The sequence below is a fragment of the Polypterus senegalus genome, chromosome 6 (assembly GCF_016835505.1).
Source record: "Polypterus senegalus isolate Bchr_013 chromosome 6, ASM1683550v1, whole genome shotgun sequence".
NCBI classification, from domain to species: Eukaryota; Metazoa; Chordata; class Cladistia; order Polypteriformes; family Polypteridae; genus Polypterus; species Polypterus senegalus.
This window is the reverse complement of record NC_053159.1, coordinates 103,257,524-103,375,627: the sequence shown is the minus strand read 5'-3', so window position 1 is coordinate 103,375,627 and position 118,104 is coordinate 103,257,524. Positions and strand designations below refer to the sequence as shown.

The 118,104-nt window shown below is 40.4% G+C and overlaps 2 protein-coding genes across 3 annotated transcripts; one reads left to right on the top strand and one right to left on the bottom strand.

The window, feature by feature from the left end:
* The first annotated feature begins 30,703 nt into the window (after nucleotides 1-30,703).
* Nucleotides 30,704-65,175, top strand: LOC120531345 (galectin-9-like). 2 transcript variants are annotated; one of them, XM_039756657.1, is made up of 13 exons: nucleotides 30,705-30,991; nucleotides 35,689-35,777; nucleotides 35,937-36,132; nucleotides 41,742-41,861; nucleotides 42,972-43,001; nucleotides 43,368-43,397; nucleotides 43,897-43,926; nucleotides 50,442-50,471; nucleotides 53,617-53,637; nucleotides 57,216-57,248; nucleotides 58,860-58,948; nucleotides 59,641-59,800; nucleotides 63,903-65,175. In XM_039756657.1, the coding sequence occupies exons 1-13, from the start codon at nucleotides 30,956-30,958 to the stop codon at nucleotides 64,047-64,049; spliced, it is 1,011 nt and encodes a 336-aa protein (XP_039612591.1). In that variant the 5' UTR covers nucleotides 30,705-30,955; the 3' UTR covers nucleotides 64,050-65,175. The 2 variants fall into 2 exon arrangements, with proteins under 2 accessions (XP_039612592.1, XP_039612591.1); XM_039756658.1 differs by lacking the exon at nucleotides 50,442-50,471 and having other exon boundaries at nucleotides 30,704-30,991.
* Nucleotides 65,176-68,844: 3,669 nt separating this feature from the next.
* On the bottom strand, nucleotides 68,845-109,130 carry nos2b (nitric oxide synthase 2b, inducible). Its single transcript, XM_039756656.1, has 27 exons — nucleotides 108,964-109,130; nucleotides 105,541-105,704; nucleotides 105,110-105,179; nucleotides 103,477-103,590; nucleotides 100,203-100,351; nucleotides 99,065-99,227; nucleotides 98,823-98,914; nucleotides 97,993-98,134; nucleotides 96,728-96,867; nucleotides 92,709-92,883; nucleotides 91,270-91,371; nucleotides 90,203-90,397; nucleotides 89,884-89,966; nucleotides 89,645-89,789; nucleotides 85,874-85,978; nucleotides 85,738-85,787; nucleotides 85,114-85,288; nucleotides 79,993-80,125; nucleotides 79,276-79,354; nucleotides 77,037-77,224; nucleotides 76,605-76,774; nucleotides 76,087-76,297; nucleotides 74,245-74,332; nucleotides 72,666-72,787; nucleotides 71,855-72,003; nucleotides 70,995-71,189; nucleotides 68,845-69,582 (listed from the first exon to the last, which is right to left on the bottom strand). Exons 2-27 carry the CDS (start codon nucleotides 105,651-105,653, stop codon nucleotides 69,532-69,534), a joined length of 3,399 nt encoding a protein of 1,132 aa, XP_039612590.1. The 5' UTR covers nucleotides 105,654-105,704; nucleotides 108,964-109,130; the 3' UTR covers nucleotides 68,845-69,531.
* Between the last annotated feature and the right edge of the window lie 8,974 nt (nucleotides 109,131-118,104).

The following is a 118,104-nucleotide window of genomic DNA, read 5'->3' as shown; positions in this document are numbered from 1 at the left end:
TGGATAATGGATGGATGGATGGATAATTGTAATGCACATAATTTGCACTAATCAGTAGCTGTTGGCCATAAGCACCTTGGAAGCTGCCATTTGACCTTTCCCGGATACTAGAGGGTTTACAAGTGAAGCCAAACCAGAGACTAGTGAGGAGAGCATAGATAGTCCTCACCATTTTTGATTTGGACAAAAGTGGTCCCTGGTCCAAAACATTTTGAGAACCACTGCAACAGAGGATAACATATCACACTGTTTTAAACCTTTGAGCTGTCAGGTGGCCGTTTGTACTTCCTAGGCACAAATGGTACCTCCTAGGGAAAGGGCAGTGTTGTTCTTTTATAACTGTCTAAGAGACCTGATCTTTAAAGGGCTTTGGAGGGCCCTGGGTGTGCTTGTCTTGGGACACCGTGGTCTGCCTAAAGCATTGACCAAGGAAGTGGCTCTGTCCTGGGCCAAAAGTGAATCCACCCGTCATAAGCTCATTCAGTGTGGAATCAGAAGGTAAGTGGGAGCAATGGTCCTTGGAAAGGGGTGCACAGAGATAGGAGACAGGAGTAGATTCAACAAGACAGGAGGAGATGCAACATTAAAAATGGTGTTCCTGTGAAATGGCTCACTTGGTATCTCATGTTTCTTTGGTTCCCATAGAACATTGTAGTGGGGGTGGTAAGGCAGAAAGTGTAGGAGTGCCTGTTGTGTGATGACACACCACTCATTTGCGCCTGAGGAAATGTCTTATTGCTCAATTGTGTAAGACAGAGATTTCTTAATCCAAGGCCTAAAGAGTGCTGAGTGAGATCATGTCAGTGATATTCATTAGTGCAGTGTTGCAACTATTGAGGCCATCATGAAGATGTAATGAGTCTGTGACAAATAACACTCAAGCAAAATGTAGTCCGAAGCACAAATTATGAAACAGAGTATTAGACACATACGGCATGAAGATCTTAAAAGATTGTCCTCCTTAAAATGCAAACGAGTCGATCTGGTAACTCAGAAACCTTAAATGAACGTTTCATACCAGAACTGCAGAATGAAAGTCACAAATAGGCAACCATGGAGATTTCTCTGGAAAATACATCATCCAATATAACAAGCATAAATAAACTAGGGAATCCATTCCCGGGAATTCGGGAATCCCGGGCTCCCGAATGGATTCCCTAATAATAACTTCTAAAGTGACATAACTCGTCAGTATCTTTCGACATCTTGGGAAGTTCAGGAACTTAAAAATGACCAAGGAAAACCAAAAAATGGACATGGAGATCTCTTAATACTTGTTTTCATTGGGGCACAGTTTCATTTTGTAGATGGCAGTGTACTTTGACAGCAGGATGTTTCATTGTGTCTTCAGAACGGTTTCTCTCACATATCTCTTACACTCTCTCATACCTGATACTAACTCCTCTAGTACTCTCAAAGCCCTTTCTTTTATCCAGTGCTTTGGCAGGTGATAACACCTGGTTAGTGTTGTGGCCATGGGAATGGAGCATGGCGGCTAAATCCTATTGGGGCTTGGGGGTGCCCCAAGCTTCCTACAGCCCGGGATGTCTGCCCTTCCGCCACACCTGGGAGTGCTGGTGGAGGAACTTCCAGGGACGCCCGGTGTACTTCCGGGTGCTCATGCGGCACTTCCGCCACACCAGGAAGTGCCACCAGAAGGACGTCAGGGAGCACCTGGAGCACATCCGGGTGATTATAAAAGGGGTCGCCTTCTTACAGCCGGGGAGCCGGAGTCAGGTGGAAGAAGGCAACCCTCGGGAGTGAGGCGGAAAGGTGGCCCAAGGAGGACCATTCAAAGGCCCATCAACTGATTTGTGTTTGGTGCTGTAGTACTGTGTGTGTACAGGACTTGGCCTTTGGGGACTTTGTAAATCAAATGTGTGTGTTTTTTACAACTGCCAGTGTGCCAGTGTCCGTCTGTTTGTGTCTGGGCTGTCTTCTCAAACAAGGTTAACGATAATTCATAATAGAATTAATAATGCAATAGTCATGCATCACGGTGGCCAAGTGGTACGTGCTGTTGCTGTACAGCTAAAGGAGACGATGTTCAAATCTTGGAGTGGTCACTAGCTGGGTGGCATTTTGTGTCTGTATGGATTTTTCTCCAAGTGTTCTGGATTTCCTTCAGTATTCCATAAACATGTGTGTTAATTTGTTAACTGGTAACTCCATATTGGTCATCATTGGGTGTGCTTCCCATCCAGGATTAGTTCCTTTTTTGGCTCACTTGTGCTGACATGGTAATGAAGAGTTAGAGTAGTTACTGAAAGAATTGCACTCAGATTCTGTTACTTTACTCATTACTCCTTGTAAAATGAAATCACATTGCAATCATTTACTTGTACATCACAGCGAAGAAAAAACATGTTAGCATAGCTATTAATTGTTCAATTACAAAAGTTTTCCAGACATGCAGCAAAGTTCACTCTTTTTGACCTTCCTTATATTAGAAGGAAATTCTGTCAGTTAATCATATTCTTTCAATGCATTGTAAAACTGAAAAGGTTTTATTTTTTAAAGTAAAACTCAAAATTGTTATTTCTTAATAAAGACAAAATTGACTACAATAAATTCCAAAGTAAAATGAGTGTTCTATAAATGTGGTCAAATAAATAACACACATCACCAGGACATACCGTATGTGACAGTGTTGTAAAATTCAGTGCTCTCCATGCCTACGTGAAATTTGTTTGGATGTGCTGTGCAAATTGGGCATTCGACTCAGATTGGTAAGCCTCACTTGTGTCCTCAAATGTTAGCTGAAAATGAATGCCTGCCCTTCATGACGTTTCTGACATTTACTGTACATATTGGCATAGAAGCAGATGGATAATGCAAGTCACGAAAGCATAGTTAAGTCAGAAACTGAAATATGATATTAACCTGTAACACACTACACTTCTTTGCTACCGAAAAACATAATTAGATTACAGTAAAGCAATACTTTGTGCCAAGATACCCCAGACTTTGATAATAAAATAAGAAAGATTTAAAAATGACTGACATACAGCCAGGCTGTCAGCACCAGTCACTCTTTTTATGGGAACACATAAAGCAAGAAAGGACTTCAGCTGCCACAAAAACATCTGGAAGGGCTCACCTCCTGCATTCTGGGGGCTGTTCCATTTATAAATATATTTTCTTCATCTTTTATTAATGATAAAGATTGCGTTGCAATGATAAATTACAAATCAGTAAGAATGTCATACAACATTTTCTTCAATTCAAATGAGATGCCGGTAAGCGTATGAAGTGACTCTACTCCATTGGGCCCTTGAGCAAGGCCCTTAACCTGCAGTTGCTTCATCCTGGGTATGACGTTAATCTGCATCCAGTCCTAACAGCACGTCCTCCAACTTGCCGGGAAAACTTGGGGGTTGGTGGTAGGATTGTGTGGTCCCCGGCGAGGGGGCGTCCGTCCTGGTTATCTTGGGGACCTCGGGTACAGGGCTTAGAAGCCCAACCCTGTAGGGACCCGAGGTCACCACCAGGCGGCGCCCCGATGCCAGTTTATCCCGTGTGGTCCCTGGCCAGGGATGGAGCCCGGCCGGGACTCCCAGGAAGACCAGAGGAGGGCTAGTGCCTCCTCCAGACCGCAAGGGGGCGATCGCCCTGGTTGTATTGGGGGCCACGGGTAGAGGGCTTAGAAGCCCAACCCTGTAGGGGCCCGTGGCCACTGCCAGGCGGCGCCCTGGAGCCTGAGGAACCCTGGAGCCCAGCACTTCCGCCACACCAGGAAGTGCTGGGGGGAAGACTTATTGTGGCGCCCGGAGAGCTGCCGGGAGGACAGCTGGTCCTTCCGCCACGCTGGGGCGTGGCCAAGCAGGGAACGCCGGAAACACCTGGTGCTCATCCGGGAGCAGTATATAAGGGGCCGCCTCCCTTCAGTCTGGAGCGGAAGTCGGGTGGAAGAGGACGGAGCTAGCGGGAGGACTGGAGGCGGCCAGAAGAGAGAGAAGCATTGTAAGGCCTGAGGAGAAAGAGAGGCATTGTAAGGCCTGGACTTGGGGAATCGGTGCAAGAGGCACTGGGGAGTTGAGCGCGGGACTGCTTGTAAATAGTGTAAATAAACAAGTGTGTGGTGAATTTAAGATGTCTGTCTGCCTGTGTCCAGGTTCAAGTTCACAATTGGCACTCCAGCCACTGTAAAAATCCTCACGCTGTTCCAGCATGGTGCTGAGGTGTCACCAATTTCATGGATGCACTTGGGTTCCAATCTGGGTGGTTCCTTGTGTGGTGGGTGCCGCAACATGCTGTAATCGGTGCATACTTCCAACCTTGTCACATCTTCTACTCAACTAGAGAGCATAGAAAACAAGATGCTGAAATATCCAAAGTGTTAGCTAGTTAAGCCATTGTTTCAAATGCAGAGCCAACCATGACATCTCTGAATCCGCTATCTGAGTGGGTCACCTTATAACAACAATAACCCAAGGCACTGAACAATCAGTAACATAAGAACATCTCTCTCAGTTTACTTCCTCAGTATTAATATTTGTTTGAACAAGCATACAGTCTGTTAAAGAATAAAACTTAAAAGGTTATTGTCACACTCAAAAGGAGAGACGGTAATGACGATGTCACATTACATGCCTTCTGTCGAAGGGGTTGTCAAATCTGATGACTGGAGCTGTTGATCTCATCACCCGAGTATGTCAGTCTACATGATAAGTTGGGGGATGTTAAATTGCATGATGGCATAATGACTTTCCAGAAGAGTTTCACATTTCCAAAGTATTGCAAGCTCACCCCTTTTGCTGACAGTGGCTGTATGATTGGTTTACAGATACGTCAGGTTCAGCCACAGTCTCAGATCTTTTATTCTTTTTTCCATCCTATGGTGGTACATAAAACATGAGATGGCTGACACAAGGGTCTCTGGTCTTCCATTCCTTGTCTCTGCATTGTAATTTCGAGTGAGCAGTAATTGGCCGTCAGCTCTCACATATGCACAGAGCCCGCCGCTACTACTTAAGACAAAGTCAAACCTGTTAGATGTTGTTGGGGTGAGTTACAGATTAGGCTGAAGTCAGTTGCTGTTTATGTAAACCTACAGGCATGGCAGTCACAGGAGTGTGTCATGACTCCTGACTCATTAAGATTATGTAAAATGAAGCCTGTGACTTAAAATCTTAACTTTAAAGGTGACAAGGCCTTTAGAGACACAAAGTTCTGTCTGTGGAGCCTTCATCAGTGTTTCACCTGTAACATACATAAGAGGGAAAGGAGGAAACAATGCCAGGACAGATGAAAGCAGAAAAGGTGGGGCACTCCTTTCATTTTTCCATGCAGTGTATTTGTAAATACATAAAATATTAACATTTTTTTGCCATCATAAAAAGGCAGTTTGCAGCAGTGTCTGGTTTAACATAATTGAAGCATTTGACTGCACTCATCCACTTTAAAGAAAGGACAAGAGTCTGTGTGTGTGTCTGTGCATCAGTGTGTCCATCCAGTTGTGAGGGGTAGGAAGACAAAATGTGTAGAAGAAAGGTCCAAAAAATCCAAAATTATAATAAAAATACCAAAAACTGCATAGAAATCAGAAAATTGGTTTCATCAGGCTATTCCACTGTCCAACATTATACATTAGCAATAGCATGGTAGTGACTGTCTTGGACCTGCTTGGGCAATGTGAACGAGATTTATAGCTGTAACGCTAATGACAAGTAACTTCGCATGTTGGGCAATGGAAAAGTGAAAATAACACTGCATTGAAATTTGGGGAAGCCAATGCCCTGATGTGACTAGGCTAGTGACACTAAGCTAGGCCAATGTGATAGTCACCACCGCTGCATTTTATCAGCAAAACACTTTGACGACAAGTGTGGTCAGTTCAACGAGTGACATCAAGAGGAAGTAATAACAATGGGAGGCACTATCCAAAGAGGGACAGGCCACGGTGAGGGAAGGGGATCGGGGGCATATTATTATCACAGAATAAATGGACAATTCATGTATCAAATAAAAAAACATGAGGTCTATGTTGAGTCTTAGTTTTCAACTCATCTTAGCTAGCTAGTACTGCAACAAGGGCACCTACCAAGAATGAAACTGCTTTTGTTAGCCATAAGCATTAACATTCCATTAACATGCTGCCAGGATGAGACTGACAAACATCACGTCTCTGTGGCCTGGATCAACTGGTGATTCATTTGTTTTTCAGGCGAAGTAGCATTGGCAGGCAATGTACTGATGGTGCTGTACACAATGGCTGGCTTGTTGATAAGGTAAAAGGCTGAACACTCACTTTTTCATATGTCCTGCACTATTTATTGTAACAGAATCATGTTGAAATCATTACATGTGCCAGGTGATAGTGAGTGCCCACTTAGATGCTGGTGCCTGGGGAGGGGGGGTGCTATAATGCCACTAATGCTCAATCGTGTAATGGATCATAGGATTTCTCAAATGCAGGTGGATGGTGACAATGTGTTAGATGGGAGGCTGCTCTGCCAGCCAAAGAAGGTCTGCAGCATTGTGTTTGCATATGTATGAGGCTGATTAATATAGTCCTTATGTACTGTAACTGGTTCAGGGTGGCAACTGGGCAGGGTTTGAGGTGCATCCACATATGCACATTGACAAGATAATTGTGACTTATAAAGGGTGAATTGCATACACCAGGTTTTATAAATCAGACTTTTTTTGGTGTACGCATGTTTCTGCTTTTTGATGTTGCATTCATATTTGAATCCATGCAAAGTTTTAAATAGGTCACAGAGTTATAGTTAGGGAGAGAGAGTAGACACTGTGTGACAACATTAACAGAGACAACTTGTGCTGAAATACAGAAAAATCTTCAAAACTGTGGAGTCCAAATAGACACGATTGACTTCTCAGTCTCCCATGTGTGAGTCTACTTGCACACTATTAAACAAAAACTTGTTAAGGATTGTGCACACCAATGGCTGCCTGTTCTTGTGGCTTCCTTAGAAGATTGGCGTCTTTCAATATCTGCAATAAGATGCTGCAGATGTTCTATCAGACGGTTGTGGCGAGCGCCCTCTTCTACACAGTGGTGTGCTTGGGAGGCAGCATAAAGAAGAGGGACGCCTCACGCCTGGACAAACTGGTGAGGAAGGCAGGTTCTATTGTAGGCACAGAGCTGGACAGCTTGATATCTGTGGCAGAGCGATGGGCGCTGAGCAGGCTCCTGTCAATCATGGAGAATCCACTGCATCCACTAAACAGGATCATCTCCAGACAGAGGACCAGCTTCAGCAACCAGGCTGTTGCTGCTCTTGGACCCTTCTTTGATTCAGAGCTGAGATGGTTCAGTATGGAGATTCAACCTTCTTCTTCTGTGTAAATGACCTGTCATGCCAAAAGCCCAATCAGGTCAGCTGTGGGCTGTAGACTGCCATGAAGTTTACATACTATTCAATACATCAATGACATGGGAGTGTTCAAAACCTGAAATGTTATTCTTTCATGTTCCATTTCTTCTTATTATGCTTGCTTTTCCTTCTTATTATACATTCATGTCTTTGTTTGCATTATTATGCTCCGAGAAAACACCTCTTGGACTCAGGTATGCTGATAAGGTCCTTTGTTTCTAGAGATTTTTTAGCATGAGGGCCAAACTCCTAGTTAATTTATGTCACCAAAACAATGCTACTGCACCCAGTATGAAAAGAGACAAGGAAACAATATAAAGGTTTGGGGATTCCGCCCCCTATACTTGGCAAGCAAGGAAAAAATGATCAGTATATACTGTACATCTTCATAGACTCGAGTTCACAACAGAATGGAGAATCTTTACAGAATGGCTGGCAAATATACACTATAAAACTGACAGGAAGAAGCAGGATAAAGGAAGTGATAATAAAGGGCGGAATTCCCGATGGCCAGAAGAGGAAGTGATGTCATCGAAAAGCGGCTTCTGGATGACCAGAAGAGGACGTGATAACATTGGAAGGTATGTTCTGGATGAAGAGGAAATGTCAGACTCCTGAGGACTAGAAGAGTGGTTAGTGAGCTTGATCTTCTGCTGGTCTGCAGGGGAAAGGGAGGAAGAGTTAGAAGGCAATGCCAACCCCTGGACCAGCAGGGGAGCACATTTAGTTGAGCCTATAATCTGTCTCCCATGCGCACATATGTGACACCAGGCATTTGAGAACACAAACACCACTAAACCTTGGACATGCTGGAACATTACAGGTGCTGACTTGCTCAACATCGCATGAAATCAGGACTGTCCCTGTCACGTCTGCTCAGCCTAGTAAATTACTGTGTCAGTGAAATAGTTAATCATTATAATCTGCAGACAATGGAAGGTGAGGTTGGTTTAGTGTAAAGTTAATACTAAGTAAATGCTTATTTAATCTGTGCATAATGGCATTTATGGTTGGGAAGATCATTTAACTTACCTGTTATGAAGGTGCTGATGTACTGCTTCTCTTCTCCTTATATGCTCAGTCGCGTAAGCTCAGGCAGCATCCTGCACACACTCGATCAGCCAGTGACAGTGACCTCCTACCTGTGTGCACGCAATCTGCTGGGGTTTCATTAACATGTGTTGGGGAATCTGTTTGCAGACAATAGCAGCTATCAGTGAAAAACGGCAAGATATGCAAAACGTACAAGCTGGTGTAACTGCTGGCAAGATAAAATTCATACAGTGAAGTGATAGCTGAAGTAACACAGAAAGTTTCTTTGTTTTAAAAAGTTTGCAAATTCACCAATGCTTTTTAATATTAAATTTTGAAATTTTAAAACTGTGTATAGCACAATCTAGTCAAGATATCTCAACAAAAATTTAACTGCCTCAACAAAATTCTTTGAAGAATAAGCATGCAACATTTCAACAACATTGGCTGATAGAGGGCTGAGTTGTTTCATGTGGACAGATGGACGGACAGACAGACAGACAGACGTGGGCTATTGTAATAGGTGCTTCACACATTAACATAGCAATGCTAGAGAAAGTCCAAAAATGAGACTAGATGAGCTATGGGAAGAGATTAAAGATTTTTTTTTTACATTTTATTTTATTGATTAACACAAGTGAGGAGCTCAGAACAAAATACAAGCAAGTTACGATTCCTAGGTTCCAAAGCCTAACAGCTAATATTAGTTAGACAGAAATTCACCACTCAAGAGAGTCTTCAGACACTTTTTAAACACATTGAGGGAGTCCGAATTTTAAAAAAAGGAAAGGGGGGCAGCTTCTTCCACCAGCTAGAAGGCCACACATGAAAACAGTCTGAACTGAGATTTGATACCACATAAAGTTGGCACCACTAAATGCCATTCATCAGGTGATCCGAGTGGTTGAGAAGGACCATTGGACCTTATTAGTGTTTCCATATATGTAGGTACTGACCCATTGACTAATCTGTACGCAGGCATCAAGGATTTGACTTTAATATATGCCACTTCAGAAAGCCAATGTAGTGACCAGAAAAGAAGAGTGACATGCGCCCACCTGTTTCCTTTAGGGCAATTGCTCCCTAGTTGGAATAAGTTATTTTAAATTGTGGTATTTTAAGTAACCAGAAACTATATAAATATAATGTAAAAGGCGATATCCCTCCCATAGTGATACGGCGGTAAAAATCACATAAGAGAAAAATAACTTAGCTTTCTTTAATGACGATTTACATGGCATTACAGACAGGAAGATAGCAAGATAATATCAAGGTGGGATCTTGATCTATAGAGTTTGCCATTTTTCATCACTGCGCTGAAAGGATTTTCCGGACAGATGACATCATCCATCCATCGGCTTTGAAGTGTTTGACTGCTTGTCCACGTATTTATACTGTCTGTTCCATGTGCAGGCCCCTCTCTGGTCTCCAAACAAAGAAAGGAAAGGACTCAACCCCATCTCCAAAATACAGGAATAGCACAGTGCCCACCCTCGCAGATGTCCCCCTCATTCTCCAAATGCTAGCAGTTTCTAAATGCTGACTAGCCCCTGTGTGCCAAACTTGGCCTGCACATGTGAATGAATCCATAAAACAATTTCTTGCACAGAGCACAGTGACATTAAATTTACATTCGTGTTACACCACCTCAGCTGGTTGAGGACCAGATATACTGCTACATTTTGAGTCATGTGTAGTGGCATGAAGAACTTCTGCTTGCAGAGAGCTGAAGTAATCCAGATGTTACAAGACCAATGCCTCCTTATGGAGTAGTGCTGTATACTCTGCCAGATCTGATCTGAACTTACAAATATTGTATAGAGGGAATACTGTATGTAAGACTGAGAGATGATAGCAACACGGTCCCTGAAGGACAGTTAGTTGTCGATCACCACCCCAAGATTTCATACAGACATGATGAGTGTTAGTGATAATGAGCCAAACTGAGTAGAGATAGAATGCTGAATAGACAGACAAGCTGGGATAATAAGAAGGACTGTCTTTGCCAGGTCGAGTTGGAGATAGTGTTCCAGAATCTTTGCATGTCTCAATATCAGTGAGACATGCCAAGATTATGGCTGATGTTGTGCAGCCCTTTGTGGGGAACAACAGATACATCTGTGTATCATCAACATAGCATTGATAAGAAACACCATGGGACTTGATGATATGACCTTAATTTAATTAAAATTATCTATTTTTTTGTCTCTCTTAGTTCCTTAATAACTTTCTTTCATCGCTCAAAATGGTAGTTGTCCCGATCTGTGATTTTGAAAGTCTGGGAACCCTGATTATAGCAAACAACAAACCCGTCCCAAATACACACCAGATCTACTACAAAAGAAAGAAACTTCTAACATGGCAGTCACAGCGAGGCATTATGCAGGCATATCGCTGTTGGTAAAAAAGAGTCCCAGTAGCATTAACTGTCACACTTCTATTAATTAATTTGTTGATTGAAAGTTCTCAATATTACAGTAGTGTGTCAAAGAGAGGATGTGCAGCATTGTTCATAATGGCATTTTCTCCTTTACTCCAACCTGCAGGGGTTCAAGAGTGTGTCCTGCAACTAAGCCTGCCCTTTTTAATTAGCTTGTTGATTCAGTGGGCCTCTCTTGAATTGATGTTAGCAGCCAGCCCAGCACACTACACATAGATAATCACACTGGCCATCACAGAGTTGTAGAAGATGTGAGGAAATCAATACCCATATTCAAGGAGCTCAGTGTATTAAGAAAAAAAATAATCTTCTCTGCCTTTTTTTGCTGAAACATTGCATACAATTATTTCTGCACTACATCCTGTCCCCTCCAGTTCTGACTTATTTCTTGTGTCCTTGGGTTTCAGTCTACAGATTCTTAAGCACTAGTGAGTCTGTGTGTCAGCAGTTATCATGTTGCAGCTATTATTAGTTTCCTATTAGATCGATTCTGCTTGATTAATGAATTTTCAGTCCTTTTGTGGATTCAGGATTAATATTCAAAAAACATCCATATCTGATTTTAATTTCTTGAAACGTTAATTTAACTGGTTATGAGCCAGAACATCTGATTTGGTCACCTTATGCTGTGGTCTGTAGCAATGCATAGACTCCAACAAAGCAGGTGTGGACCTTACAACCCACTTTTACCATTGCACCTTTTCTGTTGCATCGCTCATTGATCCAGGATTTGAGTCAGATGCCACATTCATCTACCATTGATGCATACAGACGTCCTTAAACCTCCATGGAGGACACACAAATCAGCATTGACTGTGGCAAGTGGCAGTGAAGACAAACAAGGTGTCTGTATTTTAACACCAGACTCATCTTATGTTCAGCAATTTCAGTCTAGCTGGGCATGGCTGAAAAGACATCAGAGTTCCTTGGGTGTTCATCAAATCATTACTAATAGCAACCTCTGTCTGACAGACTGCCGCGGACGTGGCCAACATTTCCTGGGGTTTATGCCACTCCTTAAAAAGATTCACAAACAAGATTTGTATGGTCTTCTGTTGGCTGGGAATCCTGACCTTATAATTTACAGGAGATATACATTCTTCCACAACTGCTGGACCCAGCCAATTTCCTAGAAATTTGTGTGGGTTGGATGGGATCAAAACCAGTATCCAATTATCCTTTATGAATTCATGAAGCTTGCATTTCTTGCCATAATTATGTTTTTGTGCGTCCTATTTGTGCTGCTCATGCTCCATCATGATAGACTACAATTTAGAAATCTGTTCTTGGAGTGAAATGACAAATTTCACCCCATGAGTTGCATTGCAAACTCCCATCCATTCACCCCAAAATATATCCAACACCCCTTGTGGTCGGTAGCCATATAACAGTTTGAATGGACTCAAGCCAGTGGATGCCTGGGCGGCACATGGTACCAGGAGTGGTGTCTTATATCAGTGGATTTTCAACAGGTGCATGATGCTTCGCTACCACCGGAGCCAGATGAGGCTCTTGCAGGTACCCAGAAATGTACTGGTGAAGATGGCTCCCTCTGATGCCTGTTTCTGTTTTGAACACATGGCAACACTGATGCTCTGGAACATAAGAGGCTGGGCAGCTATATTGACCCCCTTTAAAATCAGGGAGGCCCTACAGCTCATGAGGAAACTTCCTCCCCAAATTGTCAGGGTGTGATGGTGTGGTAGAAGTTGTGCCAAGTTAGGATAGTCCATATGCTTCCTGGTGGCTTAGGCACTCTCCAGTTTGTGGTTCTCATTTATCCCTGACAGGACTGAATCAATAGTGAGCTTTTCTACAATGTGCTCAAAAGGTGTCTCCACAAAACCAGGTATGAATTAGGTCCATTAAGTCCTGGACCTGACCCTGTATAGGGCAATCCAGATCAATTCGCCACAGATGAAATTGACGCTTCTTGAGCAAGGGGCTCCTAACCTATGGAGGCTGATCTGTTGCTGCAGGGAATCATAATCATCGAGCCTTGCGGGAGGGAGTTTTCGCATGATCTGTAGGGCCTCTCAGGTCAAAAACTGGGCCAAAATAGCTGCCCAGCCTCTGTGGTCCCAGAACATCAGTGTGGCCGTGCTTTCATAACATAATAGGAAACACATCCGAGGGAGTCATCTTCACCATTGTGTGTCTGTTGGGCATCCATTTGTACAAGACCCCATTTCTGGTACCGTGTGACACATGAGTCACTGTCTTGCACCCGAAAGATGAGGCTGATTCCAAGCACTTCAGGAAAACCAACTTTATTCCAATCAAAACAGGAACAGCTATGATATTTATTGAAAGGCAACTACCACTTCAATACACACAGACACAGCAAACAAGTAGTGATGTTATCAGTTGGCCTGCCTTGGTGTCCTTCTTCAGTTCAGGAACTAATACCTCTCCTAGTCAGGTTGGCCCAGCAGCTGTGGATTAGCAACTGGGATTGGGAAATTCTGGAGGGGAGGTGATAGAAAAGAAAAGAGTGGGCCAGGTCCGTGGCCAGAATAAAATGTTCCCCAGCTAAACCCTCAGCTGATGGACGCATTTTGCAGTGAGGCTGCAGACTCATAGTTGCCTTGGTGGCGTGATGAACCAGCCGTTACCACACAGGCAGACAAACAACCCTCATCAGATGCGTTGACTTGCAGGTGGAAAAACAACCCTCAACAGACGCGTCACCCATGTTTCGACACTGGTGTCTCACATCCCCCCCCACTCAGCATTATTCACATCAGTGTGAGCGAAGCTACGGTCTAAGCTGGGCTTGGCCAGGTGTGAGAGAATGTCAGCGTTGACGTGTTCAGAACCAGGATGATGACGATCCTATTCGTTATACTGGGTCTCTTTAGTCACGCAACTCTTTCATTGATGTATTCCTACGGTTTGTATTGGGTTCTGTGTCATTGCGGGATAAGGGCTGGAAGCTTGAATACCTTGTGATGCCACAGGCCACTCAGGATGGTGTGTCCAGACTGGGCTATGAGGCCTGATCCTGATTGTGAAGCAATGAAGTTCCATTTGCCAGAAAAAAACATTTATTAGAAAGATGAGCAGATAAAAGAATAGCGCTATATGCTGACGCCAGAGATTGAACCCAAGTCAGTTAAGCACTGAAGCCCTGGAGTTTCACAGTGGTATGCGGTGCACGATTACAATACACATAAAGTCCAGATTATTTTGGATCCACAAAAAATATGAAAGCAAATGTGTCCACAACAGTCTTTAGAAAAAGAATGTCGTCTTCCCTGGCTTGCCTCAAAATGAAACACTAAATGTTGGAATCTAGTCGCTAGTCGTGGCTCACATTATTATTGCAAATATAAAATAAATATATTTCAAGTAGCGATTTTACATCTGAATCATTTTTCAGCAGCTGTTAGAGCACAGAGTGTACCGTACCGTTACATTTTCGAAGGTTAGTGTCACACAGGCACAGGACAGTGACATATTTAAGGGACAGTGACAAAAAGCACTGCACAGTATGGGCCCCCTATTGGCTAACAGTGCTCATTATAATATCCAGGGCTCATTAATAATGAAAGTTCAGTTGCCGTTATAACACATAACCTTCAAATTCAAACAGCTTACACCACAATATATAATGTTTGCAGTTAAACTGGAAGCAAGACAAATTAAAAAATAAATAAAAATAAAGAGGGTCACAACAGCCTACTGTACTGTTTCCTTTATCTAAACCAATGCTCCCCTGAAATATTTTTGCTTTTATTTTTTTCACCTGTATGCTCCCCTCCTTGAACCATCACCTTATCGTGGTGGAGGGGTTTGTGTGACCCAATGATCCTAGGAGCTATGTTGTCCGGGGCTTTATGCCCCTGGTAGGGGCACCCAAGGCAAACTGGTCCTAGGTGAGGGATGAGACAAAGAGCGGTTCAACAAACCTCCAATGACGAAAGAAAACTTTGGACAACGTTTTCCCTTGCCCGGACGCGGGTCACTGGGGCCCCCCTTTGGAGCCAGGCCTGGAGGTGGGGCTCGATGGCCAAGCCTGCACCCATGCGGCTCGACTGGGCACAGCCCAAAGAGGTAACGTGGGTCCTCCTCCCCATGGGCTCACCACCTATGGGAGGGGCCAAGGAGGTTGGGTGCAGTGTGAGTTGGGTGGTGGCCGAAGGCGGGGACTTTGGCGGTCTGATCCTCGGCTACAGAAACTGGCTCTTGGGACGTGGAATGTCACCTCACTGAAGGGGAAGGAGCCTGAGCTAGTGCACGAGGTTGAGAGGTTCCGGCTAGATATAGTCGGACTTACCTCAACGCACAGCTTGGACTCTGGAACCAATCTCCTTGAGAGGGGCTGGACTCTCTACCACTCTGGAGTTGCCCCCAGTGAGAGGCGGCAAGCAAGTGTGGGCATACTTATTGCCCCCCGACTTGGAGCCTGTGCATTGGGGTTTACCCCGGTGGAAGAGAGGGTGGCCTCCTTCTGCCTACGGGTGGGGGGAAGGGTCCTGACTGTTGTTTGTGCGTATGCGCCGAACAGCAGTTTGGAGTATCCACCCTTTTGGAGTCCCTGAGGGGTGCTAGAGGGCGTACCTTCTAGGGACTCCCTCGTTCTGCTGGGAGACTTCAGTGCTCACGTGGGCAGTGACAGTGAGACCTGGAAGGGCGTGATTGGGAGGAATGGCCCCCCCGATCTGAACCCGAGCGGTGTTTTGCTATCGGACTTCTGTGCTCATCACGGATTGTCCATAATGAACATCATGTTCGAGCATAAGGGTGTTCATATGTGCACTTGGCCTTTGTGGTCGTGTCATCGGACTTGCGGCCACATGTCTTGGACACTCGGGTGAAGAGAGGGGCGGAGCTGTCAACTGATCACCACCTGGCAGTGAGTTGGCTTTGATGGTGGGTGAAGATGCCGGTCAGGCCTGGTAGGCCCAAACTTGTTGTGAGGGTCTGCTGGGAACGGCTGGCAGAGTCCCCTGTCAGAAGTATCTTCAACTCCCACCTTCAGTAGAACTTCGACCACGTCCCCAGGGAGGTGGGGGACATTGAGTCTGAATGGGCCATGTTCTGTGCCTCTATTGTTGAGGTGGCTGACCGGAGCTGTGGCTGCAAGGTGGTCGGTGCCTGTCGTGGCGGCAATCCCCGAACCCGTTGGTGGACACTGGCGGTGAGGGATGTCGTCAAGCTGAAGAAGGAGTCGTATAGGACATTTTTGTCCTGTAGGTCTCTGGAGGCAGCTGATAGGTACCGCAGGCCAAGCAGAATGCGGCTTCGTTGTTGCTGAGGCAAAACTCGGGCATGGGAGGAGTTTGGGAGGCCATGGAGAACACTTCGGACGGCTTCAAGGAGATTCTGGTCCACCGTCCGCGCCTCAGGAGGGGAAGCAGTGCAGTGTCAACACCGTATATGGTGGGGATGGTGCGCTGCTGACCTTGACTCGGGACGTTGTGGGTTGGTGGGGGGAGTACTTCGAAGACCTCCTCAATCCCACTAACATGCCTTCCAATGAGGAAGCAGAACCTGGGGACTCTGAGGTGGGCTCTCCGATCTCTGGGACTGAGGTCACCGAGGTGGTCAAAAAACTCCTTGGTGGCAGGGCCCCGGGGGTGGATGAGATACGCCCAGAGTTTCTCAAGGCTCTGGATGTTGTAGGACTGTCTTGGGACAGTGCCTTTGGATTAGAAGACTTGGGGTGGTGGTCTCCCTCTTTAAGAAGGGACGGGAGGGTGTGTTCCAACTACAGAGGGATCACACTCCTCAGCCTCCCTGGAAAAGTCTATTCAGGGGTTCTGGAGAGGAGGGTCCGTTGGATAGTCGAATCTCGGATTCAGGAGGAACAGTGTGGTTTTCGCCCTGGTCGTGGAACAGTGGACCAGCTCTACACCCTTAGCAGAATCCTAGAGGGTGCATGGGAGTTTGCCCAACCAGTCTACATGTGTTTTGTGGACTTGGAAAAGGCATTCGACCGTGTCCCTCGGGGAACCCTGTGGGGGGTGCTCTGGAAGTATGGGGTACCGGACCCCCTGATAAGGGCTTTTCAGTCCCTGTACAAACGGTGTCAGAGCTTGGTCCGCATTGCTGGCAGTAAGTCGAGCCCGTTTCCAGTGAGAGTTGGACTCCGCCAGGGCTGCCCTTTGTCACCAATTCTGTTCATAACTTTTATGGACAGAATTTCTAGGTGCAACCAGGGTGTTGAAGGGGTCCGGTTTGGCGGACTCAGGATTGGGTCACTGCTTTTTGTAGATGATGTTGTCCTGTTTGCTTCATCAGGCCATGATCTTCAGCTCTCTCTGGATCGGTTCGCAGCTGAGTGTAGAGCGGCTGGGATGAGAATCAGCACCTACAAATCCGAGACCATGGACCTCAGCTGGAAAAGGGTGGAGTGCCCTCTCAGAGTTGGGGGAGAGATCCTGCTTCAAGTGGAGGAGTTCAAGTATCTTGGGGTCTTGTTCACGAGTGAGGGAAGAATGGAGCGTGAGATCGACAGGCGGATCGGTGTGACATCCGCAGTGATACGGGCTCTGCATCGGTCTGTCGTGGTGAATAAAGAGCTGAGCCGTAAGGCAAAGCTCTCAATTTACCAGTCGATCTACGCTTCTACCCTCACCTATGGTCATGAGCTATGGGTAGTGACCGAAAGAATGAGATCGCGAATACAAGCGGCTGAAATGAGTTTCCTCCGCAGGGTGTCTGGGCTTTCCCTTAAAGATAGGGTGAGAAGCTCAGTCATCCGGGAGGGGCTCAGAGTAGAGCTGCTACTCCTCCGCATCGAGAGGAGTCAGATGAGGTGGCTCGGGCATCTGATCAGGATGCCTCCTGGACGCCTCCCTGGTGAGGTGTTCCGGGCATGTCCAACCGGGAGGAGGCCCCGGGGAAGACCCAGGTCACGCTGGAGGGACTATGTCTCCCGGCTGGCCTGGGAATGCCTTGGGATTCTCCCGGAAGAGCTGGAAGAAGTGGCTGGGGAGAGGGAAGTCTGGGCTTCTCTGCTTAAGCTGCTGCCCCCGCGACCCGACCCTTGATAAGCGGAAGAGGATGGATGGATGGATGGATGGACCTGTTTTCTAAAATGGACTTAGAGTGAAATTTTGCAGCATATTGAAGGCACAGATGATCGTAAGCAGTAAGAGACAGCACAAAAATAACAATCGTAGCAAGGAGAAATAAGAATATACACATTTTCTTAGTGAGAAGGAATTAGGGTGCGAAAATAATCCATCCATCCATCCATCCATCCGTTATCCAACCCGCTATATCCTAACTACAGGGTCACGGGGGTCTGCTGGAGCCAATCCTAGACAACACAGGGCGCAAGGCAGGAAACAAACCCCAGGCAGGACGCCAGCTCACCGCAGTGTGAAAATAATGTGAAAGTAAAGCACTATGCAGCACTTACCTGTATATGGAAAGGCTAGAACTAGATCGAGAGTATAAGCATTTGTTCCTAATGAGGGACATATTCTTAACTACAGCATTTGACAGCACCCGGTGTGAAAGTTAAAAAGCTTAAAAGGGGTATCTTGATAGGAAAACAGTTACCTAGGCAGGCAATCTGGTGAAAAGGAAAGTAATTATAAATAAAGGCAAAAACAGTCCAGGGATTACAGGTGTTAAACAACTGCATAGTTTATTTAATCCAATATTTAATTTTTTAAAATAATTTAAATAATTTGACTTTAATAAAAAGGGAGGTGATAAATTTACTAATACAAATTTTGATAATGAGGCAAATATATTGCAAGTTCTGTTTGATACTGGAGCTTTTTTATTGTAGTTTGGACAAGGCAGTCCTTCCTGAGTTGATTCAGAGCGAGGTGGGTTACATAGACACAAGTAAAGAATGCACTCTGTTCTTAGGCATCAACCCCAGAACTGGAAATGTCAAACCATTTTCAGGACCATACAGAACTGGACGATTTCTCTGAAAATTCTGAGATGGTATTGGTGGGTATAAAAAACCAATGGGTAACCTCAAAACATGTCAAAAAAAGAGAGACAGGTAGTGATTGTGGTGGACCTAGTGTGCAGAGGTATTGAAATGCAGATTTGCTCCAGCAGCAGACACTCTTCCACACTGTATTGCTTTCTGGGTCCACAGGTGGAGGAACTCCCTGGAAGTGTGGATGGGTTTGTGGGCCAGAGTGGGGTGGATCTACTGTAGATGTCATTGTCCATGTTGGAACAAATGACATAAATAAAGGTATGCAGTTCTGCAGTCAACATTTAAAGAGTTGCGTGCCATGATGAGGTATAGAATTTAGAAGCTAGTCTCGAAAGTTCTTCCTGTACCACACAGCAGTTCTTGTAAGTCCATCCATCCATTATCCAACCTGTTATATCCTAATTACAGGGTCACGGGGGTCTGCTGGAGCCAGTCCCAGCCAACACAGGGCGCAAGGCAGGAAACAAACCCCAGGCAGGATGCCAGCCCACCACAGGGCGCACACACACATACCCACATACCAAGCACAATTTAGAATCGCCAATGCACCTAACCTGCATGTCTTTGGGGGAAACCGGAGGAAACCCACACAGAGAACATGCAAACTCCATGCAGGGAGGACCTGGGAAGCGAACCCGGGTCTCCTTACGGCGAGGCAGTAGCGCTACCCACTGTGCCACCCCTCCTTGTAAGTCTGGCGACAATAAAACATTTAAGGTGTGGCTCAAAACATGGAGTAGGATTGAAGGGTATTTGTTTATGGAACTTTAGGACTTTTTCTGGAAAACATTGCACCCATTTCACTTTGATGACTTAAATTTGAACAGAAGAGGTACCAATATATGGGGAAGTGTATGAGTAGTTTAATCAAGGACTGACAGCCACGGAGTTTAGGACAGGCCAGGTTCATATAAAGGGACGAACAGTGCTGGAATAACAAATACACATAGCCCAAGGTTAAAATGCTGCTGATTAACTGTCCTTCAGATTGTGTTTTTAATTGAATTGTCCTCTTTCTTTTATTACCTTGTATTTTCATTTGGTCACCTAAAAACAGTTTTGTTTGGCCTGTTAAAAACATTTGAAAGCAGAATATTAACAAAATGTCATATTGTAGTATGAACTTTCCATATGTCATTATTTAAACACAAATAGTCACACTAGTGATTTAAGATAAGACAAATTGTACAAATTATTTATAATACAGTGCCTATAAAATGCATCTAACCACATTTTCTTTAGAATGGGGATGGGGATGAGGTGCATTAGGAACGTAAAACTATTGTCATCCAGCACTGTTCGGTCTTTAATAGAAAATGGACATTTTATGGCACAGTGGTGTATTTGTCTACAACATGCTATAAAATAGTCTACAAATATGCAAACACAAGCAAAATAGTCTCCAAGCTGTGATTGGTGCTTTATTTGATTCTGTCAAATAAAAACTAGAATTCATTACTGCATGTTTTAATTTATAATTAACTTCCAGTTATTAGTCCTTTAGTTGACCAGTGATAAAAAGCCTCAGCTACTTTCATAGGCATGATATTACTTCCTTGTCTCTTCCAAGACACTGATTTTAGTAATTTTTGTTATTTCATAAAAGGTGCCATTGCATTAGCTTGGAAAAGTAAAATTTTTTTTTCTTCATTTGCTTTTTTATAGAGGCATGTTGGAGTTTGCTGAAAAATGAAACGCCGGCAAAAAAAAAAAAGGTATGGCCTGGAAATCCCACATAATAAACTCACCTCACAGCCAGAATGCATCCTAAAAATGATTTGAATGAATAGGAAATGACAGTGTCATTATATACATTTGAATATACAGTAAATAAAGATGTGACTTATTGTACACAAGAACACGGTACACTCCCGTGTTTTTCCAGATGGTCCTTAAAGTCCTGTGGTGCTACCTTACTACACTTTGGGCAAGACCAGTGTGCTCTTTTCTAATCTTTGACTTCTCAGAAACGTTTCTGTCGTTCACTATCACTCAAACATTACTTTTAGAAGTACTATAACAGGTATAAATTTTTCAAAATTATCAACAGGGAATTAGATGACTTTCAAATTGGTTTATTATGACTGACAAAACAATTTGGTTTGAAAAAATTGCAATTTTTGTTACTATTGCCTCTAAAGCAGGGGTCTTCAACTCCAGTCCTGAAGAGCTACTATGGCTGCAGGTTTTCATTCTAACCCTTTTCTTAATTAGTGACCAGATTCTCCTGCTAATTAGCTCTTTGCCTTAATTTTAATTGATGAACGACTCAGGCCCCTTAATCATTTCTTTTTGCCTTAATTAGAAACCAAACAATATTAAGACACAAAATGAACCAACACATAAACAACAACTGTTGAGAATTTTGATCAAGGATCAATGATCTGCATTATTAGTTTTTATGCTCTTAGCATAAAAAGTCTAGGCCTGAAACAAGTTTAAAAGGACACTATTTATTTTGTTAGAGAGGCCTCCTTGCCTGCCTGTCCTTCTCATTTGCTTCGCTTTGAGTTTCTGCGAGTCAAGCTGTGAGACGAGGTCATCATGCTCTCGGAGGAAGCAAGCAGGCAAACTTCATTTTGAGAAATGCAGTTGCAGTGATTCTTACTGACAGAAGACTAAACAAACTGCATGCAAGGCCTTTGCTTGTGTGAGTAAAGGACAAGCTCTCAAGCTAGCGTATAAAACATATAAGCAATTAAATGACATTTAGAAGCATTAGGGCTCATCAGTACCTTAGGCCAAAAAAATTAAAATACAATGTATTATGAAAAAGATACAGTAGCACATATTAGCCAGCTTAAAGATGCAATTGCTAAAGGCTTGTCTTTTTCCTTCTTTCTCTCAAGCATGAAGCGCCATGTCAAGGGTGTTTGCAGCTTCGCCCTTATCAGTGAAGCTGTGCTCTGATGTTCACTGGCACAGTTGCCTATTATGTTAGCCTTAGCCTTACAGGTTTCTAGTGCAACAAGTAATCATTTATCTACTCTCTATATATAAAATCCTAAGCCTAAAAGTGCAGCGATTTTATGTGACATTTTTATGTCATGTTTTTTGTCACGCTTTAAGTCGGGCTTATTTTAAAACCTACATGGGTATATGTTCGGTATTGTTCTTTTCAGAATGTATTGAACTTTAATGTGATGTTGTTAGATTTTCAGATTCTTATTCCATTTTTAAATTATAAACTAAAAAATATCAAGAACTCGCGTTCTGCAAGATGAGACTTTGTGCCAACAGATTTAACCACGCCTCGGGCCGGAAATAAAAGACAAAGTGTAGATAACAAAGAGAGCTGCTGTACAGGCTTTTAAATGTTCGAAGTGCCGTGCGAGATGCAGATCACGTGGCATGGCAGCAGCAGCAATCCAGCAGCTGATTGAGCAAAGAGGAGGTAAAAAAAACCCAAAAAACTGTATTTGTTTTCCATCGTATCACCATTTAGGAGGGGGTTTCAGAGGAGCGACCGCGTCTTCTCTGGGTGCGTTTAGCCCCTGTCTTCACAACGCGAGCGGAAGAGACGAGAAGTGACTGGCACATAGTGTAGGCAAGGGAGGTTGGCATGCAAAGTGAGCAGGGGGGAACCCCCTAGTTGAATTACAATTAGGCAGTCCAGTTTTCATACATGGGTCCTTCTGATCTCAACTTCATTGTTAAGAATTGATTAACAACTGAAAGACCATCGATCTTAACAACTTAGGATTGGGCTGTGAGAATTGGTTGGTAATCAGGTGATGCTTATCGCAAGATGGCAAATATGTCATGCCAGAAAAAATATTGTTAAGAGAAGGACTATTGGGAAGAAGACTGTTATGGGGATGTCTTCAGGGGCAAGAATATTGTTATGAGAAGGTGATTGTTATGGGTAGAGGTGCTGAGTGGGGACAACATCATGGAAACTCTATACAGTAGATGTTGGGAAACTAGTCTGGAAGGGGGGCATTTTGTCATAAGAATTGTAATATAGAATGGGCTCTCTGGACACTCAGGGCTCATTTCATGAACTGAGACAGGCTTTATGTGCTCTGCAACTGTTGTCTATGCTGTGCAACCAACCACCAACCATTATCCAACCCACTATATTCTAACTACAGGGTCACAAGGGTCTGCTGGAGCCAAATCTAGCCAGCACAGGGTGCAAGGCAGGAAACAAACCCCGGGCAGGGCGGGCACACACACACCAAGCACACACTAGGGACAATATAGAATCGTCAATGCACTTAACCTGCATGTCTTTGGACTGTGGGAGGAAACTGGAACACCCGGAGGAAACCCACGCAGACACGGGGAGAACATGCACTACTCCACGGGGGGAGGACCTGAGAAGCAAACCCAGGTCTTCTAACTGTGAGGCAGCAGCACTACCCACTGTGCCACCGTGCCGCCTATGCTGTGCAATAAAGTCTTAAATTCTGACTGCTTTTCTGAATATTCTGCTTGTTTTTCCTGAAGATTCTCCTCAATACAACCTGTGTCCATCACACAATAACTGGAAATAAAGAAAGGTGAAGGTCTCATTAATGGTGATCTGCTCAGGTCCACAAAACATTTTGACAACACTCTTAAAATAGAAAATAGAAATGCCTGCCATGACAGAATGAGCGCCATGGAATTAAATAACGGGTTTGATTAGCATTGGCTTAATGAGAATTGGCTAAGAAACTGAATAAAGTAAAGTTGGTTGGAGTTTGAGGCCCCAACTTAGTTGGTCATCTGTTAGCTAACTTCACATCAAATTTATGTTTAGGTGCCGTTTAAGGAAAAAAAAATCAATTCAGCGGTCAGAGTCTCAAGAAAAGTCAATTAAAATAAAGGGAAATAGTTAATTAGCAGCAAAAACTGGTCACTAATTAGGAAAAGAGTTAGAATGAAAACCTGCAGCAACAGTAGCTCTCCAGGTCTGGAGTTGGAGACCCCTGCTCTAAAGTTTCTCTGCAGTGAGCTTGATTTTTTCTGACCATTTTATTGTCAGTTAGTAACATAACTGCTGCTCATTGACAGATGATTAAGATGCTGCACATAACCTTATGGCACTGAACCTGAAGACTGCCAGCATGGCGGGTGTGTTCACTAAAGAGTTCATACAGGCTGGAATATTTGCTTGCACTTTACAAAGCATATTAAAATACAAATGTTATATCTTAAGTATTTCTTCTAAACAAGAACTGGAACCAATGTTAAATTTATAAGTCACACAATGACCAGATTTGTTTGCCTGTCTGAAACAGAAACTCAACTTGCAATGAGTGGGCTTGTGCATTTTTGATTGTTTTGAAGAATATGTGCTCATGAGACCGAGGAGAACAATAAGGAACACTGTTTCTGGTACACTGTATTAATCTCCAAAGGGAAACTGTCTTTTCGTTTTACTGGTCTTGTCAATGGTGTGATACCCAATTTGTTGTAGTTTGCAGTTTGATGAGGGGTTTCATTCAGCACCAAGCAGACAACCCAAATTAAAAAAAATCTGCAGTTACAAGCAGAATTTTATTTAGGAGACAATAGCAGAAACGTTTTATTATTTTACAATAATCATTGTATTATTTCACATGTGACAGACAGGGGGCGCTATCGCTCCCTTGAACCCTTGTCTACGACTCCAAACACCAGGTAAAAGTCCAATAATTGACTTTATTAAATCGCCACAGTGCACAAAGCACCCTCTCCTCCACTATACTCATACAATAATAATAACCAATCACAATACAATAATCCAGACACGTTGCCATCCTTCCACCCAGCTCAACTCGCCATCTGGGAGCTCCCACAGTCCTTTTAAATACCCTGACCCGGAAGCGTTCCAATCCCCAGGCAATGTGACTCTCAATTACTTCCGGGTCAGGTAAAAAGTCCTTTTCTTCACCCCGGAAGCACGTCATTCCCCTTGTCCGTGTGTGCTTCCGGGGCGTAGGGAAAATACCCGTTGTTCCTCCCTGCAGCATCCAGCAGGGCTGTGTATAAAAACTACAATGTCCATGATGCCCTGCTGGTCTTCAGGGAACCTCCATACTGCAAGGAGGGCTCCACCTGGTGGCTTGGGGGTATTGGCCGGGATAAACGGCCGGTCATACACCACACACAATAGTATTGTGTTACTGGAATTGTATTTTAAGAGTTTACTGAAAAACACACTTTCAGGATTTGGAAAATAAATTAATAGATGACATTTTCAGCGTTAGCAGATCACAAGAATAATGTTTACATGAGCATTCAAGTACACGTTTAGTTTTCAAGTTCAAGGTTATTGTCACATGTTTTGTAAACATGGAATTAAAAGATCATTAATTGACGATTACAACGTGACCAATGGTGGCTGGTGCTGTTGCCTTTCACTTCCAGAATCCTACGTTCAAATCCTAGCTCCATCGTTTCTTTGATCACATTTCCCCTTTCACTCCATATTTACGTGGATTTTAGCAGATTACCGACCCCCAGCCTCTTACCTTCCACAAACATGCATTTAGGGAATTTTAGACAAACTCCATTATATCAGGTTGTATAATTGCATTAAGTTATTAAAATGTGAGATTACATCATTGGAAATGCATGAACAGGATTACCTGTACCACTGGCATTATAATAAATTGCATATTTAAAATGTTTGTTTTTTTCCTCTGTGTGCTCCATGATTCTATGGTCAGTAGGTGACAATAAAGACATCACGACCTGGCAGTGTTTAATCATTCTGTGAAACTGTGAAACTAAATTAGTTTTTCAACATACTGGAAAAACAGAAGAAAAAAACAGCCTCAAATAATAAGTTATAGCCTAGTACATTTACAAGAGATAGCCAGATTGGAATGTCTTTTTTTTAATCATGTAAACTATGAAAAAACTGGCTAGAACATCTAGCCATTCGCTAGCCTAAGAAAATCACAAGGTCAACTTCCAGAAGTTTCTTTTCGTTATTCTCTAAGGTACTTCACTAGCCTGGGGGGCAGACAGTTGTTCTTTAGTGGTAGGCCAGTAAAGGCAGGCTAGTGGTCTGTAGAGAACAGCAGGCCATTGGTCAATAAGCGGTGTGGGGGGAGTGGCCTCAGGTCCGTGAGCGTCGAACGTGACAATGCAGTACTATACACTCAGTTCAGATCCCTCCAGTAAACACAAGCACAGCAGTTCTTTTTTATGAACTGGTGGTTTATTCAGATGTTCACCAAAGTAGGATCACTAACCAAATTATCAGCATTGTGAGAACTAAAAGAAATAAATATACTGTACCTCAAATAAAAAAGATAAACACAAGTTACAATTTAATCAGCTGCTTACAGGACTAACACTGAACACTCAGTATCTATATATATAATTCACTAAGGCAAGACAACCATGGAAAGCACGCCGGAAGGGGCGTGGACTCACTGAGCCGCTGACAAGTAAGACACCTATGGCGCACGCAGGAAGGACCCACGCCCTCCAACTCCTGGCACCTCCGCGCCACGTTGACTGTTCATAGAGGCATGTTTCTCGTGGAGGTGAATCGCCATATGCAGTGTGTAAAACAGTTTGCGAGGGGTATCCCTTGGGATCCTTAAAACAATCCTTTACAACTGAGGTTAAAACACAATGAAGTAAGCAGTCTTTAAAAACCGAGTTTTCGGTTACGATGCACGACCACGTGCACAATGGCAAACAATGGTTCCTTGCATTGTTATAATGTTACTTTTCTTGCTGATTTATTACATTACCGATTTTTCAAATGTTAATTTTCTCCCTGTGCTTGAAAATCATTAAAAACCGGCCTGATAATGTGGCGTATGGTACGCCGCGGGTTGGCTAGTTGCTTATAATTCAGCAGGCAATGAAAACTTACTGTATCTGTGTCACCTTGTCAGCAAGCAATACAGTAATTTTCTCCAACCATCCGTCTACATTCGACTGCTGTAATCCTCTTCATTTTATTCATTCATTCATTAACTGCAAACATGACATTTTGTGGTGTAATGCTGTTTGAATTCAGGAGCAAAAAAAGGTGGACGGTTCAGGAGTGCTCCTTTTCTTGCGGGAAGGCCATCAATCCACTATCAGTCCTGCACACAGGTAGACAGAAGACAATCCAGACCCCAACAACGAAACAATGCATGACACAACGACTAAGTATGGTAAGTATAATCCAACAGAAGGCAGACAGAGAGGTACACAGAACACAGATTACAAAAAAATAACCACTCCACTCTCTTTGGACACCGGTCCTCCTTTTAAGAGCCACTCTGACCACCTTTGACCCCAACAGCCCCTGCACCCCAGACAGAAGACCAATCAGAGCCTCTGCTGGGACTGCTGGGAGATGCAGTTTTAACTTATAGTAGCACTGCTACAGTGTTATAATGGCAGCTGCACTTATGGTCCCCAGCTACTTTAATGAGCATCCTCTGCCGTTAGGGGGTCCATACTGCCCCTTTGATCATTGTCCCAACTAGCCAACAGAATGTAATTGCAGACCGCAGTACCTATGAGGTCAGTCATGTAATGTCCTAACATCACAAAACACCCTCAACATCAGTCAAATAACACCCATTGCATTAGACTATGGTTAACATTAGGGCCCCTTTACATTATGGATAAGATTAGGGTTATCTGACTCAAAGAGCGTTTTGTGATTGATGTTGTAGGCATTACCTGGCCTATGTCATAGGTATTGCAGGCTGCAGTTAGACCTCTCTCCAACTAGCCAACCGAGCACCTAGCCTTCCCTGTGGGATGCAGGATGAGGCGGAGACAGAGTTCAGGGGGGTGGGGTGCAGAGCTCAGGGGGTGTGCACATAGATGGGAGGAGTTAGGATTTCTCACACTGTGAGCTGCCCCCTTTCACTAGGCAAATGCAGATAACATTACATGGGCGGGGCTGAAATCCTAACTCTGCCCCTGCATGTACACGCCCCTCTGAACTCTGCACCCCGCCCCTATGAGCTCTGTCTCGGCACCATCCAGTGTCCCACAGGGTGCAGTTTTAAAAGCTCTTGACTTGAAATGTCATAGTGATCTGAATTTTTCCCAACAACGGCAACAGCCGGCAATATCTTTGAATACTGGAAATGTGGCAGTAATACTTCTAATTTACCATAAAATATTTAAACCAGGGGTACACAACTCCAGTTCTGCAGGGCCGCAGTGGCTGCAGGTCTTCATTCTGCCCTTTTTTTTAATTAGTGACCTGTTTTTGCTGCTAATTAACTCCTTTTCCTTTCATTTTAATTGACTTGTTTTTTTAAGATTTGTTCCTCTGAATTGCTTCATTAATATCCTTGAATGTACCCAAACAGAAATGAAACGTGAAGTGAGTGAGCCAACAGAAGACCAACTAAGTCAGGGCCTCAGACTCCAACCAATTTCACTCCAACCAGTTGCTTAATTGGGTGCCAGTTCTTGTCGTTAATTAAACCAGTCCTTTAATTCCATGGTTTGTTGCTACTTTCATTGTGCAGTAGCAGAGAGCAATGTTTTAAATGTTTTGGGGACCTGAGTGGATCAATGTTGCTGAGACCTTCACCTTTCTTTATTTTCAGATATTGTATGATGGACACAGTTTGCTGGTCATGTTTTGTCTCATTTTATATCTCCTTGTTGTTTTGGCTGTTAATTAAGGAAAAAGAAACAATTAAGGGTGGCACATTGGCACAGTGGGTAGCTCTGCTGCCTCGCAGTTAGGAGACCCGGGTTTGCTTCCCGGACGTGGAGTTTGCATGTTCTCCCTGTGTCTGTGTGGGTTTCTTCCGGGTACTCCGATTTCCTCCCACAGTCCAAAGACATGCAGGTTAGGTGCCTTGGCAATCCTAAATTGTCCCTAGTGTGTGTGTGTGTGTGTGTGTGTGTGTGCCCTGCAGTGGGCTGGCGCCCTGCCTGGGGTTTGTTTCCTACCTTACTCCCTGTGTTGGCTGGGATTGGCTCCAGCAGACCCCGTGACCCTGTAGTTAGGATATAGCAGGTTGGATAATGGATGGATGGAAACAATTAAGGGGTCTAAGTCTTCAAGAGCAAGTCAAATAAAATTAATTCAAAAGAAGTTAATTAGGAGCAAAAACAGGTCACTAATTAAGAAAAGGGTTAGAATGAAAACCTGCAGACACTGTGGCCCTTCAGGACCGAAGTTGGGGACCCCAGATTTTAACCTTGTATGTGTTGTGAAGTAAATAACATATATTCCCTTTTTTCACCCACAACCTCAGCCCCTGAACATTCAAGACATGGCAGCACCACCAGACCATGCTGCTTCAACATATCTATAGTAAATAGCTTAATTAAAACTGCACCGATCCGTTATTTTTCAGTTCAGTTCAGTGGAATGCTCGCAGCACTGTTTTCTGATTCGCGGTGCAATTGTGCCTCGCAAAGGTCTGGCGTACCGCAGGCTGCAGTTAGACGACTCTTCTCTAATCACTACCTCCCTGCGACCCTGACCCGGGCGTGTTCAATTTAACCCTCACCTCATGCCGGATTAAATGCATACCTATGTTATAACCTTCATAAAAGTTCTTGTCACCTGAGTGTACGCTCTGCACCGTCAAGCGACTCGCGTGCACGATGATAACGGACCACACTGGGCGGTTTCTTTTGCATAACGTTTTGGAGTGAAGGAGCTCTGAAGCAATAGAAACGGCATGACTGATTTTAAAGTCACAGTGCTTATGGGCAACTTCAAGACACAATAAGAGAGAAAAGAATGGCAGGTTAAGATTATGTTAAAATTGAACACATTACAACATGGTTTGAATAGAGAAATGTTTTTAATGACCATGCAGATATGAGGACTATTTACATCTCTCTGACTGGCTCGGATAATTTGATTACAGATCCTCATTGTAAGAAAAACTTTGTTGATGAGTCATCTGATCAGATGATCTTTATCATAAGTTGTTGTCCTCTTTTGCTAAATCTGTCTATCATAGGTTGGAACGCTTTGTTAACATTTGACACTGAAGATAAACGAGATCTTCTCTGTTGGTATGCGTAATGTGAAACGTGTACATTTTTTCTTTGGCGCCGTCTTTGTTTCGCCCACATGGGGAGATTTCATGCACAGAATTAGGTAGACCACATTAGAGGGTTTGTATGAAAATTATTTCTTTATCTAGTTTGCAGTGTGGTATAAATATCTTCCCTGTCTGTGGATTAAATGTGAGTGGCGGGTATAGACTCCCGTACACTCTTATGGCAGCATCAGATGGTTAAATAAAATAAAGCGACAGACACATCTTATGAGAGGATTGCGAACCTTTAGATATAGTTCGGTGTTAAACACCAGTTAAACATTAACATGCAGGGGTTACAGATGATTTATAAATGCGTGTAATACTAGGGTGTTGTACCGTGTTAGACATTATGAATGCAGTGAGAGGTCAAGCAAAATGACACATTTTATTGGGTAACTAAAATGATTACAATATGCCAGCTTTCGTGGCAACTCGGGCCCGTTTGCCTGAAGAGGTTAGGTGGGTAGGTCACACGTAAAGAAAGATCAAACAGAAAACTGTCCTTCCCGTGCGTGCCAAGGGCATGGAAAACAGAACAGAGCAGAGTATACCAGCTGATGCCCTAACCCCCGCTCATCGAGGCACTTAGCAGCCCACCGCTTCCAGTTTGGGTTTTTTTTTTACTGGGGGGTAGCCCCCCCAGGTCCCGCCCAACTGCCCATATGGTTAATCCGGCCAGGACATTATTTACCTTAGCGAGCTTTTTTTGTCTGAAATATCTGCCAGTTGTGACACGCTGCGGGAATAAAACGAAGTACAATTTACGCTCATATTCCTTTTTTCCTATGCGGCAGTGGCAGTCAGTGAACGCCCAAAGTAAACGTCCACCTGAAAATGATGCCCTTAGGCAACCGTCCTTGTCGTAGTTGAGCGACATTGCACCATGCCAACGGTTTCTTGACGTTTTGTAACTTCCGAGCAACTGGGATTTATTTATTTAAAAAAAGTTTTTTTTTGGCTTACGCACAATAGTTCCAAACATTCTTATAAAAAAGCAATTGGTACAAAGGTTGCATTGTGACATTTGGTTTGACTACATAAAATTCCGGGTTGCATTTAAACAAAGTATCGTGAAAATATAAATAGATGTGGAGGCAGACAATGAAAGAAGAAGAAGAAGCAGCAGCCCTAATCATGACTCGAAAGTGAAAGTTACTTTAATGTTCCATCCTTCTCGCCGCCCCCATTCCAGCAACCTCAAAAACAGCGGAGACTGAGGCGGACGAGACTCCAACAGCAACCAGCAGCAGACATAAACGCGATGGCCGTCTACAACCAGCAGCCCATATTCTGTCCGGTATGACCAAGTGCTTTACTGGGATACTCGGGGATTGAGCAGAGGGTGCGGTCGGGGGGTGCGATGTGGGTTTGGGGTTTACCGCGCGGTGATGGTTCGAAAGTCTGTTCCGGTAGAAGGGCGGCGTGCGCGGGGCAAACAGAGAATGGAAAATGCGTGGCGGTATCGTTAAAAACGTATAGCCCATCTGACCTTAGTGACCTGAATCAAGATAACTGTAATCTGTAATGTGCGTTTTTCGTGTAAGAAAAACTTTATTTTCTACACGCACTTTTAACACGCGTGTTTTCGACTGTGTAGCAGGAATGCCGTGGGAAAGCTTGCCACTGGTGCAGATAGACAGACAGACAGATAGATAGATAGATAGATAGATAGATAGATAGATAGATAGATAGAGTTTGATTTATTTTTATATGTGATTGTGTGTTTGAAATATTAAGAAAGACACGGAGGTACCGAGCAGAATATTCACGGACCTGGATGTGCCCAGCTGGCACAGGGCCACCTCTTGGGAACAGTTTCCTGCTCAGGGTTGCTCTTTTCCTTTAAAGTTCACAGTGTGAAATTCCAAAATCTGAATCATAGAACCATAAACAGTTTTTCATGACTGTCAACCAGCTTTGTATAAAGCAATCAACAGTCATACTGTATTTGAGTAAAAGGAGAGCTATTGTTCAGAAAAGTTACTTAAGTAAAAGTTACCCTAATTACTCATGGAGTAGTTCTGAAATATCAGATACTGTATTAAGCGTACCTAAGAACAAGTAAATGTAGGATCTCTCTACATTTTATATCCATTCATACAAGGAAGGTGGAACCTAACCCATCTGCAGCAAGTAATCAACAAGAACAATCCCTGGACAGGCCTTCAACCCATCACATGCAGAACACACACACACACACACACACTCACCCACACGCACACACACACAGATACTTACACACACACACACACACACACACACATCAGTGGCCAATTTAGCATCACCAATTCCCCTGACCTGCATGTCTTTGGACAATAAGAGGAAACCAGACCACCTGTGGAAGGCCATATGAACATGGGGAGAACCTACTAATTACACAGGGACCAGCCGGGGCTTGGACAATCTCTTTACAGGTTTTCAGGGTCATTATGGGCAGGACCGTCTTAATGCATGGGCATGCTGGGCAGTGGGCCGGAGGCCCCACAAGCATAGGGGCCCCATGCTAATCTATGTTTGTTGTGACCTGCTGAGTGGTTGTTTAGGTAGGGGCCCCAGTGCACTGCTTTGCCCGGGGGCCTATAATGCTGTTAAGATGGCCCTGAATATAGGAGGGTGGAGTGGTGGGTCTGAGGAAAGAGATCTGTGCCAGCAATCGGAATGACGCCGGTTCAAATCCCATAAATGCCAGAGGTGATCCCAGTCCATTGCGCCCTTGAGCAAGGCCCTTAACCTGCAGTTGCTCCGTCTTGAGTGTGACGTTAACTTGCATCCAGCCCTGCAAGCATGTCCTCCAACTTGCAGGTTGGTGGTAAGATTTGGCACTCCGGCCACTTCAAAAAGTCTCACACCGTTTCCATTCCATTTGAAGTAGTGTGGTGCTGAGGTGTCACCTGTTGCATAGCGGCACTTGGGTCCTAATTTAGGATCCTGAGGTGGTTCATTGTGTAGTGGGTGCAGCAACATAGCGTATCAGTGCATGCTTCCACCCTCCTCCTCTAGGGTCATTATTGTCACATGTGCAGAATACGGTGAAATTAACAATGGCATGTGCTAACCAATACACAACTTTCATTTGGTATAATACCCACTTTTGTGCAAAAGTGGAGTCAACAAGAGTCCCTGGACCCTAGAAGTGCAAGCTGTTTTTGCAGTCTGGGTTCAATGGCAATTGGAAACTGAACCATACAGTATGAAGATTCAGTTTCATACAAATATCAAGGAAGCTGGAAAGTATGGCAACTAGAATGACAGTACATAAAACAGTACAAAAAGTTTTACTCTTATTTTTCTTTTATTTGACATGTTGTGAAGGGAGCTGCAGATGGTCTGGTATGCCATCTGGGATGGTTGGTGGTTCCTTCCCCAGACAGAAAGTCAGTATAATGGATGTTCACATCCAAGTGATATGTTGTCCTAACACAATGAATAGCTCTGGAATCCTGCAGGGCTGCATGGAAGTTTTAGTTGAAGGTGTCAGGGTGTCAGAGAGCACTGCTGAAGGAAGCTTCCATGTTCTTATCTGTCCAAGATCAAGTTCTTCAGAGGTGTGCTTCTGATTTTCCAGAAATACTCCCAGGTCCTGCTTTATAAGAATTCTTTCAATGATTCCTCTGGAGAATTTCAAAATTGGGTGGTGTGTTTCCAAATTATATTGTCAGAAAGAAGGCATTACAGGTCAGGTCATGTGTAGGAAATACAATGAAAGATCACAGTTACTGGGGCAGCCATCTCTTTCAGTTACTATCAATATATTAATATCATTTTTTTAAATTATTATAATTAAGTTTTGTTATGGGTAGGGTTTTCACGGTTTCCCTCCACATTTTGATCAAATCATAATTGATCCGAGTAACTGGATAATACAGGGTGAGTCAAAGTTATGTTAACATTTGAATGATGGAAACAATTTATTCACAGAACATACTTCATATGTGCAAGATGATTCACAGGAATGTTTCAACCTGTTTGCCATCATGTTCAACACATATACCATATGTAGCATGTAAAATGTCCACAAAAATTGTATATAGGTATATACATAGCAGTAGCATTAGTGTTAACATAATTTTGACTCACCTTGTATTATATTGTGGAGTCAATTTCAATTCCTAACCTTAGTGGTAAGTCATTTTAGTTTGTACACCACAATGTGTGAATGTGTGCTAAAGGGGAAGGAAATTAGGGAAGCACAGTTAGATTGCCAAAGCATTTTTGTTTCTCCCTTCCAGGGTTTAAGCAGAGTGAACAAAGCTGTATGATAAAGCAGATTGTTTCAGTACATTTTCTTAAAGGTTTTTGAATTAATTGAAGGAAATGAGGACTTCTGTTGGTTTGTGGCAGGTACTAATGTGACAGTTTTATTGAAGTGAGGTTGTTTGCTACCTCTTATCTCCAGAGTCTTCTTCTTCTTCTGTCGGCTACTCCCGTTAGGAGTTGCCACAGCAGATCATCTTCTTCCATATCTTTCTGTCCTCTGCATCTTGTTCTGTTACACCCATCACCTGCATGTCCTCTCACACCACATCCATAAACCTTCGCTTAGGCCTTCCTCTTTTCCTCTTCACTGGCAGCTCTATCCTTAGCATCCTTCTCCCAATATACTGAGCATCTCTCCTCTGCACATGTCCAAACCAACACAATCTCGCCTCTCTCATTTTGTCTCCCAACTGTCCAACTGGAGCTGACCCTCTGATGTACTCATTTGTAATCCTGTCCATCCTCGTCACACCCAATGCAAACTCTGCTACCTCCAGCTCTGTCTCCTGCTTTCTGGTCAGTGCCACCGTCTCCAACCCATATAACATAGCTGGACTCACTACTGTCCTGTAGACCTTCCCTTTCACTCTTGCTGATACCCATCTGTCACAAATTACTCCTGACACTCTTCTCACCAATTCCACCCTGCTTGCACTCTCTCATTTTCACCTCTCTCCCACAATCCCCGTTACTGTGAATTGTTGAGTCCTGGATTCAAATCCCAGCCCATGCTCTGCCTTTGCTGAGTCCGCTCTGGTTTTGAGGGACATGATTTTCTCAAGTTTGAAAGCATCTTCTGCCTCCTCCTGTCTAGGGCGTGCTTCACTGACTTGCCTTTATCATTCACCGTGGCTTGACATGTTGTAATAGAAGTCAGGCACCCTTAGCATTTGTTGGGTTGCTTGTTCTTTAATTTTAAGCTTTACAGGTTACCACCTGGCATCCAGGAGGGCATTAAGTCATTTCAAGAAGAATTAGCTTTGGGACAGCCTCTGCATTGACTGAGGTTGTGACCTCCTAATAGTCCATTTCCAGTTGGTATCGATGGCTTTTTTTCTCATTTTCCCCAAGCCTACCCTCTGTCCTAGTGCCCCATTTGCCTTGGTTAACCATTGCCAGCTCTCCAAGCCTCTATTATTCCTGAATTTTAGGAGCTAATTTTGCTTTAGATTTACCAACTTCATGTTACAGCAAACATACTGTAGCACTTTTGACCTCTCTAGGGTCTGTTCCTCCCTTCCGTCTCAGGGTGCCAAGGTAAGTTCTCTCCTCCTTCAACTCGGAATCAGATAAAATGGGTTTAAAAATGGATGGAAAATATGAAAAAATATTTTATAGATCTTTGCTTGTATTCAGGGAAGAGTGGTGGCTCTGAGGCTAGGTCTGTGCAATTAGAAGGTTGCAAGTTGAAATCCCATAAACACCAGAGGTGACTCTTCTCTATTGGGCCCTTAACCTGCAAGTGTCCGTCCTGGGTATGACGTTGATCTGCATCCAGGCCTACAAGCAAGTCCTCCAACTTGCAAAGGAACATTTGGGGCATTGGTGACAGGATTGGTACCCCAGCTACTATAAAAAAAAACCTCACACTGTTCCCGTGTGGTGCTGGGGTGTCACCCAATGCACGTCTGCACTCAGGTCCCAATCCAGGTGGGTTGTTGTGTGGTGGGTGCGGCAATGTGCCGTAATCAGCGAGTGATCCCAACCTTTTTCTCTCTGCTTTATATTCTGCTCTAGAAAATTCCTTTCTCTGGTTCCATCCCAGGAGGCCTTTGTGAGGGGAAGGTGATCACCATCACTGGCAGGGTTCTGCCTAATACCGACAGGTAAGTGAGCGTCATTCTGTTTGATTAGAACAGTAAATGCAGGATCAGTAAATTAAAGCATGGAAACTTTTCAAAGAGTCAATATTATAACCACATGTTTCACAGTGGCCGTGCATGCTAGATGAGTCATGATGGAGTCAAATTCTTTTCCTCCCATAGGTTTGACATCAATTTCAAAAGTGGATCGGATAACGCACTCCACTTTAATCCCCGCTATGAAGACGGCGAGAAATATGTGGTCTGTAACACATGTAATAACTCATCATGGGGCAGTGAGGAGAGGACTTACAAAGGCTTTGTCCAGCGGGGTTCTCTGTTCACTCTTACTTTTCTGGTCAACCCAGATTCTTACACAGTAAGTGATTTAAATCGGTTTATTTCTTGGAGCTTTCAGGTGTGATGGCTGATCTCACAAATAATTTTGTTGTTCATTTTTGAGTTAATTTCGTGTGCTTCTTCAGTTCGACTGGGCTGGATCTCAGCATGCATTTTTTCAGATTGGGGCTCACACCGGCATAGGATTTAAGAATCCATCTCTTAACTTATGTGGTTAATTTGTCTTGTTTCACAAATCTTTTGACTTAGTTGATCACATTTGAAATGTCTTTTTGGCTCTGTTTGGCTCAGGTTGAGTGAGTGTTAGGGTGTGCATGAATGGATTATTTTTTACATTACACATGCTGAGAAACTCTGGGTTTGTGTTAGATGACAGCTAGATATACTTTATTAATCCCAAGGGGAAATATAGTTGCAAACAACAACAGAAACATAAAAAACAAAGATAAGTCTCACTGGACAAATATTACAATCAATCAATAAATAGATAAATACTGTGAATATATATTATGCATATTTATCAGAATGAATACAAGTAAGCTTAGAGTATTTAGTTTGAGACATCAGGATGAAGTATTGAATTGCCTGATAGCAGCAGGCAAAAAAGACCCCCGGAGGTCCTTTTTTAGCATCCCATGGAGGAATGAGCCTGTAGCTAAAAGTGCTCCTAGAGAGAGCCTCCTGGATGGCATTTCATGATGGCGTCCAATTTTGCCACTATTTTCTTCTCCACAACAGCTTTCAGTGTGTCCAGGGTTAGCCCTGTGATGGAGAAGGCTTTCCTGATAAGTCTGTTTGGGCCTTTTGTGTCATTTGAAATCAACTTGCTTACTTGGGAGACCAGAAAGTAGTACACCATACTAGCTACTATGGACTGGTGAAACATTTCCAGCAGCTTGCTGAATACTTCAAAAGACCTGAGTGTCCTCAGGAAGTACACACAGTCCCTACATTGATGGATTGAAGGCCAGAGGTCCAAAAGATCATCATTGTCTAATTCCTCCACGTGAAGCCTGAAAACCATGAGGACTTATTGAGATCATTTATGTTAAGTAGAATGCCTAGAGGGGGCTTGGTGGTCTAATGGCCTTGGAACCCCTACAGGTTTTATTTTTTTCTCCAGCCCTCCCTAGCCATACTTTATTCTTTGTTAATTAGTATTGAGTAATTTTTATATTTTTTCTTTTTTCTTTCTTCATCTTGTAAAGCACTTTGAGCTACATTATTTGTATGAAAACATGCTATACAAATAAATGTTATTGTTGGGTTTTCAGACCAGTCCAGTTTGCTGTTTATATGAAACCCCAGGTACTTGTAGCTCTGCACCACTATGATGTTCTCCCTATTGGATGTTATCTGGTTTTATGGGCTTTGTAACATGCCAGAAGTTCACCACCATCTCCTTTGTCTTGCTGACACTGAGCTGCATGTGATTCTCCCTGCACCACAAGACAAAGTCCTCCACAAACCTCATCTCCATTATTAATGCAGCATATGATGGAGTCATCTGAGAATTTCTGTAGATGGCAAGCCCTCACAGTCAGGGAAACAGGACAGTTATCTTAGGTGCCCCACCACACTCCACCATTTCTGACAGGTCAGTTAGTCCATGATCCAGGAGAGTGTCAAGATGCATAGCCTTGAGCTTTTTTCCTTCCAATGACACAGAAGGGTAAGATCTGTAGAGCATGTACAGTAGATCAAAGCCTCCTCCACACCCATATGGGCCTGAGAGGCAAACTGCAGAGGTTTTTAAGATTACTACTGCATGACTAAAATGTCAAGAAGTTAGTTTCATATGCAGTAACTGACTTCACGGGGTGTTGTTTCCTGCAGTTGTTTTCCACACAGCAGCTCTTACTACTGCACCACTGGTGACATCCTGTTCTGTTAAGTGCTTCGGCCTGTCGCTTGCAGAGACTGCCAGGAGAGGGCAGCAGAAAGTTGTCACTGCTATGTCAAATAATCTGCGCACTTACTCTTTGAGGATTTCCTGTCTATCATTTCTCTAGAAGGCTGTTATTTCTTAAGTTTCATATTCCCATGTGCTACAGTAAGTAAAAAATATAACACAAAAAATGAAATGCAACATAACCACAAAACATAATGATACACCAGAGAAACCAAAGTGGACCACCACAAGGGTAATAAACTAAAGTGAATAGTGTATGTGCAGCTGGTTCACCGTAAGTAACCATTAATAATTATTTGAACCCTGTCCTGTACAATCCTTTCACATACCCCTAGACGTTTGTGTCTGGTTAAGTGGAAACACCAGACTGGCGTGGGTGTGTGTCTCTGCTTATCAAATTGTGTCCTATTCAAGGTGTTTCCTGCCTTAGATCAAATGCTGCTGAAATAGAGTCTTAGAGATTTATTTATATACTGCTCAAAAAATTAAAGGAACGCTTTTTAATCAGAGTATAGCATCAAGTCAGTGAAACTTCTGGGATATTGATCTGGTCAATTAAGTAGCAGAGGGGGTTGTTAATCAGTTTCAGAGTCGAACACCAAAACAGCAATGGTTTAACAGGTGAAGGCCATTGTCATTTTTACCTCCTCATCTTTTCTTTCTGTTTTTTTCACTAGTTTTGCATTTGGCTACAGTAACATGATGCAATACCTGGACCCTACAGAGGTTGCACAGGTAGTCCTCATTCTCCAGGATGGCACATCAATACGAGCCATTGCCAGAAGGTTTGCTGTGTCTCCCAGGGCATGGAGGAGATTCCAGGAGACAGGCAGTTACTCTAGGAGAGCTAGACAGGGCCGTAGATGGTCCTTAACCTATCAGCAGGGCAAGGAGGAACAGGATGAGCCCTGCCAGAGCCCTACAAAATGACCTCCAGCAGGCCACTGGTGTGACTGTCTCTGACCAAACAATCAGAAACAGACTTCATGAGGGTGGCCTGAGAGCCTGACATCCTATAGTGGGCCCTGTGCTCACTGCCAGCACCATGGAGCTCGACTGGCATTTTCCATAGAATACCAGAATTGGCAGGTTCACCACTAGTGCCCTGTGCTTTTCACAGATAAGAGCAGGTTCACCCTGAGCACATGTGACAGACATGAAAGGGTCTGGAGAAGCCATGGAGAACATTATACTGCCTGTAACATTGTTCAGCTTGACCAGTTTGGTGGTGGGTCAGTGATGGTCTGGGTAGGCATACTCATGAAAGGATGTACGGACATCTACAAGCTAGACAACAGCACCTTGACTGCCATTCGGTATTGGGATGAAATCCTTGGACCTACTGTCAGACCCTATGCTGGTGCAGTGGGTAGTGGGTTCCTCATGGTGCACGATAATGTCCGGTCTCATGTGGCAATTCCTGGAGGATTAAATTGATACCATTGACAGGCCCCCACGCTCGCCTGACTTAAATCCAATAGAACACCTCTGGGACATTATGCTTCGGTCCATCTGACGCCGCCAGGTTGCACCTCAGACTGTTCAGTAGCTCAGTGATGCCCTGGTCCAGATTAGGGAGGAGATCCCCAGGACACTATCCGTCATCTCATTAGGAGCATGCCCCCACATTGTCATGCATGCATACAACCCCGTGGGGGCTATACAAACTACTGAGTACGATTTTGAGTTGCTGCAATGAAATTTCAGCAAAATGGACTAGCCTGCTGCATCATTTTTTCCATTTTGATTTTTGGGGTGTCTTTGAATTCAGCCCTCTGTAGATTGATAGTTTTCTTTTCCATCACACGATGTGGCATCCTTTCATTCCTAACACATTACACAGAACATATCAGTATAGATATCCAGCATGACTTTTTCCCATTGAGAGCTGATGTGTCTTCAAAGTGTTTAAGTGTTTAATTTTTTGAGCAGTTTATTTAAAGGCCAAAATCAGTAAGAGTAATCCACAGGATATATGATTCTATGCTAAGCAAATTTATAGCACATACATACAGTCATGTATAAAAGTGAGAACATCCCATGTATTTTTTTTTTCTTTTTTAACATGTGGACATATCAAGATAAGGCCTTCATATAAATAACATCTTGAAATAATTTACCCAGCAAATATTGAACAGATATGTCCTTTCTCTCTGTGGAAACACAGGCACACCCTTAGCTGTAATAGCTGGTATTGTCCATCAAGCAGGTGTTTCCTATAACGGACTGCAAGGTGGGAGAATGGGGGGGTTGGGGTGAAGTAATGCGCACACAAACCATTTTGAAATCCCCCTCCAGTATCTCAGTGGGATTCAGATCCAGGCTTTGACTTAGTCATTCCATTCCATTTCGTTCTTTCTCTCCAGCAATTCCTTGGTGGATTTTCTGGTATGTTCAGAGTCATTGTCTTCTGTCATCATTCACTTTTGGTTGAGCTTCACTCTTCTGACAGATGGTTTCATGTTATCCTTAATCACCCTCTGGTATAATGAATAATTCATAATGGATTCTGTGATGGTCAGCTGTCCATGCTGTAATGCAGTAAGGCAACCCCAAACTATAACATTTCCACCATCATACTTTATAGTTGGTATCAGGTTCTTTTGTTCAAATACTATCGTTGGCTTTTGCCAAACATGTCTTCTGGTACTGTAACCAAATAACTATCTTTGCCTTCTCTGTTCCGAGCATATTGTTCCAGAGGCCCCGGTCATTGCCTAGGTGTTCAAGGGCAAACTTTAGTCTTTTATTGATGTTCTTTCTGCACAGTATAGGTTTCCTTCTAGCATAACTCCCATGTAGATCTTATTTGTGAAGCCTATTTTTAATGGTGGACTTGTGCACTTTGACATCAACAGTGGCAAGAGCTTCCTGTAGGTCCCATGATAAAATTTAGAACTTTTTAAAGACTTCTTTAAGAATCTTGAGCTCTGAGCTTGGGCTCAATTTGCTGGGGAAGCATGGCCTGGACCTGGAGTTAGTAGTTGTCTGAAATCTTCTCCACTTGTAGATGATCTGCCAGATAGTGGAATGGATGATTTCTAATTGTTTGAAGATCTTTTTTAAATCTATTTCCAGACTCATAGGCATCTCAGAGAGCTCTTCCTGCCTAGGTTTGGTGGTAACACATACATTACTTTAAAAGCAAAGAGCAAACCAAAATAAATGTTTGAGGTTTAAGATTTGGTCTTTCAGGATCCTCTGTAATGATCTTCTAATCATTAGAACCTAATTCTAATTTTATGTACTTGCGGTGGTGATAAATGTAGAGGTGTACATACTTTTTCCACCAGCAAAATCTGCATTTCTGTTTGTTTAAATTATACAGTAGACTGCAAACTTGAAATATGGCATGCTGTTTGTTTGTATACCTTTGCCTATAGATACTATTTAAATGAAGATCAAATCTTGGTATGTCCACATATGTTATAAAAGAAAAAACATTTAACAGGGTGAACTTAATTTTTCACCTGACTATGTATATGTATGTATGTATGTAGATTTGTTTTGTGTAGGACCACATATCCTGAGGTTGTACCTTGTGCTGTTCTGAATCTTTTAGTTCCATACTTGTGTGTAAATTAGTTTTTTTCAGTTCCGTTAACCTTTAAATCGAGGCCTCTAGGAAGGAACTTATCATCTACCCCCAGGACTCTTGTGATCTTATAAACAAAAGTGTATTTTGTGTAAGTTATGTGTTTGTGTACTCTTTTTAGGTGCTTTGGGATGGGGATAACTTTCTCCAGTATCAACACCGGATTCCCATCTGCAAAGTAGATACTATAAATGTGAACGGGGCAGTAGAGGTGGCATCCATATCATTCCAGACCCCAGCAGTAAGTGCGTCTGTTCATCTTTTGTATGAAGTGTCTGCTAGATGGGCAGCAAATATGGCATTGAGTACATAAAACAAAGCCTGACTTTATACTGAGGAGAAGCCAAGGACCTAAACCAGAGAAAAGCAGCACATATCTTCTACAACTGAAGATGAAGCTGAGCTGCTTCACATACTGGTCCTTGTGATTTGAAACATTTTACTTTGTATCCCAGTCGACTAGCTAATGGAAGATGCTGAGTGTTTTAATTACCCCAAAATTGTTTGGATGAATGAATTTGTAACTGAATTTTAATAACTGAAAGACTTTTGTCATGTTTGAAGATTAACACATTAGAAGAAAACATATCAAATGCAGAATGAAGGAGATGCAGCTAAAAAATGATACTTGGAAAAGACATAACACCTAGTGTCCTGTTAGTGTACATAACCTGTTCATTTAAGAAGGAGATACAAACGCCAATAGGATATGGCATTGGATGTGCACAAATCCAGATTGTATTAAGTGATATCGTCTACTGTTGAATTCTGCTCTGTACTTGTAATATTTCTATTGCACTATTATACAGTATTGAGGATTACGTGTGTTCTGTTCTTTGTATTGTATTGTATTGACCTCCTTTTTTTGACACCCACTGTATGCCCATCCTGCCTAGAAAGGGCTCTCTCTTTGAACTGCCTTTCCCAAGGTTTGTTCCATTTTTTTCCCTACAAGAGTTTTTCCTTGTCTTCTTACAGAGTCAATGCTGGGGAGGCTGTCAAAAGGCAGGGCCTGTTAATGCCCATTGCAGCACTTCTTGTGTGATTTTGGGGCTATACAAAAATAAACCGTATGGTATTGCATTGTACAGTATGTGCTTGGAAAATGAAAAACTCTTGGTTGTCCAATGAATTTGTTTTCAAATGAACTAACTTTGCCCTGTAGCCTTTGCCTTTATCACACTGGACAGCCAATCTGTTATCGTGATTAATTTCTTTGCTTTCCATTGGCATGCTGAATTAGTTAAAACAATGATAGGTTTTACTGCTTACTGTTCAAAATGCTGTTGAAAGTGAAATCACGGTCTTGATGTTTAGTCACCTGTGTGTTCTGTCACTTTCTCCTTCTCAGCCCCCGATGTCCAATGGTCAGAACTTTCCGGTGAGTTTGTTTGTTTTGTATATAATGCACGAAACACCTTTTGTGATAGCCATGTCTGTCCATCTGTCAGTCTGCATGAAATAATGTACCCCATGTGGACCGATTTTATTGAAATTGAAGAGCCACAACAGAAACATAATGCATGACACTGTGGCCTTTTAATGTGACATTGCACAGATTCTTTTAATCAAAACAACCTTTAAATGTTTTTTTTTTTTAATATTAATGCTTACTGCTCAAAATGTTGCTTAAAATGTTGATTGATGGCTTGTTAATGAAATGACGGTCTTGATGTGTGTGCAACTTGATATCTGTTTGCTCTCTCACTTTCACTAAATACATTTTCTATCACTTTCTCCTTCTCAGACCCAGATGTCCATCGGTCAGAACTTTGTGGTGAGTTTGTTTTTTTTTCTATATAATGTATGAAAGACATTTTGTGATAGCCACGTCTGTCTGTCTTTCTGTCTGTCCGTCTGTCAGTCTGCATGAAATAACGCAGCCCCTGTGGATCGAATTGGTTGAAACAGAAGAGCCACAACAGAACTGCAGTGTAGCACCGATCTCAAAGGATGATGGGTGAAGTGTCTTAAGAATCGCCCTGAAGTCAAGTCAGATTCATTCACTTCTAGAAACCAACTCTCAGCAGGACTGCAATGTGTGACATGGTGGTCTTTTGATGTGACATTGCCCAGATTCTTTTTCCCTTGCGGAATTTTTAATCATTGCAACCTTTAAATGTTTTTTATATTTTATTTTAATACTTACAGCTCAAAATGCTGCTAGAAAATGGTGATTGATGGCTTGTTAAAGAAAATGAGGGTCTTGATGTGTAGTCATTTGTCTGCTGTCTCACTTGCACTAAGTACATTTTCTGTCATTTTCTCCTTCTCAGACCCCGATGTCTGTTGGTCAGAACTTTGCGGTGAGTTTGTTTTATTTGTATATGATGCACAAAGCACCTTTTACAATAGCCATGTCTGTCTGTCTGTCCATCTGTGTGTCTATGTAAAATAACACAGCCCTGAAGGACCGATTTTGTTGAAATGTGGCACACTTTGAGAACAGATCACGCTGTACACAGTTTTCAAATTTCAAAATCTTCCATTGAAAAGCATTGGCGAATTTGCAAAGTCATCTGTCTTATAACAGAGAGACATTTTGCACAACTTCAACTGTAAACAGCAGTTACATCAATTTGCATATTTTGTATCTTTTCCTCTTTTTCACCTCTGATAGCTGCAACTGATAAAAGACAAATCTTCAGTACACGTTCATGGAACCCCAGTAGACTGCGTGAGTGGGTAGGAACTCACTGTCACAGGCTGCTTGTGCTCGTGGGATGGCAATCCTCTGTCTGTGTATCTAGATGAGCGCATGTGGATATCTTTGCACCACCGGGTTATTTCCGCTTAATGAAGTCTTTCCAGAGGCTTGACTGCAAGCAGAAGAAAACCAGAGCATCTACATTTAACACCTTGCAATGCTTTAAAGTCATAACAAATAAGTGAAATGATCTTCATAACCGTAAAAATATAAAAGGCAACCAAGGAAAAGGGTAGGTTATCTAGATATGAATGGAGTACCCTGTGGTGTGTACACTGTGTGCACAGAGCATGTAAATGTTTACTCAGTATTTACCTTACACTAAACCAAATTCACAGCTCCATTACGTGCAGATTATAATGATCCCCTGTTTCACTTTTACTATAATTTACTAGTGTGACCAGACATCCCGGTGACGGACAGTCTTGATTTTAGGCTATGTGCCCCGCTTAAATAGCTGAAGAATACCAAAATATTTCAATACATTTAGAAATGCCAAGGTGAAACTGAAACGCTTCACATACTGGCCCTTATGATTTCTATGCAACTCCTTCCTTTGTATCCCTAATGGAAGATGTTGTGTGTTTAATTACCCAAAATTTGGCTGGGAGAAGCAGTACAGAGTGGAACACAGGAAAACAACTTGTAGATCTGATAAATGACTGTGTTCATCTCAGTATAAAAGGTTTGTCGTAACTTTCTTCTGTAGTAACCAGTAAACAATTTAGAACACATACACATTATCTTATTAAATTACAGTGAAGAGCATTTTTTTTGTGATCAAATTATTATTTGAACCCGTGTATAGAATATTAACCAAAAATAGAGTTTACAAAAAAGCAAACTTCATCATTTGTGAGAGAGTCTATAGAAAACAAACAGGTGTACAGTAAACGTTTGTGTGCAGAAACAGTGGGGTTGATTAAAAAAAACAGCTTTTAGATTTCTGCAATGGGCCTAAGTAGTAATGTGATAAGAAAACCTGCAAGGATAAAGAAATAAACTAAATATCAATTTGTCTGAAAGTGTGTCACTATGGACAGACCTGTTTTAGCAGTATATACACTAGATAGATAGATAGATAGATAGATAGATAGATAGATAGATAGATAGATAGATAGATAGATAGATAGATAGATAGATAGATAGATAGATACGTTATTAATCCCAAGGGGAAATTCACATACTCCAGCAGCTGCATACTGACAGATTAAAAAAAACAAAAAAAACTACACTACACTTGTGTGCTCGCAGTGGCCAATCTAAGAACGTATCCACTGTAACTCAAATGTGGTGAAAAACTGACTTGAAATGCAGAAAACAGACTACAATTTGAGCAGTGGTTTCATATTTAGGGGTTACCAACATTGGGCAGGTACTGAAGTTGAAGCTACTAACAGCTCAGGTCCTGCTGACAACTGTAAAAGAATGAGTCTCAATACACTGGAAAGGTTTGGGGCAGCCACCCTTATATTGTCCCTGGCTGCAAATAGGATTTTGAGATAGGCACTGACGTGCATAGGTTGAGTTCCAGACTGAACTGATTTAGTGGTGGAAAAGATGGCAGCTTTAAAGGATGATACCGGAAATGAGGTCATCTGAGTCCAGGAACCACAAGTGAAGTCATGCTTGGTGCTGGAAGCGGAAATGACGTTGTTGTTGTTAAATCAGGTAGGTTTTCCCGTATTTGGCCTGCAGAGACAACACAATAAGGTTTAGCGCACCCCGCCACACCCTGGCCAGGTGGATAATTACCTCCACTTGGTCCACTCAGCTTCCTCCTAATTACATGTGTGTGACACAACTTAATGTATCACCCTGAGCAAGTCACTTACCTCCATCAGTCCTTCAGTTGTACAAATCCATATAAACATTTGTACTGTGTCCTAATCTTGGGTGGTAGGGTCATGTAGAGAGACAAATACTGATTTTAAAAGATTGTGGTCCTGCAAAATTTACTGTTGGGGACATTGCTGTTAGCCATTTACTTAAATGATTTTGATAAACTAGGGGGCTCTGCCCCCTGCTCGCTTTGCTCGCCAACCCCTGGGCAGGCGCTACACGCTAGCCGCTTCGTGGATCTGCCACTCGCGTATGGGGAAGCGGATGTACAATTTAAATAGATTGTTATTTTCATGGTAATTATTACACATGCATAATAGAACTAACTATTTTACATTACAGCGAGTAATTAACCAAAGTAAAAAATAGTAAAAGGCAATAAATTGAAGGAAAATTATGTTTCATGTTGCATTAGATGTATTCGTTGCGTTATACGTTTTCATTCTGTTTGGCTTAGAAATTAACATGCAAATACTTTTTAAACTTACACTTTTACTGTAAAACTTAATTACTTAAATATTTGGAATTAACTTTTCTTCAATATCGCATTGAATTTTGATTACATGTTTGGACTTACATCGTGACAACGCAGCGTATAACTGCCTGTGATTGGATATCGTTTCTTTCTCTCAAATAAATAAACTGACTTTTTCGAATGTTTGTCTCTGTGATTTGTTCATTGTCACAGCAAAAGCTATTCTAACAGGAAACTGTAAACATTTTAATACGAATGGCATATCAAGATCTCCTTTGGTGTCTAACGTTACCCGTGGAAGATGTACTACATTACCTTTCTTGTCTCCTGTTAAAATTTTCCATATTAGAATTGTTCGACCAATTTTCAATACATCTAATCTTGCCCAATTGCATAGCCCATCACTCATACATAAATTACACAATAACATTACGATACATCCTTCTTTCAACAGTAATTTGGTTGGTGAAAGACCGGACGGTTAACGGTTGTAGATATTCTACGGGATATTGTAAGTTGATGTTTTCATCTTCCGCACCATCTTTTTCGGCATAGTCTATTGATATGCATTTAACAAATCTGCCGTGTTACTGTTCAACAATTTTCGTGTTAATTTGTTTGACTTCTTTAATTCTGTTGATAACCCTTTGGGATAAAATTGTTCAATAAGATTTGGACATAATATGTCTTCTTTTATTGGGAACTTAAAGTGAGGAAAACGTAAAGATATATAAAAGTTGAGAGCGCAGGAACTGTGTCTGACAAAAGCATTCACACAAATGAGACATCAGAGGACCGTGACTATGGGCTGTTAACCGGAAATGGTTGAGAGGAGGGCAGGACCCCCTCTACCAACTTGAAAAAATCTCTTGGCAATAGTCTTTTCTTGTCTCATGATTTTCTTTTATAATAGAGACATATCTTTAGATGTTCAGATTACATTAAATTGGACAAATTAGCATAGCAATCAAGAACTTTTTATTTTATATATACTAACATCATTTAGAGTATCCATCAACACAATAAACTGTGAAGTGCAAAAAAGATTACAGTGCAGGTAGACCTGAAGTGAATTTTAAAAATGGGAAGACTTTTGATATATCTGAAGATGAACATATAAGAAGAAAACATATCAAATTCACAGTGAAGGAGTCGCAGCTAAAATGACACTTGAAAAAGACGTAACACCTAGTGTGCTGTTATTTTACACAACCTGGTGATTTAAGAAGAGAATAAAAATGCTGATAGGATACAGGGTTGGATAGCAGGATGGAAGTTGGTTTATATAGTGCCAGCACCTTATAGACCACATCAGATTGAGAGGTGATCATTCAGCTGTGTAGTACACTGGTTAGACCACATCTGGATTACAGTATACACTTTTTTGTTTCCACATAACATCGCTTAAGAATGTCTAAAGAACAGCTACATTGGTGTGAAAAACTATTTGCCCCCTTCCTGATTCCTTATTCTTTTGTATGTTTGTCACACAAAATGTTTCTGATCATCAAACACATTTAACCATTAGTCAAATATAACACAAGTAAACACAAAATGCAGTTTTTAAATGATGGTTTTTATTATTTAGGGAGAAAAAAAAATCCAAACCTACATGGCCCTGTGTGAAAAAGTAATTGCCCCCTGAACCTAATAACTGGTTGGGCCACCCTTAGCAGTAATAACTGCAATCAAGCGTTTGCGATAACTTGCAATGAGTCTTTTACGGCGCTCTGGAGGAATTTTGGCCCACTCATCTTTGCAGAATTGTTGTAATTCAGCTTTATTTGAGGGTTTTCTAGCATGAACCGCCTTTTTAAGGTCATGCCATAGCATCTCAATTGGATTCAAGTCAGGACTTTGACTAGGCCACTCCAAAGTCTTCATTTTGTTTTTCTTCAGCCATTCAGAGGTGGATTTGCTGGTGTGTTTTGGGTCATTGCCCTGTTGCAGCACCCAAGATCGCTTCAGCTTGAGTTGACGAACAGATGGCCGGACATTCTCCTTCAGGATTTTTTGGTAGACAGTAGAATTCATGGTTACATCTATCACAGCAAGCCTTCTAGGTCCTGAAGCAGCAAAACAACCCCAGACCATCACACTACCACCACCATATTTTACTGTTGGTATGATGTTCTTTTTCTGAAATGCTGTGTTCCTTTTATGCCAGATGTAACGGGACATTTGCCTTCTAAAAGTTCAACTTTTGTCTCATCAGTCCACAAGGTATTTTCCCAAAAGTCTTGGCAATCATTGAGATGTTTCTTAGCAAAATTGAGACGAGCCCTAATGTTCTTTTGCTTAACAGTGGTTTGCGTCTTGGAAATCTGCCATGCAGGCCGTTTTTGCCCAGTCTCTTTCTTATGGTGGAGTCGTGAACACTAACCTTAATTGAGGCAAGTGAGGCCTGTAGTTCTTTAGACGTTGTCCTGGGGTATTTTGTGACCTCTCGGATGAGTCGTCAATGAGCTCTTGGGGTAATTTTGGTCGGCCGGCCACTCCTGGGAAGGTTCACCACTGTTCCATGTTTTTGCCATTTGTGGATAATGGCTCTCACTGTGGTTCGCTGGAGTCCCAAAGCTTTAGAAATGGCTTTATAACCTTTACCAGACTGATAGATCTCAATTACTTCTGTTCTCATTTGTTCCTGAATTTCTTTGGATCTTGGCATGATGTCTAGCTTTTGAGGTGCTTTTGGTCTACTTCTCTGTGTCAAGCAGCTCCTATTTAAGTGATTTCTTGATTGAAACAGGTGTGGCAGTAATCAGGCCTGGGGGTGGCTACGGAAATTGAACTCAGGTGTTATACACTACAGTTAGGTTATTTTTTAACAAGGGGGCAATTACTTTTTCACACAGGGCCATGTAGGTTTGGATTTTTTCTCCTAAATAATAAAAACCATCATTTAAAAACTGCATTTTGTGTTTACTTGTGTTATATTTGACTAATGGTTAAATGTGTTTGATGATCAGAAACATTTTGTGTGACAAACATGCAAAAGAATAAGAAATCAGGAAGGGGGCAAATAGTTTTTCACACCACTGTATTTCGCAAAAATATTTTTAGAAGCGCTTGTAAAAATAAAAGCTCTTGCTTGCCCAATGAATTTGTTTTGACTTCTCACTACATTTTGAAATGATCTAACTTTGTCCAGTAGCCTTTGCCATTTTGACACTCGACAGCCAATCTGTTATTATGATTAATGTTCCCTTCCACTCATTAGCCATCAGCCCACTCACTCATACATCCCTTTACACCTCCCATAACATCCCGACCATCAGAACACCATTACATTAGATATATGTGCTTATGTTACACATTTTTGTATTTTCCTGTTAGTTTTATATCTTTACATTTCTATCTTGTAAGAATAAGTGCCCTGTTTAAGGTTAAGCCTGTCTTACCTTCCAGTTGCTTTCCATCAACATGCTAAGCTATTAGAAAAAGGATAGGAGTTTGAGATATCTCCTGATTAATTCAAAAGAGAAAAGTCTAGCACCGATCTCAAATGACGATGAGTATGATGGGTGAAGTGTCTTAAGAATCGCACTGAAGTCATTCAGATTCATTCACTTCTACCAATCAACTCTCAGTTGAAGAGCCACAGCAGGACTGCAATGTGTGACATTGTGGCCTTTTAATGTGACATTGTACAGATTTTATTTCCATTTTTTTTAATTTTAATGCTTACTGTTCCAAATGCTGCTAGAAAATGGTGATTGATGGCTTTTTAATGTACATTCATCTGTGTGCTGTCTCAATTTCACTAAATACATTTTCTATCACTTTCTTCATTTCAGAGCCCAATGTCCATTGGACATAACTTTGCGGTGAGTTTGTTTTTTTTGTATACTAGGGGGCTCTGCCCCCTGCTCACTTCGCTCATCCACCCTCAGGTTTGGTTTACCGGATATACAATTTAAAGAGATTGTTATTTTCATGGGAATTGTTACATATGCATTATTTTCACTTTTACTTTAAAACTTTTGTTAAAACAATACTTGTCCTTTATTTCCGGCCCCAAGCGTGGTTAAATCTTTCTTGCAAGACTTATAACGCTGGTTGTGTTGTGAAGAGGGGGGTGGCTGAATGCACACTAAGGCGATGTCGTAGGATCATCTGCTGTCTTTCTGCTGCTGGCGAGCTGCGTGTTCTTTTTGTCGCACTGCACGTCGATCATTTAAAAGCCTGTACAGCAGCTGTCCTTTTGCCACTTTGTGTCTCTGCTGCTCGCTTTGTGAAGGGGGGGCTGAACGCACGCTAAGAAGTTGCAGTCGGATCATCTGCTGGCTTGTTGCTGCTGGCGAGTTGTCGTTTTCTGCTTGTCGCACTTTGCGTTGATCATTTCAAAGACTGTACAGCAGCTGTCCTATTGCCACTTCGCGTCTCTGGCACTCGCATTGTGAAATGGGGTGGGGTTTAGGAGGGCTGAACGCACACTAAGGAGAAGCGGTGGGATTATTTGCTGGTTTCCTGCTGCTGCTGCTGGTAAGCTGCGTGTTCTGCTTTTCCCTTGTCATTGTTTTAAGAGCTGGGAGCACATGATGTCTGTCTGCCAAAAGAACTCCAACAACTGCTTGGTTAGGGGTCTGTGAACTTGTTTTAAATGTTGTCTCACTGTCGTGTCTCGCGGGATGTCAAATTGTTTTCGCTTGAAGTTGAAATGTCTCTTGCGGGATGTCAAATTGTCTTCCGAGAAGATCACGCCTCATCTCCCTAGTCTCCCTCCCAGGATTTTTTTTTCATAATAAAGAGATAATACACAAAGCACTTTTTCTACTAGCCATGTATGTCTGTCTTTCTGTTTGTTAGTCCAGATGAATAACGGAATCTCCTCCATGAACCAATTTTGTTGAAATGCAGCACACTTATTTTTCAAGGAAATTTGTCGACACAGTTCAATTTTTGTTGAGATATCTTAAACTTATCGCGCTGTACACAGTTTTAAAATTTCTAAATTGGAAAGCATTGGTGAATTTGCGAAGTTGTCTATCTTAAAACATAGAGGCATTTTGCACAACTTCAACTACAAATTACTTTACTGTTTCAATTTTACCTTAACACCACCTTGTATATTTTGTATCTTGGCCTCTTTTTCTCCTCTGATAGCTGCGACTGATGACAAACAAATCCTCAGTACATGTTCATGGAACCCCAGTAGACTGCGTGAGTGGGTAGGAACTCACTGTCACAGGCTGCTTGTGCTTGTGGGACGGCAATCCACCACCGGGTTATTTCTGCTTAATGAAGTCTTTCCAGAGGCTTGACTGCAAGCAGAAGAAAACCAGAGCATCTACATTTAACACCTCCTGATGCTTTAAGTCATAAAAATTAAGTTAAATGATCTTTGTAACTGTAAAAATATAAAATTTTAGCAAGGAAACAGAAGGTTACATAGATATGAATGAAATACCCTGTGGTGCGTACACCTCTGTGCATAGAGCATGTAAATGCTCAGTATTTACCTTACACTAAACCAGGCACATCTCCATTACATGCAGATTATAATGATTCCCTCTATCACTGACACTATAATTTACTAGGGTGATCAGGCATCCCGGTGACAGGGACAGTCCTGATTTCAGGCTTTGCGCCCCACTTAAATAACTGAAGAATATAACAATATTCCGATATATTTAGAACTGGACATATGAAAAACTCCGCCATACCACCCTGTGCTCCTCAGTGTTATATATCATACCATGGCCATAACTCTGTTTATAAGTTTAACTAAGAACTTGTGTTAAATTTGAACAGCATTGTGAGCATGACCAAGAAACAGACAAAACCAGACCGTACTGCCATTTATTTGTTTCCATATTGACCACTGTGAAGAATCATGTGTTTTTACTTGTGAAAGTGTTTTTTTTTTTGTTTGTTTTCTTTTTCTTTTTCTTGTGCCCCGATCCCTTTCTCATGATGATGTGATAAAACAGACATTAAACAAATGAGGATGGGCTTTATGTGTGGGCATACATGCGACACAAGTGTCTCAGTTTGGGGCTTTGAAAATCTGGTCACACTTTAATTTACCATCCCAAACATTTCTTGTAATGGAATTGCTTTCCAAATTTCATTTAGTGAAAATCACAAAGGTAGAATTGCTCAAGCCAAGAAAGAATTACAAAAGTTTTTTTTTTTTTATGTTAATTTCTAATTTCAAATTGTTACAGTGTACTGTATGTGTGTGAGAGAGTGGAGTGGAGTTTTGTTTTGTGTTTTCTGTCCACCCTGGCCATTGGACCTTACTTATTCTATGTTAATTAATGTTGACTTATTTATTTTTTTTATATTCTTCGTTTTGTAAAGAATTTTGAGCTACATTTTTTTGTATGAAAATGTGCTATATACATAAATGTTGTTGTTGTTTAAGGTTGTCTGTGTGATGGGCTACAGTCCAGTCCAAGCTTTTCAGCCTTTTGCCTAACCCTGGTGAGACAGTCTTTGGGCCTTGCAACCCAGAAACTGAATTAAGAAGGTTCTAGAACTAACCTACGGAGTCGATTGAGGTCTACAGTGCCTGCACAGCACTCTAACACACCTAAATGTTACGCCATCTGTACATTTTCTAACTTGATCTGATCTTTGTTGACTGTAGGGTGTGCTTGTAAGTCTTCCCCAAATCCAAATGATAACCAGAATGATAAAAGTAATAAAAGAAAAGATTTTTTTTTTTTGACAAACCAAGTGAACATTCAATGCAGGAATCAAAGGAAGCACACAAGGTTTGCTTTGTCCACCATGCCATTTTGGCCTTCCGTTTCCACACCTCTGACCTTCCTTCTGCCTTTTAAGTTATCAGCCCTAGTTATGCTGGAAATAAGCCAAATCAGTCACTGTCCTTCCTGAAGTGTAAATACGCGTTTGCAGGAAATATGCTACAGTGAAAAATTCAATTCTCAAAGCCGTATGCCAAAATGAAAACATATTGCAGAAAACTAAATTGTTTTTTCTTCTGTTATTTTTTGTTTACAGGCTCCCTTGGGAAGCTCGATGGTAAGTACTACTCACTAATTACCTTTAGTTGCCCTTTTCTTGATTTTGGCATGCATTTGTCTGTGTTTCCCAGTTGTTTTTATGGTCTGCCTGTCCTGAGGTGATGTTATGGAAGAGGTAGCAGGTACAGTTCTGCAGATAAAGTGATTCTGCTTGTCCTGGAAAGAAGAGGCATAGCACCACGGTGGCAGGGTTAGGTGTGTACGCAGCTGCTTTAGGGGAGATGCCAGTACACGGGAGTGGGGCACGTAGTCCTTCTGTACAGGACAGCATTACCTACTGCACTATGTGTGTTTGCTAATTAACATTGCAGGACAAATCTTCTTTGCTTGCAGAGAGGCTTTAAATTTCTTAAATAATAGCAGTGGACTAGTAAAAAAGTATGAATCTGATGTTGAAAATGCATCACACATTACAATGGAGGTAACTTTGTGACCCACCTCATCGCCCAAGCAGGGCTGAGCCCTACAATCAAAAAAATATGATGCATCCACTTTATGTCTTTTCTTATATAAAGCTGTGATTTAGATATTTTGACATGATCACCAGTCTTTCCCAATCTTTATGCCTTTGTTTTTTGTGTAGTTACAGCATCTGTTGAGCAAGTGGACCAGTTTTACTCACAAGCATTTATTGTCTAGTGTGTCATAGTGCTAATAGTTGTGCCAGTTTTTCTTCATGCTAAGTCCTGATACGCAGACAGGTGTCACCTCAGAAGTGATCAGGCCATATTGAGAAATGTTTAAAATGTGCAAATCTGTTAAAAACATGAAGTTAAAGTTTAGACCGGTGTACATGCTTTCCTTATACATGCTTGCAGTATGCATAATTACCACTATAGAGCAAAATTACTGGAGTGATTATGCAGTTCTGTGCATAGTTTCATTTGGAAGGAGCAATTTTGTTTTTGAGTAATCATGTTCACAATATCCAACCAGAAATCACTCCTGAAGTGTTCAAATTGAAGCGTAAAATATGTAAATACATTGAAATTTTGACATTCTCAGAATATTTAACTGTGTGTGTAGTATAAGGGGGTTGTACCATGTTAGTCATTATGAACGTAGTGAGGAGTTAAGCAAAATGACACCTTTTATTAGCTAACTAGAAAGATAACAATATGTAAGAGTTTACGACAAATCAGGCCCCATCTTCAGGCAAGAAGTAATGACTGTGTGTGTGTGTGTGTGTATATGTGCCTGTTTGTGGATAGATAGATAGATAGATAGATAGATAGATAGATAGATAGATAGATAGATAGATAGATAGATAGATAGATAGATAGATAGATAGATAGATAGATAGATAGATAGATAGATATTGTAATCGAGCAAGTAAATCAGAAAAGTTCAGGGGAGTAGCTGGGGAGCCAATCAGGACATTCAGTTTAATCTTATATAAAAAAAAAAACAAGTTAGTGATGGCACCACATAACCAAATAAAAAATGGGCTTCCAGCAGCTGTCACTCTATGCCCAAGCAGGCTAATCTTTGAAAAGGAATCTCAAATTTTGTGTTTTCACATCCAAATGTAGCATCTCCTTCAATGTCTGTTTTTATATACTGGTTGAGTATCTTTTTAGAGCTGCAGAATGAAGAGACAAGACCGTTAGCGACACTGCCCTCTTTTGTCTTGAAGTGGTATTACATGCCTTGGTTGAACCATGAACGTGATCCTCAAGTGCCCATGCATGACTAATGGCTATATATACCGTATATATACTGGTCAAAACAAATTAAAGGAACACTTTTTAATCAGAGTATAGTATCAAGTCATTGAAACTTCTGGGATATTGATCTGGTCAGTTAAGTAGCAGAGTGAGATTGTTAATCAATTTTAGCTGCTTTGGTGTTAATGAAATGAACAACAGGTGCACTAGAGGGGCAATAATGAGATGACCCCCAAAACAGGAATGGTTTAACAGGTGGAGGCCACTGACATTATCTTCTCCTCATCTTTTCTGACTGATATTTCACTAGTTTAGCATTTGGCTACAGTCAGTGTCACTACTGGTAGCATGAGGCGATACCTGGACCCTACAGAGGTTGCATAGGTAGTCCAACTTCTCCGGGATAGAATATCAATACGTGTCATTGCTAGAAGGTTTGCTGTGTCTCCCAGCACAGTCTCAAGGGCATGGAGGATATTCCAGGACACAGGCAGTCACTATAGGAGAGCTGTAAAGGGCTGTTGAAGGTCCTTAACCCATCAGCAGGGCCGGTATCTGCTCCTTTGGGCAAGGAGGAACAGGATGAGCACTGCCAGAGCCCTACAAAATGACCTCCAGCAAGCCTCTGGTGTGAATGTCTCTGAGTAAACAATCAGAAACAGACTTCATGAGGGTGGCCTGAGGGCCCAACGTCTTCTACTGGGCCCTGTCCTCACTGCCCGGCACCATGGAGTTTGATTGGCATTTGCCATAGAATACCAGAATTGGCAGGTCCACCACTAGCACCCTGTGCTTTACACAGATGAGAGCAGGTTCACCCTGAGCACATGTGACAGACGTGAAAGGGTCTGGAAAAGCTGTGGAGAACGTTATGCTGCCTGTAACATCGTTCACCATGACTGGTTTGATGGTGGTTCAGTGATGGTCTGGGTAGGCATATTCATGGAGGGACGCACAGACCTCTACAGGCTAGACAATGGTACCTTGACTGCTATTAGGTAACAGGATGAAATCCTTCGACCTATTGTCAGACCCTATGCTGGTGCAGTGGATCTTGGGTTCCTCCTGGTGCATGACAATGCCTGGCCTCATGTGGCAAGAGTATACAGGTAGTTTCTGGAGGATGATGGAATTGATACCATTGACTGGCCCCCACGCTCGCCTGACCTAAATCCAATAGAACACTTCTGAGACATTATGTTTCGGTCCATCTGACGTTGCCAGGTTGGACCTCAGACTGTCCAGGTGCTCAGTGATGCCCTGGTCCAGATCTGGGAGGAGATCCCCCAGGACACTATCCATCTTCTCATTAGGAGCATGCCACAACATTGTTAGGCATGTATACAAGTACGTGGTGGCCATACAAACCACTGAGTGCGATTTTGAGTTGCTGCAATGAAATTTCGGCAAAATGAACTATCCTGCCGCATCATTTTTTTCACTTTAATTTTTGGGGTGTCTTTGAATTCAGCCCTCTGTAGGTTGATAATTTTCATTTCCATTAAATGATGTTGCATCCTTTCATTTCACATTACCCAGAACATATCAGTATAGATATCCAGCGGGATTTTTGAGCAGTTAATTTCTGGGTCATGTCCTGTATGTTGACTATTTTTATGACGATAGTGATGCACCTATGAAGGCCTTTTTCCTGCTATCTACCACATTACTGCTGCTGTCTGTTGTGCTGCTGTTTTTGAAACGTCATTGCAAACAAGGCATAATGTCAAAAAAATGGAAGGCTTTACATAATGGAGAATCAATGAGTATCAAGATAACTTCATTCTTGAAGGTCATAGACATCCAATCCACATTTCATATTTGATTTTATTCACTTTGTAGTCTACATGTAAGTTGTACCTGGCTCATTAAAGTTTAGTCAATCATTCTCTCTTCTTTCGTTTTGCAGGCACCACCACTCTTTTCTGCTCAACCTAACTATGTAAGTACCTACAGTAACTGAAATCTGCCTTGGATAAGTATCACATTTTTTTTCTTTATTATATCTAATTACACCATACTTTATCTGCGAAAGTGAAGTTTGTTCCCAGACTGATGACAAAAAAATGATGCACAAATGATAATAATATTAGAAAAGAAGTAAACCAAAAACAGGCTAAATGTTATTACGTGACTGCTCAAGGAACGAAGAAAGATTGTTGTATTTTTTGCTTTGTGGAAATAGTATTGTGCTCAATAAAAGACTCATTTTGAACCCAGGACTTGTGTCTAGGGTTCGGCATTTGAGATGCTCCTTACAGGCCACATGGGTGAAGATCTATATATCTAATACTTAAAATGAGAAAACAGTGTTCAGAAAACACTCTACATGGAAAGAGAGGCACAGAGCTCCGCTGCTACAAGGTCTTTCGTTTTTCCTCTACTTCAACGATTCTCAACCTTTTACTCCTTGTGAACCCCTTCAAAAAACCGGAATAAATCCCTGTGTAGTCATTACGATAGGTTTATCCTTGTACGTTGGATGTTTTGTTTTACTGTGTCTATGAAGAAGTGATGGTTTTAAACTGCTGTTGGCCAGGACTTCATTACAAATTACACAAAGCAGTTTAGGTTCTGACTCATTCCCGGTAAAATAAAGACCCATTCGTAAATAGTCACTGTAATATTTTCGTTTCTTCTCTTGTGTTTTACTATGTTCACCTATTTTTTCCTTGCTTTCAGTCTGGAGAGATGGTAGCTCACTACAACTTTCAGTATCATCACCCTGTGTTGGTACCAAATCAGGGACTGAAGTAGAAGAAGAAGCAATTGATTGCTCGTCCAGCTTTTTGTCAGACTTGATAAAACTACCTCTTTTTAACCATCGATACATAATAAAATTACGGAGTAATAATTATTCACTTTCATGTTAACTTTAAGTAAAAAGTCTTTATCGTAATTTATTTACACACACTGTGCACTACCAATTTATCTTATTAAAATCACTTGTGGTTCTTAAGTGCCTCGTAGGATTCAATTTGACTCAACTCTCCCTTGTCTGATCGCGGCGTTTTTATATCGGCGAACGTTATTCTTGTTCTTTTGAACACATTCGGGGTTCGAGGTTTGCTGATTTGGAAGTTGTCTGGATCATACGAAAATGTACACACATCGCCAGCGGCGTAGCGTCTCATCACGTTACAAATTGTTACCTGTTGCGACTCGACAATTTTACGTAATCTTCCGTTGCAATGCATAAGTGACTGAGGTAATATTCATGAATTTGACATTTAATTGATTTGTTGACCCATTTTTATTATTGTATTATTAATAGTACTGTGAATATACTGTATTTGCCTGCATTTAATATTTCGTTATATTTTTACTTTTGGGATTTAAAGTTCCACCATTACAATATTTTTTCCACGAACCCCTTTTATAAAGCACGCAAACCAATGGTTGGGAATCACTGCACTACTTGTTCACACTCTTTCATACTGTAGATAGATAGTAGTTTTTGATTGATAGGGATGTAAAAGCCTTTTATTTTAATTTGGTGATCAGCTTTTTCTGGTGGTTTTGTTATGTTATTTACATTTATCTTCTTTCTCAGGTTGTGCCATATAAGGCTACCATTTATGGTGGCATGTTCCCTTCAAAATCAATTGTGATCCAGGGCAGCATCCCGCACTCTGCAAAAAGGTGAGTCATATACTATAATCTTTACGCCCTTTTCCAATAGAAACCTACTATGCTCATATGTTGCATTGTCAAATTGCCGAAGTATAATCTTTGTAATAAGTGTTCCCAAATAGCAAAAAAATGTAAATATTGCAGAGGAAAAAAGACCCTGGACCCTGCAGGGACACATGCTTATTTCTTCACAGCAAGTGTTTCCCAACTTGGCCCTCTCTCCACAACAATCATCTAGATGCTGACTTCAATTCAAGTATTTCAATTTCATTGTTTCAGCTTTCTGGTTTGAAATTAGTACAATATGTTCACAAGTGTCTGCACAGTTTTTTCCATGTGCTGTAGGTTTCAATAACATCCTAAAGACTTTACAGTTAGGTAATGACTGGTGACTCTGTGATATACAGTTAGGTAATGATTGGTGACTCTTTGATCCAGCAATGGAGTGTCGATGAGCTATTGATAGTTGATTATTAAACTGTGCACCATAGATAGGCTCTTGCTGCCAGTTAGTGATAAACCTGCTTTAGACATGGATGGGAGGATAAATAGTCATTGCCTTTAATTATACAGCAAGCAGAGAACATCATGTGGTGACTCCGTTATCTGATGTTAACAGAATTGCCCAAAGTGAAGTCCTACAGAGGTGATGTGCACTTAAGTATCAGGCAGCAGCAATGCCTTTTTCCTTCTCTCCACAGGTTCCATATCAATCTGAAATCTTCTTCTGGAATTGCTATGCATCTAAATCCCAGGCTGAATGAGAGCTGCGTGGTGCGAAACAGCTTTCTGAATGGCAGCTGGGGTTCTGAGGAGAGAGACCTTTCCTGGATGCCTTTCAAGCCTGGCCAGAATTTCACGGTATGGTCTGCTCTGTTTTGCTTCAGACAATAAACCATGAGTGTTATCTTAAAATGCTAGAGGAGGGCCAGCTGACGTGTGCTGGGCTTTATTTTATATAGCACCTACCACCGCAAACTCTATAACAGGGTTGTTTTAACATGCACATTTTAAGAAATAAGATGAATAAGTTAACATGCTTACCATTTACATATGACAATGGACTGCACAGTAAAAACTTGTCACTCATAGTTCAAGGATTAAATATCAGAAGTGACTGGTTAGATCAGTTTTGATGAGAACAATCCATTCAGCCCAACACAGCTCATCATTTGCCACATAATGTTATTGTCAGGTTAGGATTTAGAAGACTTACACGACTACCCAGTGTGGAAAAGGTACATCTTCAGACCCAGTTGGATCATCAGGATATTTTCAGAATATTTCAATATTTTAATTTATCTATCGGTGCAAAAGTGCATACAGGTTTATATGCTTGCCATCTGCTTTGCTTTCAGTATGTTTCTAAAAGGATCATGGCATGGCTACAGCTAGGTGGAGTAAAAGGGAGAGATGACATAGGTGTGTACGATCGCCTTTTATCTGTGCAATGCTGAATGGACCATTCACACTACTACAGAATCCTAGCTTACAGTTAAATTAATTGGAATGCAGTATATAGATACAATGTGTGAGAAAGTGAGATGCACTGGGTGTGACGAGGATAGACAGGATTAGAAATGAGTAGGTTAGAGGCGAGATTGTGTTGATTTGGACATGTGCAGAGTAGAGATGCTGAGTATATTGGGAGAAGGATGTTATGGATAGAACTGGATAGAGCTGCCAGGCAAGAGGAAAAGAGGAATGCCTAAGAGAAGGTTTATGGATGTGGTGAGAGAAGACATGCAGGTGATGGGTATAACAGAACAAGATGCAGAGGACAGAAAGATATGGAGCAAGATGATCTGCTGTGGCAATACCTAGCGGGAGCAGCAGAAAGAAAGAGAAGAAGTGACATCCTGTAAGATGGAGGACCTGATTGCAGGTTAACATCATACCCAGGATGAAGTAATTGCAGGTTAAGGGCCTTGCTTAAGGGCCCAACAGAGTAGAGTCACTTCTGGCGTTTATGGGATTTGATCCGGCAATCTTCCAATTGCCAGGGCAGATCCTTAGCCTCAGAGCCACAACTCCACCCTGTATGAAATTCTAAGAAAAAAAGTGTGAATATCTTGTTGATGGAAGAATGCAGTTTACAGAAGATACAAATAGAAGTAGCCTAAATGGACAGCTTTAAGAATGACTGGAATTAGTAGGCTAGGAGTGAGAGTCAGGCTTCTTTAGATATGATAGAAATTCTGCAAAAGAAAGTTTAGTGTTTCTTGGAGGCAAAGATTGAGCATCTTCACAATTCACACTTACTCAAGAGTAAACAGAGCCTGGTGTTGTCAGCTTACAAGTGGAACATAAGACTCTATAGGTGAATGTAATGACCTAGAGAGAGTATGGATAGCGGACACTGGGGAGAAGTGTTTCTAACAGAGAAATGTAAGGAACACAGCAGAACGGTAAATATGGGAAGCCATATTCACAAGTACACCCTTTTGGATAGGAGAGACAAGTACATCCTTGTTGTTCAGTGCATGATGGACTGCAGTGAGGTCAGTAAAAACAAGCAGGAGATCCAACAGTAGTGTTTATGATAAAGTTCAGCTAAACACTGTGGTGAAGTCATGTATCAAAAATCTGGAAAGACTCAGAAAAGTTGACATGTAATGTGAGTTGTGTGGAGCCTGAAACACACAATATGGATTGTAGCTAAAACAGAAATGAAATAAAGGGGAATTAGTCTTGGTTTCTTCAAAGCACATATGAGGGCCAATTTCTTGTCGAACTGAACGGCTGAGTAAGATTGCTTAATTAATTTTTGCATGTGGACACCCATTTTCTGCACTTTGGTGACCAGACACGGAATATAACTTGAGAGGACCAGGACTGAAGTAAATGTGGAGAAACTGAGTGAGTGTAATAGCTTGACAGTGTGGGGTGAGAAGATGAGTTGGGGGGATTGGGAACTGGAGAGCACCTAGTGGGTTTAGATTGGGGAAAAAGAAGGATATGCGAAGAAGAGAGAGAAAGAGTGTGAGAGAGTGAACTGAGGTGGGTCAATAGACGGTTCTCTTGCCACAACTTGACCAATTTGTCCTGCTTCTTATACATCCACAAATATTTCACAGCTGTGCTTGCAAAAAACTAAACAAAGAGTGGTTTTCTGCTTCATAAAAAAAAAAAACCAATCAGAAGCAGTGTTATAGTTGGATTAGGCATTAAAATATCTCATACCTCGCAAGTAACCAGTTTATGAACTTCAATAAATTTCTCGCAATGTTGTAACAATCTGAATAACCACATGGCTGCTTGCAAACTGGGTTAAATCACAAAGTATCTGTTGTGTTTTCCTGAAAAACTTAAAAAGAAAGTTCAGCAAGACCAAATCAGGAGATAGAAATCTTCAGTTTTCCTTGGAAGAGGAGAAGAATAATCCTATTGTGCTGTAGACGTCTCATGTGGCAGTCCCAAACAACCTCATTTATTTAGTTCAGAACACAGGAATGTTATTACTTTGGCCAAAGTTCTGACCAATCAGAAAGTCAATAAGAGACCTTATCACAGTTACTAAAAAATACAGAAAGATGAGTTATACAGATATAGTGTATTGCTAATTTCTAATATGCATACAAAGGCAACAAATTTAACCCTTCATAGACAAGAAAAATAAATGTATTCCTTCTCATGTCCACTTTTTCTAAGTAGGAGATTCACCCATTCTGGAATGTGGGCTCATTATAACATTGATAACCTGTGGCTGGATGCAGGAAAGACATCTTTGAGACACTTATCCTATTTATTGTACAGAGACAAAAGTAAAACAAAACAAAAAAAAAGCTCTTCAGCGTACATTGCATTATGCAGTAAAAAACCAGGCAATTGCTAAATGGTTAGGCTGCATTGCCAAGTCTTACTCTGCTGGCAGGGCTCCTTCTGGCGGGCTGCTCAAGCAAGTAAATGACACCTCCAGGATGTTCTGGATGACAAGATCGGAAAGGATGGGGTCTGTTACCCTCACTGGGCAGCTTCTTGGCACTATGGAGAAAGAAGGAGGTGACAATGTTAGGGGCAGCGCCCCTCTCGTCTCGGTGGGTTATTACATAACTCTACTGAGCCTGCAAGGAGGTCCTCCGACACGCATGCATGACACCTGTTTGTTGATAACCCAAAGTGTTTTTTAAAAATGTCACTTACACAAACAGATGTTCTTTATTAAGCGTATGGCTAACTTGTTATTAAAACCCATTCAATATCAAAGTCCAGTTACAGTATATTGTTATGAATTTGTCGCACTTTCTGTCTGCACTGTAATGAAACATTGGTACTGTTGTTTCCCAAAATTATTAAAGTTGTTTAAAAATATAGGGTTAGTCCCAGGATCACATCCCAATTCACTTACTGTCTTTATAATTTCCTTGATTATGTCGAGAAAAAGCATTGTAAAAATAGACAGATGGAAAATGCAACCCTATTTTCTGCTGTTCACATTTGTAAATTTAGAAAGAATTGGAATACCAATGCCCAAATTCTTATAAGGGTATGTTATCTGGAAGAGATGAAACAATTGGCTTGAATTCTAACTGTTTAAACAATGTACTTTTGATTTCCTCCCTTGATGACTAATTCTGAAAGGCATTGTTTCCTACCAGCCTCCCGTCATAGGTTGTTGTACCGTGTTAGCCATGATGAATGCAGTGAGAAGTCAGGGCCTGCCTGAAGAAGGGGCCTCAGTTACCTCCAAAGCTTGAATATTGTAATTGGTGCAGTTAACCAATAAAAGGCGTCATTTTGCTTGACTTCTCACTGCATACCAGCCTCCCGTAACTTTGAAAGGAAATGAACAGGAATGCATGGCTACATATACTGTATGAATACATCAAGGTGATATGATCAGAATTTGAGCACTCTTCACTACATACAGTATGCTTCCATGTAGTGCAGACTCCTTTTCCATCAAAGAACAGCTAGGTTTGAAGATGGGTTTATAAAAAATTGTTTTTTTTTTCTGTTCTAGATCACCATTGTTTGTGAGAGTCACTGTTTAAAAGTGATGGTGGATGGAGCGCACACCTTCAACTACAATCATCGAGTTTCCCAGCCACACCAGATTGACTGCCTTGAAATTGATGGAGATGTTAACCTTAGCTTTGTGCAATGCTGAGGCCCATGACTTCCATCTCAGGGCTCAAGAGTGATGGTTCTGATTATTTTTTTTTAATACCACAAATAGTAACATATCCTCATGCAGGCTTTAGTTATAGCAAGTTTTTCAGATGCCAATGTACAGTAGAGCATAGCTGGAAAACAATAGGCTAATATTTCACTTTCTTATTACCAGAACTGGAGGCAAGTCTATTTTATAGAAAAAAAAATTCATGAAGGCCAATTCTCAAATTATGTAATATCCATCCTGTGAGAATTTTTGTTGAGTAGTTCTAATTTGGTTCCTGCTGCTGTCTAAAAGCAGTCACAGAATTCAACATTTCAGTTTTTAATTCTCCTTCATCTTTATTCATTCAGTCGCAGATCCATTCAAGACTCGTGCTGTTCTATAAATGTCAACATAAAGCATGCAGTCAAAAACGCAAAAATTACAAATGCATGTCTATATTACAGTTTTCACTTTTGTCTCAAGATATAAAAAAAGTATATTTTTTCAAGAATTAATATTTTTTCAAATTTTAAAAAAGTGCCTACCTATTTGGGCTGAAATGTTTAGAATTATGTTGCACTACGAGCTGGACACCTTTATCATTTGTATTTGTTTCCAGAAGTCAAACTTACCACACCACATACGTTTTTTATTTTCATGGTTCTGCAATGAATAGTTTTGTGGGTGTAATTCCCATCAACGTTTTTGTGCCTGAAGCACCTTTAAACGTTTGACGCTTGTCTCAGTAGCACAGTTCTGTTTTTTCTCCGCCAGCTTTTGCATTTTTGCTTCACTTAAAGTTTGTATGTTAAATTTCATATTCATATCCTTACAGTGTAGAAGTATTTCAAACCTATTAAATAAATGAGAACTTGGTCATTATTTAGTGGATACTTCATTCAGTAAATCAAGCATAGTTTCCCACTAAGACCATTTGTTGGTTTTATTTTTTTTTGTGCTTCCTATTGTTCACTAACTGAACATTCCCTAGTTGGTTTTATTCTGGGCCTTCAGGGCTTAGTGATTGTGAACCACAAACTTCAATGTCCAAGCCACCATTCTGAAGCTTTGTGCTGACAGAACTTCTCAGTGCTTTCTAAAGTTCTCCAATCAGTTAGAAGTCTCTGGAAGCACTGAGACCTCACCTTGGTGTTTGTGATCGGATATACAAGACTGAATGGTCCAGGGGTGTGCACATTTGTGTCAAAATGGCCAAACTCTTCACCTTAAATGTAGTCCAGCACGTCAATCTTAATTTTATATCACACTGCTCTCAATAAATGGCAATCCAGTCTGGCCTTATATCCAGTGCTGCCAGAATAAACACCAACTTTATTTTACCATGAAATGGATAACACTATTGCACACTAATGGGGCACCATCAAAAGAATACAGCTGAATAGAAATTAAAGGGAAACACGCAGATGCTAATAAGAATGGTGAATATCTGGAATGGATAAAATCAAAATATAACACAACAGACTGAAATAACATATGACTTGAATGACTAAAAACTGGCAGGCAATATAGCAAAGGTAGCCTCAGTCCTCTGTAACCGCGAACAAGATGAAATGTGACGATTTCAGTGTTGAGGTTAATGGAGCCTCGCCTGCATATCTAGTGAGTGAGAGCTACACAGAGCCAAATGACTGCCACTGTTTCTAATGGAGTTTTACAACATGGAGGCGACACACATGGGAACATCTCAAGTGGCCAATAGGCTTATATGATGAGAGCCACAGTGCCAAGATTTTTGGGTGTCAGAATTTAGAGCCTTGTAGATATGCTGAGGAAGATGCTCGATGCTCCTTAATCACAGAAAAAGGAAGTGTATTCAAGCTCATAAAGAGTCAGCTTTAGAGTTCACCACCTTGTAGAGCTCTAGGCTTTGTATTCTGAGCTGCTCATTGTCTCTACACTGCTGATGATGACCAGGGAGGGAACGTCATAAAAAATTAAAAACAGTACATCTAAATAAACTAAAAGTAATATTTATGTGTTATCAATGGGATGAACCACACTAAACCTAAATATTCAGCTTGTTCTTTAATGGGTGGAAGTTGCCAGTATGACATTAGAGTTAATCTACTTTTGTGGCGGTTGATTTGATTTGAACTTAGTTTTGTAAAACTTGACTTGCTTTTATGAATGTTTTTTACTTTTAATAAATTCAATAAAATGTAAAAAAAATAAATAAAAAGAGTTAATCCACTTTTATTTATCATGGAAACATTCATAAGGAGGCATTAGTAATAAGGTAAACATTAAAACTAAAAAAAATATAAACACCATATACTGTATATATGTACAAATAGATTTGCCTGTATACATTTATACAGTACATATCAAAAGGTATGTGTTTACATCTCACAGCCACAACATTTTAACCACCTGCCTAATATTGTGTAGGTCCCCGTCGTGCCGCCAAAGCAGATCCATTTAACTCCACTTCTAAATCTAATATCTAAGGTTGTGGGGAACCAAATGGTGTGCTGGACCATAACTTGTTTGGAAATGCATGAAACTGTATTTCCATCGATGTGATTTGCTGTACCATTGCTTACCTCATAAAAGCATAAGAGGTTGACGAATGAGAAGGGATCATTCAGCCCACTCAAATAGCTTGTTTGGCTAATAGTTTAGGTGTCCCAATATGTCATCCAGATGCCTTTATAAACGTGTCAGCATTTTGACTGTTACTACATGACCGATTTGTTCCTGATTCACACAACCATTTGTGTGAAGAAGTGCTTCCTGTTTTCCACTTCTACTTAATTTTTGTCTTGATATGTAATTTGCTGTTTGTTTCAAACAATGCTGTTGGACCAACTTTATCAGTGCCTGTGGCTTAGGCCTCAATCTGTACAGCCTTTCCTGCTCATCACCAGAGTCTGTCAGGCAGAGACAAATCCTTCCAGCCAGGAATTCCATTAGTCTCTCATCTCTGTGCAAAAACCACCAATTCTGTATTTTGGCAGTACCCAAAAAATGTCTACTCATTTTTGTTATGATGAAGAAAATTCAGACACTATTAACCCTTTCAGCCCTGGATTTTCTGTTTTTATGGGAAAAATTATTTTGTGAGATATTCTACCTTCGGGTGTCTAGGAAGCTCAAAAATGAAAAAACAAAAAAAAAAATATCACTATTATTATACAATAGCTGACAAATATTCTTGAGGAAATACAATTGAAAGTGAAGCTACGTACTATGTGGTGCGCACAGACCGGAAGCGTCCATTTTCACTTGCGTGTTTCGCAGTCTGCATGCCAGAATCTCTAGTCTGCGGTAATAGCAGCACGCCTGGTTCCAACAGCTGCAGACGTACATGTGCTTTACAAAAACGGCTACATAGTTATGTACTAGTAATAGGATGTCAGGGCCGAAAGGGTTAAATACAATTTTTATTCAATAAAAATATACAGGCCATTTCCAAAATGGCCTATTAATTGTTTATGACACTTTAAAAATACAGTCAGTGTAATAGCACTAGCAACAAATATGCTTGTCTTAATAAATTTAAGTCCAAAAACAAGAACCTTTGTCAAGACTACACCAAAATACAAGAGGATAGATATCATAGTTTGTGTTAAGGGGCTTACATATTCAAGTAGTACACTGGGGAACCTTAGAGGAGTAAAGATTGAGAACCACTAATCAAAAAGAATTTAGGGAGAATATTCCACCATCTCAAAGAAATCACCCCAGAAAGTACTCAGTCCAGGGGTACAGTCCGCAAAAGGCAAACAAAATCCTTCAATCCAGCTGCACTTAGGGATCCTCATGTGGTTCATCATGTGGTGGGTGCACCAACTCGCTGTATCACTGCATGCCCCCAACCTCTTGCTTTATTTTAGAATGATGTCTATCAAAAATGGTGCAGACAAGGGTGCACAAGTAACCCAGGTATCTAAACTGTCAATGGGGACTAAAAAACTTTGACATGATGATGTGTTGATTTTAAAACCCTGGATATTTACCATTCAATGGCTGTATCCTGAGGACCTAGAGCTGTGTAACTGAAAACTGGTAGAGACAGGCGATGATATATCCCTGTATTTAGGACCCTCATAGTATTACCATGCTTTAGCACTCAACTAAATTCACTTGTAAAGAAAATGCCTAGAATCTTGTTTACAAGTTCATTAGTTTTCTTAGCATGATTTTCTACTACTGGATGGAGTGAATGTGCCCAGTGATGGGCTGAGATCTTGACAAGGACTTGTTAACAAATGAGAGGAGATATTCAGTTCGTCAACCTTCTCTGGTTGGCTAATAGCTAAGTTGTCCCAATATGTAATCCAGATGTTTTTTTAAACGATTTCCGCTTCATCTACATGACTTGGTAATTTGTTGCAGATGCCCATTTCGCTTTGTGTCCGGAATGCTTTTTCTCTTAGCTTCCATTACTGTCTAAGAGAATGTGACTCACTATTCAAATGAAAGTTATGATGGGTCAGCCAAACCAGCTTATAAATGTCTTAGAAAACGGATGGATGGGGTGAGTGCAATTGATTGATGCCTGTTCATAAGGTAAGCAAGAGTGCCCTGAGGTGGACTAATGCTCTTTGTGATGCTCCAACAACTCCTCTAACATTCTAGTGTATAAGCAGATTCAGAAAAATCGATGAAGGAAAGAAGCTCCTGTCTCTAAGGTTGTCACGATTGTGTGGCGTTTTAAGCCTTCCTGTTGTCTGGCTCATGGACCCGTTGAGAGGTGACACGCTAACCATGTACTGCAGATTTAAATTTTCCAAAGGTTTTGAAGCAAAGGCACAGAAAATGAATGAAAGACATCTGCATTTCCAGATTTCTTTATTTCAAGATTACAATCGGCACATTTACATTAAAGCCACTTTTTCAGTGTACGTGAGTAATGCAACAGCATTAAAAAGCAATTAAAATTTAGACTGTGCCACCACACAGCACCTCCGTTAAACTCTGCAGGCACTTTTTAATATTTATTTCCAGTCATTCCTGAAACATGGAATATATCTAAAAACTTAAGTTGTCAGATATTCGTTATATTTTATTATGTACACTATATACATACTGCTATATGTAACAATTATTGCAACCAGAGTGAATCTTGCAGTGTTTCTGTCAGTACAGTTCACCCAGTCAAGTCACCAGCTGGGAGTACCATTCTGGAAAATGTGAGTCACATTTGAATTGTCATAAAGAGAGGCGAGGTGGAACAGTCCAGCAATTCAGTAAGGCATCCACTCTGCATTATTAGTCAAACATCCACTACTCTAACAGATTAACTATGTACAACACAAATAAGTTAAATCTGTACCTATGGAAGCCCATATTATATATCATTTTTGTACTTTTACAAAGAATGCTCTGACTAGAGGCTTTTGGCACTACTCTCTTGCTGCCCAGGAATTACCCCCAGCACAACCTCCAGGGCCACGTGTGACGCTGCCGTCTATCCGGTGTTCAGGCAGCTCGGTCTCTGTAAACGCATGCAGCAGTCCACGTGGGCTCATTTCTGAAATACCACTCCGAAGATGTCCTCATGATATCGTTTGTCGAGCTATAGAGAGGTACAAAAGAAAGGAAGGGTTGAGAGGTATTAACACTGGCTAATGGTCAGCACATTCTTGAACTTTTACTGTCAGTTTGTTTGAAGATAATACGTTTTAAACATTCTGAAAAGTAATTCCTGAACCTCAGCCCAGAGTCTTTTTCAGGTGATTTCTGTTTCAGATGAACCTCTTTAAGACATTCATCTAGCTATTCATCTAGTTTGATCCTAACTTACTTGCATGTTTAAATCTATGCAGGTCTTTCACATTCTCTTCAGTCTACTATAGAATACGTTGAAACTGTGCACTCCATCAAAGACTTTAAGAAGGTAAAAACAAGAGGGTGGAAGATGGGAGCTTTGTCTTACATAAAAGAGCAAACTTCAAAGTGGAATGCCTCTACACTTCTGTGTTTCCAATTTGTAAACCATTGCCTCTGTTAGAAGACTGAACAGTTTGTTGCAAACACTGTGGCTCCTTGGCAGACATGCCAGCAGGCGTATTTCTCATTGCTTTGTACTGCAAAAGTCAGATACTCACTGAAGACAAGGGAGACTCTGATGCAAATCTCAAACTGCTTCTGACAGGGACCCTCAAGCAGATGGTTGTTTGTCAGTCAAATTAACTGGTTTGCACATAAATATTATTCAAGTACTGTATATCAAACTTTGATTAAGTATAAACACCTTCCAAGGTTTGTTTCTATACCTGTACATAAGATGATGGTAAATTGATGTATGGGGACAAGAGAGTAACTGAGTTTTCAAACTGAAGCTAGGACCCCAAAGCCGTTACCAAAAGGGGCTTTTTACGCAAAGGTAATGTGTTTACTGGCATCAGAATGCCAGTTTGATACCTGCTTTCTTAAATTGGCTGAGTGAACGCAAGGACTAAACAGAGGATGACAAAGTAGTTGGGCAAATTTACGGCTTTCTTTATCAACAAGGTTATGTCCATGAATCAAAACACAGGCTGGAGAAGACCACCGATAACACCGTTTTACTGATGCCAGCATACACTCCTACTTTTTTTTGTTTTGTTTAAAAAAAAAAAAGAGAATACGATAGCCATTTACTTTGAATTAAACAGAATAAAAGCAAACAAAAATAGAAAACTAAGCAAAATGAAATTCAGCCTCCACCCAGTACTTGTTAAGTTTTGATTCAACCATCATTAACATTTAAGTGTATAATCTGAGGCTGATTAACGTGGGCCTTTTCCAGTTTGATTAAATAAATCATTGAAATCTCATACTGTGAGGGAGGCCTTTGAGAAACCTGAGAGTTGACTGCTCCATGGAAACTACATCATTGTAAAATAGTCAGACTGTATCTGAAGTACATACTTTTTAAATGCATTGCAAGTATATTCACAAAACTGGAAATTAAAAAGCTAAGCATGAAGCTATACAACTACTTACCTTCAGTTGCGTCAAGTATTTCTCTGCCTTTTCCATGTTTTTTCCGAGTTTAGCTGCCAGGATCTCTTTGAGGGTATGGGCCACATCTTGAGCCATCCGAATGTCCCCACAGATGTAAATGTGGCCTTTCTTTTCATATAGCAGCATGAATACCTTCTCTGACAGCTGCTCTCTTAAGATGTCTTGAACATAGACCTTCAGGAGACAAGATAAGTAAATGATTACAGGATACTGAATAAATCTATTTCTGTCCCAGAATCTGAGGACCTTGAAGCCATTTTTGGAGGATTGTGGTACTTGATTTCTACATAGGGCAGTCATTTATTATTTGTATTAATCGGCAAAATTCAACAAAACGTTTTTCACAGTGAATATGCTGTGTTTGCTGGTGACCTTTTTCGCTATATAATTTTCCTGGAAAGTCATCATGCAGACAACTTAGGCAAATTTTTTTCCCAGCTCCCATGATGCTTTGCAAAGCCAGCGTGACATCACAGAGCTACAGAAGCTATTGTCGAACTGGACAACAAACTGGTGCCAATCATTCCCAGTCGAAAAAAATGTATTTTAAATAGCACAGTAATCACGATCACAAGATGAGATTATAGATGGCCCTGATAAAAGGCACCAAACGTTCCAAAGAAACTTCTGTTCTAATTAGAAAAGTGTAAACTTGATATTCTGATACCTCAACTTTTACTCATTCAGTGCCTGTGAACTTCATCATAATTAATATTGTTTAATTTTGCAATAAAGCACCCAGCATTTCATGCCATAATACACTCATTTCACTTATGATCATCACATGCCAGCATCAAATGAAGGACAAAAAGGATGATAGATGTATGTACAGCACTTACTTTCTTCTGGTCAGGTTCCCTGGAGTAGGCTGTGTAGACTTCATCTAAGACGCCCTTCCTTTTCATCTCTAGCATTTCATCTTTGTAAATGTGGTCCATGGCAGATTGCCGACAGCCAAACACCAGAGTCATCGGACAGGTTTTCAGCTCTGGTGGGGAATGAACAGAAGGTGTTAGAAATCCAAAGATAGTTGTAATTGAAATATCAATTTCCTTAAATTGATGATAGCTTATCATGTCATACGTAGGTTGTCCTGGGCTAGCCTTAAGTAAGCTCTATGCTTTTGGTCCCTGAAGTTAGGATCACCTTCCCTCTCTCAATCTCTTGTGTGGACCTAAATGGTGACTACAAAATGCATTTTTAACCAGGACATGCAGCTCTTAAATGTAACTTGTAGCTGGAGATGTGTGACACGTATGCAATTCTATAAGTACAATCCAAAGAATGTACAGTACTGTCATTCATCCATTCAGTATGAACCCATTTCATCCAGGTCAGTTTCAGAGGGGCCAAAGCCTAACCTGGCAGTGCAGAACTCAAGACAACAACAGCCCTTGGACAGAATGCCAGTCCATTGCCGGGCACACTCACACTCACTCACACAGGGCCAGCTGACTTAACATAGGCAGTGTTGTGATGTGAGAGGAATAATACAAAGATGATTTGGCTAAACTGGGATTTGAACCCAGACAGCTAGAGCCACACAGCGCTGCAACAATTAGAATGAAGTCTGCAGAATATACTGTAGGTTAATTCAAAAATCAATCCAAATTTGTGTTTAATTGCATCTTTCTAAATGCTAACATTTACCTTCTTTCTCCATATCATGTAGTCTTTGTTGCCAGAAACTCCTGAAAGGTGCAATGCCTGTTCCAGGTCCCACTAAAATAGTAGGGGCATTAGGCTCCTTATGTAAAAGAAAGTTGCTTGTGCTAGAAGAGACAGATATAGATCATTGTCATTTACCTCATAAAGTGGTTTCAATTACTTCTCTTACCTTAAACTAAATGAAGTAGGCTTTACTAGGATGAATTAGATAAGCGGGATACAAAATGGATGTATCTTAATTACTGAATTTGAACGTAATTCAAAGCAGTGTTCAATTGACCTTAAAGTTAAAAATAATCACGCATAATTCACGCATAATGAGAACTTCCAAATACAATTGGTGTCCTCACACTGGCATCTTTCATAACACAGGCATGGAAGCAACAGAGAGCAAATAAAGCAGATAGAAAGGGTACTATTTCACTTTAAGTTCAGAATTTTAAGTAAACGTTTACATATTTCAAACTCTTACATGAAACATTTACCAAATGTATTGCATTTTAACACTTATACTAGTAAAAATGTACTTCAAAAAAAAGAGACGCGAGCTATGCGTCATGCAAAGCGTTTTCTTTCAACCCGTAAAAACCATGTGGACTGCTGAGTGTGTCCAGTGACTGTGTGATCTTGCAGGATCAGTTGTAAAGCTTTGTGACACATAGGGAGTCACCACTTAAGGATGAAAGTTCTGGCCTCCCCAACCTCTTCTCATTCAGTGGTGCTGATACAACAAGAGAAGAATGGTGGTTGATGTGCATAATCACTACTCGTCAATATTGGTGTTCCATCAGAGAGATAAAATAGATCACTTGGACCAATGCTGACAAGTCCCACTTGATGTCCTGCTGAAATTGGCAAACCTGCAGACTCTGATGTCTCAATATTCTTTCACTCTATGCTTATGCCCCTAAGCTGTTTAAGAACCCCTTGCATGTCACAACTCACTCTTGAAGATTAGATCTCACTGTTATGAGTTATTTATGCAGAGGTCCAGGAAATTCTAAAGGGCTCACGAACATTTTATCGCAACTGTATATATTACTGGAAGCACTTACCCAAATCCCTCAGTTTCTAACCATTATAAACTGAAATGCACTTTCAAATACTAAATAGAGTTATATTCAAAGGCAAAGAACATGACTTTTTTGTTTGTGATGTGCCACATTTTATCTGTGATTATGGGGGCATCACCATTGTATTGAGAGCAAGAAATCTCCAATACGGCATTACCCTTGCTAATGTTGCAGATCCATAGTAAATATTTTGAGCATTAATTTATATATACATCCAATTCTGTATCCTCTTAATCCTGGCAGCGCTGTGTTAAATGCAGGAATCAACCCTGAATCTGGCAGCAGTCCATTAAAGGGCAATCTCAAATATTTACCCAAAGGGTCAGATTATCGTGGAACATTATTTTCTTGAGCACCCAGAGGATTACCCACACAGACAAGGAAAAATTTGAACTGGAAAAATTCAAATGGACAATGACCAAGATGGGATTTGAACCCAGTGCCCCAAAGGTGTAAGCTAGCTGTGCTAATCACTGAACCACTCTTACCTGCGAATGAAGCATGGAACCAAGTCTCCCTCTTTGATTGTATTCAGCCAGTTGCTGCAGACTCCATAGTGAACAGGTCCCTGCCCATCTGGAAAGAATTAGGAAACATCTTGTGTGACTTTCATAAACTGCACAAGTGTCCAGATGTGTCTTACTTTTCCAGTAAACTAGTTTATGTCTGTCTAACTTGAAGAGGCAGCAAAAATCTTCACACGTAATGTATAAAATATTAAGTAAAAAAAGTGACAAAAAGTAAAAAAAGTGTTCTACATGTGTAGGTACAAGCCATGTTCATCACTGGTCCCAGGATTGAGAAACATTGCAGACCAATGAAAAGTGCAGCCTTTGATACTTGGACTCAATGGAGTCCAAATTCTATGTAAGAATCTTCCACATGTAGGGGTAGAAGGAGAAGTTCCTGTACAACATTTGGTAAGAAATTGGGAAGTATTAATGTAGTCCTTGAAGTAGTGTTTCACCACTCCACGTTTGCTCCTCTTAGCGTCATGTGTTTCATTCACACCACTGTTATGTGATCAAGAGGTGCGTTTCACTCAAAGTCAAAGGTTGTGATGCGACTTGGTGTAAGAGGGTTCTACAAAATGCCCTTGTATCACGCACCTTCAACTATAAGCAGCTAAAATGTCCCGAGCTGTATAGGAATTGCTTTCACCTTGAAGGATAACTTACTGTTAGTCTGATTGGATACTTCATGTAGAGCTTTATCATTATCTCATGTCTCCTTATCTCACTATCTTACTTAAACGGAGCAATTTTTTATATTTTATTGTGAGTGACATATGTAGGTATTTACTGTTTAGAAATTCAATGTTATCATAGCGTAAAGGTATATGAGTGGTAATGATACCATTTATAACCAACAGGGCACACTACAACTACTATAATTCTAGGACTGGAACAACCCAAATATGAATAACATTGGGCTTATTAATCTGGTAGCTGTTTACCAAAACCACAGGACAGGGTGATATAACTTGTCAAGAGTACTGAGGAGCACACCCAGCCTAGAACTCCCCTGTACAACTCTGTGGCATGAGCAACAATGAAATGCACCTGGTGCCACTGGGTGGGCTCCTGAAAGGCCCCATCAGAGCTTGGGATGGACACTGGGTAATTCAGATGTACTTCTAGGGTTCTTTGTAGCAGTGTATGGGTATGGTTGAAATTTCGAGGTATTTAGTGGATGAGGGCTCAGTTAATAGGAAGAAGGAAGGCCAGAGGATTTGGGAAGGAGTGGAATCTGCAGTGAAGGTGAACAGAGGAGAGTATAACAGAGGGTAAGTGGACCATCCAACCTATGGGGAAGATGGTGTCCCTTTTGTTTGTTTAGTTAGGCCTTAAGGAATGGGTTTTATTTTACCCATATACCTTTTTCTTGCTCTTGCTAGTCCTGTGCTTTTGTTATTACTTTGGTCTTACTGATCATCATTTAGGTTCAGAAGAACTCTGTGCCTGTCTTCAGTGAAGAATACAAGAGCAAATCAAACTATACATTAATGAAGGCCTGTGATGAAATGACTTTGTGAATTGCACCCACTGCTGGACAGACTCTGGTCATTTGACCATGAAATGGATTAAGTAGGTTTCAAAATGCATGTGTTTATGTATATCATTTCATGTCTGTGCTTTTCTGACAAGCTGAGAATACAAATACCAGCTTGCCATTTGGATTACTTTCTAAATTGCTTTCTAACAATGCAAACTTTAAAAAGTCATTATGTAAAATGTAGTTTGATTAATGAAAACCTTGAGGTGAGTTGCACTTGGACTGGACATAACAGACTGTTAGTCAGGGCATACCATGGAGGCGACAGGACATACCTTGGGTGTTGTAGCAGACAACTGCCACAGTCAAGTGGATCTCTTGAGGGTTCAGGTCTTGAGATGAGCTGATTGAGTAGAACCGAGGTTTCAGAGGTGGCAGCTGACTGAGGATGAAAGAGGTAGTGATCTCCAGGGATGGAAACTCGTCAAGCACTTCCAGCAATGTGGGGCTCCTAAAGTCTTTCCAGTGTTTGTATGTCTCTGTATCCTAAAAGATGGAAATGGAGCATTTCAGTCACAGGGCTTTTCATCTCTAACCCATGGCTCCCTGAACTAATCTAGCCTCATCCTGTCGAAGCACTTGGTCATAATCCCTTAAATGTCATATCCTGTAGTCTTTGCTTGTCACTCAGCTTAAAATTGCCACAGAAACCCTGTGATATCAGCTGGTGCGATCTGTCTCACTTTTCTAGAATGCTAGCATGTCCAGAATGGACAACATTATGCATTCAGCTTCTCTGAATGACTTCACAATGCCCTGTATGGCCCAGATGGCCTCTTCTTTCACATTTTACCTTGGCCAGTTTCTCCAGCTGTCTCCTCTCTTCTTCCTCACAGGTTAGCTGACACATCTTCTTGAGAAGCAGCTGGCTTGGTGGAGTGGTGATGTCGAGGAAGTAGGTGAGGGCCTGTTGGATAGAACATGGTGGTAGGCGGCTATTGGTTATCCAGCTCTTAGTGGAACCTGGAAGGATGACAGACAGAGTCTGGAGTAAAATCAAACTGCAGACTGCAATGGACTGCAGTGTAGTGCTTAAAAAGTCAGCCAATCTGTCTGAGCCACTTGACAAAGTACTATTGAAAAAATATTGTATAAAACTAAGAGGAACTCATTTATTTTACTCTCCCAGTTGAAAGACTTTAATTTCTGTTTCTTTTTATTCACCGTCACAATGATTTGGAATTCTAGCATCACACTCACCACACCGACCTCAGAGACCACTTACCTTGGTCAGACTGTGTGAGCACCTCCAGGCGCAGGTTCTGGTGACTTGGTGGGGCATCCTTCAGCCGTTTGATGACACCACTGACCAACTCAATTTGATTTCCGGGGAATACTCCAAGATGTTCACCAGGGAGATACACCAGATCCTGAGATTCAGTGCTAATTAACTGCAGCAGGATAGTGGAGCGGCTGCAAAAATAATTTAAAAGAAACTGGTTGATACAACTATCTATAGGTTTTTGAAACCATTTCAGTCAATTCAGGAGCACGTGGCTCTTGGCCTATCTATATAATAAAAGCCCAGCGCGGTGTCCATGTCCGCGTTCCTTTTGGCTGTATAGCCGCCCTGTAGAAAAGCCCCAGTCCATCCCCTCTCAGAATTCCTGCTTACCCCCCTCCATTCTTACCCCTTTGCTTTTATTTTTCCTGTTCCCGAAAATCTTTTCAAAACAAAAGTAAACAAATAGACAGAGCGTCACATTAACGTCTTCTCCCCTCTGCCTATTAAATAATTAATAAAATGAATTCAAAAAATCACGAAAGGAACAGAAACCACAACCTACCCTTACAGCATCCACCGCGCTTCCGGCGTTACAGCCAAACACGTGGTGTATGCAGGTTATGAGGTGTGACGCTAATTAACACCCGTACTACAACAGATTATATTGTTCATATACTATTAACTATTTACAGGGATCAACTCTTTTGGGGAATTTCATAACAAAAACAAAAAAATTTAATTATAAATAACATGTACACTTGAGTATTTCGAGCCCCGCGTCTGAGTCGGATAGTTCCCCTGGTCACCAATTCGTGTGCTTCACTATGCCCATTATGCCTTTCTGTCTTCAGCTACCCATGTGCACTTGTACGGAGGAGACCTTACGGAACAATGCCGAAACGAAACGCAACTAACCCTGCTGCTGCAAGAGAGGACACATTACAGTATGATCATGAAGCAAAGAGTCAAAGGCGTGACAGTCGCTCGCAAGAAACGGACACTCAGCATTCACACAGATTAGCTCAATGACGCGTCTCTGCCGCACAACGAAAGGCATCTGAAACCCCTACAGAGAGAGAAGACAGATTACGCCGTGATCGTGAAAGAAAGAGACAAAAGCGTGCCAATGAGACACCTGACAAGAGGTCCTTATGATTGAGTCCTTCAACTGTGGTCATCCAACGCGCAGTGTAGCGCGCGCCAAGTTGCTAGTACTGATAATAAGAACAAAAGTCAAGAACCAACCCTGGGCAGGATGCCAGTTCAATACAGGCCACAATCACACACACTGGAGCAATTGAACGAAGACTTGCATCTTTGGAATTTAGGAGGAAGACCAGATTTCCTGGAAAAATCCTAACATGGATAAAGGATGAACATGAAAAGTCCAATATTGCCCATGCCAGGATTTGAACCAAGGACTCTGAAGCTGTGAGAACTCAATAATAACCACTTTACCACCTAGGCTGATATAGTCTGATTTGTGATCAAATGAACTAAGGGACCTCAGGCCTTAGCTGGCATCACATTAACGGGAAGGTAAGTCTCTAACAATAATAGACACTCCATAAGTCTCTTCTGTTGACTCCTGACGTGCATCACATTGACTGAAACAATTTTCTTTAGTAGAGGGTCATGGATTGGCTGAGCCTACCCTAGAAACAGGGCTCAGTATGGTGTGAACCAACTCTTGTAAAGATGCCAGCCCATCACAGGGCACACTAACTTAATTTATTCATTATATAAACTGTCGTCTTTCTTTTGAGCAGTGAGGTACAAGAAGGTTATCCCAAAATGCACTGGTGGACAAAACAATTTACGTCATCAGATAGAGAGCCTGTTCATTACAGGGCAAACTCATTCACAGAAATCCAATTTAGAAATGCAAGACGGCTTGGCATCATGTCTTTAAAATGCTAAAGAAAACAGGAGTTCAATAAAGAATCCCACACAGCCAAGAACAGATTTAGGGTCCAAGTACAGTGCAGACTCAGAGTATGCTACTCTGCTAACAGAAGGAAATAAAAAAAAACAAGGTGCTGTGCCCATTGACATCTGAATAACCCTGGGCAAGAGGGACCGGGCTCAGGTTATGCAAATGGTGGAGTCCATTCTAGAAGACTAAGGGGTTACTTCTCCCCAATATGCATCCATGTAGGATAATATAAACAAATAGGATGTCCCTTTATGCAAGTACAAAAGTGGCAAGCCATTTTCAGTTAGGGGTTCAAAAGTCTACCTTGAATCAGGGCTCTGGAGGTTCCTTCTGGACTTCAACTTCATGCCAAAGACATCCTTTGAATGGAGCATCGACAGTGCTGTAAAGAGAAAACATTGTGAGAAATTCACCTTCAAAGCTTGGAAGTTGAGACCCTCCTGTGCCCAAATGAGGTTGCAACTTGGCATGATGGTAGAACAAATGTGGCTTTGACTCTTTAATCTGATTCTTGGGGAAGCTGATCACCAGCTCTTATAATCTCCCAGCAGTGTCTTCACTCGCTGACATGCTGCCCACTTGGTTGAGTCCCTCTATTGATGTGGATGAGTGTTTTTTTCATAGTTAATGTTTTTTTCTTGCTGTTGGTTTGCTTGGCAGAGCCCTTTGTAATGGTGGACATTAACAAATGGAAACCATAAAAGCCATTAAAGGAGGCTGTGCCATGTAACACCTTGAGCTGCAGGACTGAGTGTCCATTTATGGTGTAGTAGAGGGTCTATAAACACCATGAAGGAATGCCTGCCAAGATAGTATAGTGCATGCTCTTGTACTTCACACAGCCTTTATTCCAGAAGATGGCACTAATAAGCGTACAAAAAATAGCAGTCTAAATAACACTAGAGCCATCTGCTTCCCACAAGACATTAGCCATCCAGCATTGGCATCCTGTATGCTGTGGCATGCTGCCCTCGTTTCTCATGCCAGTTCTGAAAGGAAGTTATTACAACAGTCACTCACCTTTGACACGTCCAACAGTCTGAATCTCCTGGCTCACTCTGTGTTTCTCAGGCTCCCAGATGGGGTTGGTGCCTCCCAGGCCTTCAAGATGACTGTTCGGTTGCCCCTGGATCTCAAACTCTTTGCAGATATTCTAAAATAAAGATGAAAATAAGTAAAAAACAGTCAGTAAGAGGAGTGATTTTCACCGATTATCAGCTTTTAATGCAAGCTATACTCTAAATGCTGTAATTTTATCTTTCATTTTTAAAGGATCCATTGCCACGTTAGAGCTCCATAATGGCAGGTGTATCATGCCAGGATTGGATATAAAGTGGGATACACAGTTAGAAATGTTGCCTCACAATACTTGGTCCCAGTCCAGGCCTCACCCTGGGATCCCTCTGTATGGAGAGTAGATGTGAATTTGCTGTTTCTACTGTCCAAAGACATGTAACCAGGCCTGGGGCCTCATGCATAACACTAAAACATGGTGTACAGGCAAAAGCCGAATTGTGTGTACGCACAAAAAAATGCAGATGCATAAATCTGTGCGCACGCCAATTTCCACGTTCTTCCACTCCATAAATCATGGTCAGCATGAAAAGTAACGCATGTATACACATCTGCTGTCCCGCCCCGTCTACTCCTAGAATTACGCCTCTTTGAATATGCAAATAAATAGAAATAGCGCTTAAGCTTAGCGTTCTGTGAAAAGACAATGGCAAAAGTACGGGGGAAAATAGAAGAATTTCAGTGAATACCAAGTGGAGGCAAGGGAAAATGCACTATTTGTTGGTTTAAATAGTGATACAAGCAACAAAAGGAAGTTGATCGAGTGACATAGAGTGTCAGAGAAACTTGAAAGTTTAAGTTCACAAAGTCGTACATTGCCCAAAATAAAAAAGAAGTTGTCAGATATAAACGTTGTCATGAAAGGTGAGTCGTAGCCCATCGTTTGAGTGTCATATGAAAGCTTATTAGAATACAGAGAAAAAAAAATAGGCACACAATGGGGAAGCTCAAAATATCAACTTTAATCTCAAAATTTCCACTCATAAACGTCATCTTATAATCGTTTAATTTACTAGTTTCTCAAATACCATCGTAACTAAAGTAGCACGTTAAATGCTTTGTATCGTATGTGTTCTTCTATGTGATCTATGTGTGTGAATCATTACGTGCTTCTTAAACAGGCTTTCTCTTCCTCCAACAGAACACAGAATCCATTACATTCATGATATTACAGCTCTCTGAATAATTTAAATACTGAGATGTATATTTGATATCATTTTTTATGATGATAGGAATTAAAGCATGTTATTAAGCATGGGAACACGATAGCGCAGTGATAGTGACGAACTGGTGCCCCATCCAGAGATTGTTCCTGCTTCCCGCAAGATGCTTGCTACGCCGTGAGCGACCTTCGATGAAATAATTTACTGCAGCATTACTGTCTCTCTCAAACGTACTAACCCCCAATTCCTGTACTTCCTTTTCTATCTCCAATAGCAGTTCAATAGACTGTGTGCATGGCAGAGGCAGCATGTGCTTGATGCTGTATCCCGATAATTTTCTTTTTGATCAGCTGCTGTAGAGCTGTGATTCCACACTCAGATATAGTGGGATAAATACTCTGAGTGGTGCATTGAGAGGAACAACGCTAAAGCAGCTATGGTATTTGGAGTAGTTTGGCCATTCCATGGACCATTATATTGTTACAGGTTAATTACAATCAGATGCCTTAAACTCAGTGAATTTGATAAAGCTGTGTCAGGGATGTGGATCTAAAAAAGAAAGGGAAACCACACTGGAACAAAAGCACTGCTTTGATGCTGGGTGCCAACATTTTGCAAAATCGAGCAAAGAACTTGTGTATGCCAAGGATTTAGCTGTCGTGAAAATGTGTGTGGCTTTACACCAAGTTTAGTTTTTATACATTGTGATGTGAGCATGGCAACAGGCGTACACACCATTTATACATGAGGCCCCTGGTGTGTGAGTGAGCCTTTATGATGGACTGGAAACCCCTGACGCCATCTGTCCCTGACTGGAAATAGAGGACATAGCAAGCAGAGAGCTGATCTTGTCATTTGTTGAATTATTTTCCATTTATTTTACCAGAGCAAAAATATATTGTACATTAAATATGTTCTCAACATTCATTTTCAATTATTAAATTATTCTTGCCATATTTTCTGACTGAACAACTTTCTGACATCAGTTTTTTGATAACACATTCTATGTCAGGCTACAGGGTCCTAGCCTACTGGGTTCAAATCCTGTGTCCAGTTGTTGACCATATGGAGGTTGGATGGTCTTCAGTGTCTAAATGGGTTTTTCTCCATGTAGTGCGGTTTCCTCTTACATCCCCAAAAATGTGTTAGTCAGGTTAGCTGGTGATTCCAAATATTCCCCTGTTGTGATGTAAGATTTTGAATATAACTTGATAAATGTTTTGTATGTCTTTATTTATAATTTAGGCAAAGCAATGTAATTTAGTGTTACTTTGGTGAGTGGCATTCGTGTTTGCTGCCCCCTCCTTTACGACTAAGTCTCTTTGAATTTTATGACAGAGTTGGGGAAGGATGAGTATTTCTCTCTAAGTCTTTCAACCCCTGCCAGGAAGCCAGGATGTTTAACATATGGTTTGGGGGCAGGTGTTAAGATGTTCTATATCCCCCAATGGTCTGAGGTATGGCTGTTTGGAATTGGCTTATCTCAGAGGCCTTTAAGTACCATGATGTCCTATTGGCTGTATGGGTTGGACAGAAAACCCATAAATTTGCTTGCTTTATCTCACTCTCTCTCTTTCTCTTACTGATCTGATGAAGAAGACCTTCACACCATGAACTGAAGACACGACATTGAAGAGCACAGCTTCAGCCATATTGAACAGACATGTGGCTGAAAGCTGAGTACCAATGATGCCTTAACTAGAGACTTTTTAAGTATCTACAAGTCTGTGTGCCGCCTGAACTACATATCACCATTTAATCAGGTTGTATGGCTGCTAATATTCAAATGTACTTTGCATATTGTTATTATTTATGAATATTATCAATAATACATTATTTTATGTGTAACTTAACTCCTGCTTGTCTTTTTACTATATCTAATTGCCTGAGGTTATAGATATAGAAGGGAAGGTGGGGATAAGTTATATACAATAATACCTTATAAACAGTGGTAAGTCTGTGTGATTGGGCATTCTAAGGCTACATATTAATAATACAATAGGGGAAAGTACAGCAATATATATATTACTCTACCAAGATAAAACACCCACTGTAGGTGTGTATGAGCGAGGCCCCTGCAATGGACTGGCACAAGGGCTGTTTCCTGCCTTGTGCCAAATGCTGCAATGACCTTTTTAATGTCAGATCAGGCAGCACTGGAAAGTGTGTGATGAAGTATCCTTTCATAATCCATACATGCGCTGATTGGGCAGGCAGCATGGATCGGGTAGTGACAGACCCAGAACTAGATTAAGCAGGTTTCATAATATTATGTTATATATCCAGTATGGCCAATTTAACACTACAGGATAGCAATGTCTATTGTGCAGCTAACATAAATCTTTTCTAACTACTGGCTGTTTTGATTTGTACATAGATAAGTTCTTTAATTAATCTCTTTGTTTTTAGCTATTTTACTGTAAAGCACTCTGGCCAAGTTGAAGGATGCTACAACGTCTTATAAATGTTTGCAGTTGAGGTAGCTATGTCTTGAAATTTACAAATTAGACTGTTCTTAACTGTATGTATAGTGCCCTGTCCCTTGCTTAAAGTAAGAATGAAAATAAGTCTGCAAACTGTTCATTAGTCTCTTTATTGATATGTACTTATTTGGCTGGCACCTTTACCCAAGGCAATATTTATGATGCAATTGGTTACATTTCTTTTGATTTTCCAATTGGAGCACAGGCAGGTCAAGTGACTAGCTTATGGTCACACAGTGTCAGTAGTAGGATTTCAGCCCACATCCTCAAGGATCACATTCCAAAGCTTTAACCACAACACCATACTGTTTTATTTGTGTGGCTTATTCTTAGCAGACTACAAGAGTTAAATCTTTCAGTTTATCCAAGAGGAAATATTGATTAAAGAGTTTAAAGTCAGGATGGGAATAGCTGATACCAGCCGTTGCTTTATTTTAAATTCTTATGTCAATTAATTGGTTAAGGGTGAATTTCATATGAATGTTGGAAGGTTTTCCTCACACAGAGAATCTTGGACATGTGGAATAAGTTACTAGATTGCAGTTGTGTGCTAGATGATAGCACTTTAAAATCGACTTAGTATAATTCAGCGATATTTTGCAAATGTTATGAAGCAAGTGATGAATGGCCTATACTTGTCAACATTCTCCTTTAGTTCTTATGTAGACTTTCCCTAAACAAATATAAATACATTTACTCTTTCCCACAACCGTGATCTGGATTGAGCAAGTTAGATTATGATATTTACCATTTGCTCATATATTTATATTTTTGCTCATATCCACATTATCATTTGTATTGGATGCTTGCATGTTTTAATGAGTATTTATTTATATAATTAACCAGGAGGTACAGCTTCTTTTTCACATCGATCTACCACCATCCATTAAATTTTAAACTGGGCAGCAGAGTTGTAAACTGAGATAAAACCGAAGGGAGGCTGGATCAGTACTCTGGTAACATTTTCAACCATCTGCTACTTTGTTCATTGAGTCAGATAACATTTCCATGTAAGAGGTGGAGGAGTGGGTGACATGATGACACAGTGGTGGGCTGTATGGATAGAGTTTGTATGTTCTCCCAGTGTACATGTAATTTGTCTATTCAGATCGTCTGCTTTTACTTTCACATTAGTGACCTTAAATTGTGTGTAAATGTACTTGGGATAGACAGGTTCCTGTCTTGTGCGCGATGTTGCTGGGTAGGCTTCAGTCTCAACAACCTTGAACTAAACGGATTTGATCATGGATGAAGGTGGAGGGATAGGGATGCCTGTGGACTGTAGTTTTCTGTAGGTGGTTTGAACTTTATGGTAGTCCCATACTCATGTGAAAATACATCTCATATACAGTCAGTTGGTTTTGCTCTATTATGCAATTCCATACCAAATGTCACTGTCTTTTGGGCATATTTCAGCTTACCTTGAAGACAGTTGTTGCCCAGGTGGCAAATGACTCTTCCTGCCCACAAAGCTCATCACCTTCCCCTGTGGGGGCTATCTGAAAGGCTCCTAGCTCTCTCAGTCTTTCATCAATGGTATGTGCAAATGCACAGAACTGCGGGTAAGTGCGTGAACCCAGTCCAAATACACAGTACCTGCCAGGAGAAACCCATCAACTTTAAAAATTATGTAATTCAACTAAAGTGACAAGCTGCTCAAATTATTACATTAAGACTCCATGTCCCGCCCAGAGCTAAGGCAAGACAGCATTCATTAACAATGTACAGTATGTAGCAGATATCACCCTGCCATGGCCTGCCATTGCTCCCAGTGGAGGCTACTGGCTCATGAAGGCAATGGCAGACTTCAAGATAACCAGAGACAGGCATGCAGCTTACAGTGTTGTCTGTTGGTCTTCTACCCTCTTATGCCTTTTCACCTCCAGGCAACTACTGGCCATCCCATGTCACAGTAGCACACAGACATTTATCACTAGCTGGCTTGTCTGTTGGTGTCAAGCTCCTTCTGACCTTGGACAAATGGCACTAACCTCAGGGGAGTGACCAGTGCAAGTTGGTCACCTCCACAGCACACACAGGCTTACCTGAATTTGTTGTTCAGCTGCTTCTTGGCAAATATGGACTTCTTAAAACTCTTCAAAAATAAAGGGAAAAAAATTAAATATGGCGAGCTGAATAGAAACTTGAGTCCAAAAGTCGAAGAGCTGTCGGTCTGCCTACCTCTCCATTCCCGGGAGAATCCCCATTTCCAAAGGTACTGGTGATGACCACCACAAGTGTCTCTGTTTCCAGTTCACTGAAATCATAGTCGTCCATGCAGACCACCTGCAGAAATAAGTTACATTTAGGGGGAGGTTCAAATAACACTTTGTACAACATTTCACCATTGTTTTATTTGTGGGTGAATATTATGTGTTTTTTGGTTTAGGTTCCCAAAAAAAAACTGCTACAAGATTTCTTATAATGCAGATTTTTTGGAAATGTTTTCACATGAATCACTGCCTGAACAAAGAACATTTCTGTGCTGAGATTTAGTGTGCTGCCTTGAATTAAGAGGTGTCAGTATGCTGTGTGTTGTGCAGCAGGGAAGAGTGACACTGTGTGCATATAAAGCTGTGAAAACTCCTTTCCCTAATGATCCTGGCGAGTTTAAGCTTTTCACCGATTAAACGTAGACTTTGAGTGCAATTATACTGTAAATCATAATTTAGTTTTGTATATACAGCACAATATATTATTACTGCCTATATAAAATACTGTATATCATCATATAGATTGCATTTTTACTGCCCATACAATGGTTAGTGCAGCTACTGTACTTCACAGACGCAGTGTTCTGGATTCATATTCTGTGTCCAGATGTTGCCTACAAAGTTTCTTCTTACTTCTTCGGACTTTCCTCACACAAATCCAAAGAGAAATGGGTTATGTAAGATGGTGACTCTAAATTGGCCTCAGTATGAGAGTGAGAGTGGATGTGTGCACGGGATGGACTGTCTTGTTCAGGATTATTTCCCATCTTTTTCCAAATGCCAGAGGATGAACTCTGGTACCCTGAATTGAATGAAGTCTATCCAAGAGTATATTTATGTGCTTATTTTTACAAAGGAGGTTCAAGAATAAAAAAGTCCCAATCAACAGAGTTTCAGATTATTTTTAACCCTAGGAATGTCATTCTTACAATTCTAAAGAAAAAAACCCATCACTAACTCTACAACAATCCCCCTTGGACATGATGGCTGTACCCTATGAGCCTACAAACAGTGTCTAAGCTAGGAACTCTGCGATGGCACAACTATCAGCCAGTTTGTGTCACCCATACACAGACACAAGGCTTTTGAGTTTTGGCTACAGAAGGTTCAAGCTTATCTTAATCAGTTACTTAACTGGCCATCTACTGTATATATACTTACCTTTTCACTCACATACCATATATGCATATCTTTATAGTATGAATACTATATGCCCTGATTGGTATGCCACCAAGCTCTGATTGCTTTCTAGTGTTCACTACTGCTGAATGCCCTATGACCATCAGTGGTTATTAAGTAATTATTATATATAGCACTTGCTGTTATACACATCTTTTTTTTTAACTCATGTTTTCCAGGGCAAGGTCTCAGGGAGCCATAGCCTAAGCTGGCACAACCCAGTACAGGGTAAAAGCCAGTCATAGACTATCACAGGACACACTGCCCATAAGAGTAATTTTGATGAGAACAAACCAATTAGTCAAGCTTATAAACCTCAATTTAAATTTATATAAGAGGTACTGAGCAGTTTAGCGTTAATCTAATTTTGAATCGGTGATTTGAAACCAGCTTTATATGAGTGAGTGTGGCAAGTGTGCCTAAAAGGCCCTGTCACATTACCTGTCTTTTCAGACTTGATTTACATAATTTTAGCACGTCAGCATGTTGCCTGCTGCTGTGACTATCTGTCATGTAATTTTACATCCCCAGAGTGTCATTCTAACCATTGTGACTCACCTCAAAAAATTTGTTTAATTTAATTTTGCCGTAAAGTTGTAGGGGTAGCTCTGTGTATGTATGAGAGCTGAAAATCAATGAGTCCTAAACCAGAAGTACAACACATGTACAGTATGGCAGCTACAAGCAATGTGGAGCATGGATGTTTTTTTTGTTTCACAAACAGAAAAAAGTGCAGAAATGGCAGCTGAACTTGCCGTACAGGGAAAGCATTTGTGCAGCACCTGGTCTGTCAGGCTTCATGTCAGAAAAAAACGACTAAACTTGCAATGATTTGGAAATGTGAAACTATGCTTGAAAGTTTTCAAAGATTCATCACATTCATCATACCCTATGATTTTTACTTGTTTGACCAGACATCCTCAGGTGACTGCGGTTGTCAGGTTAGACATCAACTCTACCTGCAGGTAATGCAATGTGCTACCAGTATAATGATGGAAGGGTGCCCTATCTAGGGTTGGATACTGCCTTGCACCTGCAGCTGCTGGGATGAATTCTGATTTTTGACAGTCCTGAAAAAGATTAAGTTAGGAGTGACCCTAATGTGTACATTTTTTGGAGGAAAGTGCAGTAGTTGGAAAGAGCCCATGACTTTGAGCCAAACGTTATAGAGCTGCGAGTCAGCAGCACACAACAATTCACCATCTCACTTCCCCCTGGATTGCTAAACAAAGTCTTTCAATACACCCTAGCTCAAAATGACCAAGTTAATGTTTTTTATGAATCAAATAATTTACTAATACTCCAACCTAATAGGCAATTTGGTGGGTAATAGAGGCAACAGAATTATGACGGCAATACAGAAAAAGAATCATAGATAGATAGATAGATAGATAGATAGATAGATAGATAGATAGATAGATAGATAGATAGATAGATACTTTATTAATCCCAAGGGGAAATTCACATACTCCAGAAGCAGTATACTGATAAAAAACAATATTAAATTAAAGAGTGATAAAAATGCAGGTAAAAAAATTGAGAAGGGGAGAAAGCACCGGTTAACCTAGGAGTTGTTTGAGCTCAGATGAGTGTCATTGAGAAGAACTGCTGAGATGTGGGTGCAAACGGTTCATTAAACAGCCATAAATAATTTGAGCTTACTGTTTGAACACTTACTCGTGGACTGTTGTCATACACTGTAAAATATTCATTAAGCTATTCATTAATGTGTCATTAGCGGCTTATTCTAATGCAGTGTTGATACTGTAGGAGAAACCTACGACATATTCAGTCAGTCAGTCAGTCATTGTCCAACCTGCTATATCCTAACACAGGGTCATGGGGATCCACTGGAGCCAATCCCAGCCAGCACAGGGCGCAAGGCAGGAACAAACCCTGGGCAGGGTGCCAGCCCACCACAGTGTACACACACACCAAGCACACACAATGGACAATTTAGGATCGCCAATGCACCTAACCTGCAAGTCTGTGGACTGTGAGAGGAAACCGGAGCACCCAGAGGAAACCCACGCAGGCACGGGGAGAACATGCAACCTCCACGCAGGGAGGCCCTGGGAAGTGAACCCAGGTCTCCTTACTGCGAGGCAGCAGCGCTACCACTGTGCCACCGTACATACATACATTATATAAAGATCTGCAGGATGATCTCAAGTTTATAATGATCTTATGATAAATTCTAATGTGCTTCGTATAAGCTAGGCCTCTGGCAAATAGCACATTGTGAACAATGCTGAGAAAGCAAACAGGTTACTTCACGGTAAAGCCAGCCAATGTGCTGAGTAATCAGTGATGCATGGTGAGGGGGGGCTGCTATCTCTACACCTGACAAATTTGTAATTTTCCTCTTAACTCTGAACTACTCACACAGCAGACACAACCACCTTTATGTTGGTTCTTGGCCTATGCATCTCACATTTTAGATTGTAAACCTTAAAGCATTCAGGCCATGTAACAAGGAGGTCCCCTTCCTAACGCTTAATTCAGAGATGCCCAGGTTCCCACAGTTTTTTTCTCAACAATTCAAGCAATTCTATCTCACCCTGGAGTTGAGGGCACTGTTCAGCACGGTGTTCAACTTCCTTGCAAAGGTTTCTGATTTTCCCGTCTCTGTGGCATACAGAATGGTAGCCTTTACTCGTGCAGCCATGACTTTATGCATGAGATACGAAGCAAAAAAGACCGCTCTGAAAGAGAACATGTTTGGCAATTAAAAGAATCCTGAAGGAGAGTTCCCAAAGTTTGCCAGCTGCCTCTAACTTGGATTCCATGTGTTCTCACCTAGCCAGGTCTTTGAATTTGATCTGACGTTTAATTGGCTTTTTGTTTTCATCCTTCCATTCATGCGTGATCCAAGGGTCCACCTTAACAACACAAAAGATGTGAAACATTTATTGCTAAGATCCTGAAGAAACAGAGGTATCAGTATTTGCCCATCTAACTGCAATCAAACCACCATATCTGGGCCATTTAATAGGGGCTGGATGATTTTAAATATGAACCCTAATAGAGTCTGAAGTCGAGCAGCCTAAAACATCACTTAGGCGGCCACGTATAAAGAGTCTTCTGATAAGCCAGAGAGAGAGAGACTGAGCCACACCTGGTAATAGTAGTAGGGGCTCAGAACATAGTTGAGCATCTCCTGGTGAAAAATCGGTGTAATGCTGCCAGACATCGGTGGGACCAGCCAGACCCAGTCAGCGGGGCAGCCGCCACGGAGGCGCACCTCATTTTGCATGTGTTTCATGAAGGACTCAGAAGCTGAGTGGTGGTCCATGATGGTCACGTTGTTCTTCTGTGAAAGCAAAGAGAGTTTAATGGGTAAAAACCTTTGAAGAAAAAAGGTAGGGACAATGAACTGAAATGATGCTCACATCCCTCCCTCAAAGTTTATACACTTCTTTTTGAATCTCCTTCACGTGTAGCATCATCTTACAGATTACATTAAGGTAAGTACTGCTAGTGGAGGACTTGTGCACCTTGACACTGTTCCACATTAAGATTACTCCTTCAAGGAAGAGTTTTACAAGTGGAATATCCCTTGTAGCCTGTTTGAACACCTGACCTATGGCACTGTGCGCTGACAGTGGCACATTTCCCTGTTGTAATGTACACACTGCAGAATGGCAGAATTCCAATTGGCCACTAACCTTCAAAGGGGTTATGGGGTTTGTACAAAGTCCTCAAACTGCATCTAATAAAAACTGACAATACAGCTTTTATAAGGTGAAACATATTTTTATGACGAATCAATTCCAAGATACTGCTAAATAAGATATTGTTAATTGCTCAATCCCTATTTTATATGAAGTTTTCATTTAATGAGGGGCCACCAGAAAATTGAATGCAATGTAAATTTCACAAATAAGAATGACACAATGCATAATAAGCACATGAAGATCTACCCAGAACAAAATCCAGCATGCACTCAGTGTGAATCTCCAATTGTCACTGGTTGGTTTATTAGAAAAATTTAATTTTACTACATTAATTTCTGCACCTAGCCCACTATTTATGACTTGGAATTACGCCGACAGCATAATGAAATTCATCCACAACATCTAAAGCTTCGCAAGCGTATCAGAGTTTGGTTAACTAACCAGGCCTTCTAGCCAAGCATCTTGCATCCCTTTTCCTGGAGTGACAGCGGCCAAGTAGAATACTGACCTGGAAGCTATGGAGCACAGCAATGTTGATCTCCACCAGAGCCTGGTCCTTCCACAGTGAGGCAAGCTTGTTAGTCTCCAGGCCCATTTTCTTTCCTACTTCCTGTATGTGGCATGAAATGCACATAAGTGATACATTTGACTTCATCTGACACAATTTGGAAATTAAGTTACCATTTATAGAGTTGAGGTAACAAGTGTTGACAAAATGTTACAAATGGAAAAAATGTCCTGCCAATTCAGCAGGCTGACAGAGCTGAGGGAATGCTGCTTCTGGGAAAGTATGCAAATTTGACATATGTGTTAAAATAAAAAGCACACTAAAATGAAAGCTAAATAAATATGCTGCTAATGAAGATGCAGAAATATTATTAATTACTCTATAGTATGAACATTGTGATTTTTAGCGATAGTAGGGAGCAGTTTGAGGAGACCCTGGAGAGGTGGAGATATGCTCTAGAGAGGAGAGGAATGAAGGTCAGTACGAACAAGACAGAATGCATGTGTGTAAATGAGAGGGAGGTCAGTGGAATGGTGATGATGCAGGGAGTAGAACTGGCGAAGGTGGATGAGTTTAAATACTTGGGATCAACTGTACAGAGTAATGTGGATTGTGGAAGAGAGGTGAAGAAGAGAGTGCAGTCAGGGTGGAATGGGTGGAGAAGAGTGTCAGGAGTGATTTGTGACAGATGGGTATCAGCAAGTGTGAAAGGAAAGGTCTACAGGACGGTAGTGAGAACAGCTATGTTTTATGGGTTGGAGACGGTGGCACTGACCAGAAAGCAGGAGACAGAGCTGGAGGTGGCAGAGTTAAAGATGCTAAGATTTCCACATAGTGTGATGAGGATGGATAGGATTAGAAATGAGGACATTAGAGGGTCAGCTCAAGTTGGATAGTTGGTAGACAAAGTCAAAGAGGCGAGATTGCGTTGGTTTGGACATTTGCAGAGGAGAGATGCTGGGTATATTGGGAGAAGGATGTTAAGGATAGAGCTGCCAGGAAAGAGGAAAAGAGGAAGGCTTAAGAGAAGGTTTATGGATGTGGAGAGAGAGGACATGCAGGTGATGGGTATAACAGAACAAGATGCAGAGAACAGAAAGATATGGAAGAAAATAATCCGCTGTGGCAACCCCTAATGGGAGCAGTCAAAAGAAGAAGATGAATATTTCCAATACACACGTCACAATATTCATAATATTGTCCTCCCTGATAAAAACTGAGATAATAGTATATATTACTATGAATGCGAACACCACATTTCAGTCATTAGAGTCAATGATGGACCTCTTTTAATAATCTTAAAATGTTTAAATGTTATCATTAAACATGTAATTGATGTAACATTTGCACAGCTATTAACATTTCAGAATTATTTCTTGGTACCCCTTAAGAATGATCATGCTCACATGTTTTATAGGGAGTAATGATCATTTTTTTACCTCCAGAATGTTGTACCGTTGGGTGTCACAGAAGTCCCGGACTCCAATCTCTGTGCCCATGTACCACCCATTGAAAGGGCAAGCTGTAAACTCCAGACCACCAACTTCCAGCAACATGTTCGCTACAGCTGGCAGGGCATACCATTTGAGATTCAGCTCTTGGAACCAGTCAAATCTTAAAGATGACAAAATACCAAAACAAAGTCAGACAACAGGATAAGAACACGAGGTAAAATAAAAGGCATTGAAAAGTTGGTCTGATTTTTTTTTGCAATAGTTAGGTAAACAGAGATTGATGAGCTGGCCTGTTCTCATTGTAATTGTAACACCTTTAAAAAATGCAAAATTTTGATTTACTGCAAGAAGTGAAAGAGGAACTTGAAAAATAAAAATTCTTTCAAAGTGAGAGACAAAGAATAGTTGTTTAACAGGCAGAGTATTAAAACTAAAAGAAAAGCTAAACAAACAATCACAAAAAAAAAATCACAAAACATCTAAAAATAAAAGGTCATCATCCATCCATCTTTGAAGGTTTGCTTTACTCAAAAGTGTTATTTTTTTCTATGTTACTTAACCCATGTAGCTTGTAGCAATGGCTGAGAAAAAAAAAATAATCTCACGTTTTCATGGAGAACAAACATAACAAAGTTTACAATAGAGCAGGTCTCAATTGTGACCAACAATGAACAATATCAAACCGTTGAGATAGCATCTCCACAAATTATAGTGAGATGCCGGGAGATGAGGAAATGTCATGTCAGGCAGGCACGTAGTGAGGGATGGGCAAAGGTCTGAACCAAAAGGAAAGTGATAATCAGCGATCAAAGCACAACGGTGAATCACAAGAGACGTCAGGAACAGAAAGAGGTCAAACCCAGTGCTAGGCCTGCTTGGAAATAAACTAACAATACTGTTTTTACTGTAATAAATCTGATTTATGAGGACCACTTTTGTTTTCGTTTAAAAAATGTTACAAAAGTACTGCTAAAAGAAATTATAGTGTCTTTTCAAGCGTAGAATTTTTTAAATGAACTAGCATCTTTCTCTGATTTCTGCTGCTCTTCTCTGTCTTTCTCTGTTCAGTACTATAAATGACAACTTCAGCAGGTGAACTTCTCTCGACCTGTCACTTTTCTTTTTTTAGCTCTACATATAACCCAAATCTGCTAAACTTCACTACTGTCTACTTCTTTTATGATGGCCTCTAGCAGTGCTTCGGGATCCACATTTTGTGGTTTAGTCTTTCTCCATTCTGTCACTCAGTAAATTCTTCACTGCTGCCAGAAGGAAATCAGAACACCTGGCTTGGGGAGAATCATACTAAGTAACAGACCCAGGATGGCTGACATTAATTAAGTTTGCATCTCCCCTATCTGGTGGGGCCTATATAAAATTCAACTGTAAATCGTGACCTGAATCTTAGACTCCTGTTATTAGCTGTTAAGAGCAGATCAAAAGGTTCTCCCTTGCCTTAAAGGTTGTGTGGAGGGCCGCTGCTGCACACCTGTACTGGGCGGCAAGCATCCCTGGAATGCAGGGCAAACAAAACGGACCTGTGCTCTGACTGAGATACGAATCACACGTTGCAGCTTGGTAGCTGAAGACATGTGGTCAGCTGGTCTGTGCTGTTTAACACTGAGAATGACTGAACGTACTGCATGCTTGTTACTTGACAGCTTATGGCAGTAACAACCATACCATGTGAGCTGAAGATTACGTGACATTATTCACATGGCTATGTGGAAGAAATGACCATCACCCACACTGGGTGACCTGATCTCCCCGTATAACTGAGACAATGAACGCAGGCAGGAGGAAGCGTCAATCAATCTTTTTTTAATTTTCTAAGTCTTGCAAGAGGTAACACATGAAACACATGAACCAAGCTGGCAGTGGTTAAGTGTTACAAATGAGGTACTAGTGCCATACCCCTTTTATACACTTGTCCAGTTACATAACAGTTCTAAGAAATTGATTGCAAAAGCAAAAGACCTTTAACATTATTGGTTACATACTATTGCTAACAGAATATGGCAGAACGGTAATACTTTAAATAGTCTTGGCTGACCAATGCTCTCATGTATAATGCCTTGTGTAGAATTCACACTAAAACATGGAATACATACAAAACTAGAAATGCACGTACTCACATAAAATATTCAGATGCATAAAACTGCAGGCACCTTCGCTTTATAAATCACAATCAACGTGAGTTTTAACTCACCTGCAAGCGCCTAAAGCTGCACCCCAACTCCTCCCAGAATTTTGCCTATCTGAATATGCAAATCAATATAAACAGCCCCTTCCATTCAGGATTTTGTTAAAAGGCAATGGCAAAAGCATGTGTAAAAAAGAAGAATTTCAGCAAATGTGAAATGGAGGTCCTGCTCAGTGAAGTAGAGGCAAGGAAAAACGTACTATTTGGCGGCTTAAGCAGTGGTATAAGTCAAGGATCCAAAACTCCAGTCTTGGAGGACCACAGTAGCTGCAGGTTTTCATTCTAACCCTTTTCTTAATTAGTGACCTGCTTTTTCTGCTAATTAACTTCTTTTGAATGTAATCGTGTTACATTTACATAATTCAATGCTTAAACTGGCATGTATCTTACTGTTAAAAGAACCGAGGCACACGTTCAAATCAAACTGTCAATCCCAAGTGACTTTAGATTCCTTTTTATTATTTTAGCAACAAAACATGTGTTTTACACTTTTTGAGCATACAATTTTATAACTTGTACTTATGCAGCACAAGAGACGTGGGACTTTATTTTTTTTTTTTACATTTTTTTCACATTGTTTACTGTAGTACAGCATTAGTCACTCCTGGATTGTATTATAGCAAACATTTTTTCTCCACTCTGCATGAAAACATCAAATATTGTTTTCTCTTAGCCATCACTGCAAACTACATAGGGTAATATATAAAAAAATATAATTTTTGGGTTGTATATCCCTTTAATATACTGACTTGAATAGACTTCCATGGAATAGACAGAATGTAATAATCTAAATAATCTTGAAACTGAATGGAGTGTGCCTGAACAACTAAAACTGTGCTGGGAAAGACACAGTTATATTTGTACTCCTACAGAAATTTTAAAAAGCGATATCACAGAAGAAGTGTTGTCTAAGCTATTTAAATAGGAGACTGTCTCCTTTCCTTACCGTTATTTTGTAGAGCTATTCATCATTACTTGAAAAGCTGTCCCATTTTGAAGAAATTAAGCTATTCCTGCTTTTATGAGCAGTTCTCCTATTTGGTAAGGAGTCACATACATGTGTTTCCTGATACACATTCTAAAACCTGTGTTACTTCCTCTTTGGCCTATTGCCATATGTATATAGAGGGTGCAAACCATATGAGGGCCAGGGCTGCACTGGTCCGCCCAGATAAATAGCTGGTTCACTCAATCAGAGCTAAAGGAATTTTATGGTAGGAACTTAAAATTGAGAAAAAATGACTATTGACTATAATTGCATTTTGACGCAGACCAGTTAGTTCAGCTAGCGAGTGTTACCAAAAAGAAAAAAGATTAAATAAGGGAATGAATGTTGCTACTAATCCTAACTCTAAGTACAACCAATCATATAAAATATTCCTAATTAAATTTAATAAAAATGGTTTTCCAAAAATTACAATGCCACATTCATGATTTACCAAACTTTTGGGGGTGGATGGGCATTTTTACACATATTATTTCCGCTGAAATTTGAGAACAGGTTGAGCATAGGGGTTCACCAAAAGCCACACACTTTCATATATTTCTGGCCTTGCTGCTTTTATATACTGTGACTTAATGCCTGCGTTTCAACACCATCATTCCATTAGTACAATAGAAGTAGTAGTATTGACACATGCACATTATATAATGAAATTCTTAATGGCTTATCTGACCAATATGTTACACCTCTCCACTGTCTGGCACCATGACAAACAACAGCATTTTAAAATAGATAACTTCAATGTATTTAATAGGAAGTACAAGTCAGTAGAGAGATATTGAGGTCAGAAAAACATACCTGGGGTGCTCCATTGGCACTTCAAGAATTATATCAGGAGGAATCTCAAAAAGTTCTGGGTCCTCACCATTTGCTTGAAGGATCAGAGGAAGTACATCAAAGCGACCATTTTTTGGTTTCCACCCGAGGTGAATACACATCTGGAAATGAGCAAAAAAAAAAAAAATCAATCAATGGCTCGCAGGCAAGAAGCTACTGCTTTTTCCTAAAGTTTGTATTGCATATTGTTTAGCATAATGGTCTGGCTGCAAAATGTGCTCAATGGTTTATGGTTGCCAATTCTGTACTTATCTCTCATTGACTGGTGGGTTCATTTGCTACAATTAATCAATGATTGTAGTTGTGTTTTGTTTATATAACAAGTCATGCAACTACCTGAATTGCAGAGGTTTGGGTGTTTAGTATGATTAATAGCTTCAGGGAACAAACTCTAAAATCCAAGTAACTTTGTTTGAAACATAAGTAATCTTTTTTTAATTATATAAAGCTAAAGAGAAGAAAGTCTCTCTTAAAAGAACGGTTTCCTTTAAAGAGATTGCAGTTCTTAATGTCTATATCTTCTACACTTACAACTGTGATGTGAATACTGAAGGATTCAGGCCATTGGGGTATTCCATTGTCAGAAAACTACTGTATATACCCTGCCATTTCAATTCACTGTAACTGAGTCACAACTGCTTAATACAACACGGTAATTGGTCAGGACATTCCTTTTATATGTTAGCTTGTAGGGGACAAGAACCTTCCATTATTTATTAACTAACTATATACACTAACATTCAATACTAGCAAGCCAGAGATGTTGCCATAACTAAGCAAATTCTCAAATGAAATTAATAATAACATTACCTTTCCAGGATTGTCTTTTATAACCATGATGAAAACATAATGTTTGAAAAATAAAACCATTTATGCATGGAACATGGAACATATTGTAGATATAAGAAGATGAACATGATTCCACAAGGTGAGCATTTCAAATCTATCTCAGGGTCTGATAACCAAGAGTGTCTCAAATCTGTGCTTAAATATTGCAATAAATAAATATGTGCTAAAACTGCCTAATAAATAAGCACATAAGTAAGGAAGAAATAAATCTGTGCTTAATTTGGTCAAGAGTTGAACAATATTTTCCTTTGTTTAGTGGTTTCGCTGGCAGACCTCAAATCTTTAGTGTTTTTATTGTTCTACATTAGGTTTTTCTTTTGAATTGTGCTGAAATTATTTCTGTCTCAATCTGTTCACAGTCATCAAATCCCCCTCACCTCAGTGAATTCAATATTGGCAGGGTCTCCTAAGATTGATCCATCTGGCATCAGATAGCCAGCGTATCTAATCAACTGGCTGTTCCAAACTCTAAAATCATGTTTCCCGTCTGTCCTCTGAGGGAAGATGGTGATAACTGATCTGCATTGAAAAAAAAAAAACAAAATGGAAAACTTGTTTGCTCCAATGAATGCCAGTGGCTGGGGACCACAAAGTTACTCCTTAAGAAAAAATACATCCTTAGATATATGTGTCCTGATTTTAAAGTGTCCAAACAAAAAGAATTACAGCAGGTCATTGATATTACTGACCATTGTATAGTTCCACATTTTATTTTATAAAGCAGCACCCTTTATACAGTATGTAGTACCTTAGACCTTATCCAGGTATGGAGGTATTGGATATGACACCTATATACGTAAGAGCTGTAGGTCTCAACAGACATTATTGTATTTTTTTTCTATTGCATATTTTAGATAGTGGTAAAAGGCTGGAAGATTTAGATATAAAAATTTCTGAATTTCATATCGCTGCTGCAGGTCTATGGATATTCTTAGAGCTTTGGATTAGATGGTCTCTGGTGCAGCACTGAGTTACCAGTAGAAGGTTGCAGAGTTCTGCTTTTGCACCTTTTTAATGATATAAATTCTAAGAATTCAAACACAAGATCAGTCAATTTTTTGTCTATCAGTGCAGTGTCTTGGGCCATGCACCAGCCCCACTCATTCCTCCACCTCCATCCCAGTGCATTTTAAATTCATGTGCTTTAGTTCTCATATTACATGATATCAGACCTTTATGTTGGCCCATACAGTCTACTGCCACTTACCTTAGGTTCCCATTGTTGCTTGCAAACTTGATGTGATTGCAGATAAACTGGAACATCTCCTGTGCAGTGGTGCAGCTTCGTGCATCAAATACCTAGAAGTAAACATTTATTGAGTGATTATTTAATGGGCAACCACACATTCTCTACCTTATACACAGATAGTTCCTTTACACTTAATCGATAATTATTTTGTACAAACTGAATACAACCACTTTTTTTAATCCCAATTGACATTCTACTACCTGAAGGTTGGACCACTGGATCCTCCCAATACACCTGGGAGCATTACGCCAGGCCTGCTTAGATGCATAGACCAGCTCTGCTACTTCCAGCTGATAGGTTCCTGTGGTTTCAATCTCTTTAGTCACAGCTTCCACCCGAGCCAGGTGCTCTTCGGTCTTAGGCCTTGGCAAAAAGAGATCAGTATGAATGCATTTGCAAAATCTTTACATTAAATCTTTCTTTCATAATAAATTGTTACAAGCAAATGGCTCAATCTCCAGCAAGATTTGTTGCCTCTGTCCAAAGAAATAAATAATAAGATAGAATATTACAAGAATTAGAATGAAAATGGTTGGATGGAGAATTGTGATTAATATATTGAGACAATAATACAGTAAATAATAATTATTGTCACCTTTAGTGGTTTTGAATTCAATTTTCTCCCCCTACCCATAGACATCATGTCAGCCTTTCATCATTAAGTTACTCTAATGGCAGTGTGTTTATGCAGACTCAGCAATGTGTCGATGCTCCACAGTTGAGATTGTAAGGCTAGTGTGTAGGATGCTTTGAGTGTATATTTAGGAAATGTGGGGTTCAATTATTTCTTGTGTTGCGCAGTTTTTAACATTCTTCCATCAACTATTACTTTTTAAAACTTTGACCATTCATTCAGTAGTTTTCATTATTAATGATGGATTTAATTAATGGTGGAGCCTATTTATATACTGAAGTAAATGAATCCTAAAGGAGTCCCAGGTAATAGCCTGGCAATTTCTGTTGCCACATAACGACAAAATGGAGGCAAGGCCGGATGAAGACAAAGAACTGCAGTTGGCCCCTGTAAGGTCACTGGGTGCAGCAACCAGTCTTGGCCACCATGTTGTAACCAGGTTGGGGCATAGACACACTTTTGCTTTCATGTGAAGATAACAAATATAAATTAATTAAGCCATAAACTAAATCTCTTCATGTGGGACATCTGAAAATTATTATTGTAAGTATCTGAAATATAACCACATAAAAATTAAAACTGCAAAGTACTAAAAGGGAATCAGCATTCTTTAATGATGCCATTAAAGAAAATACATCTTTTGTTAATGCAAATGAAAGTAATCTTGTTAAAATGAAAAATGCTGAAATAATGAGATGTCTTACTTTTTAAAGGAATGGTAATACTGGTTAATAAACTCAATAGCTTGAACCAGAAGTTCTTCAGGTGGCACTGGTTTGCTTCTGGGGCCCCTGGTCAGTACTTTGGGGGTCATAATTGACCCATGACATGTCTTTGACTTACAAGGCAAATTCTGAAAAATAAATAAATAAATAACAGTTATTGCAGTATCTTTTTGTGTAATGGCAAGTGAGCAATATATTGGTTTTGAGATCTACACACACTGCAAGTTCTGATAATCAATGATGCTACAATACTGTGACTAAAGCAGGACAAATGAGAGATGCTTACACCACAAACGTAGTGTCTCAAGTAAATTGCTAAATTCTGAAAGGCATCAAGAAAATATGAACTACCTTAATTCGACAAGACTTTCTTAAAATGGTTGTAAAAATCAGATCCTGTTCAAATTCTTTTGGAAGCATTTGATCTTTGGAGGGTCTAAATGTTCTTTCTTGTATGGTGGAAATGATACAGCTCAATCAAAGCTCAGTGTCCTTTGGAAACCGTCAGAGCTTCACTGTATTCATATGCATACATGAGGTGGGATTAAGAAGTTTTAAACCTACACCAGAAAAGGGAATTCAACAGTGCTAATTTTGTAAGTAGCTAAAGATCAGCTCCTGCGTACTTAAATATGAGAATTACAAGTGTGTTACATTTCTTCTTTCATAACAAAGTCAATGAGGATGCCAAAAATTACAAATTCAAGTGCCACATTATCACTGAATTTCCAGCATTGGAGAACAATATACCTAGTGAATGTGAACCAGAACAGTTCACATTAATATAACAGTTAACAGTTGGGCTGCAAAACAGGACTATGGCAGGATGTCTTTCAGAAATGATTGAAGGCTTAGCTGGGCTTTCACATTGGTGACAAAAGAAAATGCTTCCACTAGAGAGTAAATTGGGATGAGGGACTGGACGATTACAGTGTGTGTGATTGCAGGCATTATAGGCATTAAGTATGGGTCAATTGAATTCATGCTTATAAAGAATTCAAGATCGTCAATGTCTATGCATTTTAGGTACTAATAATGTTGACTCCTAAAGTGAGGCATCACTATATCCGGTAATAAATTCAGACTTTGAGAAACTTAAGGCATAAAACTTCAGTGTACTGTATCACTCACAGTATAATCCATAATCATAGCAATAGACTAAAGATTTTGCAGCACCAATGCAGTGGCATAGCTAGGGGCGGGCAGAGGGGCGACACATTTTTGGGGGTGGCATTTTTGGCTCAGTACAATTCGTGTGTAAGCAGCAGGGTTCGGAAAAATATCACTCATGAATGAAAAAAGTAAAATTCTCTGATTTGTATCCACCAATGCTTCGAAAATAATGTTCAGACTGTTCTTCTGTGACAGCATCAGACACAGCAGTTGAAATTTATGAGGCAATAACAAGAAGATAAACAGTCAGTCATTATCCAACCCGTTATATCCTAACACAGGGTCACGGGGGGTCTGCTGGAGCCAATCCCAGCCAACACAGGGCACAAGGCAGGAACAATTCCCTGGGCAGGGTGCCATCCCACCGCAGTAAACATAAACATTACACCGATAATAATTTCTAGGAAGATAAACAACTAGTTTACAATTTAGAATTTCATTTTGTTATCAATCCGAATGCGTCCTTGCTCTGCGCAGAAAACATCCCCTCCTATCACTTGTACACTAAACTGGTTCTGGTTTTCGCAGTGTAATTATATTAAACTAATAATCAGAGCACAGCTTATCAGTGTGTCTATACTATATTCTTGTCTAGTTGATGCTTATAAATAATTATATGTGAAAAATTATTGCTGTTTCTCTATATATGAATAAATCTATGCAAAATGTATCTTCATTTTTTCTCTATATGTCATTTTAATTTTCTATTTAAATAGGTTAACATATTCAGATATGTTGGAGGGCGGCTAATTGAAGCATCGCCCCACCCCACCCCAAGCGGCACGAACTCGAGCTACGCCACTGCACCAATGAAATTCAAGGTCCAAGCCAGTCCCAGTATGATCGTGAGCACAGTTCTTTTTTATTGCTTTAAGGGTGTTGTCCCAGTTGATTACATGCCTCAAAATGCTCACATAACTCATCAGTGCTGCACTGATTTGCTTTGGCAAATCATCACAATGGAAGGTTGACAGAGTTTGAAACTATGGATTTGAAGAGATGCCAAATCCACACCCAAAATTCTCCAGAACTGGCCTTGTGCAACGACCATTTGTTTCTTCCTTTTCAAGGCGACTGCTGTATCACAGATGACGATGTAAAGTTACCAACAGAAAAGTGGCTACTGAAACAAGATAAACATTTCATTTGAGTGACATAAAAAAGTTCAGAGGCTTTGTGTTTTAGTGTTCACAAGAATTATGTTGAAAAATGAAAAATGTTTGCTATAACTAGTGCTTCTCTTAACAGATAATGCTAAACAATTGGATCACCACTTTTACTGTATAGATAGATGGAGAGAAAGATTATGTGTGAAGCCATCCATCAGTCATTTATTGTCTAAATTTGCCTATCCTAGTATGGGGTTACACGTGACTTGAAGCTTATTCAATGAATCTTAGTCATACAACCAATAGTATGGTAAACAAGAAGACATTAAGAGCCTTCAAAACTAGACCTTTAGGGACCTTCAAAACTAGACTTGATGTTATTTTGGAGGAATAAAGTGCATAGGATTAGTGAGTTTTGTTTGTTCTCGTCAAACATTTTCCAATGTTCAAATTTACTATCAACTCACATTGGATCACACAAGAAGAATTCTTCCAGTCTTTAATTAAGCTAAACTGAACATATTTGGATGCTAATGAAAGTGTAGTACATTGATGTTAAAAAAACACTCCTTTAACTCTAATAACATATAACATGTTAACTCTTTAACATAAATATGTATTTTTCATATGACAAGATTGTATCATAGCCTGTCCAGGTCAGATATTTTGGGAAAACTGGAACAGGACAAGTAAAACTAAATGTGATTAATTAGCTCAATGCTCATTAACCCAACACCTCAGGCTACCATGTACCAAACGAGACAAGTTAAACAAAGTCAAAGAGTGGGCAAATATTATTATAAGTAGCTTGGCCTATAGGTCAAGGGATTCATGAAAAGTGTCATCTAATGTAAACCAGACACTGTGAATGGTAACACAAGCAGCTAGCACTCCAAAGAAAAATGAAACAGAAGAGATGTCAGTCCCTCCTTCAAAAGCTATCAGACTTCACATTAACATACAACACTGACCTGAATTGCATTCTGGTGCAGAGTATCCTGAATGACATTTCCATTCTCTATATTTTTCAGCCTTATGAATGGGCATCTTGAGTGTGGCTTGGTCCCAGTATGTTTCTCCAAATTCTGTCAAAAGACAAATGGGAAAGATGCAGCTGACTTAGAATGGACTAATTTCTAACAGGAGATCTACTCTATACTGTCCTTCCCCTAGTGGCATTCTACTCATTCGATAAAAGTGTAAACAGAACAAGTTCAGAACTAATCAGGGTTGTCTAAATTAGGCTGCTAAAGTAAACTTTTACCATCTCAAGGAATTAATACACATGTGATGAATGAGATTCATTTTGTACTAATTTTACACATTGATCCTTGTACTGTGGTAAAATGCACAACTCCATTTTCATTTATTTATTTTCTCTGATTTGTTTCTATTTAAATTAATTTCTACATATGACATATAAAACCCACAAACATTCTTAAAAATACTGGTTCTTTAATGACATTTTATTGTCCTTTACTAGATTGTGTGATTTCTTGTTGTGCCATTTCTTGACAAAGCACCATTTCTTTCTGGGAAGATTCTTTGCAAATGGAGTTGGTTCTTCGTGCTTTGACAAACTTCTTAACAAATACAGAAAAAAACAGAAATCTATAATGTTGTTAGGCTACCTAGAAGGACGCTAATAGATTAAGAAAACTTGGATTTAGCCTGTGTTGTTGTATGCAGCAAGAGTCCTTTTAAAGTCATGAGCCATTGATATTTCACAAATGTGTCACCATCCAGTCATGGTTATTTACTGTATAGGCTGCTACAGATCTAAATAAACAAAAGTCCCCTCTGGAATCTTCATGAGGATGGGTCATTTGAGAACCATTTAGGCAGGGGTCCTCAATCACAGTCCTGGAGGGCCGCAGTGGCTGCAGGTTTTTGCTCCAACCCAAGGGCTTAATAAGAAGCCCTTATTGCTTAAGTAGCACTTCTGCTTCACTTTAGTGGTCTCACCCATTAAGATTTTGAACCCTTATTGCTTATTTAAGTCTTAAACAGCTGTATTCTTGGTTTTTAATTGCTCCTAATTACCAATAACATGCAAATGACAAAAAAGACCAGCATTTCTCCATTTCACTTGTTACCATTTACACCTATGTGTATTTATCATGCACTATTGGGTTTAATTAAATACTTGGAAGGAAAGTAAAGAGAAAAAAGTGAAGGACTGAGAATTACTCATCCATTTTAGCCTTCAAATCATTTGGATGATATCCTTAGAAAGGGGAAGAAATCAAGGATATGAGAATTACCTGACATAGCAGAGTAAAAACACTAACAAGCCATGAAATGTAATTATTGGCAAGAATTGTTTTATAATTAAGCAACCGGGTTAGAACAAAAACCTGCAGCCACTGCGGCACTCCAGGACTGTGATTGAGGACCTCTGCCCTAAGGCATCACTCTGAAAAGCCACTTGGGCACCTTTTTTTAAGAGTTTATGGAAATAAGAAAATGAAACCGATTTTATCTTTTTTTACTGTATTTTATATCTCTAAAATTATATTTTGAAAGTGAAATCCGCCTACATTCAATTAATTACTCTTAATAAAAAAGCTGTTCTAATATTAAAGAAAACAAAGAGGGCATTACCTCAGAGACATCCTTCACTTTGAGGTTTTCCTTCAATGCTTCATCTTTTTGAATGAGCTGCGGGTCATCGCTGTACAGGGTGAAGTGAGAAGACGTGAATACAAGTGGCAGAAGAGCGAGCGGTAGGATGCAGTTACTTCGATAGATAGATAGATAGATAGATAGATAGATAGATAGATAGATAGATAGATAGATAGATAGATAGATAGATAGATACTTTATTAATCCAAACGGGAAATTCACATACTCCAGCAGCAGCATACAATATTACATTAAAGAGTGATAACAATGAAGGTATAACAGACAGAAAATAATTTTGTATAATATTAACGTTTAATGCCCCACCATCCCCGGGTGAAATTGAAGAGTGGCATAGTGTGGGGGAGGAACACATTAACACATTTTATTACATTTCTACTCTGAGTGCTCACCCTTTAGATGTGAATCTGAATTTCCCATTCGATTCGTTGTTGTTCAGATCCAAGATGTCAACTGTGTTGTTGAAGTGCTTCTTCTTTCGCAGATAGTGCCAGGGGCACAACATTTTTGTTTCCGCGCCTAAGTACTGCTCAGGGACTTAAGATGGGTTCTCAGCCTAAAAAAAAACATATTATTCTAAATACATTTTCTAACAGACTCCAACGATTTAGATTGCTTAATTATTTAGTTCAGGTGAACTTCGTTGATAGGAGTCCAATTTTCTAATATTTTTTTTAATGTCTGAATCCCAAGTAAAGAAATGACTTGACTAAGACACGAGGTCGTTTGCACTAAACTGTCCATACGACTAAAGAGACTGCGGCAACTCGCGCACAGGTGCGGAGCGCGCTGAGACCGACTGGGCGGGGCGGGGACGTTCAGGAATCGCCGTCGCTAATCGAAAGCCATCGCTTACAGTGCAGATTACTGATAATCATTCGAGATGGCATCCTTTACATTTTCATAGCACAGACTCATGCACATATGTAGTCTGTTCTTTAGTCAGTTTCTTTTGTATCACTTTTGTTTTCGCTTCCAAGATCGTGAACAATAAACTTTTTTCTCTTTTCTGATGGGGCTTTCTTGATTTTGATCTTTCGTATTCGTACACTACGTCTTTTACTATTGATAATTCACTACAGAAACTTTAAAGGTACGTATGATACCATAGGGTTGTACAGTTTGGACCCGTTTTATCAGAATGTTGAAGGGGGTGTTTATAACGGGGAAGGAGGAGGGAATGGTGGGTTGGCTGCAGTGCTTGCACACTTTGTGTGTGCGTGTTTGTGCGTCAAATGGGTCCCCTTTACACAAACGTGTATGTGACCGTGTAACGATTTCTATAACGCGGAAAAACTTTCGTATTGTAGCGACCCGTGGTTGAGTCTTAAAGTTTTCAGAGCCGTACTCAGCCGTGCACTTCCCCCAAGCTGGTCGGCCAGCGGAGTCCCAGCGACATGCACGCAGCTGTAGCTAGCTCGATAAGCCAGCGAGCACTCGTGTCCGGTACACCGCACGACTCCGAGTGTCTCGGCAATCATTGCTTAGATGAAATCTTAGCAATACACGGCTCTGTCCTGTTATATTTCTTTATTGAGCAGATAGTCAGAAAACAAAGCTCAATCTGATTGCAAAACCATTGCCAAGATCATTAACGAAGCCACCTTTCTCATTGATGGTAACTATTTACAATTAAATAACCCCGGACGGCAATAACCCAAACCCACCCCACCAGTTGAACACAAACACATACAACAATTTCAACAGGAACAATAATTCGATTGCCTTGCTAATTTAACACAACAGTAACTTTTACATAAATTACCCACAATGCATCATGCCGCCAGCACTGGCTGCCGGGTCACTACAGTATTGACTGTTCTTAAGTTCGTCCGTGAGCTCTATTCAACACTGTGAATGAAGGCACTTTGTAATGTTTAATCAACTATATCACCCTAAACGTATATGAACAAAATAAAATTACATCCTCTTAAAACGCACCCATTGCTGCCACGCTTTGGTTTATTTAACAGTATAGCTTTTGACATTATTTTGCACATTGACTTATTATTAACAGAAATTTCCAAAGACAACGTTATATAAAAGGCAAGCCCCCTTAATACAGAAGGATCTTGAGCCCTTAGCTCATTTGCATTCACTGGTGAAAGTTTGTGTTTAGTTATACCGTAATCTGTTTACAGTATCTTCGCATTTTTATGCGCAAATAGGTTTCCATGTTAAATTATATCCAGTATGAACACTGCAGGGTCCGGACTTTTTTTTGGCTGTTTTGATATATACGAGTTTCTGTTTTCATATAACTCTCTGAACTGGTTCGGCTTTTAGTTTAATTTTTGACTTTTTTGGGAACACTATATCCGGATTACTGTACTAAAAAGAATTCAACTTGGAAATATAATTCGTTTTACCATTATTTACACAATAAAATACAAAAAACAAACAAACACGCTACCATTATAATGCATTTTTAAAAACGTACTATTGTTCAAGGTTGAAAGAACATCCATCCACATATTAAGACCGCATAGATTAAATTTAGGGCTGCAGGTGTAGTGACTACCTAGGCACAATGCAGCGGTAGAACCAACCCTGGACGGGATGCCTGGTCACATTTCTCACACCGGCCAAATTCGGAGTTGAAGGTTAACCAGTCCAGCAAGTCTTTCTGAAGTGCAAGAAAACGCAGAGCGTTCGGGAGAAGACAAGACAGATTACGTCAAAACTATTAAATTTGGACTGTCTGACTAACAGTTGCCATATAGTAACATCAGGTGCAAGCCGCTGAAGATTAACATCGTCTCAGTCTGGGAGTCACAAATACATGTATTACCTGCTACATCCTGGGAACCAACTCTTTTTATTTCACTGCGGCAGAGCTGACGTCATTAGTGCTGCTAAGTGCAACATTTCCTTACTTTGGCCCAAGGCCCGCAGTTTAAAGCTGTGCCATCTGCAAGGGAAAGTACTTCACACAAAACACCTGTGTGACACGATTAGCGTATGATCAGAAAACGACCAAAATACAATTTCAGGTTTTGTGTTTATTCACTGTGTGCTTGTCAAACTTAAAATTTCTTAATAGCGAAGCCCAGTGCGCTTATCTCCACATTATCTTGGGTACAGATTCATGTATCGATTACTTAACGAGAAAGTATTTTTGCTGTAGTATTTTTATCCTTTCCATTTTAACCTATAAATGAAACTTTCACCTCATTGGAAAATAAAAACAAACATTGCATTTTGTTTCTTTTTACTGTACATTATTTTGTTTGGCCAATACTAAATAAAAATATTTTTTAAAATATTCTCACACCATCTCAGTTATATGTATTTTTGTTATAAAAAATAAGCTGCACATTTTTTTATTCACTAAATCAAAATTCTTTACTTCGCTCGGAAAACGTATGCCATTCCCGTTTGTCATCTTTTCGGTATTTAACGATTTTTTTTTTTTTTTACTTTGCCACGCCACCCAAGCGGACTTATGGTGTTTGATTTGATTTTGCATTTGTAGCAACTTGTGTTGAGTTATTTTAAATATGATCAATTCGCCAGAATTGTGTTAAAACAAAGAGTCGTGTTTTCGAACTCAACAGTCTGACGGACGACCGCAGTCGTGTAGGTTTCACAGTTTTAGCGGCGGAAGATGGAAAGGACTAACGGTAAAGTTTTGATAAGTAACTCCTCTCCTGAGAAGCTGTGCACCTGCAAGGAAAAGAAATTTAAAGGGAACAGTGATGACCCGTCCTCTCAGTTAATGTTTCCTGTAAACCTCACATTAAAAGCTTGTATAAATATGGTTACTGAATACCGAATATGTTACTTTTAGGAGATATCTGACGCCTCGCACTCACCTGCTTGCTGGCAGTCACTGGCCGTTTCGTAGTGCGCTCTGTGGTCGCTGTTTCTGCGCTCGTCTGGCTTTCTCTTTAATATTTTTCGGGATGAATATGTTTGCATCATGATCCCATCACTTTTATAGTTTTGGTATCTGGTCACAAGGAAAATGGCAAATTCCCGGGTCACTCCCCTTCCGGGAACTTCTAAAATGTGCCTTATACGGTAAGTGGGGTGGGGAAATTTGGAGCGACTAGGTGACAAAGTTTTGAACGATTCCAACTGCGGCTTTATTGAATACCAGTGCGTGTAAACAGTTGATATACTGCATTCCTTATACAAAAGTAAAAGAATCAAGTGTGGATCGAGATTTTGTAGCCGTCTCCTGTATCGTTCTGATCGCGTACCGTCCTTCTGCTTTACGTGGTGTAAAACCTTTGAGTGCCGAGCTGCTTTAATCTACCAATCTAATGTAGAAAATATTTTGGAAAGGGGGACTGTGCATATACAGTTAAGGTACTATATAACACTCTTCACTTCTAGGCGGCTTATCTCCGAGGAGATTAGACATCGGCTATGTTTTTTTAGTAAGAGATTAAAAAACATGAGATTTTATTAATCAATAAAATTTTGCTAACGTGTGCTTCTTGCAGACGAAGAATAAGATGGTAATTTGGCTTTACTGAGGTGGCTTGGGTATGCGCACTGCAATGGACTGAACGTGTTTTATAGACTCATCTGAGAAATCGCAGAACACACTTGTCATAACAAAAATGAGAAATAGATACAGTATATTGTTTAACAATAAAATCATAGTTCAACACTTAACTTTTAAAATTGTTTGCCATCTTTATCAGCCTAAATTTGGAGTAATTATGATGCTGTACAAGTATTTGTCCGTTGCTGCTACTTCACTGTATTTCAGTCTGAGGTGGTGATAATTTTACTGGTCAGAATTACGGCTTTGTGTACGGCCATTCCGTGAGTCACCTGCTCCGCTCAAGAAAATTGGGGTTATATAGTTCAGTTAATTTAGTAATTGTTCAAAAATGGCTTCACATATTAAACACTTATTAATAAACAGTTTAATTTTACAGTTCAAGATGGTTATTTTCAAAAGGCTGACGTCAAGATGCTACGGAACACACTTCATTTACGTAAAGAGCACTGAATACGATTCCATCCTGCAAACTATTTTATAATCTTGCCTTTATGTTGTCATACTCTGCACCAGAAAATGAAAACAAACTGCTTAAGCATGCCTACAGTAACAGAGGCGGCTTCAGTAAGCCATCCTTGAACCGAACCAAATGTAGAAGTATTGCAACCAAGAGCGCATACACTCTACAAAATAACGGTTCTTCAATGGAAATTTACTGGGTTGCGTGGTTCCTTGTAGAACCTTTGCTTGACCAAGAACTATTTAATTGTCGGAAGGCTTCTTTGCTTATGAGATTGGTTCTTTAGGCTTTTAATATGTAGATAGAACAGAAATCTTCATAGGCAGAATACAAACAGATTACGAAAACCTGATGTACTAAACATGCATTATTCCGCAAGAGTCACTTTAAAATTCCGTTATTTCACACATATGTTACTATCTGTTCATGGTTATGTAGCCCATGCATATCTAAATAAATAAAACTAGAACCTTCACGTGAATGGTTCTTTTAGGAACCAAAAATTATGACACTGCTCTGAAGCACCACTTTGGTACTTTATTTTTAAGAGTGTAGATGGGAGGGTACCCTGGACTAGAACCACAATTGTATTCTGAGGGAACCTCAGAAAAACTAATATATGATGTCAAAGCTTAGGAGTTGCCTATAAACTTGAAAAGGCAGTAATATGATAATATGCAACAGGTACACAGCAGCGTCAACCGCACGGAAACAGCTTCTCAAATTATTATACTATGGGGGCAGAGAATGCAACAGAAAAGCTTAGATTTATATTTGATAGCCATCGAAGCAATAGTACGCCATATTAAGAAAAGAGTATGCGATAATTTTACTATTTATTGTCAGAGCGAAAAGAAACGAGAGAGGACGGACAAATATTTAAAATAAATTATTCTGAAAGTAAAATCAATAAAAAAGTAAAAGATAATGATAAAACGCATCACAAGGTTTGGTTTTTTAACCAGTTTACACACCGAATGCACTTTAAATCTTTGCCGGTTGTCCAGTATACAGAGACAACTGAGCAGTTACGAGGCGCAGTTTATAGTCTGTTAACAATAATATTCTGCTCAGGTATACGTCAAGTGTAAAGGGTTTTAATCTCAAAACACTGTAACCATTCGTGATCCAAATCCAGAATGGTCTAGGTGTTTTAGGTAAAAGTTTTATTGATTTGTGCCTTTCAACGTCAGGCTTTTGAATTATTATGATATCCACAAATAAAACACGCCGCTTATGTTAACGGACATCGAAATACACGAACACCTGAGATTTTGTGTCAGCGTGCAGTGCAGGACGAATTTCTGTGCCTGTCTTTTGTGATTTGTCGCAATTACATCTAACTACTGTTACTTATGAACTGATTGAAATTCTGTAAGGGATCATCTGTACGTCACGTGATACAGTGAGCGGCACGTGCTTGTCCAGCGCTGCTAGTGACGTCAGAATTTATTGTTTATTCAAAATCACTACCTTCGCATGTTTCACTATCACTAGAACTAGAGCCTGCAATACTGTCGCTAGTCATTGCTGAAGAACTGTCACTATTACAGCATGACAAAGCACTTTCTTCTTCACACGTTTTCAACTCCGGCAGCCCGCATTGCGCTCTCCTCATGCAGCCGCTGATGCTGTCCAGCCGCTGTCCGTCACTATACCTGCTGCTCACCGGACACGCGAAAACACGGCGATGACGGCGGAGGTCAGTAGCAGTGGGCGAGTTATGTCAGGGATAGCGTGTTGTCAGGTGGAACGTTTCATTGAAAAACAAAGAACAAGACCACTCAAAAATACATCTTTGGAGTTGATTCATGTTTCATGTTGTCTTCCCTTTACTTCAGCGTAATAACATGAATTAAACCCATTTTGGATTAAATTATTTTTATGTCATGTTTTAAGTTTTTAAACAGATTAACTAAATCCTACAGGATGGTCCAGATCTAATTATGATCCAGATCGTCTGGATGACTTTGATTTATGCGTGGACGATTCCAGTTCGGTGCAAAGACGATTCTTCATGTCGTCAGTTCGCACACTTCTCGATGGTCCGGGATTTTTCGGGTGATTTTCTATGTAATAAACTTAATAAATTATAGCGTAATGAAAATTGCATAATTAGATCTGGACCACACTATACTTAAAATATATTGTGTTTACTAAATACATGTATTTTAGCATAATGAAACTAACTAAAGCAGATTACTTCGTTAACGTTACACCTAAACTAGCAACATAAACTATATACTGCGTCATTTATTAAGTGTGAATGCGCTCACACATTACAACGTAAAAATAAATACAATTGACTACAATTTTGTATTCGAAACAGAGAAAAAAATTATTAATGTAGGGTGGGGGATGTATAACAAAAATAAATAACGTATCAGTTTCCACAACCACACAAAAGCCATGGCATTTGGAAAAAAAAAAAACAACTTATTAAATGTCTTTAATTTTCTTTTCAACAGTGCAAAGGTGTGCTTGTCCTTTGGAACGTGTTGTCAACAAAAGAGGAGACTCTTTATGCAGAATATACTTCATACAAATATGGGATAATTTAAACCTGAGTATTTTTACGTTAAATCGACTAAATTCAGATGTGCAAAGTGAAACAAAGAATACCACGTTTTGAGGAATTAAAAAGTGTTACTTTTGAGTAATATTAACATAAAAACCGTGTAATGACAAGAGTCCCGGAGACGGATTATTCTTCTGTTGAAAAAAAAAAAATTTGTTTCAACACAAATAATTGTGTTAGTGTGACGTCTAATACATTTACGAGAATTTAAAGTAAGATAATGTCAGCAAACTTAAATATTTTAGGTTATGTAACTTAAGTTAAAACACATAACGTGGACATCCCCATTAGTTCATTTTTTGAGAGTATTTTTTATACATATACCGTATACTGCACCCCAGGTTAGTCCGTGCAGTATAATATTATACTTTTTTTAAGTGCAATGATACATATTTGAGCAGATTCATTATATATACTGTACACATTCTTTACAGTAAACGTCATTCATTTATCCATACTCTCTCCCGCTTTTACTGAGCAGGTTCGTCATATGAATGAAAATATGTAAACAATCCTCCGTGTATTTTAAAGTCAAATAAATCTTACATTAGACGCTTGTGTGTGTAACCCAGGACTGTCTTAACGTATAGGCACTAGCCGGGGTCCCCAGGAGCATAGGGCCTCTCGATGTTTCTGATGCAGAGCCGGGCATTGAGGTATTTTTACCTGAGGCAGGAAGATAAATTTGCGCCCCTATGTATATAGTGTTTTTTTATTACTAATAAGTATTGAATACTTATACCTTGGGCGATATCATACATAGAGCGAGAGCTCGTCAGTTTGCTGAAGGTATTTGACGAATACTGCAACATTCATTTGTTTTTTTTCTTTTGCAATTCGTTAATTTTTTATTTTTTCATCAAATTGTTCAGCCCGAGGCAAGTGCCTCGTTTGCCTCACCCTTGTCCCGGCCCTGTTCTGATGCCTAAGTATGTTTCTGTTTTGCTATCAAAACACGGGTCCCAGCTCACTCCTTTGGGCGGGGGCCTATGATGGTGTTAAGACGACCCTGCGGTGTCACCTCTGCCTGCTCACCTTCTGTTTTATGACTTTATTCAGCAGTATTTCTCGTACTTGTTCTTTTATTGTTTTTCTAAAATACTGATCCTTGTAACCAAAGTGAAAAACTTATTACAACTAAAATAGGTTCTTGTTTACCGAATATTATTAATATTACGGCACTTTTAAGAGATGATCAAAAGGGAGTGAACATACATGTCAAGAGAACGACTGTTTACTCGTATGTAATGAAAGCTGCTGGGATTCAGCGTATACTGTACTCCGAATCAGCGTATACTGTACTCTGCTTTGTGATGCAGTCTCCAGACAACTACACCATTGACATCCATCACAACTGCACGTTGCCCGGCACCTGGTCCAGTGTGCATATCTTTAATTGTCACGCACTTTAACGGCGGGTTATACGGGATTTATTTTTAGCTTATCCCGTTCCTTTCTTGAAGCTAAAGGGGACTTTTAACATCCCTTGCTTTGCACTAATGCAAAGAAATGTGCGGTGCAATTTTAATCGTAAAACCGACTAGCGATTATCCGATCAGCCCCTTACATATGATGATCAAAACATGCTTATTCCGATTTACAGGTGCATCACTAAAGTTTTTTGATATTCTTAGCAGGAAAGGGCCAAAGAGTGTTGGCCTGGTCGCTCAATATGGTGGCCAAGGACAACCTGCCAACCGTTAATGTCGAGCCCTGATAATTATGTTTTTTATTTTAACCGAACATATAGAATTCAGATGGAATAACTAAAGATCATGCAAGCAACCGTTTTTAATCCATGATTTGAGTCCCTCATACTCCAAGTAGGCAGGTTCAAGCATGAAGAGATCAAATCATTTTGTACCTGATATGATTTTTTCTCTTTTCTATATTTTGATATGTCAGTAGTTTCCACATGTTGTACTTGCTGACACGAAAATGTAGGATGATCTTTCTAAGCTGTCATTATAGGCGCACCTATGAGCATTTAAACCTGCTGCATTACAAGAATACCAGTCAGTCCGGGTCTCCACCTTGCGGTTATACTGAGGGAAGGGCTCAGCCTCCAGGCATTTGTCATTGGAAAAATGAAGGTGAAAATGGATGACTGGGGTATGCTTCAGTTTTGACTTTTCTTTCTCTTTAATCCCCTTGAATGTTCTTCTCCATTTAGTACTGAAATGGTGAAAGTAAGACACCAACACCAAAAGATAACAAGGAGGTATTTGCAGGTGTTGTACTGCATGCCTATCGTAAAGTTACTACTTCACTATTTTAAAAAACACAGAATTACACAGCTGTTCAGATACAACAGACAAGTTTTCCTAACTTAGAATGAATATTCCATATTTCTGAGAATGCAACCGCTGTTTAAGAAGTCAGTTAGAATGAAAACTAGCAGCCAGGTGCGATTCCTAGAACTGAATCTGGATGAAGGGTGCAGTAAAACCAACATTCTTGTCTTCTTGAAACCTCCTTATGTCTGCCTCTTTTGTGCTCTCAATGTGAAGTCAAATATTCTTCTAAACCTTGGAGTCAGCATGTTATACAGTCTCCCTGTGAACTGTCTATCACCAAATAAAACCATATGATATGAAAAATTAATATCACCAAATAAAACTGTGTGATGTAAAAAATGAAACGGGACAAAGTCAGTCCATCATCCTGCATCATTTGATTTCTGAATTTTACCATCATAACCTGTTGTTTCTTTATTTTCATGTTGCTGAGATACCCAGGCTCAAAGTCTATCACACTGTCTATAAAATATGATAAGGACGAAAACCCAAGAAGGAAGATATTGAAGGTGAGCTCTGTTTCTTTTGTGTTGATTTAAATGCTTTTTTTTGGGCTTGACATTCTAGTAGTTTATCATGATATTAAAGACTTGCACCTTTAAGTGGAAAAAGGCATTTTGGTTGTCTCAACCACATTTACTAATCTATTGTGCCCTGCTGACAACAGACTATTCTCAGAATATGGTATATGCATCTATATTGCATACCCATACACCTTGGTTACATTTGGAAATAAAAATCATCTGGCACATTTTGGTGTTCACATTTATTGTACCAGCAATCTGACTTCAGTGAGACAAAATGAACTATTGATCTCATTAAACATTTTGTAGCCTTAATGATCTGTGACTTTTCCTTTACTACAAGCTCTACCTTTTCCATTTACATTTTTGCTTATGATCTTGTTTAGTCCTGTGTAATGTTTGTTTCCTGTCTTTTTAGTCAACTGTTTCATGAATATTACTGGTGTGCCTTTATGAACTGAACACCAGTAGATCTGTGTCTTCCATTCATTTATTTTGCAGTTTGCCCAGTTAAACATTGTCATGTATTAGTACTATTACAAAATTCTGCCTTTGGTGTATCTCTAGTTCATTCCAGTCTGGTTCAGCTTATTATTTCTCTAAGTCAGGTCTGTCAAACTTGGCTCCTGGAAGACCTCAATGGCTACTGAGTTTCATTCCAGCTACTTTCTTCATTTGCAATCAGCTACCTCAGGAATCTGAAACTCGGTCCCAGAAGAGCAATCATTTTTGTTCCAACCAATTTCTTAAAAGCCAGTTTTCCTGTTTAATTTTTCTGTTCTATATTCTGTTGAAAGAAATACTGGAAGAAAACAGGTGCAAATTGAATAAAGTTAGCTGGTTATTAGATGACTAAACTTTAAACCTCATTATTGTTTGGCTATTTGTTAAAAAAAAAGAAAATTAAGTGATCTAAATCTTGAAAAGCAAGTCAATTAAAGTTAAACAAAAAGAAGGATGGTCCAGTAACAATAATTGGCTACTAATTAAAAAAGTGGTTGGAATGAAAACCTGAAGTCACAGCAGCCCTCCAAAATCTGAGTTTGATACTCTTGCTGTAGGAAATAAACTAACATGAACATCAGAAAGACGCTGTTGAGGCATCCTCTGTCTTTTAGAGGGGGGAGTGGAGTCATGTGGAAACGTTAGCCATATAAGGAGCACATGCATGGAATATTGGGGGGCATTGGCTTTACTCTGCTAAAAGCCATCAGAATTTCTGCATAGAGGAGTAAAGTCTAATGGACGAAGAAGTATGGGATATAGAGTGGCCAAGGAAGAAGTCTTAGGGTTCCGACACTATATAATAAACGGTCCTTTTAAGGGCCACCAACTGCCAATGATGTCTGTGTGCAGTTCCTTTTATTCCATCTCCTTAACCCCACCAACCCTGAGTCATTAAAAGTGTCCATTCTAATTTTGACTTTGCAAAATTGAAGTCCCTGTTCATGATTCTATAATTAAATTATTAATTAATGAATATTCTAACGCCACATTTTTCCATTGTAAGGCCAGGTAGACATTAGGGCCTATGAATAGATAGATAGATAGATAGATAGATAGATAGATAGATAGATACTTTATTAATCCCCAAGGGGAAATTCACATTATAATTATTGTATGGCTGATTTCTGGAAATTATTACACCACTATGCCACATTACAGATAATGTGAATTTCCCCTTGGGATTAATAAAGTATCTATCTATCTATCTATCTATCTATCTATCTATCTATCTATCTATCTATCTATCTATCTATCTACAGTCATTTCAATTTTTGCCCCGTTCAATATTTCTCCAGTTATACATTGCCTTCCATTAACATTTCCAGGGTTGGTCCACCAGTTTATCGTTGTCTTCTATTGATGTTCCCATTACTCTTGGTTCCTGATTTGCACCCAGTGGTACTAGAATAGGTTCTGGCATCAGGAACATGAATTGTTATAAATCCTATGTTGTTATGTTACTCTTTCTGGGAATTAGTCCGCTTGGGCTCCTTACAGTATATGGTTTCATTTCATGTACAGCATGAATAGGAAGTTTGCTAATGGGTGGCTAAGAATAGTTCTTGCACTTCTCCTGGACTTAAAATGAACTTTCATTTATCTTTTTACTGTTAACACATATTGTTAATAAGGTTTGCTTTTTTCTTGTTTAGCCAAAGGGTTGATTCACATTGCATTATTACAATTATGAGCACACAAAGGTATGCTGCACTGGCAATGCTATCATAAGACACATTGCTGTTTTCAAGGAAGTGGCCCAAGTAGTTATTTGAAATTGTTTGTAACATAATATCCACTAAATTATTTTATTGCATGTCAATAGCTATACTTATCTGAAGACCAGCTCATGACACAAAATACAGATTACTCTTGGAGAACTTCCTTTAGAATGAAATGTCAATGCTTTGTCAACTCATAAAGCACATTTGTCTTGTTGTTCCACCCAAAACACGCCATTCTTTTTTATTCTTTCATACTAGCTGTAAAGTGCTTTCTTTTATTATTTATTCTGTTTATTTTTTGCATGAGTTAAACAGTCTAGGAACTTTACCATAAATGGGCAATTCCTCAT

Bases quoted from the DNA above. Each gene is read 5' to 3' on its own strand.
- nos2b (XM_039756656.1), bottom strand. From the start codon at position 105,653: ATGTTGTGCCCCTGGCACTATCTGCGAAAGAAGAAGCACTTCAACAAC. The intron at 98,135-98,822 runs GTAAGTGGCAGT...TTTTCAATGCAG, and splicing joins AGCAACAATGGGAACCTAAG to ATCAGTTATCACCATCTTCC. The intron at 92,884-96,727 runs GTATGTTTTTCT...GTCATCTTTAAG, and splicing joins GTGCCAATGGAGCACCCCAG to ATTTGACTGGTTCCAAGAGC.
- LOC120531345 (XM_039756657.1), top strand. From the start codon at position 30,956: ATGGCCGTCTACAACCAGCAGCCCATATTCTGTCCG. The intron at 35,778-35,936 runs GTAAGTGAGCGT...TTCCTCCCATAG, and splicing joins GTTCTGCCTAATACCGACAG to GTTTGACATCAATTTCAAAA. The intron at 43,927-50,441 runs GTGAGTTTGTTT...TCTTCATTTCAG, and splicing joins CTGTTGGTCAGAACTTTGCG to AGCCCAATGTCCATTGGACA.